The sequence below is a fragment of the Calidris pugnax genome, unplaced genomic scaffold (assembly GCF_001431845.1).
Source record: "Calidris pugnax isolate Ruff unplaced genomic scaffold, ASM143184v1 scaffold24, whole genome shotgun sequence".
In the NCBI taxonomy this organism is placed as follows: Eukaryota; Metazoa; Chordata; class Aves; order Charadriiformes; family Scolopacidae; genus Calidris; species Calidris pugnax.
This window is the reverse complement of record NW_015090922.1, coordinates 15,680,520-15,824,698: the sequence shown is the minus strand read 5'-3', so window position 1 is coordinate 15,824,698 and position 144,179 is coordinate 15,680,520. Positions and strand designations below refer to the sequence as shown.

Below are 144,179 nucleotides of genomic sequence, written 5' to 3'. Positions count from 1 at the left end.
ACAAGTTTTCCCAGGAAGTGCTACAGAGAATGATAACAGGCATTTGAGAGACACTGAAATTCTTTGCTTGGATCTTAATTTTAGAAGCTATTGAGAATTATGAGACCTACAGAAGCTTCTATCTGAGGATTGAGGGAGGGGATATTGGACTTTTTCATGGTCCCCGCTTGAATAAGAATATGCAAAATAAATAATGATAAATTGTGAGGTGGTTGTGATTTCCCTCATTCATAATATAACTGGAAAAGCCTCTCAACTAAAGTCAAAAGATACAATTTTTTTTTTCACTTTTCAGTACAGTGAGCGATTGTCTCTTGCAACTGCAGTTGCAAGGTAACACATTTTGGATCAGAGCTATTTGCTGCAGAAGCTTACCTTTAGGAATAGGGGTTATTGGTGCTCAGAAGTAAAAGCAGATGAACTGGATTTAATACTTTAACTGTAATAAGCTCTTTTCTAGGAATGTGAAAACAGTGTTTTCTTTTGCAGTACTTAATAGAATAGACAAAACAGAGTGGAGATTTTGTTATTTAATGGAAAACAGCTGTTCTGGATCAGACCAAAGATGTATCCAGCCCTGTTTCTGATTTGGGTGATAAGTGATGCTGAGGGAATAAGCATAAAGACAGAGCAAGCATGCAGTGACGTTTATCTTGGTACACCTCCTTTGCTTCTGGCAATCTGATATAAGGTTGTCTTCTGTTTTATAGATTTATGGCTTAGTAGGTCTTATTTTTTCATGAATTTGCACAATGACCTCACGAATCCATATATACTCTTGACCCTCACAACGTCCTGCAGCAAGTAGTTCCATAATTTAACCATTCTCCTTGTGAAAAAAAAGGGAAGTAATTGATTTTGTTTCCTTCAGTGTTGCTGTGTGACAATTCTAAGGAGTTAATAAATTCAAACAGCTGCTGTCTGAGGGTGTTTCATTTAAGAAAATCCAGAAATAGGCCTGCTTGGTTAAAAATGTCTGTTCAGATCTTCAGTGAAGCTAAAATTTGAGAAAACAAACACTTAAACCACGAATTTATTAAAAACTTTAATATAAAAATGTTTTAGAAATATTGTCTAATTGTAGATATATGCAGTGATTATTAGACAGATGTATCCATCACTTTTTGATCTAACTGAAACTTCCTCATTGGGCAGAAAGAAATTCAATGTCATACCTGCTGTTCCTGCAAGGGGAACTGACAGGAAAGAAGTAGATTGTGTGCTGCTTTTTGAAGCTTGGAGGAGTTAAAAGTTACAGTGTCTAGGTCACCTCCCAGGTTTCTTTCAATCTTCCTGTCTGTCAGTACCTTCTTCACGTCTTTTGTAAACTGTGATTAGTTGAAGGTATTGTGATTTGGGCAGTGCTATGAAGTAGCACAGTCGGTACTATGAAGTATCTGTCTTACAACAGTTGAACATTTTACTAATTAGTGTTACGGTAGCATAGATATATTGTGTTTTGTATATTCCTTCATTTATTGATCATGCTTTGGGTTCTCAGAAGTATCGGTTTTAGGGAAATACTGCTGCTGCTGTTCTTAACTGTGTAAATTTTAACCACTTCAATATCAAACTTCCACAAAAGTGGTAGGGTTGTTGCTGCATGTGGGGCTTGGAGAGCCTGGAGAGCATGTGGGGCTTGGAGAGCTGTTGAGGTCTTGAAATGATGGAAGCAGCATGACCCAGTATTTCCTTTAAGGTGTTGAAATTGGTGCATTAACTTCAGAGAATGATTCTTGATGGCTGTATTAATTGGAAATGTTTGGTTTTGACTTGAATATTTTCACTAATGTGGTATGCCAATTATTACTGGATTTTAAAATTATTTTAAATTTGAAGTTTGTGCATATAACTAGATACCAGTTTCTTTAGAGGCAATTGGAGGGAATGATGAATGTGATTTTCTCAGAAAAATATTGCTTATATTCTTTGAAGTTTAAAATGTCATTGCTCTGTGTCTTCCTCAAATATGCAACCTTGCCTGATTAACTTGGTATCTGTTATTTGTGTTATCACAAACGTCTTGTGAGTGTTTTTGGACAGTATTTCATCTTGATTATGGTGAAGCCCTTATTTGGATCTCGGAGATAAACTTCATATTCAGTTTAGGCAGGTAAATTATGTAGATGTGTCCTGCCTGTTTCCCCCCCCCTTCTCTTTTGGTCAAATGGCAAAAATTCTTCCAGTCTGTTTCAGTACAGGCAGGACTCATTAGCACGGAGTCCTTTCTCTGTTTTTGGAAGAAGAATTAAAAATCAAGCAATAGCTGCAGCATGAATTGACTTCTCTTGATGCCACATTTGTGAAGGAACTTAAATCAGAGTATTTGCAGATATTAGAAAGGCGTCTTCTCAGGACACTGAGAAAGCCACATAAGGAAATACTGGTGAGGACACTGTATGCAGGGAATGCAAAATTATTCTGAAAAACACTTTCTGACAATGAAACCTTTGTGTGGATGACCATGATCAATGGTTTCAGACTGTAGAAATGATGTTAACATACAGTAGATGTGGGTTGGTATTTTTAGATTCTTGAAAAATGCTCAGCCATTATCTTCTAATTTAAGATTTTGAAGTAACACTGGTTTATTTTGTTTTTATGATAGGGATGGATTGTTTATTTCAATTGGTGAGAATTTTATATGCTTAAGGAATGTGGGGTTTTAACTTAAAAAAACTTTTTTAAAAACACATTTTCTGAAATCTTTTAACCCAGAAGTCAGTGTGTTGTAATACCTAGATCCATGCACTGTAATGAATTATTCTTTACCTGTACTCAGGAAAATGTGTTATGTGAAGGGTTTTGGTATTCCATGAATTGAAGAAGGAAGACACTTGCAGTTGTGTGTTCAATTTCTCTGTCAGTAGCATCTGAGTAGTAGCATCATGGTAAGTGCAGTACTTGTCTGTTCAGGGAAGTTGTGTTGAATTGTTGATGGATTTTTACATTTAACCTGTTTTACATTTAACCTGTTCTCTGGGGTCTTCCCTGCAGCAGGGACCGCTGCCCCATGTTACTTATGAAAGAATTGTAGGTATCCTGTTCACTTCCTGCTGTTTAATCTGATCACCATATGCATGTTCTGAACTTGAATAATGTAGGTCAGTGGGAGGAAGATAAATTTCAGTTTCTAAATGTTGTAGTATTTTATTAGTGATTTAAGGGAATTTATTTTTAAATTACTTTCACTGACATTTACTAAAGGATTTAATGCACTTTGGCTAGTGTTGAATTTCCAGTGTTTATTTGGTGTAAATTAAAGAGACAAACCGGAAGTAAAGAAAACTTTTGAATGGAGGTAAAAACTCATTTTCCTAAAATAATTTTAATAAGCAGTCAAACTGAGAGAAGAAGTTGTTATTTGATGATTGCTGTCTTTAGTTTCTAGCTCTTTAGTCTATGTAGTATCTGATATTTAATTTAAGGGCCTGTTTTAGCATGTGTGTATTTGAGGGCCACAAAAATGATCAGAAGCTGGAGCACCTCTGCTATGAGGACAGGCTGAGAGACAGCCTGGAGAAGAGAAGGCTCCAAGGAGACCTTATAGCAGCCTTCCAGTACCTGAAGGGTGCCTACAGGAAAGATGGGGAGGGGCTCTTTCTCAGGGAGTATAGTGATAGGATGAAGGGTAATGGTTTTAAACTGAAAGAGGGGAGATTTAGAGTGGATATTAGGAATAAATTCTTTGCGGTGAGGGTGTTGAGACACTGGAACAGGTTGCCCAGAGAAGCTGTGGATGCCCCATCCCTGGCAGTGTTCAAGGCCAGGCTGGATGGGGCTTTGAGCAACCTGCTCTAGTGGGAGGTGTCCCTGCCCATGGCATGGGGTTGGAACTCCGTGATCTTTAAGGTCCCTTCCAACCTGAACCATTGTATCATTCTAACTTCTGCTTATTTGAATGTAGAAGTCCTGGTTAATTCCTAAGCACCTAAAAGGGAGAAGGAGCACAGTACTGAATTGGAAGCAATGTTGGTTTGTTTTTTTTTTAAAAAAAGAAAAAAAAAAGCAGGCTGGTTCCATAATAATCTCCTAATTGTGCACTTAAAAAGCAGAATCCAAATTCATGTCCTCATTGACTTAGTTGCTAAAATACAACTGGCCTTCACAATTTGACTGGTACTGAGATCAGCCCTGTCGCCATAACAGCAGCATTTTGATCTCTAATTATATGTTGTCAGAGGTGTCTCAGGAAGTTGCATGTATAAAGTAGGTAAAATGCTGTCATTTAGCAAGAGTCCCTTAGTATCGGAAATGTATTGTCCTTCTAACTGTTGATTAGGTGCTATTTTGGCCCAAGATACTGTCAATATTAAGGAGTCTAGCTTTTTCATAAATCAATTATTTGTCTTTGTAACTTTTCTTTAACATATATCCAGTATTTCTTGGTGAAATGCATATTTAGCTGGAGAAAGGTGAATCTTAGGTCAGGTATTGCTGACACCAGTTTGCAAGAAGAGGCATTAGTGTTGGATGCAGTAATGCTTGTTCATTGTTTAATGTCCTGGTGTTACTTCTTTTTTTAGTAATCTCCTTCAGTGAACTAATGGACAATAATGGTTTCTAAAATTGTCTGTGTGTTAACAAATGTTTGCTTACTCACCCAGACAGGTTTCCGGTGTTCCCTTGAATTGTTAACATATTAATAAATTTAAAATCTGTTAACAGGTTTTTAGAATAAAGTTTTGACTGGTTAATTCTGTACAGTGGAGTACAGGGTGAGTGAAGGCACTTTTAATGTTGTCTGTTTCCATAATAAAAGTTCTCTCCAGTTCTATTTTGCAAGCATGTTTGTGCAATTATTCAGTTTTTAATAGGGGGAAAAAATGATACAGAGAGTATCTCAATTGAATTTTTAAAAATGCTCAAAATTTTAGAAGATTTAAAATACAGTAGTTCTTTGAGGCAGCTGAAGTCTTGGGGAGTTTTATTTATTTATTTTATTTTTACACAGATGTGTGGCTGAACAGTCAGCTGTGCTGTAGCTGATAAAGAGCTTTTAGGATTAATCCATCTATACTCAGTAACTTCTCTAGGTATTAACTCATTTTTGAGCTTTCAGAAAAAGCAATTAACAATAGTATTTGAACATTTCAAATATCTTTTCTTGGCATTGGGGCTATGTGATTACTACTTCATTGCAAAGTAATTGAAATTAAACTTGCCTTGGAAATAATAATTAGCTTAAGATGGAGAAAATTGACTCCTCATTTGATTTGGGGAAGTGGACTAACTCTGCTGCTTGAAACTCTTGTTGCCGTCTAATACACAGAGTGCTTGTAATACTCGTAACATGCTACTTCTTTTCCAGAATTAGTTAGAAGTGGAAGTCTTGAATGTCATTATATATTCTTCTCTTCTTTTGTCTGTATTTTTTTAACAACTGGTTTTATTGTGAATACTGGTCACATCCCTGTTTTAATTTTCTGCTTGGATACTGCAATTCCAAATATATAGACATTGTTCCTCTAATGCCCCCCACCCTTTTTTTTTTTTAAATACATCTTACATTTATTACAAGAGTTTAGAGACTATAAACCCATAAATATAAGGACAGTGGAATGTTCCTTTTTGAAATACAAGTCCCCTTCTTGGCATTTAAGCTTGGAAAGGGTTTATTTTTACTTCAGCCAGTGATGCACTGTACGACAGTTGGTCCATGCTTTTCCCTCTGTATGTTTTCCTTCATTAGTGAATCATATATCACTCTTCATTTAATTTCGTAGTGCTTTAGGAGCCTTGAATGAAAGACTTAGTAGCAGGGAGTATTTACAGCTTCTCGAGCTCTGTCCTTTAGAGAGAGGTGTTTGTTTTAAATCAGAACTTGCTCTAGGACAATATTGACCCATTGACATGTTGTTTCCAAGGATGTTCCCGTACAAGGAAGTGTTTGTGGTGGGTGGAGGAAGTCTCTTTCAATCAGAAGAGTTGCTATGCAATTAGAAGAGCAAGAACCGCCTGCATTACACATCTGCAAGTCTCAGGTGGTTTTGCAGCACTCTCTTGATGAAGATAGGACCCCATTATTATCCATTATTCTGTGATGCAGTCTCTCCTTTGACTATTAATGTTCTCGTGTGACTAATTCAGGAAAGACCAGAAATCTTTCTGGTGAATAATTAACACTTCCTGCCCTGCTGAAGTGGCTTGTAAAGACAGATTCAAAACGTAGAAGAAAAACACAGTCACATATGTTATTAAATAGTAAACTAAACTGATGTGTTGCATCATTCTTTCAAAATAAACTAAAATACAGGAAATTCCATCACTTACTGGCATAACGAGACCTGTAGCATTGCAGGTTAGAATTCAGTTGCCTAATCTGACTTGTCTTTTTTTTCCATTCAGATCCGTTTCCCAGCATGTTGCTGGATGCTGTTCAGATGGAAAGTGATTTAGGTGCTTTCTTAGCACTCTTTCAGTCCTTATTTCAGTTTGCTAATTTAGTAGAGGGTTTCTGACTTCAGTTAGCCATGTGTTTGTTGCAAACTTGAATACATAGGTCCTTTTAAGTAGTCTTTGTGTTGTGGTTGGAAATGTTGGAATTGTGTGTCTGTGTTTATATTTTTATGTATATATATGTGCACACACACATAACTAATTCCTTTGCAACTTTTGATAGAGAATTATATAAACTGAAATGGCTGCTTCTGCAGCACTCATGTAGATGGATTGTGTAGCTAATGAATTACGGTAGCATGCAGGAATGCTTCTATATATTTATCAATTTTCAGGGTGAAAACAGCTGTAAAAGATACGTTTTCTGTTTGAACACAACTTTGACTAACTATTCTAATAGTATTTTTCCTCGTATGAATGTCATAAAAATAAAATTGGACCTGATCTTGATTTTTTTAAATTATTATTATTTTTGAGGATTACTTAAGGCCACTCAACTAATAAATACTTTAGTCAATATACAGTCCAAATTGATTTTAAGGTTATGTAGTAAGATTGTGATGCAAGCAGGAGCTCCAAAGACTTGTACTCTTTGGGTGTCTATGAAGGCAGATAGAGAAAGGGGTAAGGGAAATGGTGTAGATGATCCTCATTTTGGGATTTATTAGTAGCTGGCTAACCAACAGAGCTTTCCTTTCTTCTGCTTGGCTTGCTTATCTGTCATTATCTATGCAAGACAAATTCTGAAGTTCAGATGTTACATTTTTAGTAACACAACTGAGTACCTAGTTTGGAAAGCTATGACAGCTTTTGGAGACACAGGCTTTTCTTCAGTATATGGAGAATCTGGTCTATTTTTTCTAAGTATATACCTAGATACTACCTCAGCCTCCCAAATCAATCTTGCCTATATCCTTAGTTCGTTATGGGTGCAACAAAACTACTAGGACATGAAAGCCAAGTGTCTTCTACTAGCCAGCTGGACAGGCAGCCTGAGTTAATGTTTCTGTATGTTGGTTGTCAACTCTTTACTTGTGGATATTGTTCAGAAACCTGAACAATTCTGATTCTGCTAAAATCACATAGCATGATATGCAGCAAATTATATTAATCACAAAGCCCCAATGCCAGAAAAAGATACTTGAGATATTCAAATACTGTTGTTAATTGCTTTCTTTTGAAAGCTCAAAAATGAGTTAATATCCTGAGAAGTTATTGAATGTGGTATTATCTTTACCACAAAAGATACAAGCTGCTAGCTCAGTTTGTGCTATCTAAAGATAACTACAGATGTGTTTAATTCACTTTGTTTCTAGTTGAATGTAAACATTTTTGTTGAAAGAGTATAGATAGCATTTTGCCTTCCCATAACAGAACAAAAACACCTACATAAATTGACTTGAGAAAAATGATGCTTAGAGAGCTAAAAATCCAGTTTTTTTCATCTGCCAGTCTACTGGTTGCAGGGGGTAGGGTGTTAGTTAAAAGTATTGGAAAGTAAGAGGCAAGATTTATTTTTTTTAAAATCCTTTACCCTGCCACTTAATTTCCGAGACTACTTTGGTGAAAGTGGAGACTGAGTGAAGATGGTGGGTCCCCTTTCAGAAAGGGCCTTCCATGAGTAAAGAATGTATCTGAAGAAGGTGCAGAGATGTGTGATTGAAAGTTTAAGGTCAGGCAGAATAATGGAAACATTATATTTTTTTTTTCTTTTATTATATTTTTCCTGGAGATTAGAGATGACTGAAGAGTTACGGGCTGATACCGCTGCTTGTTTACTTAATTTTTAAAACTCCGTTTAAATCCTGCTTCTCTTCAGGATCCAAATTAATTTGACGTAGTTAATAAAGCAGTAGAGTTGCATTTTGCAGCTGCAGCCTGTCGCAGTGGTTAGGGGGTGAAGACTTGCTTGTTCTCCTCATGTAGTGAGAAGGCTACGCGTAGTTTGCATGAGAGTTCAGGATGAGGTAATGTTATGGTGCTCATTTTTATTACTTACTGTTAATGATCACTCTGTGCTCAGTTTCTGTGCCGTTGCCTAAGATTACCTTTAGAAATGCATAAAAAGCTGATCTAACGAAAGAGCCTTTGCCGTTTGCTTTGCGTGCAAGCAAATGAAATATTTAACTTGGCCGTGATTTCCCACTGTCTGCATTAGATGAAGTAAGTGTACTGATTGTGATTTATCCCTTCAGTCTCGATTAGCAGAGAAAAATAAGTAGTTGAGGCTTATTTCCCACATTTCTTCCATGTAATTTCAAAACAGTAAAATGATGAGGATAACATAATGTTTGCAGTGAGTGTTGTGATACCATTGTTTTCGTTCGTGTAAATGCATCTAGGCTGTCTGCTTTAAACACTTAGGCACTAGTAAAAGCTACCTTGTGAAAATGACAGCTGTGAAGATTACAGTTTGCATTTGCATTAATCTGGATCACCCAAGATGGAAAAGCCAAAATACCAGTCTGTGTAAAGGTTTCCTTCTCCTGTCACGGGATGAAGGATGTGGGATGAAGGATTGCTTTTTCACTAGATGTTTAAAACCCTTGAACTTTAAAGCAAAACGTGCCCGCTGAATTCTTTCTTCACTGGTAATTGAAATGCAGTTGCCTGAGACCTGGGAAGTGTGCTGTGTGAAACAGGAGAAATGCATTAAGTAGGGGGGTCTTATCCCAACCATCCATCTGGCTCCCTTTCAGGAAAGAGCTATTCCCTGCTCTGTCATCCACTGAACAGCACGGGCAGCAACTCATTTCTCCTGGCTAGATGACCAGTACTAATTTAGTGGAGGAAAGTGGGCTACCTGTACAGCTGGTCCACACTGCCCTCTGCAGTAGTTGCAGCCCTACTGAGGGGTCTTTCACCTGGACAGCAGTGGAATAAGAGTTTTGGACCGTGAGCTTTCAAGGCACAACATGAGAGAGGCTATCATAGATGTTTACACTCCAGGATTAATTTAGACTGTTGCAAAACTTTGAAGGAGGTGGGAAAGGGGGAGGGTTCATGTTCACATTTTGATTATTCCTTTTGTTTCCTTGTTACCTTTTCTTTTAGTGTCCTCACAAGTAGAAAAAAAACCTAGGTATTTTTATTTTTGTCAAGAGAATGAAACTTAACAGTTTTGGGTGACCTTGTTCTCTCTGTCCTCCAGACATTAAATTTTAGATCTGCTGTACTTGCATAAAGGCTTTAGTTATAAATTTATAAGGAAAATGTCAAGTGGCTAGGCACAAAATTTGATCTATCTTGTTAATTATGTAGACACTGCAAACTTCTCCAGATACTGCTTAGAACACTTTAAAAAAAAGAACTACCTCACTGCATATGTGCTATTAGGACAAAACAAAGGTACACATTATAGAATGGTAAATACCAATACTTTCTACAATTTTACTTTAGAGGTTGGGGGAATAGGTAGCATATTGGAGGGTAGTGTTTAAGATGTTTGAGAGATCCTAATAATTTATTTACTTAAAGTCCATTAGCAGCCTGTTTTATGTAGTTCAGAAGAAGAAGTTAGTGCTTGCCTTGAATTAATTGTATGAATTAACAGAACTTGCATGTTTAAAACACAGAAGTGGCCTGATGTAAGTCAAGCTGGTTAAATTTGGGGGCTTAGATTTGTGGGTCACTGATTAACTCAACATGTTGGTTATGTCAAAGTTGTTTCCAAACAAACTTAGTGCTGTTGATAGCATGTTTGATTATTAAGCTAAACACTTAACTAACCCCCCTGTGATTTAGCATGCATAGTGTTTACTTAGTTGCATTTCTCATTAGTTAGATGCTGAGAGGAGATGAGATTAGCAGGTTTTATTTATGTTTTGGCAGATCATTGTATAACACTTTCTTGTACTACTGCACTGCTAAGGGTATAAAATTAATAGGATTTTTCTTTTTAAAAAAAGCCTACTTGTTTCTTTCAGCTTTACAAGATTTGTTATTATTTGTAAGTGCTAGTCATGTACACCCTACTTTGCAGAGCTGCCACTGAGAGACTGAAATACAAGATAAATACACTTTTCATTAAAACTTCGATTTTACTAAACCTAAATTTGGAACAGCAATCACATGAAAATATTTATTTGTACTTTAGAGACACAAAGAGCCCCCTAAACTGGAAAAATAATTTATCAAGTTGACATTATGCAAAATTGTCAACTGATAGTAAATCAGGGTGTTATGTGCTAGAATAGTTCAAAATCCTAAAATGGAATTGCTTCCCAAAGTAGTTGGGTAAAAGAGAAGTGTCATACAACATAGACCAGGAAATAGCTGAGGCTAGTAGAGGTACAAATGAGTTCAGCTACAAAACTGTAGTTACAAAGTTGGGAAAAATGCATAGGAGATCGAAAACAAGTTATTTGTTTTCTTACTGCAAACATAAAGGGAGATTTATCGCTGGAAGGTGCTGAATGCTCTCTCCTATGTTGCTTGCTACTTAGGAGAGCCTGGTGAGAGCAGAGGGCAGGGTTGCTTGTACACTGTACAACCCGCGGGTACTCATTCCAACTAAATTCCAGAGGAAGCACAGAACAGCTTTTTGTTGCAGTGGATGGGTACTGTCAAACTCCAGCTTTGGGGAACAAACAGTAAGAAAGGACTCAAACTTAACTTTACCTCTCGTGTCATTAAGAGGAGTGATACTGGAATGCATGAGCCCGAAAGAGATTTGTGAGAAAAATAACTAAAGCTTGTTTCTACACTTTAGAGTATGAAAATGAAAAAAAAAGTTACATTGATAGACCTCATGAATCAATGGACTTTTTCAGCCTAGTGAATATTACAGTCTTAGCTTCCTGGGTGTCTCTTGCTGAGATTGTTTACCTATTTTGTACACTTTCAAATATTGAAAGACTGAAATAAACCCACCTGAATATTGATCATGTAACTTATGATCTAATGTATTTTTTTCCTCGTGAAAGTTGAGTTTTTATTTATATACTGGAAGGGCCTAGTTAGAGAAGCCCTGAAAGTAACATGATTGGGTTAAAACCAAAAAGAACTCTTTAACTTTCATGGGTAACAAGGCAAACATAGTTCTTGTAACTGAGTGTCCTTCGCTGAAAGTCCAAATATAATAAGTGATTTCAAAGCATTTAAATGACTTGTGTGTCAAATCCCATTGACACTCAGGAGCCTTTGAAAATGTTACATTACTATCCATGCTTATGTAATGTGATCAAGCAGTAATTGTAGACTTGTAGGACAGAATTCAAAATCAGAAACGTGGTGAGTATCTTAGTGGGGTGATTCAGTTCAGTAGCAGAGTCAGCACTTGATTGGCTTGTGCATGACTTCACTTAAACGCATTTAAAATGTGGTTGTGTAGTCCTTTTCTTTTATAAAGCATGTATACATTTAATATTGCAGCAGTTTTTAGCAACTTTGAAATTAGTTACATGTTGTGAAAAATAATATAGTTTTACATTCTGATGTTTTCCCCAACTGACAGGATAACAGCACAAAAACTGTTGTATGTTTATCTGTAGTGCACATTCAGTCTTGTAATATTTGAAAATATTCAGATGAAGAAATGCCATGAAGCAGGATAAGTTATTAGTATTTAAATATCAATATGAAATGGTTTTTTTGATGGCTGTGGACAGAAATGGAATTATTTTCATTGTAGATGTATGATAATTATTTAATGCCAGAAGGCAGTATTTTTTTTTTACTTCTTACTGGTTATTCTTCTGTGCATTAAATTAATGACAGAAGTCATCTTGCATATTATAAAAAAACATAATTTTTCTCTAATAATAAGTTGCATCAGTCCACAGTAACTTATTGTCATTTCTGCTCACAAACTGTTTGAGAATTATGTTCTCAGCATTACGTTATGTTTGCATTCTGCTTATGACAATTTCCTTGACAGGCTCTGTAGCAGTAGACCTATTTTTTGTATCACTTAACCTCTTTCCAAACAGTTTTGAGTTGGAAATTACTTCAGGTATTTGTTGTGTTTCAAAAAGGTATGCTTATTTTTCTCCGTAAAGGATACAGATTGGTTGCATGAATGCGTTTACAGCCTGCAAAATGGTCTTACAAGTTTGAGGGAAACATTTGGAAATCCTAAATTGAGTAGGTCTGTTCTCCTGTTGCATTTTACCTCCTGTACAAGTTTCTCTGCAGCCTCATCATGCAATATGTTTAAGTATCTCATGAAGACTTTCCCCTTTCCTCGTGCCTTAGAATGAGCCTGTTGGGAGCTCTGGTAGCAATAGGATTTCCCCTGGATAAGGGCAATCAAGTAAATTGCTTGAAGTGGGGAACAGGACAGGATTACTGAACACATTGACCAGGGTAGGAAGAGCAATTTAGATGATGGTAATGCAAAAAAAAGGTGTTTAAGTTCAGGTATTCTGAATAAGCAGGTTGTCAAATTACATACTTTCCTGTTAAATTTGGAGGAGAGGAGGAAGAGTAAAGGGGGAAGGGCTGTTATTAGTATGGATGTTCAACACTCAATGCTATGAACTTAAAAGTAGTTTGGAATATTTTTACATTTACCACCAGTCTTTGCCATAATAAACAGTTGATATATGTACCCAAAAAAAAGCCCCTTCAGTTTCAGTGAGTTGTGGATACCTGTGCTGGGTAAGAAATAGTCCTCAAGTTCAGGCAAGCTGTTAAGTTCTAACATTCCAGAATGTGATATTTAATACAGTACAGTTTCAAAAGCCTCAGTAACTTGGAAGATGAGTCAGTAATGAAAAAAATGCATTATTTCATTCCACAAATTCTGCTTTCAGAATTACATGCAATATTGGTAAAATGTAAAGCTTTCATATAACATAGCTTTTATGGAGAAGACTAATGTTTTTAGAGGTGTTCTCCTTCCCCCTAACCAAACTTTGAATTATTTGAGACACTTCTATAAAATCATACAGGTTTTTTTTGGCATTATATGCTATAAATGCCAGAAATACAGTTACAATCACTGACCTTCAGCTGTGTAACAGTAAGATAAAAATTTTCAGTACTTGTGGGCCTGATATATAAAGGGCATTGCTTTGTATATCAGGGAAACTTCATTCAAGAGTGAAGACCAGAGTATTCATCTGGTTAGTCCAATTCATAGGCCTTTTTTTTTTTAAACCATGTAATACTTTGTTCCAGTTAAAAGTGATGAGTCAAAATAAGATACTAACCTTTAAGGAACAAAAAGCTGTACAAGGAAAGACAGCTGTGACAGTCTGTCCCATTGGCAGCTGAGAGGAAAGAGGCAGTTTGTTCAAAACCTCTTCTTTTTTTTTTTCCTTTGGACCATTCTGTCACTGTTATTAAGGAGGCTTCTGGACCCTCTTGTGTGTTCTGGGATGAAATGTTCACGGTGTATTACAGAAGCAAACCCTGCCTGCATTGTGTGACCAGTTTCAGTATAGCTGTTACAAAGGAAGAATGAAAGCTACTGCAGTGTAGCTGCTGTTCTCTTGCACAATAGCAAAAATACAAAAATGAATATAACCTTTGTTCCTCTGAAACTGCTAACACAGCGATGATTGTATTGCTGTAGCTGGTGGATAAACTATGATAGGTGAATTAGTTAAATGCAAGCTAGAATTGTGTTTGTGTCTTGAAGCTATAGGAAAGTGTTGGCCACCGATTTGCAACTGCTAAGAAAATATGGTTTAATAGCAAAAGTAGCGTGAAATTGTTGGGGAGGTGGAAGGACTTGGGTGGGTGGTTTGTTTTGGTTTTTTTGGTGTGTTTTTTTTTTTTTTTCCCCAGAAAGAACATTGTAACAGAGAAGAATTTGTTTTATGATGTTAAAGCATATCATTTCAAATGTGAGGATTTAAAGAACCATGTAGTTCATAAGTATGTTTAGAAAGTTGTCCAGAGAAAATTACTAATAAGCAATATATATTTATATTATTTTGTACTCTTATGTTACCGAAACCAAGAGATGACTGTTGTAGTGCCTTGTCTCTTGTACCATTTCTAGGCAATTTAGGGTTTCCAGAGAGCACGTTTCACAAGCCATAAATTGACGATACTAACAGTATCCATATATTGAAGCTGTGGGCCTTAGTACTTTCTTATTAACTCAAACATTTAATCCATGTAGTTGACTTTAGCAAAGAAGCTGTGTTAACATTTTTTTAAACTTTACGATATAGAAAAACAAAATTTGGTCCCTTCTTGTGTGATGCATAGCAAATTAAAAGCTCTTTATCAAGTGTTTAGCAATTCTGATAATTCTTATTCTCATGTGATCCACAAATTAAATTTTGAGGAAAATTTAATTGTGAAGTCTGAAACTTCAGTCAGTTGAAAACTCTGAGGTCTTCAGTTATGTTTTTTAGAAGGGGCTACTAAAAGAAAATGTCTGTATTGCTTTTTTTTCTGTTGCTGTTTTAACCTTTATAGAGCTTTGAAATTTGTTTTAATAATAGAACTGTTAGGACTGTCAAACTACTTCTTTGCTGCTGTTGAATTTTAATAAAGTCTCAAGAGCAGAAGTGGGAGCTCTTGCAAACCTTTACTGAGGGAGCAGGAAGTAAGTTGAAATATATGGCATTGTTTAGTTTAGCGTTGCTCAAGCATTTTGTGAATGCCTCTCTTACTCTAGTTAAATATATTAAATATTCACGTTTGGTCCCCTGGATTTAGATTTTTTTTTTTTGTGATAATAACTCCCAATATGTTCGTTCTTCCACCTTCTGATTTGCTAGTTCTTACACTGAAAAAAGAAGCAGAAAAAAATAGCCCTAAACTTTTGTAACATAGTGTAAAAAGGAAGCAAACAAATACATTTTTGTGTAGTTTACTCATATTTTCTTTTATTTACTGGGGAAATTTTCTGGGTTATTTTGCATACATGATACTGAATCCTGTAATAAGTTATAAGATTTGTCCTGTGTCTCTTAACATGGTATTCAGCATTTCCCCTTCTATGAATAATGTACAAGACCACCACATCAATAAATGTGGTTGGTTGCGACATTCTACTGATATGCTCTTAGTAGTACAGTCCATTTTTTGCAAGTAGTATTTGTTTCCTATTGATTTATTTGCAAACATTGCAGGCTGAATTATGATATAGTAGCACCTGCTGCAGAAGGCATTCACTGCAGCCTTGCAATACAAACGTAAGCAGACTGTGATTTAACTTGGATTTTGTAGAGCTGAAGGATGATCTTTTTGACTTGGTGTAAGCCCCACTGTGAGTCATCCATTGGTACTAGAGTGTGGTAACCCGTTTTCTGTAATACATTTCCTTTACGCAGTAAATTCTCATTAGTGTTGCTAGTAGTTCAGCTGATGCAGTGTTTACGGCAGCAGGACCCCTTGTGTGCTGATAGTTTGGGTTATAAAATGTTTCACAGATGTTAAAGTACCTGGGGAATTAGAAATGTTCAGTGCTAACTGGCAGAGACCCACAGAGCACGGGTTTTGTAACAACAGAAAGGAAGTTTGCTAACTCCTGTCCTGCGTGGGTACTTTTCTGTAATGCCTCATCATCTTAGAGCTCTTGGGTAGAACCTGTTGGGTGGTTATATATATATTTGAAAGTATAGTGTCATCAGAGTTTTTATTGAATAAGCAATGATTAATTTTCTGACTTTGGCTATGTGTTAAGGCCAATGGGTGGTGAGCACCACCTACTACAAGACGAGCAGTCTGTCCCTAATTTCCTTTGCTGTTTTTCTATTGCCATGTGTGATTTTTATTTTTCTTTTAAGAATTCTTCAGACTGTTTTTAATACAAGAGCTAAAATGAGATGTGGAGTCCAGGCCACTTTCTTTGAGAAGGTCAATTAGACACTGGAACAATTTGCCAGTTCTTCATAGGACATGCTGAAGAAAAGATAGGTGGAATATTTACTATTAAATAACCTCCCGTATTAGTGGAGAGCACTGTGGGACACAGCTGGTCTTTCTTAGAAAATCTTTCAGTTTAACCCATACCTAACTCATACCAGAACCCCCTCTTAGGAAGTGAGGTGATTTTAAGAATGCATAAGAATTATTTATAAAAGTTATTTTTAAATTTGGCTGTAGTTGCTTACCTGTCACACCACCTGTGTTATTTCTTTTACTCTCAATCATGTTAATACCTCTAAGAAAATACAGATTTGAGTTCTGATTAGAGAATATTGTCATTGTAGATCTGATCGCCTCCATGGCCAATAATCAAGTAAATAAGCAAGATGGTTTAATGTTCATGTTTCTAGTTTTAATTAAATGAATTCTGGAGGTCTCCAGGTTCAATAGGTGGTAGCTGGAAGTACACCTATGGGTAAGTGATTTGAATATGCTTGTAGTGTATCGGGAGTAGTGCTAATTGACAGCATAAGGAATTACATACACTGTTTTTGAGGGATAATAGTAGCAGCATAGAAACTTTTACAGTAATGGGTGTAAGTTATGAGTATTTTCAAATAGTACATCCTTTAAGCCTGTGAGATAAGCACATGCTAAAATATCAGATCTCCAGTCTTATAGTTTTTAATGTCCACGTTTTATAACTTTGATTTCCTATGCTGTGCTTGAAGGTAACGCCTAAAACTTGAATGCGAAAGCGCATATCCCAGTATTAGTCATGACCTAACACATGCTTTGGTTTGCATGATCTCATATGTTAGTAAATAAGTTGAGGGCTATGCAATCTGGCATGGGAGCTCACTGAATATTCCTGTGATTGCTCATTTTTCAGTCCGTTAAACTTCAGCTGGTAGAATGGAGTTTGCCTTGCCTCAGTTTATATCTTCCACCTATACAGACGGGTACTTTTTTCATGTGCCGGACTATTTACGTTTCAAGTTCAATAAAGAAGTCGAGTCTAGACTGAGGGCAAAATCCTTCCCAGTTGTGATGAGGGTTTTAAAAGCAAAATTATAGTGTTTATCTATAATGATCTGTGCTTAATTTTTAACTTTTAAAATTTTTTAATTTATTTTTTCTCCCCTCAATGTTATTTATTTTAGTAATTGTCCAAAACTGGTGGAGTGGGTTAGATTGTTTGCTATTGTGTTTTTTGTTTCTGTATCTAGTTCAGCATTTTGCCTTGTCCTTTGATATAGGAGATGATTTGGGAGGGTGGGAGTAATGAGTAAAGAACACTGGAGGAGAGCTGTCACGGTTTGTTTTGGGGTTTTTTTTGTGTTGTGGTTTTTTTTTCACTTTTAAATAAAAGCTTTCACTATTATGCAAAAGACAGGCTTTATGGAGAAGGATATATGAAAGGTATCTGTGGGTATGTTCTTCTCCCCTGATCCTTTCTGCCCTTCCCCAGGTACAGGTGTTCATACTGGAATGTAAGGGATTAATTTTCAAGCATGCTGCACTTTAACATGCAGAAGAGAGAACAGTTCTTGATAAGTCAGAAACAAAACATTTGAGGCCTCTGACAAAGTCCTTATCGTTTTGAATACTTTAACTAAGAATGTTTTATTTGGATAGCTAGATATACTAACTACCCAATCTTGAATGTTTGGGAATGAATTGCTGGTGTTTCCTTTTGGAATTTTGAGAAATACTGTTTTTTATATATATATTGAAAGCATGAGAGCATGGAAGGTGGAAAAAACAAGATAAATTCAGAATAATCTGGTGTAAAAATACTAGTGCAGCTCCATAAGGAAGAAACTTTTGTCTGTTAGATGCAATTCGGTGCTGGTGCGTTTGGTCTGGGCTGGTTTTTGTTTACTGTGCTCATTGTGTTTCAGTGTCTATGGAAGATACCTTGTGCTGTTGACTTCTTGGTCAATGCATTGACTGTGGTAGTGACCATATAGCTGTGAAAGAGAAAGATTTTTATTTGCCTATGTAAAAGAACAAAGGAAAAGCATCTGTATAGTTATTAATGATATTTACATATTATGACTCAAAATACTTTTGTTTAATTATCTCCTTTTATTTTGATTGTTTCATTATTTACATAGAAAGTTAAGTATGCAAACATACATAGAGTCAACTTTTCCATTACGAAAAGTGATTCTTTTATCAGGTGTTTATTTTTGAAACTTTCAGTTTTCTCTGTGGAAGAAATTAATAAACATAGGCTTGTAAGATGCCATTTTTATTCAGTGAGTCAGATGGATGTTATCTTGGATTAACGTATGATAAAAGAAAATTCCAAAGACCAGAATACTGTCCACTAAAAGAATGCATAGGATACTCCTGAAATAGCTTTAGTAATGCTTAGTTGTTCTGTATTTGAACTAAATTGTATTGTGACAATTGCAGAAAGACTAGCAGCTAGAACTATGGGCTAACTATAGTTAATTAGAAGATTGAAGATAATAAGTTAGTATTTGCCGCTACATCAGAGATGGGCAGATTTTAAATCTGTATTTTGCAAGTAGCTTCCTCCACCGGAATTGGGGTGGAGCATTTAAAGTCCTTTTTCTTCCTGAAAAAACTTGAGGAGTACTACTTCTATTGTGTTTGCTCTTGGACATCGGGCGTTTGCATTCAGAATACTTGAAAAAGCAACACGTTGGCACCATGGAACACTACATTATTTTAAAGATGTTTCTTATTTTATGCCACGTGGATTCTGGACACTATAGCTGAAGTGATTTGGGCTCAGGACGTTTATTACAGTACTGTTATATTTGAATGTGTAGTTGGTTAGCCCAGTTGAATGTATTTAAACCATTTTTCTCTTCAAAGTAAAATTGAGAAGAGTTTTGAAATAATGTTTAACATATCTGGATAAAGTGCAAGGTTGGGGCAGCCCTACTGGGCGCATGAGTCATAGTATTTGAGGGAAGCAAAACATTTAGTGGTGATCCAGTTGCTGAACTGTACCACATCAGTGAGCCCTTAGCTTTCCAGCATCCTTTACTTGGAAAGAGAATGGAGTTGACCAGTATTCCTCAAGTCAGACTCAGGTCTCAGAAATCACATTGAAAATGTAGAGGGCAGTTGAGATTTTCAGACATTGAAGTATCTTTTGTATGCTTAATCATGGCTTAAAAAACCCCAAACTACCAAACAGAAAAAAAAAAAAAAAAATAAAAGAAAACCTAAAGAAAAATATCTTTTAACAAGAATGTGTTGACTGTATGGATCACAAGTGTTAGGGGAGGCAGAGATTCTTCTCAGGGGCATGAGGAAGAGAAGCAAGCATAATGATATACTGCATGCTCTCTTGTGTAAAGGGTTCAAAACTTACATGGTTTGCAGTGTTCCCTCTGCTACTTGCTCTTTCAAGCACTTCCATTTCATTTTGGATTTCTTTACTTAACTGTACAGATTTCCCCCCTTTGGCATTTTCTTTAAACGGGATGATTTGGGATTGGTCTGAGAGCAGAAGAGGGTTTTCATGGCCAGCATCTACTGTGTCTTAGAAGCTCCTTAGAAAGCAACTTTACCCTGAACGTTTCTCTGAAAAGAAGATGCTGTGTTGATATAAACCATCAGTGGAGCTGTAGATAACTTCCCATGTCATCTTTCACTGAGCTAATGCTGCTTAGTATTACGGCTTCTTTTGTATTTCTTTACTTGTGTTTGTGCCTAGGGGCACATTTATGGAAAAAAAGCCCATCCCACCTTTTTCTAGGTTCAGATTAATATCTTACTTTGTATAAGTCTTTCTGTTTATCATTATCAGACTAATTCTTGCTTTCAGTGTTTTGTGGGGTTTTTTGAGGCCTTGTTTGCTTTTTTTAAGCTGCGTTGCCAAACGTTTACATTTGTATTTGTTTGTTCCTTGAAGTCTTTGTTGTTGTAAATTTTATCTGATTTATTTAGGGTATTTCAGACACTTCAGAAGATGAATGTTTAACACAAACATCTTGAAGGAATTGTCTAGAAGCAGTTTTCTGCTGCTTAGAAATGTACATTCCTTGGAATTATGCTGAATTCTGCCTTTGTGGTAGAAAAACCAGAAGTTAGGTATAAGAGGAGATTTCAAGTTTAAGTATCCAAAGTGGGCCCGTTCTTCTAGGCTAAAACTTTGTGTAAGATCTTAGTGCAAATAACATTGCTGCAGTGTAGCAAGTGAGTGGCACTCTGTTTCTTTACTCTGGGGTGTTTTTTGAGGCTGGGAGTCTCTGATCGTTACCTGAGAGATGCAAAATCTTGTACAGGCTTCTATCTGAGAGTGATTAGGTAGCTGACCAAAAATTCTGGGTAACTAAGATAAACAGTCAAACCTGGTTGTGCCATCAGCAGGATAGTTTCAGATCATTAAAATAAAACTGACGGGATTCTGCCAGAAAGGACATTAGTGGTTTTTGCGCCAATTATGATGAGTTAACTGTGGTTTATTTTGCCTCTAAAAGCGACTTTTTCTGTATTTTTTCTTGTTCTTTCTTTTTTTTTCTTTCATTGTACCAGCAGGGTTGAAATGCTTTCTGCTGCTGTAGGAAGATCTGGTTTAGAGATGTTGTCTTTAAATAGTTAACTGACAGACTGCTCCTAGTGTAGACATATCCTTGATATGATTCATTTAAAATTCCTGAAGGAAGAGCTGAAGTACTGTTATTCTCTAGAACAGTATGATGAGATATGGCTAAAATTTCCCACCTGAGAACTGAAAATGATTGTGCATAGTCAGGTGTAAAGGCAGCACTGACTGAAGTAAGAGCTGTGTGTTGCTTCTTGACTGTGCAGTTGGGTCCAAGGCTAGCTGGGATGGAAGAAAGTGAATTTCCCGCTGTGAACCTCCAGCTAGCCTTTTGAAGATTTTACTGAAACCTGTTTTAAATGGGCAGGAGGAAAAATGCCTGCTGACTTACGTGCTGGTAGCTTCTTTTAGACATGTGTGTTTATGAACAGTGTAATAAGATAGGATTGTGGGCACCTTGTCAAAATTCTTCAGCTGCTTTTCAAGAAGTGCTACAATTTTACTGTAGCATGCAGTTCCAGCAGGGTTTGATAAGCAAGGAGTGCAAAAAACTGTAAAGGAGAGATGGTCGCTCATTCATGAAAGCATACAGTTATACTGCTGCTTTTTGGGGTGGCTTAGGAAGATCTAGACAAATGAGAGATCCTGTTGGACAACCTCCTTACTACTGAATAAGGCGTTGCTCCTTCCTAGCCGTGGAACTGCAATGCTTTCTTGCTTTGTCCAAGGGATACTCTTCCCTCTTCTTTCTGGCTGCTTTATTTCTGAACCTAGCTTCCTGTGTTTTAACTCATAGAAAAGGATAGTAAAAATAATTCTTGGGGTTCTGACTCTTTTGCATATAGTGTGCCTCCAAGGGCTTTCTTTCTCTATAGTTGAGATGGCCAACACTTTAAACTCCCTTTTGCTTGTGTAATGTTTGACTTGTCAGATGGGAAAAGTAAATCTCTGCAACAAGGGATAGCCTTTAAGAGAGCACTTATGGCATGCTACTTAAACCAGACTTTGTTAGTGTGTTTTGTTAATACTACACAACAGCATTATTTAACTGGTTTATATGTTGTCCTTGTAAATGTTATTTAACATGCATACAACAAACAAGGTCTTTGAAATACTTCGCAAGGCTCTTCTTTTTTTTCTTTTTTTTCTGTCACTCAAAAGTTCTAACTACTCTAAGCCGTTATAATGCCAGGTATTTAAAGTACTTTTTTTTGCCACAGAAAAATAACTATTATTAAAAAAAATAATAATTAATGCTTCTCAATGCTGTTGTATAGAGAAGAGACATGCTGGGCTTAAATTGAGTAAGAATTAAAATTTTTCCTATTTTCTAAGCTAAATCTATTTGTTCATGTCAGGAAGTGTTTCAGGAAGGTTTCCTGGGGAAATACATAATTAACCATGCCTTTAAGTCAGGGTACAAAATGGGTACTTTCTTGAAGTTTCTTCCAGCTTTTCTTTTTCTAAGAATGCTTTACTATTTAGTATCTATTACTGACCCTGTGGTAAAAAGAATGGTAAAATGTGCGGTAAAATGGAATAGGTTTTTGAGTGCCACTTACCAGTGGAGCATTGGAGTGTCTGATCTGAAGAAAAAAGTAAAGTTGATAAGATTTCCTATTGTAAATCTGAAGAACAAGATTGTGTTGTTGTAGGCCAGTGTTAGTTATTACCTGCAATACACGTAAATAAAAAATATCCTTGAGGGACTGGTGGAAGGTGGGTAGGTCAGAACATTCAAATTTTATTCCTACTTTACTAAAGGCCTCTTGGCTACTATTAATACTTATTATTTGAACTTTTTTTACTGTCCTATAAATAGTTGGCTACACATCTTTGTGAAAAAGATTTTGAAGACTTGGAGAGGAATATTTAGTATAGGATTTTGCTGATGAGATTTTTTTTTTTCTTAAAGCATAGAGACATATTAATGGGAATATAAAGAATTTAGCTTTGACTGGAGGGCAGCAATTTTGTAAGCTGAGCTGGAAAGCCAGTTGAATCTGATCTAAGTTTTTACAAACTCTTACCTATTTTAGAGGCACTGGATTCTTTGCAGTTTATTGTATGAATTGTTGGAGAAGGCTTTAAATTTAAACTCTATCAGTGCTTTTGTGTCAGAGCCCTTGATATGTTTTGTAAGAGTAAAGAGCTACTTTGTTGCTGTGTATTTTCCCCTCTTACTCTTGTGTGTTTGTGCTCTTCTCTGGCCTTATTGTCCACAAAGCACTTCAGTGTCTTTGTATATTAAAAGTGGTTCAGCCACAGAGTTTTAAAAGAATGCTTTGGTGTAGCCATTGAAAAAAATGATAAATCAAGATACAGCTACCTCACTGGGATGTATCAGCATATCTCTTGAGTGTGGAAAGCTGTCAGAAGGGCGTTGCACTAGTGCACTGTGCTGTGCATAAAGCTTACCCTCCATTTCATTTCAAATTAAGGTCAGGATGATGAGGTCCTTATGAACCTGTGACTCAGTAACTGAAGCATCATTTCCAGCAGCTTACCAAAAATCTTGACATGATAAGTGACACTTAAGTTGTTTGTGGTGAAATGAGGAATCCAAAACTCAAAAGCAGGATACTCATCTATTTTCCAAGAAAAAAACCCTGTAGTATTAGTAATAATAATAGTAAAATCTTACTGATAACACTTTTCAAATTGAACTAGAATTCTTATCACTGAGTGTATGGGTATAGAACAGCTGATGAAGTAGAGGACATTGACTGCATTTGTGGGATATTTAATTTCAGATTTTAGTTCGCTTCAAAGTCTGTTTCTAAGTGTATGTGAATGTTTCTGGTTGCCAAGTTCTCTACAGTTCCACCTGCATTTGACGTGCTCGACTTCTTTTATTTGAAAAGAATTTGACATACATTGTTCTTGAAGAATAACTGAGCTGCCTCAGTCTAAAAATATGAATAATTGTTCAAACTGTCCAAAAAACCTTGCCTGTATCCCCTTAGCAAGATCATAAATTAAGGAAGAACTATAAATATCAAATATGCAGCATATATGAAATTAACGAGGTGACTTCTGATTTAGCAAAGTAAAATGGCTTTCTTCAGAAGCTGGTGTACAGGACCAGAACTTTCAAAGGACAATTTAAGGGTCTTATTAACACAGTCTAATTAACCTCTTTCCTTTACAAGGTGAAGTGTTATATGCTCTAAGTGAATGATGAAAAGTGTAAGGGAAATACAGTATTGGATCAATTTTCTTTTGATGATAAATAATCCTTTTGGTCTGGTTGAATGAAAGTAAACATATGTAGGCTATGGTTTTGCTTTTGCTGTGTGCCAGGATTCAGCTCAGAGTGAATTCTTCAGCAGAGTTATAAACCTTTGAAAATTGCTTTATAATGGAAATGGTGACAGACCATTAACTACAGTAGTATAAATGCATTGATTTATCCTATGCATAGCTGTCCTAAGTTGCCAAATACATGAAACAGTTTGTGCTGAGTGTATAGGGAGGAGGCTTCTTTATAGTTTTAACTAATTAATGACATGATTCATATTATGTTAAGGTTTCTCAAACATACGGCACCTGACACTATTAGACAGGCATCATTCAGGGGCTAAGATATATTTGTACTGTAGTGACATTGCGATCCTGCTGTAATTGCTATATATTGGAAGGGGATCAAGAAGCATTTAACATGATGCGTTTAATCACCAGTGTAATTACGGTGCCACTGAAGCAGATATGTTTTCCTACTAGCAAGCCGTAGGAACTTTTGAATCATAAAGAATCACTATTAGGTATGCTGGCAAAACTTGTTCCCTATAAAAATGCAGAATCTGGGGTTTTACAGGCATGCTTAATTAGCATCTGTAGCTTAAATATCTTCAAATTTAAATGCCGAATGCATGCATGCATGCTATATGGAAGCATTTTTTTTGTCCAAACTCTTTATTTTTCCATGCTCAAAAGGCAACAGAACAAAAATTATTTGCAAGAATGACTGTTATTCTAGTTTGGTTTTTTTCAAGCATTGAGAATATACACCTATACTAGAATCTTTACTTATTTTACTCCGGTGCAGCTGCATGATGCTGCTATTTGTGAACATTTACATTAATAATGCTAGTTCACTATTATATTAAAAAGTGTAGGAGACATCCGAATTCAGATGAAACTGAGAATTTTGTATTGTCCTTTGGCACTTGTGTAGAGTTAATATTAGTTTATAGTGTTTCTGGTTTGGGGTTTTTTCCTCTCCTCTTAAAGATGGAATGGAGAAGCTAGGAAGAGCCTGATGGCCTGCTGGAAAAAGTAGGATTTTGTTAAAAAACCTTCAGTAGTTATTAGATGTGTCTTTCTAAGTTTCTTGGCAGAAAATTGTTTTCATTAGGGAGACTGAGTATCCTGAGGTCAGACAAATTTCCGTATACTTCTTTTTAAACTCTCTTTGTGCAAAATTTGCACATGTAATTTGTCCTTCAATGTTCAGCTTGAGATCAGCATTTTTCAATTCTGGTAATTCTAATCAACTACTGTACATCTAACTGTCTTGTCTTTGAGATTTATGGCTAGAATTTCAACTTCATTCTCTAGATTTGGTTTTGTATTGAAAAAATCATGTAGTGAGAGAGGGAAGGAAAAGCAAACTTCCAGTGAAGGCAGAGTAGGATGTGCATTGATTTGGATGGTACCTTGCAATGGTATATTGCCAAATGGCAAGAAAGGAAAGGAATAATTAGTGGGCATAAATTTAAGTATATAACTTTCATATTCTACTTTTCAGTGGAGTAGATAAGGCCACACCTTCATAAGAAGGTACTGGAAGTACCATATGAAAATGGAATCAGGGAAGCAATCTCTTCAGTTTTGTTAATTAGTTACATACCAATACACAGGATTTGAAGTATGTTATTTTTGATATCTAATGCCTCTTGCTGCCTCTCACTTTGTATTATACACCTTTAAACGGAGAGGCAGATGTTGATCTGACTGAAGTTAGGACCTTACGGTGGTCTGCATGTGTGTCTATGTGAAGGCTCAAAGGTTTCTTTTGCTCTGGATATCTGTAGGCACAACAGTGCAGGTAAGGGATGATGGTTTGAATAGCCTCAAATGTATCTTTTATTTTTATCCTTACATACGATTTATTTATTGCTTAGAATATGCTTAAATACGTTGTAACTTCCAGGATTTCCCATTCCTGTAAATTTCTTCTTCTTTCAATGTCCCTATGTCATTACTACTGCTTTGATTGCTTTTTTTGTTAAGAGAGTGTTTTTCCTTTGGCAGTAGAAGCACTTTTAATATCTGCGCTTGTTTCAGGCTGAGCTCTGTGGAACTGTTGCATGCAATCGTTCTGTAGCCTCTGGGGTTTTCCAGCTGGTTTGAAGTATCCTCTGCCTCTGACTTGCTCTGCCACTTGACCTTCCGAGCTTGCTTCACCTTGTGGTTTCCAATCTACATAATAATTTCGTATCACCCTTTAGTTAAATGGTTTCTTTTTGACAGATGGAAGTACCTTCAAGTAGGGTTTAACTTTATATTCTGCCTTGGAGATAATACTATTCTATTTGCCCTGATTTATCCATAAATATGAATGTCTTTCTGAATACCAGCTTAAATTATGTACAAGTGGAGATTGTAAATTATCAGTATGAAACTGGCTTTCTAGGGATATTGTATGTACAGAATGTATACGGTAGTAATTCTGGATTAGGTGCTGTTAAGCATGAAGCGGACTTTTATGAGGGAAGTCTGGGAGTTGCCTTAGTATGTCTGGTAAAAACGGTGGTGATTAGGTATCTGATTCAGAAGCGTGCTGACTGTCCCCTACCTAACTGTGACACAAGGGTGTAGAAGTCTTGGGTGTCAGCCTAAAGACTCACGGTCTGAAACGTGCAGTTCTTATTGCCAGGACTGATTCTGAATTCTGGCTTCACTGTGCCTTACTCACCTTTACACTCACAGTTTTACTGTATGTTCCTAGAAATCTGAAATGTATTGCTTTCCCTAGAAGGCACCTGCTCTAAGTAGAGTTGGCTGTTGTGACCGTCTCTTTCCTGTGAAGTGGAAACAGGGCTGTATTGTGAGCAGGGCTGTTCAGTATTTCAGAGCTTTGAATTTTCAAATAAAAATGCCTCTAGAAATAACAGATATCACAGATGTATTATATATTTGAAAAGGCTGTCAGGAGCAAAGAAATTTCATGGTTTTGTTGTTCCTGCCTGGCAATATGAGCTTCTGGTGAATGCTGGAGTCATTAGGAAATAATTGATGTAAAACAGCGATGTGGTTAACAAGATTTACCTCATAGAGAAAACAGCAATATGCGGGTTTGCTCAATTTTAAGAGTCTGACAAGAGAGCCCCTGCCTGCTGTAAAGAGGAAATCTAGCAATGAGAGGAGGGATTTGCAGTGTAACAAAGAGCTGTCAAACCTATTTTACTTGACAGATATTGACATGACTCTCAGATAATACTTAGTAACTTTGAGGTCTGTAAACTGCTTAAGGCATGTTTCATGTAAAGCTTTTGCTCTAATTAAATATTGCACTTTCAAAGCAGGGCTGATTGTTGATCAACACTTACTCTGTCTCTAATAAAAAATGCCATTTGCTTAGTTTTAGTGTAATGTTGATGGATTTGCAGTGACACAAGTGACTGTGTAAAAGAAACTAAGACAGAAAAAACTTACTCAGGAGTTTAGATTCTCATGTTAAATAGCAGCCTCAGACTGACTTGGATGCCTTGAAAAATCATATAAAAGGATCAGAGAGAAAGTGATTCTTGAAACTGTAACAGTGAACTGAAGTTATTCAGCTCATAAGGTCACTTGTCCAATAGACTGTGCTTTCAGAAATTTTTTGTGTGCTATGAGCAAATGGCAGCTTTTTTCTTTTTTTTTTTCACATAGTTGTATGTTGTGTGCATTTTCCATTGTTGGTGTGCTGATAAGTAAATATCACATGAGGCTTTGGATTGATATTTAACAGCTGAGATGGTTGATAATACCACTGAAAACATTTATCGTTGCCCATTCCAATGTCATCAGTATGAACCATCTGAACTCTGCCTTTCTTTTTCTTTGCTGCCCCTGGGGTTTAATGGCTTTGCAGAGAAGCTCCTGCCTGGCATATTGAGCTGCTCCAGAAGGTCTAACCCATAAGCAGTGAGTACTGAACTGCAGCACACTAATGCTGTAGGTGTTAACTCACCACGCTGTTTTTAATTGCAGTTCTTTTGAAGGTAGATATTCTGTGCAGACTGTCAACATAGATATTGAATCTTTGAGTATATACCAATTTGACGATGTATTTGTATGGCTACGAATGCTGTTCTGCTTTTCTTTTCCTGAGAATTAACTTTTCTTTTGTGCACATACTGTTTGCATTTAAAACTAGCTTTCATGTGTCTGTGGCTCTTGCTATAGCTGGCAAATGCTTATGTCTCATATCTGCAGTGAACTGTGTTCTAGAATTCTTGAGCCTGATGTAAACCAGCTTTCAAACGTGCATGAATTGAAAAGCATCTGTAATGTTTTGATGTGACTAATACTAAGATACAATTGACCAAGTCTGGATTTACTTTGTTAGGGGAAAGTCATTCAAAACACCCATTTGCAAACTCTGGGGGCGGGGTGGGGGAGGAAAATATCTATAATTCTGATAGGTGTGTTCATTTGTGATAGAATTGCTTTGAAAATTTTTGGAAAATTTTTGTCTCAAGATAATAAGCAGGTTTGACTTCTGTAATTTGTATATTGTAAGATGCAGATCTCATTTCAAAAATCCATCCATGTTTGGCTGGAAATAGAAAACAACTGTTTTGGTAGTCTCAATTGGTTGTGTGTTTGTATATTGCTAAAGATAGAGGTGCAATTAATTTGCCTAAATGAGGTGTCCCAGATAGAGGCTGCCCTGAGGGGATGCAAAAAGGATCTTGTGAGCACGGACAGTTTTGTTATACAGCCTTGCCTGTCAATAGGTACTTTCAGACCTTCTCAGGATGGTGTTAATGTTTATACATGCATATATGGTGGAGCTGATTCAGGAATGCTGAGCAAATCAATTACTGGGCAATGTGCACAGAAACTGGGTTGCTCTTACCTAAAGACATTTCAACAGTTAGAGAGCTTTTGAGAATATTTTCCAGCTCACTTTGTAAAGGAGATTTTGTGATGTTAGAAGAGAACTTCTTGTGAACTGGGAAAAACTTGTTCTCCCATAGTATATTGCCTTGAGTAGTTTCATGGTAGCCCTAGAGAGGTCTATAATCTTAATTTCTTTGTTTTGGTGAGCCTACTGACTTTCTTTATGAGGGTGAATATTGTGGCATAATTGCACAAACACTTTGGAGACATCTGGGAGGCTTAAGATACTGCTGTCGTTCTCCAGCTGTTTTTCTCTCAGCTGAAGGTTGCTGCCCTCAAAGTTGAGCTGCGCTAATGGATCATATGAACTAGTCCATGTCAGTGCAAAGTCAGCCAGGTTATTTTAAATTACTGCTGGATGCAGCTGAGGGTAGAAATGAACAGCTTGAGGTAATAACTTCTTAAGCCATTCCAGCTAGACTTCCAAGAGCACATCTGTTTGTGTCCTTATAAGTGCAATACTTTAATCTCTCTATTGCTGTACTGTATTCAGGATTTGTCAGCACTGCAGAGCTGTTGCCAAGGAGAGTCTCAAATTCAAGTGGAATGTATTGGCTCTTCCTGTCTATCATTATTATCATATTGCAATAGAAAGATAGGAACGATGTGTATGTAATATGTACTTTGAATGGTAAAGTAAGCTTATTTTCATATATGAGGTAAATGTGTGGAAGACATGTTTTGGAAGCTCTTTAAATTGGAAAGAGATTGCCATGTGAAGTCTCTTCCCCCTGTCTCTGTTCCTAGTTCAGCCACTTAGGTTTGTTTCCTAGCCATTTTAAGTTCTTACTCTCCCTATACCCTTGCTTCATTCCCCAGAAGACTTCCCTGTATTGATTAGAATTATAATGAATTTTTTAGTTTTTTTTTTTTTTTTATTTTTGCCTCAGGTCCAGCAAGACTATGAATCTCTGTTCCAAATGCTTTGCTGGTAAGTGCAGTAAAAGGTTTTGTGTTTTTGTTAGATTATCGAAACCACATTGTTGGCATCTCCTTTAGGATTTGTGCATGGGTTTCTCCTCCTTCAGTGTGTGTATGTAATCAGATTTTCCTCACTTTGGTGCTTCATTTATTTGTTAATTAAGAACCTCTTGTGTAAATGTACTAATCAAACCTTGTTCTTGAAGTTTATGGAATTCTGGAACACCCTTGAACTACAGAGTTCTGCTGTCAGCACAGCTCCTATACAGATGATGTGGCTTTCAAAATGCATAAGTCTGAATTGTAATTAGGATTTTTGTAGGTTTTATTTGGTTATAACCTCTGAAATATGGTATGTATAGAAAAGGAAAAGGAAAAGTTGGTATAGAACACTTCTTGTTCCATTTCTTTTTAACTTGCAGCCCTTGAACATTAAATCATCAGTAGTTCATTGTTAGGCTAATTTTAATTGCTACATATTTTTTCCTTATTGCCAGGTCATTGACACTGTGTAAAATGTTAGGAATTGCTATTGACCTTTTCCTGTTAGCATCTTCTTTGCCTTTCTGATTTTTTTTTAATATATTATTTAGTATTGTAATCTTATTTTTAATTGTAATTAAAGTGCTGTCATAGTGCATGATTTTTAATTTCTCTTAGGGCAACAGACACAATATTTAAAAGTTCAGAATTTTTTTTTTAAATTTCAGTCATTGGCTTGTCTATGAAACATTGAGCTTGCAGATTTTTTAAGGTCATTAGTTTCCAACGCAAAATCAGAGAATCTTTGAAAATTAAGGTAAAATGTAACCCCCAAAAATATATTTGAAGCTTTTTCTGAATTTTTTACAAAAAACAACTTTCGGTTTGTAGATTTCAGATCTTGGCCTCATCTCCATTAAACAAACACATGGAAAATAAAGATTGTCAAAGGCTGTTCAGCAAAATGATGCATGTATTTCTCTGGCTGTTTTTGAAAGCCGTGGATCACTGGAAAGGGTATATTGAAGGAAGTTCAAGTCATTTTTTTGTACTTTTTCCCTACTGACCGCAGTCAGAAACAAGCTACTAGGTCTTTGATTTGATCCAGTACAACTGTTACATTCATATTGGCACTTTAAACAGCTTCTGTCTGTATACTTCAGAAATGTGGACTTTCTGATTCTGAGATATCAAAATGGCCCATCCCTCATATTCTGAGATTAACAGAGTACCCGAAACTTCACAGCCATCAGACCAGGCAATTTTCAAGACTTTCTTTCCAGCCTGTTTATTTTAATTAAAGACAACATTTGAAGAGTTTGGGTGATTTAAAAAGCTATGGCTAATTGGAACAAAACCAAGTATTGTAGAAAAAAGTAAAGTTACTCTATCTTTTTAGCTTTTTAGGTCTTAACTATGGTTCCTTCAACAACAGTTCTGTTTGAGTAGTAACTCAAAACCTCTGAATGTCATCATTTGAACGTAACAGTCTTTTTCTTTCTTTTTTTTGGTGATGTTACCGAAATATTTTTCGCATATTTTTTTTATATGGGGTTTCCAGCCACAGTATTGAAAGAGAAAGATGTATACTCTTGTTTCCGTAAATTTAACCACCACAGATAACAAGACTTTAGGCAAGTAAGGTGTTGAAATATATTGTTCACCATATTTTCACTATTCCAGGCACTCCACAGATAGAATGTTAAAAAAGTTCCTCTTGTTTCTCTTTTAATTTGGCAAATTATTTATTCAAATATAATGAAGCATATTTGTATGCGAGAGAAAATTGGGAATTACTATTTCTCTTGACCATCATTTCCTTTCTGTTTTATTTTAGAAAAAAGAAATCCACACAACGAAAAAGGTTAGTAACTTTGTTAAATGACTGGGTTGGTTGTTTTTTTTCAGAGGGAAGGGATAGAATCCAGTCTTCCTACTTTCTTTTTTTTTAAATTAATTTCAGACACACTCAGCAGCAAAGCCCCTTACATTTGTGTAAGTATTACCTTTTTATATAGATCAGGGGAGAAGGGCAACAAGTCAGCAAGAGATGAAAACATTGCTTGGTTTGCATTGCAGTATGACTTATTATGGGGAACCTTTCTATCTTTACTGGTTTTTTCAACTTTCTGAACTATGTACAAGTTTGTAAGTACATGATTTTTGCTTCCTCTCCTCCCCATTCTCTCGTCATAGTTTGATGTCTGTGATGTTAATTAGCACAGAAATGGAGCAAAGGGCAATGGTCAGGGCCTGTTATTTTGCTTTCTTTTTTGACCAAATACTTGTGATTTCTGAATTTATTATCAAGATATACTCACTGGATTTTCACTCCCATGTGTCCAAAGATGAAACAAACGGCAAAAGCAACCAGATTATGTAGCAGGGAGACTGGAATTCCTTGTTTTGGTTTTCTTTGTATGTTTTCTTAAACACGGGACTACTTCTCACAGGTTATTCTAGAGATTAAGTTGTTCAGCTTTGTATGGCAAGATACTGCACAGATACATGTCAACCGTTTGCCTAGAAGAGCCCCTTGTTTTGACCTAGATCTAGAAGGTTCACTAAGCTCTTCTGTACAGCCACGAATCTGCTGTTCATTTGCCACAGGCCAGTTCTTGGCTTGCACGTAAAGGTTGATGAATACTGGAGAGGAGCTTGAAGTTAGCAGTTTTCTTCAGCCCTCTTTGCCTCCTCTTCACCCCATCTGCCTGCTCCAAGAAGGAATACCTGACTTGTTTTATTTAAGCCCTGTAGAAGTAGCAGGCTCTGAATCGTTCAAGAGTCTCTCTGAAATCTTTTCAAGTTAATTCTGCAAAGTACTTTACAACATTCTGTCTCCAATTCAGCGCTGACCACGCGCTATCAATGCCTTGGAGTCTCCAGATACCGTACAAGTGTAATCCTACATATCAAATTGCTTCATATAAATTTGCTCTTCAGATGGTTAAGGCATAGTTGCCTCAGACTTCCTGCACATCCAGAATACAAATGCAATAAAGTGTGGGTTTTTTTTAATTAGAATATAGGCCGGTAAGTGAAAAAATGCAAATTATGGCCAGGGTGTCTCCCTTAGTGCACCACATCTTTTGCTAATACTGCAACCTCTCTTCTTTCAATATGGTAAATTGTGGAATCTGAATGATTAAAATACAGGATAGTGATGAGTGATATTTTTCAAAAGTGTTCTTTATTAATCTATCTTTGCTCCCATTAGGTTTATGGAAGTTTTAATATCAACTTCAGGTAGGGACATTGAGTACTTTTGAAAAGCCACTTTTACAAAGTAGGCTCTTTGAGGCAGGAATTCTGCAAACATTCATGGAAACAGTACCTGGTACCTCAAGAACTCAATTTTAATTGAAACCTCTGGGAACAGTCACAGAACAAACTATTACAGAGTAAGAACAAATATTTAAATACAGAAAAAGGTAAAACTAGACTTTCTACTTTAATAACCCCAAGAAATGCAGTCTGCCTTTCATCCATTCCATTGTGGGTCTAGAAAGTTTAATTTGTGTTACGATGCAATCAGCATTGGAAAGAAGGGTGCAGGAAGTGGATTTCAGCTTGTTCAATAATATGTGAAGCTGAAGGTAAGTGTAGCACTGGGTGGTTTGGTGAAGAGATGTACTCGGAAAATTGAAAGAAGATAAAACGATGATTAGAGTATTCATGGATTTGTAAATCAATTTAGTAGTCCTTCTGTCTGAAGGTGTAATTGATACTTTTAGAGGCGGGTGTCCATGTCTTAATCCAACTATGTAAAGTTTATGTTCGTGTTCTGTGAAGCACAAGATCAGCATTACTGAATTTGAGAAAATACTTCAACCATGTAGCCCAAGAATTCTCTGAATTTTAAGGGCCTCAATTCTTAGTTCAGTTTTATTTTTAGTTTGAAATCAAACATTTTTTGACATACTGGTGTCATGATGAGTAAAAGTCATAGATTTTTAGTCTCCATCTATCAAGTCGGAAATCAATGTTGCTGGAACCACATAGGCATTTTCAGTACATATGCGTAGCTCTATGTCAGATTATGAAATTTTGTAACTTCAATAGTATCTTTTATTCTCCTGAATTTGAAAGATCTGAGAAGGGGAAAGACACTAATACATAATCTATATATCATCCAATTCTAGAAGTATCAGATTATTTGCTTTTCTTTGTTTCCTGAACTCGCTCAGATGTCTGTGGAATTATTTAATGTTTTTGTGTGTCTTAGCCTTTCTGCTTTGTTGGGCAGACCTTTATTTTGTCGTGCCTAAGTCACACAGAGTTTTCAGAGCTTAGAAAACTGGGGGATTTATGTGACTCAGTCACTTGAATAACACAGTTTCCTCTTCTCTCAGTCTTCGTAAATCCTGGGAGCTATTTTGGATGCTGCCTTGTCTGACAGTAATAACACCTATTGTAAGCTTGAGCTGGCAAAAATCAGCATTCTTGCCTAAATAGATTTTGCTGTTAATCAACTGCTAATTTAATCCTCAGTCAAGCTTTCAGCATGCTGACTGGAAACCATTTCAACAGGTGCATCTCACATGTTGCTAGTTCAAATTCTGTTATTTTTGCTGTATCCTATTGTATGATAAGTGATATATTATACTTCATGAAGCCCTTCTCTTCGTGAAGTTTTTATTCCTAAATGAATGATTAAAAATCTGCTATGTTTGCATTTTCCATATCCTTGTAAGTTCTGAAGTGAATCCACATGTTTTAGTACTTTGCTAGAAAAGCAGCAAGCATTTTCAGAATTTTTGAAAACAGCACTAAGTACTGGTTCTCTTTGTCTGTGCACAAAATGTTTCTTTTCCAGTTTGGTGTTCCCTTTGTTGGCTCCTAATGGAAACCGGTGCCTCAATCTGTTGCTTCATTAGGCTAGAATTTGTTGTTGTATTCATGTCTGTCTTTGTATTTTGAAGTACATGGACTGCTTGCTGCAAAAAAGCAGTGCTCACTGGTTAGCACTTGAAAGTAGTCAAGCTTCATCTTCAACTTTTATTACACAGCCAGGCTTGAAGCTTAATAATTCTTTGGAAAATTGTATAGCTGGTTAAAATGGCAACAAAGATATTTCCCATTTCTAGTGCACCTAATAATAAAGAACTTAACATTCCAGATACAGACATAGATATTTTTTGCCATACATTTAATTTCTTTTACTCTGTGCCCAAATAATTTTTCAAAGGGGAAGGCTGGAAGGGAAAAGATGTCAGAATAATTGGTAAACTTGAAGAGGTGAGATGTATGCTAAGCTTGTGAAAGAGAATCACCATGAAATGGAATTAAGGGGGGAAAAATGGATAAATTACTTTAGTTGGGCTTCACTTTATAAATAAGCTTGATTTACACTGCTGGCCCAAAGATTCTTTTTACTCCGTTAGTATGCATTATTCTGTGGCTTCAAAAAAATGTAAAGATCTCTGAGTAGTAGCTCTGTTTGGGTTGTTAGAATAGGGCAATATTTTGTGGAAGATTGTGAAAGGATTTATTTATTAGTTTTTTATTTATTAGTTTACTCCTTTTCCCCTAGCCTGTCTTAAAGTTCTGGAGGGGAAATACAAATGAATAGAAAATTATTTTTTTCAAATGCGGTTGTATTACCTAAGCTTAGGACTAATTGTTCTACTTCTGTCAAAAACAGTACCATCAACTAAATCATCCAGCATAATTATGCTACGTGTTTCTAGTACTCAGTGTATACAGGAGAATTGGAAATACGGGAAAGAGAGATACCTGAAGCTTTCTAGGCTTGCTGGAGTTTCAGGGGGTAAATAGAGATCACATTTTGAGTGAAGTTAGGATAATATTACTTGAGGGGTCTCTTTCTCTGTCTAAACTATCATGGCATGGCAGTTGTGGAGTACAGGGCTCCTATGTTGCTTGGTAGCAATACTGAGAAGATTTTGCTGCGCATTATATAGAAAGGTGTTAAAGATGCTGAATGGAAGACGCAGCCCTCGTCTGCCTGGGCCTGGCTGTGTGAAGGTGTTGTGCGCACAGCAGTGCAGGGTGTCAGTAGGACCAGCAGCTCAGCTGCTGATCTGATTTGCTCAGTCCTTCAACTTTTTCCTCCTCCTTCATCTTCCCCCATATAAAATAGTGGGAAGTGGCAAGCACTGATGGAGGACAGACTCATGAAGTACTTTGATACAATTATTAGTGGAAGAAAGAGAATTTGTTTCACAGCTGGCACTCAAGTGTTATGTATTGAGATAGGAGGGTTTTTTCTTTTTCTATTTTTCTCTTTCTGGCTACTAGTAACTTTGAGTTGGTAGGGCTTTTTCCAGTCAGAATTGAAAGTGTCTTTTGAGCAACACAGTCTAGGAAACTTGAATGCCTTTTAATTAAGAAATTTAACATTTTACAGTCAGTCAATCCTATCAGAAAACTACCCTGTAGGACATTAGTGATTGTTTCATTGGCTTGCATCTTGCTAAATTCACAGTCTAGTAGTCTGGAGCTCATTTGTTAAAAATATAAATACACTCAAACAAAAATATGACCTCTTCTCAATACTGGCTACCTGAAAAGACTGCCAGATAGTCTTAATTAAATTTTTTCCTCTCTCTTTTCTATGTGTTTCCTTTTTCTTATGTTAGAGGATTGCCAGTCCCGTTGTACAAATTGATCTACAAGCAAAGAAAAGAGCTCAGCCCTTTTTTTGTCTCAGACTTGCATTATTTTTAGTCTTTCACAGCTCAGTTTTCTGGTATGTTTTCTTCCTTATGTTGAAGACAGTTTCCTTTTGCTTCGTTAATATCTTGTTCACCTTCTAACTCGTAACCTTTCCAAATGACTCGTTGAAACACCAGCTGTAATTTATTCTCTTGTGTATAGGTTCTCTGATGATGTAAAAAAAAAAGTTTAGAAATATGACTTAATTGCCATGATGTTTGCACATTGCCAGCATGAAAGCACAGTTACCTATTTAGAATGTGCACAGCTTTAATTTATTAAGGTTTCTTGCAACTCCATTCTCCTGTAAATGCGTGCATAAGATAAGAGAGGTAACGTTTTTCTTTTTTTCCCATTTTGTGATTTGCTTGAGTTACAGAAAAGTCTGTGCCCTTTTTTTTGGTGTATTTGCTCGTTTGGAAACCTTCTATAGTTTATAGAGACACTAGTGATTTGTTCCTTAGCCTCCCTGTGGAGTTTGTTCCATATTACAATCTAATTCCATGTCCGTGTCGTGCACTCCTGAGCTGTTAATTTGTACATTTCGATGCAGTTTGTTTCATCGTGTTTTTGTAATCCAAACTGAATGTAACGAGCTGTGTGCTTTGGGGACCCAGCCTTGCCTTGCCAATTAGAACAAGTGGTTACTGAGAGAGAGCATGTTTTAAATAAAACATGGCACTTCTGTGTGGGACCAACAGCATTCAGGGAATAAAAGAAGATATTTAACTCTTTCTCTCTGAAAAGACAGGTCAGCATCAGTAAGCACATATCAGAAACCTTCAACTTATTCCTTTGAGAAGTGTGATGCGGATACATGTTTCATGTTGCAAATAAAATTTAGTTTGTCATTGGAGATGTGTTACACAGTACTGCGTGTGGAGTGTTTAGGAATGCACAAGGATAGCTGTTGAGTTGATGGCATATTTTCTAGGATTCTAATGGCTAATGCCATATTAAAATAGTACAGGATGAGCAGCTAACCTTTCTCTTTCCACTTGTCCTGCTACACAAGAGGCTGAGAGAGGAGAGGAAGAGTGCCAGGTAGTAAAAGAGCTAGTTTCAAAATGTATTTTACAAGGGAAAGAATCTAGAAGCAATTCTCATCAAATAGGTGTACTATGGTTATGTGCAAGGTGACCATAAGGAAGGGCTCATTGTTACTCTGCCATTTTGATGGAACTGGGAAAGGGAACCTCTGTGACCATCAATATTTGTGATTTGTTGCAGAAATTATCCAGTGTTCTACTGGTTTTTAAACTAACTGAACTTCCCGGTGAATTCAAGCAGACACAAAAACTATTTTAGAAGTCAACTCTACTTTGCATTTCTTTCTTGCATTCCAGTCCCAACATTTCCTCTCATCTCCTCTCTTTTCCCTCTTAACTTGCATATTCTATGTGCTTGTGCATCCCTTCTTCAGAGGGAGGAAGTTGTTCACCAATAACCTTCAGCTACAGAATCCGAGAAAGAATTTAGGTGAACAGTCATGGCAAGTGATTCAGAAAACATTTCAGCAGTCCTTGCATACACAAGCAAGGCAAGACCAAGAAAAACCTCTCTCGTGAAAACCTTCTAGCTCAGCAGCTAGCTGTAAGGGAACTATAGCTGTTCACTGAGGTGATTTTAGCTGTTAGATAAGCAGGTGTCCAGAACAACCGTGATCTGGATAATAGAATAAAATGTATCTGATGACTTTTTTATTGCTTGTCTATTCTATATGAAAGGAATGTGATCTAGCAGCTAGACAGCTAGGAGCTCGAGAGCAGTGACCAGTTCTTTGTGATACTAGACAAGTCACTTTTTTTTTTTTTTGTCTTCCACTTTTGTTTCTCATGAGGGATGATAATATTTCCCTGCTTTACTGGAATGTTTATGAAGATAAAATATATATGTTGTTCAGTACAGTAACAGCGGTTGTCTAAGGAACTGAAATAAATCTAAAGCCCAAACTTGGGAAACAAAAGGTTGTTTTGAGGAACAGTATCTGTACTTTCCTCTTCCAAATCAGCTTGAAGTAAGTATGCCATTAGCACATGCTAGATTAAAATGCAAATTGGCTGTATTCAAAGTCAGTCAAGGCCCTCAGGCTGAGTAAATTACCCAAACTCCGGGTTAGATACTTGATCCTTTGGTTGCAAATTCACACTCGCCCCCCACCTCTAGCACACTGTCAGTGATAGTGCAGGAAATTAGTGTAACAAATTACTATCAGATCTTATGGAGGAGGAAGTCAGTCTTATTCCACAAAATCTGTAATTAAATTGAGTTGTCTATTTATACTTTTACACCCTTATACTCGCAATCCCCAAGATGCATGTCCAAGTAGTCTGGCCAACATCACCTGTGTGCAACATGGAGAACAAGGAGTTCTGGCTATTGGGCCCTTGCTATGAGGACAAGCTGATTTTGGACTTGCCTTTTATACCCTTGAGGAATGGATGCTGTGAGGGATCTTTTGCTTTTTTATTTTGTATTAGCCCTCATAAATCTTAGGCAAAATTCTGGAATTTCAGTTCTCTTCTTTCCTATATGTGGCTATTCTACAGTTGCAGTTCTGTTCTTTATGTTCCTAACTCTTTATTTAGCTTCTTGTTTCTCTTCTTAATTTGAATGAAATGACATTGCATTGTTGGAATTAATGGATATGATTGCTTTTAACTCTTTTAATGCTGTTTCTTATGGAGCCTGCAGACATTCCAGTTATTCTTTATTCATGTTAGTCTTCGTATATCTATTACAAATCCTGTATGTTCTCACGAAGTTAGTCACCAGAGGGCAAACTGCTCATGCAGATTTAGTCAATACAGCTATAACTTTGCTGGGTTTTTTGTTTGTTTTGTGTTTTGTTTTTTGTTTTTTTTTAAATTGCCTATGAATGAGTCTACATGTAGTATTAATTAGATGAAAAGTGAAATGTATGATGAGATGTGGAGATACAGAAGTTAGTACTTTATGTTGAATGAAAGGGAATTTTTAAAAGTTAACATTCAAACTGCTGGACTAAATTGTGAGCTTTGGGGGGTGTAAAATTCCCCCTTAGATAAATTTTTTTTCATGTGATCACATAAAAATATTGCTCAATTATTATTTAGCGAGAATAATAGTTGGTTAAAATAGCTTCCAGCAGGAATCTGGCTTTAATCATGAGTAGGTGAGTCTCCATAATGGGGCTGGAGGGTGGAAATCTTATCCTGGAGATCTCTAAGCCTGCAGGGCTGTAGATAAGGCCTTTGTTGAATGATATCCAAAATAACTGCATCTCTAGTAACTGAATGTCTAAGATTTCTGTTCCTTTCCTTTGCAGAAAGCATAGACCGTTGACTGAATTTGGCACTGAAGACTTACAGGTTATGGTGCCATAATAATTAATCCGATCTGTGGTATGCGTTTTAACTGTCTTTTAACTCTGCTAAAAGGATAAAAGATTAGCCCAGTAATCTCATGCTTTCTTGTAATCTCCTAGTTTAAATCACAGGTCATTAAATATCATCTGGGTAAGCTCTGTTTGCTGAAAATGTCTTCTTTAAATAGATACACTGTCCTTATGTGAAGACAGTGGGGGGTTCAGCATGCACCATGGGTGCTAGTGTGTCTAATGAATAACCTCCCTCACTATTAATGAGAAATAAGGTACATGTTTTTAATTGCATCACTATAGGGACATTTCCACATAATTGTACTTTCATTCATTGTACCGAATAGGAAGCAATATAAGACATTCTGTCCTATATCTTCTTACTACAGCATTTGCACATTGACCTGAATGGAGAAGAATTATTTTCTTTACAGAATTTCTTTAGAGAACTAATTAGCCACCTAGTGCTTCAAGAAAATAAGTAATTTACATCTTGACATTTCTGTGAGTTGAGGTGGTGATGTTCTTGTTCATGATATATAGATAAGAATCTAAAGCACAAATGTCAGACATCCACAGTTATTGGATATCAACTTTGAGAAGCCTCGGGAATGTGGTCCTTTCTTAATCTCCCTCCCCCAAAGCATGTATTTTACAGTGCTTTAAACATTGAAAGTGCCTTCCCTCCCTTTATGGAATTGTAAAGGGTATTGAATGTTTCTGCTGGTGGACCTAAGAATACCTATTTGAACATCCCGAAGATAAATACGAGTAGGAGGAAGAAAAGTCATGTAGGAATTCTGTAGCAGAGACAGTGGGTAGAACTGAGTTCTTTGATTTCTCTTCAGAATTTTCCAGGGGGTTAAAATGAAGTCCAGAGTCTAGCAGAAAGCAGCTTTGCTTTCTGTAAAATTCTGATTGCACATTTTGAACTTCTTTCTATTTCAGTAAGCAAGTTAACGGTCTTCTAAAAGAGAAGTTTTGTGACTGAATGCATGCATTATAAAATCATTTAAATAAAGAGCTCAGATCACAAGTGTACAAAAATTATTAGGTCAGACACTTTCCGATTTCAGACTGTTTGACTTTTCAAGCTTAATGTAGGATTTTGCCATCCTCTAATGCCACCTGCCATCCTTTTGGTATAAATAAATTCAGTTATGTGGAGTTGTGACTGTTACTGGGACAAAGCATTTGGAAACCATGAGTCAGGAGCGTAGATTCTGAGCTGTTGGGCTGTAATAAGGTCATAAGTTGGACCCAAATGCTCTGTCTCAGTTTACATCAGAAGTACTGAAGCTGAATGAGCAGTCCAGTGGTAGCCTTCTGAGATGCTTTGCTCTTTTCCTGCTGCAGCAGGAAGAGAGCAAAACAGCTCTAGTAATGGTCTTCAGAGCATAATGTGAGGTTTTTTTTCTCTCCATTGCATTAAGACTTGTCATTTGGAGGGAGGCTCTGGTTTGCATATTGGTAACTGCTAATGTTACCCTCAGTATAGCTGTTTCTTACTTGAATAAGTCAACATGTAAATTTCATGATGAACAAGGTTAATGAATTTAGTGTACAAGGAGGAAACCTTGGAGCTTTCTAAACTTTGTTTTGTATTTATGTACATTTATATACCTCAGCAGTTCAGCAAAATTGGTAGCATTTTTATTTGATCTCAGTTCCTAAATAACAGGAGCTTTTATATTTTGGGGTTGGGGAAGGTCCCATATAAATGGAGAGCAAGTTGCAAACAGCCAATAGATGTAATGTAACCATTAGAAATGACCAGAAGTAAACTTGTGGATCTCAAATGCGTCAGGATTGCTCAAAGTGGACTTGCTTCCAGTTAAATGCTCTTTAGCTGAGGAAAAAGTTGTTTGCAGTGAGCTTAAATCAGCAATGAAAGGTGCATTTCTGTATTGTTAAACATATAACTTGGTCTTTCCTCTCTTAACCAAAGATAGCAGGTTTTTACCTTCTGTCTTTCTTCTTCACGGTAGGGAAAAAAACCCTCCAACACTTTAGATAGTGTCTGTGGTGGTAAATACCAGTCTGGTTCATTTCTAGGCTGAAAATGAAATATATTGTGCTATCTACCATCTGTGTTTTAGTGATGTTTATTATAGTGTTACTGTTTTTAATAGACAAGATTTTGTTCACCTTCGTTGGCATGTCCTGCCCTGTAATATGTGAAAAAATAGAAAGCTGATCCCAGTGTAGGTGAGTGCAGTCTTTCACTATGACATTTTCTGTGCCTAAGCAAAATCTGTGCATCACTTCAAGTACTCAGTGGAACTCCTGTCTGCTGGAGAGCTTTGAGCAGCGATTTAAACAATGCTGGCTCCTTTTTTTTTTTTTTTTATGTAATGAGACTCACTAGTACCTAGAGAAAACTGTGCTAAATATAAATAATCCTAGAAATGCATAAGCCTATAACGGGTGTTGACATCTACCCAGTTGACAAAGGTAAGTTAATGTTTAGAAATACCTCAAATATTAATCTCTATTCTACACCATTTCTGTTAGTGTCTGTAATCATAATTTTAAAAGAGTTAAAATGATTGTATAACTGGAAACTTTTAACTGTAGGGGTTTAATTTAACATAGACATAGAAATCACTTGCTTTGATAATCAGCACATAAAAATCATAGCTGATGGATGACTGCTGCTAATCAGAGGTAACTGCAGTGGTTTCAATATGAATAGCTTTTTGGACTTTTTTTTTGCGAATTGGACTCTTCAATCTATGAACAACTCAACTGACAAAAGTAGTATCTTTGAATCCAAAATCAAGATGGCTGGCAATATTGTCCAAATCAATGTATCTGCTGTGGATAGCAATAGGTCTCCAGTGCATTTCAGTCCATCTTTTTTTTTTTTTTCTTTTTTTCCCCCCTTTCTTTCAAAGGGTCTTGGTGTGCCTCAGTTGAGGGGAACTATATAGGAATATTCATCAAAGAGGTTTAGAAATGCAGAGTGTTGGAAGCTTTTTGTAACAGAACCTGTTTTTCTTGGTAGTAACCAAAAGAGCTTTTTTGTTGATGTAAAGGTCAGATTTCATGTATTTGTTCCCACTTGATCTCTTTTTGACAGAATGAAAGCTATTTTGCCCTTGATTCTTAAGATATTTACTGTGAGTTAGTACTGCATAAACATCTGACATGGTGAGCAGCTCTGTGTTCTGACTGTACCATAGTAAAAGAAAGGAATTTTAAGATACTGATTGGGGCCTTTTCTGTAGGTACTGTAGCATAGTACAGTATGTCCATTTACAGGAGAGCAGAAGTAATTGTTTTGTTTTTAACTTGAAGCAGTTTTCTCTTCCACACAGCAAGCTGCAGTAAGTAACTCCCTGTAGAGGAAGAATGAATAGTCAGTTGTGACTCTTTCCATACACACACCTGAGCCTGGGAAATTAAATCGTGCCTAAACTATAGGGAAGGAAGACTTACAGATCGCTCACTTTTGGCTTCTGAAGATGTTGTCAGTAGGAAAATGTGTCTCCTTTTAGGAGACTTCAGAAAATAATTAAAGTACTAAACCTTGTATGTTATTGTGGCAGTTTGTTCTATAGTTAGGCTTACCAAGATATTTAAATGAGAGTCTAGCTCCTTTAAAAAAAACAAGGTTAAGCAGATAATCTTAGTGGTGTGATGACTCATAATTTATATAAATTCAAGTTGAAGATTATTCCTGTGAAGAACAAAACCAGTTTGTAACCCTTTCTGCACTCTAGTAAAATTGATCAGAATCCATTTTATGGATTTTATAAGGTTTTAGTTAAGAAGAAAACTTTGAAACCATTCTAGAGGTTTCAAAATTTTAAAGAGATTTTTAGTCTATTTACCCGTATAAATGTGTGTTAGGGTGGCATTTCAAGGCTTGTGTTATCAAGCAGAAATGTTGCATCTTCTTAACTATGCTTGAGTAATGATAGACTAAATGCTCTTTTCTACATAAATTTTTAAATATTCTTCAGAGCGTGGGTAAATATTGAAGTTCTTTAGGATTTTCTCTTCCGTATGGTGGTGTTCAGTGACAGTCAGGGATAGAGATCTCTTAGTTTGGACCTTATTTTTTGTGTGTCTACATATTTAGTGGGGAAATAAGCTAAAATATTGGTCTGTGTTTATATGAACATATACATAAGTACTTACACATTCTTTATAAATTAAAGTATATATGTTCTCTTTAGATATGTGCTCTATTTTTTATGTAAAGGCTGTGAAGTAAGTTTTTACTCTGAATTATATGTTAAATATTTCCCGTTATGAAGTTACTTCCCTTTTTAGAATTTTATATTGTCACATTCCCAGACAAAATAATCCTTCAGCACTTGGAAGACCTCAGGGATATGCCAGACCCCGTGTACGTTCTTTTGAATCAACTCACTTTTACCTGCTGGATGCTCCAAAGGCACAGATGAGGCATGAAATTATAGAAGTCATTGGCTAAGCACTTGCATGGAAATACTAAACTACCTCTTGTTATAGTAACCTCTTCTGGAAGTGCAGAGAAAGTATTTCATTAATTTTAGTTTCTTTTAATTATTTCAATGATTAACATGACATTGTGAAACAGTAAGAATGAAAACCAGCTTCCTGGTGCCTCTGCGTTAATCTGTAATCAGGGGTGTTGGGATGGAATATTATTCAGGATTCCTGAAGCAGTCATTTTTACTAACAGAAGTAATTCTAAATAAATACAAAACATGTTTTAAACTTCAAATAATAATAATAATCCAAAGCATTTGAGGTGATTTCTTATTTAACCAAGTAATCAATTTTAAATTCTTCATAAGCTTTCTATTTAATTCCAGTTTGCGTTCAGCTGTATAAACTAGCAAACAAGAAATGTCCAACAGAACAGGACAAATACTAAGCTTAATTATTTGTAAATGCATGTAGAGATCTTTTAGGTTTTTAGTTTTTTTAGTCAACAAAAACAAGTGCTAAATTTCATGTTAAACCATCTTTTATTGCAAGTTGGTATCTTTAAATGTGAACAGTAACAGAGAATCAGTCTGTAAACTCCGATCACCAATTTATAAAACATTTGGGTTTAAATCAGTCTTTTGTGAAATAGGATTGGAATAACACTACGTTTGATATCTGACGATTCTGTCTAGAGCTGCCAGGTTAGAATGACTTTCTTCCATTTCTCATTTCCTCGTGAAATTCAAGGGAGTTCAGGGCCTGAAAATTGAAGAAAAGCATAAACAAGTGTGAGATTTTATTACTGAGCAGGTGAAGAAATGCCGTGTTCTGTTTTGCATTCTCCACCAAGTCTGAGGCTGTGTAAGCATCTAACTGCAAGGGTTGAGATGTTTGCTGGTTTCTACCCAACCTTCCTCTTTGGTTCCCCATTCTCTGATAGGCTTAGAGTTGGGTGGGGGAAGAAGTTACAGTGATGTGGCCTTTACTGTGTCCAAAATGTTAACCTTTTTTTTCTTTTTTTCCCGCCTTGTATTAGAAAGTTCTTCTTCCCTTTTGGATTGTGTCTGATATTGCATACAGCAAAAGGCTGTACTCTGGCACTCTGGGCACCTGTAGAAAAGCTAATTCATGCATAATGGGATAAATGAAGGGAAAGTTTCCTGAGTTTTGACTGTAGCACAGCTTCCAGTTGGAGGGTGATTAAGTGAAACTAGTGGCAAATTACTGTCATGGCTTTTTTGGTCTGTTCTGTTCTGCCTCTCTAGTTACAACTTTCTTTGCTAAAACCTTTCAATGGTACTATTTAGTATCATTTATTAAATAGAGGCTTAATATGGAGTTGAATTTTGTGGTTAAGTGCACTTCATTTTCTGCCCTTTGCTCAAGGGAAAGCAAGTAGAAGACTTCCTGCTTCTTTTCCCTATTTTACTGCTGATTAGGGAAACTGAGACTATAAAAGTTGGCTTTTCTTTCTGCTATATGAGTTTGTGCAGCAAGGTATTAACAATCTTTCAGTTGTGCCCTCGTCTATTAGCAGGAATATACAGTGGTAAACGAATGAATTTGTTGAAAATTTTATGCCTCCATGGCCTATTGTAGAAAGTTATCCTGCTGCAGTGTTATTAAGTCATTTTTCATCTCCTCTTAAATTAACGTTGACATTCTATTACTGGATTTGTTCATGTCTTCAGATTGGAACATAAAGGAAAAAATCTTATTGCTGGAATATTAAAATTAATTGTTTGTTAAGCTGTTCCTTGGTTGAAGTAGAATTCTTCTAGAAGGATTATAATGTAAGATCAATGCTTTGCATTTGCTTTCATGTGTGAAACGGTGCTTTTGGAGCATTTGGGGCCTCAGGAAAATGCAGGAGGTAAAGATGAGTTGAAATCACAATGAGAAAGGGCAAAGCGCAAAAAAAGAGATGCCCGTGTCCGTCCATGCCAGTATTGTAAGGGATAGTAACTCCTCAGAGAGTTTTGCCTTTAGTGAGCATTATGATGCCTTTTCAATAACTGTCTTATGACACCGTTTGTTATTTGGTGATGTGAATTTCATGTGATGTACAGAGAGGTGAGAAAGCTGTTTGAAATTGAATGTCGGTCTTGGTCGTTGAGGTTTGTTTGAGGGTTTTTTTGTTTGCTTTGAAAAGAAACCTTTGCAAAACTGGGTGCAGGTTTGGAGCTGGCATTTTACAAATGCTTGCACTATAAATTTTCTGCTCTGATTCAACTTGGGTCAACCCTAACTAGAAGTTATTGATAAGTAATTTCTGTTTGCCTGTGCAAGACAAATTTGCTGTATAATTCAGTTTCTATTTAATACTTTTATCAAAATTTCAGAATATTGCAGATGAAGCATTTGCTTTTAACTTTTACAGAAGAGGTAGATCTTGAAAGAGATAGAGCTAGAGTGCTCAGCATAACTAGTAGGAAGTTGAGGATGGAGAACTGGAAAGAAATTTTTTGTTTGGCTTTTAAGATAATTTTACCACCTACTTAGAGACTTACGATCCTTCAGACAAAGCTTAGGCATAAATGTAGGTGACCTGATATTTGACAGAAGTGGTGGAGCACAGACTTCTGCCAAGCAGGATGACGTGTGCAAGGAAAACACTCAACACTTTCACAAAAAAAAAAAAGTGAATGGCAAGTAATTCACTAATTAACAGCCCTGGACAGAAGCATTCAGTTTTCTGAGAGTGAGTTTTTAAATTGGTCATTTCAGAACCTGTTATATTCATTAGGCAAGTGATGATTTGCTTTTATTGCTTTGTGTTTGTTTTGTTTTTCTTCTGGCGGGTTGGCCAGCAATGAGTGATAGCTGAGGAAGAAGAAAATTATCTTCATTTGGTTCTGTGGGACAATTGTGTCTTTCCAGAGTTTTGTAATGTCTTGTCTTCTACTTACTGTCTTGTAGAGTGGCATCAGAATCTCATAAGTCATATTTTTAACGCATTTGGTTAATGTATTCAAATTATGTTCATCTGGCTCAGATATAAAAATAAAGCTAATGTAAAGTAAATTTCAATAGCGTTATGCCTAAAACACTATAAATTGCTGGTAACTCCTGGTTAAACTGGAGTCATGCACTGACTGGAGGGGTATATGAAAGTTAGCGTTAGAGTTGGCTTCTTTCTTCTGACATATGGTTTTGAAATTTAGATTGCAAAAGGGATAGTTGGAAAATTTTCTGCCAAAAGTCTGAATTGTGTGTCTTGTGGTAGGAGAGACTCTTACTGTAATGGCATTTGTGAAAGGAAAGCTTTGGTTTGTTGGAAACCATAAACTAGTGAATTAAAGCCAGTTTGATCACCTTATCTATCTGCAGGCAATACAGATTTTCTGATCTACTTTTGGCATGTGATATGGGCTACAGAAATTATTTTGAGTATAAAAGGCAAATAAGTTGATGGGGTTGCTTCTTACCTGCCAAAGGAGATATGAAGAGGAATTGAAATACATATGCTTAAAATCTGAGAATTGTTCTGCAAGAAAATAGCATTTTTTCCTGTATTTTCACGTCAAACACCATGATGCATGGTGTTTTTGTACTTGAGCTAAATTTGGAACTAAAGGCTTTTAGAGAGTTTGTAAAATAAAAAATAGGTTTGTGCTTAGCTTAGTTTACCAAAAAAAAAAAGTGCTAGACATGAGAGCTTTCAAGGGTTAACATAACTGAGGGGTAACAGTGATATTTTAAATTTTTTTAGATCTTCTTCCTTCTGAGAAGCAAGGCCTTCACAGGATGTCATGTATAGCTTGGCTCCGAATAGATATAAAGAATCTGAGGCGCACATTACTCTGGAGCTGCCTTTTTTCAAATATTCTTACAGTGCTGACAGTCTACCTTAGCTTTTCTAACTTTGCCACATGGGATACAGCTCCTGCCTTAGGCAGAGCATACTTATGATTGGTCCCAACTCAGAATGCATCGTTATTATTTTATTTTTTTTTTAAAGATTTTTACAAAAACTCAAATTACTCAAATTGATCTACAGAAATGCACAGAAGAAAACGAGGGATCTGTTTCAACAGAAAAACTTAATTAAAAGAGGGACTGAGTTTGGGATCTTTGTGTTGCAGGTGGTGATGGTTTGTGCTCCCACCCACCAGGTCTACATGTGTCTGCTGGAAACAGCTCCCTTTTACTGGACAGTTCTCTGTCCTGTCCCTGTCCCCCCACTTTTTTTTTTTTGTTTTCTGGTTTGATTCAGAAGATGAGTGATAGATACACATCCATCTGGTATTATTATACCACACTACCGATGTGGTAATAACTTACAGAGCACAGTACAAGAAGGTTAAAGAAAAGCATCTGTGTCTCTGATCGCTTTCTGAGAAGCAGTTTTAATTCCTAAGGTGTGATACATTGCCTGTCTTATATGATCAGTCATAAGTGTTCCTTACAAATCAGGTGTTCTGTGGCAGCCTCTTTAAATTCTTGAAGTCAAGCTCACAGTGTTCAAGAATTGTAAAACCAGTATTATGAAGCTTCTCTAAGAAGCGAATGTGCATTAAAATGTTAAGCAGCATGCTCCTGGTCTTTTTCACTGGGAGAAAATAAGTGAAACATTAACAGTTCTTACTTTTTGTTAATGTGGTAAGTCATTTGTGATAATGCTTCTCCCTTCCCCTTGTCATCTTCTTCTGTGGAGGAATAAATGGTAAATATGAGCTGCATTTTTTGAAGCAGTTTTTTGCATCTGTGCTGTCTGGTGTTTAAATTGATTGGGCCTTTTCTTTTAACTCTTATAATGAGGTTTCAAAACTGTTTTAGTTTCTGATCAAGGCTTTCAGATATGTTCATGCTTGAAATGTACTGGGCTATGAGTAGAATAAATATGTTTTTCTATATGTATGCTTGTTACTTTTCCAAAGGAACTGAAAATGAATCTTAACTCTAACCTGGCAGTATTGTATGTGTGTAATATTGAACTCTTCCATGATTAAAAACTTAAGACTAAGTTACTAGGTGCTGACAGATGATGAAAGATATAGTAGCTAACTGGAAGAGAATCCATAGAGAAACTATGCTTACTTTGAAAATTCTTAATATTTAATTCTTCTTTTTGTTGAGTAGCTTGTGTCTGACTCCCCCATGCAGTTGGGGGAATCGCAGCTGTAGTTTCTCTTTTGCGGTAGCCAGTGAGGTGGATACACAGAGCTTCATCCACAGGGCAGAAGAGATGAGAAAAGTGTGTAAAATAGAAGAAAAGTTTGAGAATTCCTGTTGAATCCTAGGATTCAGTCTAAACATCTTAACAAAAATCTGAATTGCTGTTTATTTACAGTATGACAGTATGTCATGCCACTCCTGTCAAATTTCTCGAAAGCCCTAAACAATAGCGCTGCACTCACTCATGGAGGGTTGGCAGCTGGGCTGGAAAATCGCACTGCTCTTTCAGAACCCATCAAAGCTATTCAGTAATTAGTAAATTTAAAAATAATTGAATCTACATGGGTTGGTGGTACCATGTAATACCACTGGTGATGAAAAGTTATTAGCAAGCCTGAAAAAATTCTTTACTCCCTAAGTGCTCTAGTCACTATAAAAAATATTCTAAATGATCTTCAGTAAAAACTGGATGCTAATTTCATTTTTGTTTTGCAATGACAGTAGTATTTATGGAATTTTCTTGTGTGGATTTTCTACTCTTTAAGCAATTGGGTTTGTCATTTCTGTGTGCTTCAGTCAAAAATAGAGCTGTGTACTGTACATGTAAAAGCGATGATTCACAGCCTGAGCTCAAGTGCGACAGGCAGGAGATGGGCAGTGCGCTGGGGAAGCAGAGGCCACTGGTAGGAGGAACACACAGACAGGGCTCTTGCAGTGGGAAAAGTCCTCTACTTCTTGGAATTCTCTTCCATGTCAGTGGCAAAAACTTCCATGCATAATAAAATTCTCAATGTTGCATTTTGAATTGGATTTTTAAAATTTTATTTTATTTGTTAAAAATTAGTATATTTAAATGACTAGTGGATCAAAGCTACGTTTGTATTTTCAGTGGAAAAAAATCCTTATAAGGCATTTTTGTCTATCTCGTCTGCTGTGATTTATGTTGACTTTTGGGGTTCAGAAGCACAGAATAACTTCCTTAACATTGAAAGGGAGAGAGAGGACAGATCACAGAATCACAGAATGATATGGGGTTGGAAGGGACCTCTGGCGATCATCTAGTCCAACCCCCCTGCCAGAGGATGTCCACCTGGAGCAGGTTGCACAGGAACATGTCCAGGTGGGTTTTTAATGCCTCCAGAGGAGGAGACCCCACCACCTCTCTGGGCAGCCTGTTCCAGTGCTCTGCCACCCTCAAAGTAAAGAAGTTCCTCTGCTGCAGATACTTCAGCAGAGGTCAGTCTGTGTAGTCACCTTGCTACAGGCTGTTCTCTTCATTGGCATAGTTCAATAACCATTGGTCTTCTCTTAGACTGTGATCCTCAATATGTAGCATGGAGAAGGGAAATAAATAAATGAATAGACTGTATGGAAAAAGGAGAAGAGTTCTTTTTGAAATGATGGGTTCTGTTTCTTCCTCTCAAGGTGGAGCTCGTGGGCTTTTAAGGGGAGTTTCCTGCTGGAGAGCAAAATGAGTTTTGATCACAAATGTATGCTTGGTTTGGACTACCACCTTACAAAGAAATGCCTCTTTATAAATGGAGGTAGTAGCGTTTTCTCTTTTCAACTTCTACTGTCATACAGAAGAACAATTTATGGAAAATATAAATGCAGGTTAAAGTAAGGCACAGAACTCATTGAAGACTCTCTAATGGACATAGGATTTTTACTCATGAGGTAGAACCTGGAGTGTTGTGAGCAAAGAAGTCAGCTAATGCTACTGAAGTAAATAGGCATGTGCACATCAGATTTTTTCTTTTTCTTGATCAGATGACCACATATATAGCATATTTGGGATTCATTAAAGTAAGCCGCTTTAAAAAGAAATGTTCCTTAGCTTGCTTTCTGAACAATAGGTCCTTTAGTACATGTTCAAATTTTCAAAGCTTGTCCTGTGAAACCGTGTAGGTTGTAACAGCTTCTGAAAACACGGAAGGCAGCAAACCATTGAAACTGTTGCCCCCTTTTTTTTTTTTTCTTCTTAGGGCATAATGTATTGGTTTTTAACTCTGAGAGCAACTCCTTTCCAAGGACACTTCATTTGGCATGATTTGATGTAATAAATTTCTTTCTGTTTTTCAAGTGATACTAGACCATTGGGGCTGACTTAGGATAGATAAGGAAGAGTGTGGGCGTGTGAATACACACATTTATTTATATTTGTTTCCCTCACAATTATGTAGAAATGTTTCTCAGACTCTCTTTTTCCCCTCTGTTTCAGCTATGTTTTCATAAAAATAAGTGACAATTATCCCAATTTCAGTAGAAGGATGCAATACTCCTCATTTCAAGTTTCATTCCTTGATTGAAGATACTCTCCTTTCTAGGACTATATACTGATACACTTTCTTCTCGTTACCTCATTGTGCTTTACAGTAATGAGAATGTTTTATCAGTAAAATGCCATTTCATGTGCTAACTTACTTCTAACAACATTTATGAAACGCTTCACAGAATAACAGAACGTGTTTATAGTTCAACTGTTACTGGCATTCTGGATGTACTTTTTCAAGAGGACATTCTGTAATTTATGCATATTCTGTGCTATGTGTAAATACATTTTTTATTTTGTTTTTATTTTTTTTCCCCTGACAAAAGGCTTGTCAAGCCTATTTGTATGTCAGGTAGCTGTTTAAAAAGGGAGGGGAAAATGTATTGAGTGTGGCCTGAAATTTGCCCTCTACCACTTCAACAGTTCTAAGTAGAAAGTGTCTCTCTTGCTGCTAATGAAATAATAATTGATCAGCTACATTGGATGTGACAGTGAATGAATGGGAGAGAGAGAGGTGAAAACAGAAAAGGGAAGGTGACAGTGTCGTAATACTGGAGACATTTGTAAAAGAATGTTAGGTCTATTGATGCACTGTCCTGTGTCAGGGCCATAGTAGAAGCTATTGACGCTTGCACAGATTCCATTAACCAGATTTTTCTCAATTTAGGAAGCTTCTCAGTAGAAATTTAATTTGTAAATCTGTCACAGACCTTTCCCTTTGCCTCTGTTGAATTGGCGTAAGGATGCATCAGATGCTTTTATTCAGAGTTTGAGTTCAAATTCTTGGAAATAAAACTCTATTTCAGTTGCCTTAGGCAAATCAAACTGAAAATTTCTTCACTGACTTATGTTTGGTGCTGTCTCTAGCATGGGTTTATTCTGCTGTGTGTGAATGTACATCTTACCTGCAAACAGGTTTTCTTTTCTGGAAGGTATGATTCAGATGTTGAATGTAGAAAATGTACCTTACAGAGTTGTTTAGTGGAACAGTAAAGAGAAGACAAAAAGAATCCATGTTTGTGTAAGAACCTCAACATACAATATTAAGTTGGACATTGATCCTTCTTTATGAAAATCTCCTATCTGCAGACATAAACAGGCATAATTCAAAGCAGTTTTCCTGGTGATGATACTATAATTAAAACTGTGCATTTTACTTTTTGGTTTTGAGCAATAAATTAAAAGATAAACTTACACTACTTTTATAGCATTTAAATCTATTTTGCAGTACTTAAATTTTCACATATATGCAGTATACATTTGTTTTTTGCATCCTTCTTTTACTCTCCTGTGAATTTCTCATTTAAATTGTGTATCATTTTTCCTTCAATTCATATAAGACCCTTGTCACTGCTATATAGATTGAGTAATACCAAAATTTTAACATATTAAAAAAAGTTACTAAAATAAGCAAAGAATTATTAAAACTGTACAGTTATAAAGTATTGTTTCAAAAGTGAAATTTTCATTAGCTGAAAGATGAGAATAGTGGTGGAGAAGATGGCATCAGTCATTGTCACCACAGATGCAGTAAATTCCAAAGCAAGACAGTAGCTCCAAGGAGTAATTAATAATGGAGTTGAGTTTTGCTTTTAACTGTGCTAAACAAAATGAATATGTGGTTAAATACAACTATAAAATATTTTTGTGTGAAGAGAAGAAAACAAATGGTTTTGCCCATTTTGAAGACCAGAGAGTCTTACACATACATTGCTTTAATTTATCAGTTGCCATACCCTAGCATTGAATGTAGAATATGGGATAAGAATGCTTTTTGACATGAAGTGTAAAGATGCAAATAATTCGCTTTGGTGAAGACCTGCCAATTTTACACTTACACTCTATACTTTTAGTGCTTGTCAATATTACAAGACAAAAATGAGTTGGTTTCCAGTGTAATGAATGTGAAACAAATAAAACCCCAACACATAAAATTCTGTTTTAACAGGAAAGCATGTAAACAAAAGGGGATCAAGTTAAAATTTGTGAGAGAAATTAAACAATTATACATGATATCTTTGAGAAGAATCCAGAGACGTTTGTTAAAATGAATGATCTGTCAATACTAAAGTATTTGGATTTTTTTTGTTCCTGGTACTGTTCTCTTTTATTATGGAATATTGTAAGAATTACAAATACACTTGCCTGAAGTGTTCAAAGTGTGTCTATCTGTATGTAAATGTCTACAGAATAATGCTTTCAAGCCATTGGCAGCCCTTCATGTTAATGTTCTACCCAGCAAGAGCACAGATGCTCCACTAATTCTCTGTGGCTTTGCATGATCTTCGAGAGGATATTGTGTTCCAGCATAGCTACTTGTCTCCCTCAGACATAGTGTTTTCATAGTGTCCTGGACCGCTAATTGTGTTGACTCAAATGTGGCGTTTTCTAATGAATTTACCTCCCTGGTATGGGTTTTTATTTCATATATAGTTGTCTTTATTGTAATGCCTGAAATTAATTAAGCAATGTGATTAACATCTGTTATGGGTGGTTTGTTTATTCTTTCCCCAGGGCAAATCCCGTAGGGCTGTTAGTAAATGCCTTATTTTATTCTCTGTTCTGTATTTCTGTTAGTGAAAGCCAGATCGCCAAAATATACATTGCCTTTAGAGAAGATACCAATAATATTTGCAGTGGTTTTAGTTTCTGGAGTAATTCATTACTCCGACTTGAATTGATTGTGGGGAAGAGTCTGTGCTGTGCAGGGGAGCTTCACTCTCGTTTTAGGCAATTTGTGTTGGTTCACTGCATGGTTCCCTTCAGATGCCTTCCAGTATCTCTATTGGCAGACAACTGGGTTTCACAAAGGTAAGATCTGAGATCTCACCTGAATTTCCTCTCTGAGCAGCCACTGCAGAGGCTTCATGTGCTACTTGCATGATGACGATTGCTATGTTCAGCACTAGTTGTAGTTCCCTGAGGGTTTGGGCTGTCAGCATCGCTGTACAGCATCCAGAGTGTAACAAAGCTGAATGTAGTTGAGGCCACATCATCACCATTAGATAGGATGCAGCTTCCCCTAATGCAGCCATTTCTTAGATGGCATTTTTACTTGTAAATACTGGTATATAGATCACTGTCTCCTGTAAGCTGACAATAAGACATCATCTGTGGTTTGCGTGGGTGCTGTTGATTTGACGCTCCACACGCTGTCCAAATCTTTTGTTTGTTTCTATTTTCAAACAGTAGCATCAGGAATGCAGTCTTAGTAATGGCAGATAGCTCTTTTTGCAACTAATGAGAATGGCTTTTACAGAAAGGGATTCTTCATCATTGGTCAGACTGCTACATGTTTCAGAGTGGTGGAGGGCAGAAGGGACCTCTGAAGGTCATCTGATCCAACCCACCCCCTCAAGCAGGGCCACCTAGACCTGGTAGACCAGGACCACATCCAGAAAGCTTTTGGATATCTCCAAGGATGGAGACTTTCCAACCTGCCTGGGCAACCTGTGCCAGTGCTCAGTCACCACCACAGTAAAATAAGTGTTTCTTGATATTCAGATGGAGCCTCCTGGGTTTCAGTCTGTACCTGTTGCCCACATTTGAAGGAATGTAGTTTTCAGGGAAGGAGCAGGATGAGAACATGATCTAAATAAGTATCTTTGCTATTCCAAAATAAATATTTGTGAAGGAGGAAATGCATAGTTAGATTCTTAATCGTTCAGGTTGCTTCAAGGAATATTTATTGCTTCCATGGGCTCTTGTGTGTTGAAGGCATTATGTGGAAAGAACAGTGTTTTCAAAGTTCTGTTAGCTTTGACACCACCGTATATCTGAATGTATAATGGAAAACCAACCAAATATATGCCTGAATCCTCTTTGCATGCTTCACAGCAGTATTCCTTTTCTCCTTACTTTCTGTGTCTTAGAGCTCAGTCAAGCAAAAGTGTAGTTGCCGATTGAAAAGTTTGTTGTTTCTTGAGAGTTCAGGTGTTAAAGGCCACATGATAGAAAGCACAGGAGAACTTGCCTTCATACTTCCCAAAATGCAGTCATTTGAAGTAGGAGTAGTTTTACTTGAGCTTTTAATAGTAACGAGTGGCTTTTAATCCTCTATACTATTTACAGGGATCTGAATACATTAAATCAAATAATTAAGTGAGCTGTAATTATGGATTTCAGAAGTCACGTTAATTTGCATACAATTATTGTGATATACATAGTTAATAATTTGTAGTTTGCCCTAAGGCAAGCAGTTACTTTGGTAAAATCAGTATTTGATACAGTTCTCAGTATTTTAATTTTTCCAGGCAAAGGATTAAAAGCAGTGGCCCAGTATTGTTTGTATTGTCATTTTCAGGATCTATTGAAGCGTATTTATAAGAAGAGGCAAAAGTTGTTGTGTAAACTACACACAACAGGCACAGATAGCAACAGTGTAAAACAGTACTTCAGCCTTTTTCTCTCCTTCTTATACTGACCAGGATTTTCAATTCCTGGGTTCACACCACTGTTTTCTAGTACCTCAGTCTGTCACTGTGCTTTTTTCTAGTACCCATTAACTCAATAGTGTTTGTCATAAAGAAACAATAAGGTGGATGGCTGACACTCTCCAGCTCACCTACAAGAGATGTAAATGTAAAATTTGACACTAGAAGAACAGCTAGTATCTTTTTAGTTTTGTATTTGAATGGCTTTGAGCAGGTATGTTATCACACCATAGAGAAAGGTCAAGTTAATCCTCTGCATTGTGGCTACTAAGTAATTTATATAGTGCTTCCAGTAGAAAAGCAGTTTAATGGACCTGCAGGTAATGTTTAATAACTGAGAATGTAAGTTAAATTGACCATCTGTTACATGTCTCTGCGCTTGCTGCAGTGGCATGTGAGATGGTGGAGAAATTTCACACTTGTTTTGTTTCAGATTGTTCTAATTGTTTCTTTTTTATGCAAAGCATGAAAAGGCTCTCTAAATTAAATGTAAACCCAGAGACTTAATCAAACTAATTTCCAAAGTAGATTCACTCCTCCAGTGATATGCCTTGAAGGGACCGTTTGTAACTTCTTAAGCTAGTTGAAACAGGACTTCATTGCAAATTGTGCTGCTCAGTTGCCTTTCTCTCATTTCTTGACTGATTTCTTGAGAGTAGCAGACTACAGTTTGTCCTGGGTTGTTTTACTTTGGATAGTTGCATAATAACTTGCATAGTTTTTCAAAATCCTGGTAATTTGCCTTTAAATGTCATTTTTTGCTCCTGTGCTTGAGGTCACAGGGATAGCTAGTGATTCTCAGGAAGAAATCAGCAGGAATGGAATTCAGTATTCCTCAATGGACAGCAGAAGAGGTTGGACCATGTACTAACAGAATAAATAGTACTTCCTCATTATGAGAAGCTGTAGCATCTTAATGTCAGCTAATTTGAAGAATGTCCAGAATAAAGTCATGCACCATAAATGAGAGACCTCTTGAGAAGGTGATTGCTATCTGTAATACAAGAACACTTTTTAAAAATCAGAATTACTTCAGGGATCAACATGTTAGTTGAAGAGTGCCCTCAAGCTGAGATGTATTGGAGGGGAAATCAATGTTTTAGCTACAAAGTCTCTTTGGAAGTGTTATAATCAAAATAGTGTTCATTTATTCAGTGTACCTAGAATTAAATGGAAACCTGTCCATGTATATGCTATGAACGTAGTTTTCTTATTCAGTCTTGAGCCTGAGATATTAATGGTTCAAACACACGCAAGTGAACTATATAAGGAATCATTATGTACAGAAGGTAGCCTTGGCATAAATGTGAATTGAATTTTCAGTAATGTTTCCTTTTTTGTTTTAACTATCTACATGGTTTTAAATGCTCTGTAACTGAGAAAATGACATTCTATTAGGAAGTAAGTGTGCATTTTTCTGTTTTTTCTGTATCAAGGAATTAGGAAGGGGGAAAATCAAAAAAGCCAAAGCCCATGTTCCTAACTGAAGTATTCAATAATTTTTATGAACTGTTTTAACCTAGTGTTAAGTTGGTCAGATGAGTGAACTGGCTGTATGATATCAAAAACCCCTCTTAAATCAATTAAATGTCATCAGTATTTTGTTCAGAAGCATTGAAATTGCAAAAAGGAAATATTTTTAAAGCATATTCCTGGTTTTGGGTGAGCAAAATAAAGGGTGTCCTTCATTTAAGGATATAAATTACTACATGTGTTTATATAAACATAATTTTATTGCTGTTGCCCCTTCCCTGACCCTCACCACAACAGCTTGTCCACGTGATGAGTGGCAGAAGTTGTAATCTTTTGCTGCCTTGCTGCGTAGCTTTAAAAATACTACATTCTGGCTATTGTGCATTATGGAAGTACTGGAAGGTACTTCAAGTGGTGAGGAATAGCTGTGCCACTAAATAACCATTGATCATGGATGGTGTGAAATGTTAGTCTTGTCTGTTTCTAATGGAATGCTGATGTGGCATATCCATACTACATTTCTTAGGCTGGATCCTGATGGTGTATTTGTTCAGCTACCTATTTTGTCTTCTGACTGAGCAGAATTACAGTACAAAAGCATCTTAAATTTATTGGACTTTAAATATTTTAAGAACAGAAATACTTACCAAGAAGCTCAGAAGACATCTGTCAATCCTTATTTTGAATTATCTTTTTGTGATAGGAATAAATTCTCAAGTGTGTCTGCATTATCAATCCCTTAAGGTAAATTGCTGTTTATTGTTTCACACTTGTTAATGAAAATTTCCTTTACTGTATATTAATGTCATTCTAACAGAAATGGTGAAATAGCTGCATCTGTTCCTTCCAAAACAATGAACAACTGTCTTTGGTATGATAATTCTTACTGTTTATTTTCCATGGGGAAAATATTTGCCAACGTTCGGTGTGCAAATGACAAAAGCAGCGCCCTATATAATCTCTCTTGCACACACTATTATTTGTTAGTTATAGATGATATTTCATAGTTCATATCTGTGCACCAGTATTCTTTCCAAAACACAGCCCTATATCTGCTGGCAACAGTATTTATCTACCAGCTCACCAAATGCAATTCAAATACACTGCAATTTGTAATAACAGATTAAACAATACAACATTTTAAAATCTCTATATCTGTTGATTTTGCAGCAACCTGCCAAAGCAGGTTTCTGTACTTTGGGACCTCTGCTGTCACCCTGTAAGCTTGTAATTCCTTTTAGGAAACCCCAGCTTTCTCATCTGGCAGCATGCTTCCTAATACTAATGGGATAAATATTTGGATGGTTAACCAAAGCTTGTAAGCCACACTGCTTTCCTTACTTGAATTTTAAATTTTGCATTGTGCTGGTTGCCAATATAATTCACCAACTATAAATAATAACTAATCCTATAATTCTTATTGCTACTGAAGAACTTGTGTCTTCTATAGATCCCAAAGTGTTCTCCCAGAAAACGTAGTTTATACCTTGAGTGACAGCCAGCACTGGACTTTGTTCTAGTATGTTAATTAATATGCACATGGTCAAGAGATTATCCTGTTGTTTTCACTACTAACTGCTAATTCTCTTGCTTCTCATGTGTCTTCTCATGGCTTTACCTTGTTTTTGGGGAGTGTGGGAGTTTTTTTGAGAGTACAAATGACTTTCCAGTTAAGGAGCCGAGATACGTATCTTGGGTTCTGCTGTAATCTACACAGTATTACATCTCGTAATTCCCACTACTCTGCTGTAATGGTTTAAAAATACTTTTTGTTGACCATATCTGTCATTGATACCTATGGGTTGATTCTGACTTGCATCATGTAAGATAGTCAGGATTGTGTGTTGAGCTCAAATAAAAAATAGCTGTAATACAGAACTGCTGCACCATGCTTAGTGAGAACATGCCAGGTGGTTCTTCAGAAAATTGAATGAGAACTGCAGTTATAGTTTATAATTCATGTGCACACAGAAAAAAGAGAGGGAAATCATTCTCGCTATTTTGGATATAAGGAAAATAAAAAGAAAATGTTTAGTACAGTGCTCTAAATCTAAAGAAATAAGATTTTTCCAGATTCAGAATAGTTCAATAATTGTGACTTAATTTTTAGAACAGTGGGTAACACTTTCTAAAGCAACCAAAACAGTAGAGTACTTTTGAGCAACATAACCCAAGTCATTAGCCTTGCACACAAAATAGTTCTGAAGTTCCACTTATACAAGTTTGTGTCTATTAGTTTTCAATATGATAACCTAGGTAGAGGGCAAATAATAGCCTTCTGTTGTGGGGTTTGTGGACAAGCAAATAGGAGTAATGGAAAAATAAGCTGTTTTTCCTGCTTGGCATTCATTTAGTTAGGCTGTCTTTCCATTATAGAGCTGCTTCAGCTGGTATTTGAAGTTGGTTATTAGTGTGCCCAGCCAGCCATGTATTCAGTGCTTTTAAAATACAGTCTGAAAGCCTGATCTGCTTAGTTCCACTATATCAATGTTGCTGTTTTTGAAAACACTTTACTGCATCTCTTTGCTTTGTCATACAGAGATTCAAGGTAAATTCTGAAATGTATGTTTATTCTTAAAGCTTTTTCTACTGTCTCTTGAGAATGTGGAAGCAATAGGAGGAAAACAAAATTCCACATGTTTGTAGTTATTGCCTAACCTGAAGGGAAGAACAGAAAGTCCCATAACCTCTCAGAAGCTGGGGAGCTCACTGCTCAGATTTCTCCTAGTGTTGTCCTTTGAGTTGGGCAGGTGACAGGATACAGATTTCTTAGCAGATAGCAAAGAGACACTATGATGTGTTCAATTTGTTTACCTCAAAGATAAAACCATCCCCTAGAGACATCATGTTACGTTTCAGGTTACTGCTTTTTCTGTAAGTCACTTTTAGAAGGCCTATTATGTCTACTGATTTAATAAGCTGCTTTTCACAGAATCAAAGAAAATCTGCTTTTATGTAATATCTTTCCACTCTAAACTTTGTCTTTCTAATTTTGTTTTAATTTTGGAGATCATCTTATAAGTGATGTAGAATTAGTCAAATGATGGTATCAACTGCTTTGTTAGACTTTATGTATTTCATTGCTCTTTCTCATTCTTACTTACTGAACAGTAATGTGCCTCAAAGTGCTTAAGCTATCAAGTTGTCCAGTTTGCTCTTTACACTTGTCATCTTTGGTTTTATTTTGCCAAGTTTGTCTATCTTGACCAATCTTGCTCCCCCTCTCAGTACCCGGTTCCAGGCTCCGTGTTGGGGATTTTTGTCTGAAGCTGTACATCATTAAGCTTTCTATGTGTAGATGATTGAAATCAAGCTAGCTCAAATTTAACTCAAAATTTAAGTTGCACTTTATATTGTTGATATTATATATTATTATATTATTTATATGAAACAGTATAAGTAAGCCAAATAGGGAGCCTGACTTGCTGTTTCTCTCTGCTGGTATGGCTGTTTTGGCCACACAGCAGACTGCGCTGGCGCAAAAATAACCCATCAAAATGCAAACACATGGATGAGTTCTGTGGTTTAGTGTATTTTACCACCTCACAAATAGCTTTGAGATTGCAAAGAAGAAAGCAGTTATATGTGGGTCAGAATGATGGCTAGTGGAAATTAATAAGTTAATTAATGAAGGGATATATTGTCAAATTGTCTGAAAGTCAGTTTAGGAATAACTGGAGATGCCTTGATTTTGTCATCTCGACAACCTAGAAAATGGGAATCGATGCTAATGACAAGTTGTAACATGATTTGGACAGGGCATTGCTTAGAGGTGCTTTCTAGCCAAAGTAACACAGTGGTGAAAGCCAAAAAATAAAAATTAATTCATAAATTTCCTTCATTATTGCTGAGAGAAATTAAGGAATGTCATGGAAATTACTGCACTGAGTCAGATTACACTCAGAACCTTGTCTGAGTGGGAAATATCCTGGGCTTTTCCTAAGAAAGGAGCAAAAAAAATTATCTAGAGCTCAAAATGCACAACTGTCTAATAACTGATAGCAAAAGGAGGCTTATTTTTGACCCTTGTTGGCAGCTGATTTCCCTTTGGAGCAGGAGGGTTTCATTTATGATTTATTTATTCTTTTAGATAGAAGCATTGACAATGTTGCCTCTCTTAAATCTGTCTAAAATGCTGCCTCCCATGATACCACTGGCGAAGACATTCATGGTTACAAAGGAATTTTGTCCTTTAGCTAAAAAATGAAAGAATAGATATTTGTGGAAGATGCGTGGCTGATTTTAGAATGTTTGTTACAAATACTTAATTTCTGTCAGAGAGACATAGGGTTTGTAGAGTTACTTCTAGATGAAAAGTAAATTGAAAGTCTTAGTTGAGACTGTCATACCAAAGGATAAAGGAATGTATTCTAAAGTGTTGCTATTAGAAACTTGATTGAGCTGCATGGGGGAGAAGGGGGAGAGAGGTGAAGGGTGTTGACGTACTATTTCCATATTATAGCACTGTTCAAGGATATTAAAGCATGTCTGCCTCCATAGGAAGAGGAGGCATATAAGAAAACTTCACCATAAAGCTACTGAAGCAAAGATAACTAAGTTACTGGATTTTGCAAGCAGCTTGAAACACTCAAAACATGACTGCTCTGAAGATTGTGGCAGTGCTTACTCTGGATATATGAAACTAAAGCCAGGGCTTCAAGCACGTTTCTTCTGCGATTGACAGAATTTCAAGGACTCCCTGTTGTTTATTGCCTCTTCGGTGTTGGCCCCCCTAGGTCTGTTGTGTAACTGGTCTGGGAGCTATGTGATGCTGACCAGAGTGAAAAAACAAAAAATCCTGATAATAAAAATGTTCTTGTTTTGGTGTGTGTGGTTCTTTGGGATGAGAGGAGGTGGTGTAATTTTTTCCACATTCAGATCAGTTTTCTGGTGTGGTTCTTCACACCGGAATATCAGCGCAGCTGAAGGCACAGTGTCGGATGGTTGGCTGAGAAACGTGCAGGGAGAGATGCTTCAAATGCCTCAGCTGTTAAAAGAAGTGTTTTCTGAACTGTGGTGTCTTTCTCTCTTCAAGATGAGATTTTTGAATGATACAGTCATCTTCTTTTGGATACAATTGGAAAGTGCTTAGTGTATCTTTGCTTTGGACAAAATTTAAGACTTCTGGCTCATTTAGATAATTGGGTGGGATAGGTTTAGGTTTAGGGTTTTTTTCCAGTTTGAGGAATAAAATAACCCTCAACTAGAGATTAGATGAACTTTATTTGAAAAATTATTTTTAAAAAGTGAAGGGAGGTTTATTTTTGCGAAGGATAAAAACTATTTTTTACTATTGCAGCATGTAAAACTTTTTTTTTTCTTAATATTGCATAAGAATTCAGGATGACAAGGCTTGCCATTAGCTGCATAATTCTAAAACTTCAGGGAATGTTGGCTACGTACTTGGTGGTTTATAGACTTTTTTTTCTAGCTCTTGGTACACAGATGGTTTAAAGAGAAAGTCTGGAGGAAGAGACCGAGTAATGGATTTACAGGTCACTTCAGGATTGTGTGTTCTGTGTCGCAGAGTGCCAGATCCCAGAAAACAGAGCGCCTGACGTCTCCTCATTTTAATTATTGCAGAGGATTCATGGACTTGAAATTTCATTACTCTGCAGTAAGAAGCATGCTTTCAGTGCCACAGAAAGTTGCTTAAAAATACTAATTAATAGGATGATTGCCCTTTATACTAGATCACAAACCAGTGTGGTTTGCTCTTTTATCTTTGTCACTACAAAGAGGGAATCCTGCAGAAATGTTACAGAAGACGTTGATCTTGTGATTTCTTTACAATATTTGAAGTGCGCTGTAATATCTTAAATAGACTTTTTGCAGTCTTGCCTCTGCACGTTCTTTTTTGTTTACATCGTACCTTGCGTGGTAGAACAGCAACCCTGCACTGTTTGGGTGGCTGGTTGTTACCAGCATGAATAGATAAAAAATTGTTGTTTTTTCTTATTTAAGCATGTAGAACAGTTTTTTGTTTTGTTTTTTAGTCACTGTTGGTAGGTCATTCTCTTTATTTCCCAATGCCAGTAGTTGGCACAAGTCAATATACTGGTTTGCTTTTCTGTCAGTAATTACAGTAGGTCTGACAGTGGTTGAGGTTTGAGCTTTGAAATGATCATAATGTGAGAGGGATTTCTATTACAGCCACGTTCTGAAGTGTCTGAAGAAAACATGATATGGTGGCAGTGTTATTAACATGAAAATCTCCTTTTAACTCAAGCAAGTCTGTGACATGCTCTATCCGGGGAGCTTACAGATCTGTACAAAAGCATTTGCTTTGCAAAGCAGAGGCGACGGTTTGTGCACTGAAGCAACAAGGCTAAATAAAATGACTTGTGAAATTAAAGACTGCCAACTCCTTGAAGAAATGCATCTTCTTGTTTTCCCTCTCCTAACCTTTACACAGTCTTATATTGTCCAGATTGCTGTGGGTCTCTTTGTTAAATGAGCTTTGTATCTCTCAGTTAATTTTCTGCCAGCATCACTTTAGGCTGACGACTGTGGGTGTTTGTGTATCTATTAAGCACACTGCCAGGACATGTCCACCACTTGCCACCCGTCCCATTAAACGGCTGTCAGCAGGTTTACAGAGCTGCTTTCTTGCTTTGCATTAATTGCTGCAACTCACTAACTGCAGTGAAAAGCACCTGTAAAGAGAGAACAAGAGGGTTTGCCTTGAAATTTCTAAAGGTAAATAGAAATGCCTTGAGCAGTTAAGTCAGATTTCATATATAGTCATATCAATATGATTAGCAGGAAAATGTCACTTCTTTTTAAATTGTCTATTTTCAACTAACCTTTCTCCTTCAGCTCCCACCCCTTTAAGGAAAATATTGCAAATCTAAACAAGTGCATGTCAGCAGATTCTTGGGTGAGACTTTTTCATTGAAGTTGTATATAACCCCATGCTGAGATTTACAATTGGTTCTGAAATGAAAATCTCTTAGAATTACATCAAACATTATCCTAGAGATAAGTAGTGTGGGGAAGATTAATAATTTGTCCATGGAATTCAGTATATATAGTAGGATTATTGGTGTAAGGCTTTCCAAGAGGTGTACTAAAATGGAAAAGGAGTGCTAGGTTAATTTGGTGGGCTGCAGCTAGTTCACTGCATATTAACATGGTGTATCTTTGCAAATGGAAAATGCTGATTCTAGTTCTTAAAACAAAGAAGCTCTTTTTGGGTGGAAATTTTAGCACTACTTGAAGCAGTAAAGGCAATAATAAATAAAGTAGTAACTTTGTATATCCAGGCTTGTATTAAAACATTGTGTGGAAATTTGCTGGTGAACATGCATTGAAGGCCAACGTAAGGTATGAGAAAACTTAACTCCATACCTCCAGTCAGGATGCTTGAATCTCTAAATATTTGGTATCTCTGAGAAATTTATGTGAGGCTTTACTATACTTAACCGTATGCTCAGAGACTTCAGACTTTCAATTCATTTTACAGATTCATGGGTTTGACAGAGTTGGAAGAGACCTCTAGAGATCATCTCGTCCAACTCCCCTGCTAAGCAGGATTGCCCAGAGCACATCACTCAGGACTGCATCCAGGCGGGTCTTGAAAAGAGAAGGGAACTCCACGACCCCTCTCAGCAGCCTGTTCCAGTACTCTGTCACCCTCACCATAAAGAAGTTTTTCAGCATATTTGAGTGGGACTTCTTATGTTCCAGCTTATCCCGTTGCCCCTTGTCCTATGGCTGGAAACCACTGAAAAGAGTCCGGCTCCATCATCCTTCAACCCACCCTTTAGGAACTTGTAAACATAGATGTGGTCTTCCCTTAGTCTTCTCTTCTCAAGGCTAAAAAGCCCCAGCTCTCTGAGCCTTTCCTGTCCCTCTTGAACTGGGGAGCCCAGACCTGGATGCAGTATTCCAGTTGTGGCCTCACCAGTGCAGAGTAGAGGGGGAGAATGACCTCCCTTGGCCTGCTGGCCACACTCTTCCCTATGCAGCCCAGGATTGCATTGGCCCTCTTGGCAACAAGGACACATTCCTGGCTCAGGGAAAGCCTGCCATCCACCAGGACTCCCAGATCCTTTTCCGTAATAGTACTTCCCAGAAGACCTAGCCCTAACCTATGTTGGTGCCTGGGGTTCTTCCTCTCCAGGTGCAGGACCTTACATTTGCCCTTGTTGAACCTCATTAGGTTCTTCTCTGCCCAGCTCTCCAGCCTGTCCAGGTCATGCTGGATGGGTGATGGATTTTAATGTGAGTTAACTTTCCTGAACATCCTTTTTAGGTGAATTTTGAAAGCAAATCATTCTGTTGATGAGTTGCAAGCTAATTTGACAAGATCAGCAAAAGGAGAAAGTGAAAAGACACCCAGCTGAAGTGACTTGTGCAACATCACCCAGAAAGTCAGTGTTGGAGCAGAATAGCTCTTAAGTGCTTTGATACAAAAACATATCTTCTACACTCAACAGTGCAGCCTTCTAAAAATAACTGCAATAAATGTTCTTCTATTTATTCCACTTTCTCTGTCTTCTCACATTCTGCAGGACCATGAATTTTTCACCCAATGGTGTTCTCTTCAGAATCTGTGTTCTTTATACTCCTTGCTGAGTATCGTTCAATTTGTCTTTTGAGGGCTGTTCAGTGTTGCTTTTCAAGCTGCCATTTAAGGGTCCTATTGAATGATCATAGAATTGTCCAGGCCGGAAAGGACCTCCAAAGGTCATCTAGTCCGACCTCCCCGCAGTCAGCAGGGTCACCCCCAACTAGACCAGGTTGCCCAGGGCCTCATCGAGCCTCTCCTTGAATATCTCCAGGGATGGGGCCTCAACCACCTCCCTGGGCAACCTGTTCCAGTGCTCCACTACCCTCACAGTGAAGAACTTTCTCCTAATCTCCAATCTAAATCTGGTCCCCTGCAGCTTGAAGCCATTGCCCCTCGTCCTGTCACTGTAGGCCTTTGTAAACAGGCTCTCCCCAGCCTTCCTGTAGGCCCCTTTCAGGTACTGGAAGGCTGCTATTAGGTCTCCCTGGAGCCTCCTCTTCTTCAGGCAGAACAATCCCAGCTCCCTCAGCCTGTCCTCATAGCAGAGATGCTCCAACCCCCTGATCATCCTCGTGGCCCTCCTCTGGACCCTCTCCATCAGGTCCATGTCCTTCTTATATTGAGGGCTCCAGACCTGCACACAATACTCCAGGTGAGGTCTCACCAGAGCAGAGTAAAGCAGAAGAATCACCTCTCTGGACCTGCTAGCAATGCATCTTTGGATGCAGCCCAGGATGTGATTGGCCTTCTGGGCTGCAAGTGCACACTGCCTGCTCATGTCCAGCTTCTCATCCACCAGCACCCCCAAGTCCCTTTCCTCAGGGATGCTTTATACCACCTCACCCCCTAGTCTGTACTGATGGTGAGGATTGTTCCGGCCCAGGTGCAGAACCTTGCACTTGCTCTTGTTGAACCTCGTGAGGTTCACATCAGATACTTACCTCTCCTGCCAAACCTGCTGGGGATAAGCTTTCTACTTCCACTAATCACAGCATATCGGGGAAATAAGCAATTTTTAAAGATGATTAATATCTTTAATACCTTCTCTCATCGTAATTTGTGTGTTCTGTGTTTTATCCCTATGCAGTATTTCTTTCTACCCAACATCTCTATGCTGTGTACAAATATAGGGATATAAACCTAATCCTTGTGTAGGACTAAAACCAGCTATGTTACCAGCCATGTTCTATTCTTACTAGTTTCTAGGCCTCTTGAAGGTACCAGCATAAAACCATGTTCATCATCTGACTTAAATATTTGGAGTTCCTTTCTGCTCTTTAGTAATCATTGCATTGTTGCTCGTAAAATGCTTTGATGAAAATTCACATAATTGCCCTCACTCTGTTGTAAGGTGCATTTAATTTCCAGAGTAACTGTCACTTTCACAGAGGGGAAAAAAACCCAAAAAACCAAACAAAAAACCTAACACCCCTAGCTTTTAAATGTATAATTGCTCCTAAAAAAATCTGGTGTCTCCTTTTTCCATCTACTCCCATTCTAGTGGGACTTGCTGTCTTAACATAACATAAATACTGTCTCTTGGGTTTTCTGTAGTTTTTCATAATTATTCTTGGTGCTTTTGCACATTAAACATGGCTTGTGATTTGTTTCTAGCCTCTGAGGAAGCTCATAGTTTAATGGGTGAAACATGATAGGTAATGAAGAAAAATGTTTTACTGCATGCACCAGTTTTGAGAAATGAATCTTATGAATGTTACATACTGAGATTTTGATAATGGCAAAAAAGGTCCACTCAAGTTTCTAAATTTTGTTGGACATGCTTAAAAATTCTGTTGTGCTCTACTTCCATATAATTTAAAAAATCAACCAACCAAAAAAACCTTTAAAAAATGCCAACTTTCAACTTTTCCATGTTCTGCTTCAAATTTTCTTGTAAGCTTGTAACTTCTTGTAAGCTTCTTGTAAACTGCAGAAACTTTTTCATAGTTTATATTGCCTCTCAAAATCTTTGGGGTGCCTACTACTCCATCTCGTTCAGCATTAGTTAGAATCCAAGGCACATTTGTATGACATTTTATTTTATACATGCTTCTTTACCATGTATTACTGTATATTTTGAGCATTTTCCAGTAGTGCTGAAAAAGTACGATATTTTCATGCAGATGATTCCCTTGTCCTTTTAGAATCATAGAATGGGTAGAGTTGGAAGGGAGTTTAAAGATCATCCAGTTCCAACCCCCTTGCTATGGGCAGAGACCACATTGCTCACAGTTTGCCTTTTAAATGGCACAGTCAGTGCCATTTAAATATCTGAGATAGAAATTCAGGTCTGAATACCATGTAAACAAAAACCGGTGATCTTTGCAGTAGCTAGTATACCAGCTCAACAAACAAGAAAATTTTTTTTAAATATTTTCCTGTATTCCCAACCTGTACTCCTGGCCCTGTACACTGAAGGTTAATATATATTCAGCTGTGTGGAGATTGCATCATATGTTCAGAATGTCACTGGGGCTTGAGGAAAATTTTGAACTCTGGAAGCTTTATACAAGAGGGGTTAAGACTTTCTAACACTTAGTTATAAGTAGCAAACCATCAAATTACAAATATTTTAATGAAAGATCTTTGAGACTCTAGCACAGGGAAGCAAGACATTTCACAAGTACAAGGACTTCAGGCAAAGTTGAAAAGTACTAATTCAAGTTGAACCTGTCTTCGTTTAGGTGCTTGTAACTGAAATCTGATGAATGGTTAAGTGATGTCTGACAGAGATCCGTATATTTACTGATTGCTATATATATTCCATTTATTTTACTTATTGTAATTTGCAAATGATGGTCAGATTTAAAGCAAAGTATTGACTCCAAATGTCAGACACATTCCGTAACTTGCCAGTTCTGAGGACTTTATCAGTATAATCACAATACTTGTGTGCTTTCCAATTTGCTTTTCTTCCACTTTGCTTCTTTTTTTTATCAGACCATAACTCACTGATTGCTGTGAGCATGTTAAGACTATATTTAATGTAAATGTCAGAAGATGTTCTGAATAGTTGTTTTCAAATTCCAAAAATCTGCAAGTGAATCCTGTAGCTAACTCAATTTATGCAATACTGGGTGGAGCCACAGAAAATCAAAATAAAGTTTTGAAGAAAAAACTGTTTTCCACAGCTGACTGCCTTTGTAGGTGTAAAACATTAATATTTATACAAAAGTCTGCTCTTCTTAGTGGAGTCTCTCTAACCAGTGTAGATACCTGATGGGAAAGGTTCTTAATCAGTAAGAGTAAGATGCTGTTAAGTCAGAAAAAACAATTCAAGTAGTAGATGCTTCTGAAGCCAAATGGAAGTTGCTACTCTTTTGCACTTCTTCATTGCTCCAGCTTCTTTTCAGTTGTGGAGAAATTCAAGTTTTACATTTGAGTGTGGACTTTGATTTTAAAAAGGGAAGAGCACCATGTCTTGTAATTCTAGCTCATGTATTTACTAAGAATATGGTTTGACGGTATAGTGTGTATCACTATTTCTGATAATAACTGCCTGTCATCGTACTGTGTTAAAATAACTTGATGGTTTTAGGTTTCAGGGGTTTTTTTGGTTGGGTGGTTTGTTTGGTTTTTTGATCTTTTTACAACATGCTGATTAGAAGAAGCAATGTTATACTGGCGAGAGAGCGGAGTAATTGTTACATTCTTGCTCAGTAAAGCCCTAATTAGGGTGAATGAGCATGGAAAATAGATACTGAAATACAGTCGATAAAGGTAATACTGTGCCACAAGAGAAAAGCTTTCTTCATTGTGACCAAATTCTGGCATATTCAAAATATTAAGAGGATTAAGTGGGCAAATTAAATAGTTCTGCTCTCACGCAACATTTACATTTGAAAAGGAGGACTATGGTAGAGTATACATGAGGAGATGTGTCCCAGCCTACTCAAAATCTCTGTAGAGACAACAGAGAACGAACCTATTGGATTTCATCACAAAAATTTTACTTGCCAAATCATTTTTAGGAGAGCAGCAAGTATGCATAAAATTCATTAAACTTGAGAGATTTATTGATGCATTTTTCATTAAATGAACTAACCAAACTAAATGGCTTTTTGGGTAGTTTAGTGAGTGCTTGGTTTATATATACTTCTCTAGTAATTTTGAATCTTAATTACCCTAGGAATATTTAATGCTTATTAAAGATGTCGCATGTTATTTTTTTAAATAAATGCAATAGGTAAATTGCATGCTGTTATTGCAGTGTCTCATTGTGAGGCCCATTCTGATATTTTTTTTTTCTCTAATAAAATTACTTTCAGGTGCATGATGCCTCAGGAGCATCTCTTCTCTCTTGGTATAGCTAATTACTTTCTATTTATTCTCTCTGCTCTCATTATATTTAGTTGCTGGACGGCATTTTAAATAAAAATAATATTTAGGACAGTTTTAGTTGGAAAAATACTTGAAGTTGCTATCACATGGCTGCTTTTCCATTTGCATCTATAGATTTCTAATAGAATAACTGAATTATGGAGTAAACTGATGGGTTTTTCTTAAAGAAACTACATAAGATATTGGTGCATACTCTGGACATTTTTGAGAAATAGTGACTGTTCTTAAGTGTATATTCTAGTGTTCCTTATATTTTGGATGTAACTTCTAGTTCTTTAGCTTAGATGATATTTTCAAAAATTTGTTGCTTGCAGCTGCATATGGAATAGATGTTGGCTCTTGCTTAAACAAGGCATGTAATCTCTGTTTAACAATTTTGGAAATTTCCAGTTGTGGGCTTCAGACTCCTTCTGGAAAACTGAGCAAGTGTAGGTCATGAGCACAGGAGCTTGGAGGAACTTTTAGTCATCAGTGATAGGTCAGAGACATAACCCGCTGTAGACAGTTCTTCTCTTCTTGTGAAAAATTGCAATGTAAATATAACTTGTAACTTTGTCAGTAAGACAAAAATTTGCAAAGTAGTTGTAGCTTGGCAGTTTTGGATCAGTTTCATTTTAAGTTCAATTAGGTAGTCATTTTGTTTTAAAGTAGGGAGCTGTGCTTCCAACTTCTCTTTTTTAAAAGCAGGTGTTTTTGAAGATATTTTCGTACTAATCAGGCATCCAGGTGGAAAGCTACAGCTTTCTCTTCTTCACACATGATGTTTGATGAAAGCCTTTGAATCTGCTGTCATTGGGCAGGTAGTGAAGATAATAGAAACTCTACTTTCTCAGCATCAGAATATCAGGCTAAGATTTGTTTCCTTAATGAAGCTATGGAAATGAGTTTGAAATAGCAGAGGGATAGCTCTGTACATTGACTGAACTTCCAGATCTTCTTAAGCGTGATACTGTCAGCATGCTCTGCTTCTGACAGGATTCAGGTGCATTGGGACTGCATGTTTTGCTAACACAGCATGGTAAGAATAAAATCGCTCTTACTTGCTGCTAGCCTTGTTTTTTTTTTTCCTTGTGCTTGATAGCAGAAGTAAGAGAATCACTGAAGAAAAAGAAAGTAGAATTACACTCAAGTGAGAAGACAATGCAAATATGGCCAACAGTAGTCTTAACTTCATTTTTGTAGAATATTTTAAGATATTATTTGCTTGAGGATATTATCAAAAGGGAGGAAAAAAAGTTGCAGGAAGCATCAATGTAAGATCTGATACTGGCTCCCAAAAATAAGTGATGAAAAGACATCTGTCATTAAGATAAAATACCTTTTACAGCACTGAAAGAAGTCTAACAGGCAGGTAAGGCAGAAAATCATAAACATGAGTCTTGAGTCTAGAAGCTGATGGTCTTGAGTCTAGAAGCTGATGACACATCATTCATGGGCATGTACAACTACCACCCTCCACTGAACAACGCCTACCTCAGTCTTTAGCATGAATTAAACAGAAGGCCTGAGAATCTGGCATTGCTGTGCTTTTGACAGACAAACCTATTCCTAGTGACTGTAACGCTTTTTAAAAAATCATTACTCTTTTGCTACTTAATTTTGATGGGAAGACCAGTCTGAAAATTCTTAAGATTAGTGCCATGTATTCAACACGAAGGATTGCTCCAGATTTTCAGATGGATGCAGTTATTCTCATGGCATTGCAAATCAATTTAATTGTGCAGTTTTCCTGTAAAGCAAGTTTGATGGGAAATACAAAATGTGTAAATAATCTTTAAATTGAACAGAGAACATATGGTTCATGTTTCTAAAACTACTTGTTTTTGAGGAACTGTGGAGAAGAGATTTCAGGTTTCATGACTAAGAATAAGAAGCTCTAGAACCAGAAAGTGGTAATTTTTCCATACATCGTGATGAGCTACCTCAGGGTCCTCTGGAAAAGGGGAGCAAAATTCAGGGACTGAAAAGCTCTTGATGTCAACCTTGGCACTACTATACTTGAATTTATGTTAGTCACTTCGCTGTTTGCAAAATAACAGGCTGCTTAGGTGTTGTGTAATGTTTATAAAGATGTTATAACTGTTGTTTCTTTTCAGAAGGACTGGGTGAGTGCTTTTTCAGAAATAATTTTTAAAAGCGGATTTTGTTTGTCTAGGAGGGTCAGTGTGATCAAGCAAGATATAAAGGGCAAGCCTTACAAATGGCAAGCAAAATGGCTAATATCAGAATATTCATATTAATTGATTTGTGGCATTGAGTTCTGCACACAGTATACTCCTAACTATATTCTTTCTTTGCTGATTTCTTCTTTCCTCAGCTCCATGCTCTTTACAGCATTGCTTACTCTCTTCAAACTATTTCCTGTGCACAAGTGAACAATTCCTAAATAATTCATGAAATTTGAATAGAAGATTGTCTGTACAGAGCCAGCCAGAGCTATGACTAGCCAGCACCCTGTCATCAGTAGTGGCCAAGAATGCCAGACTAAGAAAACAGGGCAAACTGTTCATGAAACTTCTAAAATTAGTCACCAAAAAAATCCCCTTCCTAAACTTGAAATGGATGTAGACTTCCTGACTTTGTCATGCATCTCCAGCGTGAAATTGGGCAAATGGCTTAATTTTCTTCATGCACAGCTTTTCCCTATCTCTAAAAGCAGTTGGATACCCTTACAAAATGGTTATGAAAATGTAGCTAACAGCACTGCAAGTGTATTTGCAAATACTGAAAAGATCACTCAACAATAAACACAAACTTTACCTTCAAACATATAAGATGGATCATTTTTCACTCTAAATGGTGTAAAGTTCAATATAAAGCACCTTGAATTAATCCAGCTGAACATACTACAGAAGCTTGGATTTTTGTCTGTCGCCTCTGCCACCATAGTCTCTTTTGGGGCACTGATTTATTAGTCTTTGTTCTCCAAAAATTTCTTTAAAATGTGCAAATTTAAAGCTACTGTTTCAAGCAGCATCCCAACTCGGTTTGGTGGTAATTTAATAAAGCAGAATTTGACTTAGGACAGACTAGGCAAAGCAGAAGTAGCACAGCTATTAGTGTAAATGTCTGCAAAATATAAAAATGAGTGTTCTTCCTAAAATTAAATATGAGGCATTGAAATTTTATAATTGAAAGTTGAGCTTCTGTAATCACACTGTTTATCCCAGATGCAGCTGACACATTCTAATATAGCCTGGGGAACTTGGAAATGGTGAAAGAAGCAGGAAGCCAGACCAGTGTTGCAGTTAAGATTGAATTATGTTCTGAACTGGGAACTGGAGGAGTTTGTAGATTGAAGTCGCAGAGCGTGTTGCAGAGGTCACAAATTAATTAGCAAGGGAGTATGCTGATGGAACTGAATACATGGGTTCCATATCAGAGTTTTTGTAGTGCTAGTGTGTTCTTTGTCATTGCTGAGTTTGGCAGGAAAAAGATAGAAGACAGGGCAAGACCAGGAACACTCTTGGGTCTTTGTGAAATCAAATGCAGGAGACTTGCAGAAGACTTGCCTTTATGAAACAAGATTTAAGATTCAAATTTTGAGTTCCTGTAGAATATCAGTGCAGTTTGCATGCAAGTCTGAAGGTTAATTTCTTGGTTAAAAGCTTGGAGAAGACATGCATCAAGTTGGACTTCAGTTCTAGGAAAAAAACCCTCAAACATTAGACTGTGGGTTGATGTAATCACCTGAAATGCCTTCATTTTACTCCTGTTTTCAGTTGAGCTGCTACTATTATTTCTTGGGAATCTTAATAGTAAGAGAAAGAGAAATCTTCCCTGGAGTTGACTTTTCGAATATCTAGTGCAGCCCATTTTTTTTATTTGCATAGACATATAAAACATCTTTGTGTAGAAGTAGTGTTTCGAGAGGTAATCCAAGACTGGAGTATGAATAAAAGTAATGGTTCTAGTGTTCCTTTCCCATATAGGAAAAAAATTCCTTTTTCTTCCATTTTGACAAATATATAGCTTTTGTTGAAATTTATTTTATATATAGGCATAAAAATGTATCTGGTGTTGTATCTGTCACAATGGTCCTACTATATGATTATGAGAATAAAATCCATCCTTCAGAAGAACGCCTTCCGAGGTTGTTTGCCTCAGAGATATTTTAATGTACAATTAGGCAGTATTAAAATATTACCTTACAGCATTTTAGATGAGTAAGAACAGTGGAAAATCAGCCAGGGTATTGCCTGTTAAATTTACTGTCACTGTTTCCAAGCAAAACCCATTTAATACGGAAAACTTTACTCCCCTTTTTTTGTTACATATATTTCTGCTTCTCCAGCAAGATCAGAATTAACATTGGAGAGTCTCCTGATAAAAGCTACCATCTAATGTTCACATATCGAAGAATTTGCAGATTTTAATTGGAAATACTCAATGCAGAGGATGACAGGTTTCTTTTCCTGAAGACTGGATTTGCTGTACCCTGTATTTGAGGTGATGCACACAGAAAAACCTAATCCTCTCTTTTTCATCTGTATTTGTATTTGCTGTTGGTTTGAGTCTTGCAGGTATTCGTTGTTCAGCTCTGTAGGAAGCATGTAACTCACCTTTTTCAAACACAAGGGGTTTGCTTTTGCTCATTACTGTGCAGAATAGGTGGAACCATTCTAAAGCAAGATGGCTGGGTTGTGGGATTATTTTTTGTCCCCATGCATAACTGAGTGGCCCACTGCAGTCAATAGAGGCAAGTACTTCAAGAGAGTGTTTCAGGCGCTTTATATTGCAGTAGTTTTTCTGCTTATGTAGGCACTTTGAATCTTTTTCCAGAGGTGTCTGCCTCTGTCCACTCACACTTGTGCATTTAATTAAATGCTTGCAGTTAGACATTGGCGCTGCTCCTTTGTCTTTTAGGAAACTGTACTACTGGTTATTCCCATGAATTTGTACAGCAGAATTTATCAAAGACGGAATTACATCAGTTTTGCTTCTGCAGTTCTCTCTTTTTCTCCTGTTTAATTTAAATATCTTTCAAGTTTGATGATTTGCTAAACTGATTTGTTGCAAGGTGATGCCGCTTCATGCTACTTTTTTTTCCTCCCCACTAAAGAAAGTAGTAGTTGTTTTTGTTTTGGAAAAAATTCTGTAATGGTCCCCAGTCGTATGGAAGATGAGCATTTCTGTCATATTTGTGTTATGGGTTGGAAAGAGAGGATAAGCAGGGATTTTGTTGATTGAGATGGAAATGATGGATTAGAGTTACCAAGTTGCTTCTGTTAAATAGAAAATCAAATTTGCCATAGCAGTAATTAGTCTAAAGTGGATATACGTAGGAAGAGACTCTTCAAAGTATTTTTACAGAAAGAATGAAGCTTGTTCCCTACTGATAGTGATTAAATAGAACAGAAGTCAATGTGCAGGGAAGGAATTTTTTGAAAAATGCAATATAATAGAACACCTCCCTCTGGTGGTAGACATTACATAGTTTAATCTGCTGTTTCACACACTGAACTGGAAACTTCATGGTGAGGGATGTCTCTCAGAATGCCCCTGGAGAACTAGTTGATTTTTTTTTAAAGATAATTGAATTGCATATATGGTTTCCTGCCACTCTAGGTCTTTGCGTATGATGGGGGAGGGTTGGGCTGCTTGACCCAGTTTGTTCTAAGTTTGTCAGTTAATTAAATTTTTCTGGTCCCCTCTTGCTGCTCGGATTGGTTGCAGTTTGCTGGTTTTGCTGTAAGGATAGGCTCTATGGATGTTTGTGCTTTAAGCAGGTAATCAGAAACAGCATGCACCAAACAGCTAATAGCTTCTAGCAATCATTCAGCTCTTTCTGAAAATGCATTCATCCTTTAGGTTAGTCATATTTAGCTGTTTGATCTGAATTTTGTGTGCCATTCCTCAGTTAGTTTCCAAAGTAATGCCTGTAATTACTTGTACTTGAAATACAATTAGCCACCCTAACTGGAGGAGAAAAACTACAAGATAAACAGTTAACAACAACCTATTAACACCAAAAAATAGTTAATTTCTAGGATTTTCTCTGTAAACTTTTCCGGAATGGGTTCAATCTATCAATCTAGAATGTGAGCCCCTGAAGAGGTAGGAGGTAATTGTTATTTCTAGTTCTGCTTAGGCACAACAAAGAATGCTTGGAAGAATGCTTTCAAACGCTTCTTGAAAGCATATTTTGGTTCTTTGCATTTCATGGCCATTGCACTTCAGAAAGTGTAACAAACTAGCTGAATGTGTGAGAATAACATTTTTCATCCTTGTTTTCTTTTCTATTTAGTAAGCATTTTAGGATGATTTTTTTTCCTGTTGTTCTTTCAGAGCATGATGAAACCTGCAGTTCTCCCTCAAACCCCCCGCCCCAGGTTGAACATTTGAAATAGTTTTCGCTTTTTTTTGGATGTCGCTTACAGAAAAACCTGCAAAACCTTATAAATCTGTAAGGCTCTAGATGAAAAGTGAAACAGCTGGGGCCTTTCTATGAGTCAGAGTCCTAATTCCATGGCTGTTACACTTCAGCTCATACAAACAAAATTTGGAACATGGAGGACTGGCCACAGAATCTATTTTCATGTTCAGGATCCCAATGTTACTGGCATTTAATTAATGTTTTGTTCAAGGTTGGCAGAGATTTAGAGATTTATGCTTTGTTAGTGAATACTGCCATTTAAGGGATCCCAGATCTCTTATGGTAAATAATAACCATTTGCAAACCAGAGCTCTGGAAACAGCACTGCTGAAGGCTAATTTTCTTATCTCCAGTAGCTTGCAAGTGATTGCACAAGAAATCAGATCACAAATCATGCATATGAGAAGCAAAAGGATAATTTTCTTTTCATGCCTTTTTTTTTCTTTATTGCACTTTCTCTTTATTTCCATATTAAGACATAGGCAAGAGTATGTGTTTTAGCCAGTTTCAGCAGCAATTCTCCAGGACTGACAAGCAGAAAGATTACTTCTTCATCACAAGGAATGCTTTAAGTTCACATGTATTTGTTGTATGAAAATAAGTGAATTGAGGAGAAGTGTATTTATCTGCCTTTTCCACTGGGGGGACAGGAGGAGGAGAGTAGCTTTTCCATTCCTTTTATTTTTCTACACTTCTTTTAATATAAAGAAACCAGAGAAGCATCTAAATATTGAAATAGTCAGCATCTGTAAGAAAAAACATTTTAAAAATCCATAAGCTTTAGATATAAACTCACTCGATGACTTGTTTTTGCAGCCATTTTATACTGATTTCAAATTTTGAGATGTACTTCAGCTATTTTCTTTGGGATTAATTGGCTAATAATGAAAATGCTTGTTGTCATTGACTTGAATTCAACATCCCTACTTTTTCTAGAAGACAATTTTAGTAAGTAGGAAGAAAAATAAAATAGGTTTTATTAATTCAAAATTTCAGCACGTTTTGTTGCTCACAGAGAGGCCTAAGCAATATTTATTTTATGTAGGCAGTTCTTTGATATCTGCACATATTCATGTTTTGGCTCCTAAAAGACTGGAAAATAAATATGTATATTTCAGGTTTGTTTAAAATAAGCAAGGGGTGCTTAAGTTGGGGTTGGGTTTCTGAGCCATAGTGTTCCATAGTCGGAATTTAATGCAACGCGGTGGTTTGCAACAGCCACATCTAGTAAGAGTTTGCTGTGTTTGACCTTTTGGATTGATAAATCTAGATCAATTTTCCTTTCCTTGGTCCTTGAACTTCTGTAGTTGTTTTGTTGGCAAGTTGAACACTGTGATCTTGTGCATTTCTGAGTGATTACAGAGTAGGATGGGGGGGATGGTAAGTGGGAGACTACAGCTACTCCCTTGGGAACCTCTTTGGGAAGTTAGTGAAATGTGGAGCTTGAAGCTGAGGCAGAAAGGTGTCAGATGAATTTCCAATGAGCTTTCTCATTTGTGTGACTAAAACATGACCTGTTGTGGGGTTTTTTTCATATTATTGTAGATTATTGCAGTCACAAATTGCTCATATAAACTCCAGCCATTGCAAAGTTTTTACCCCCCCAAAACTGAGGACTGTCAGACGTTGAGTTTCCTCTCCACACCTTTTTCTAGCTACGGCATATGAGAGGCAGGTATTAATTACAACAAGAAGCATCAGATTCCAGAAAGACTGAGAAGAGTGAGTTCACCCCTTATACTTCATCTCGCCATTCGTTGCTTTGGTGGTTAAACCTGAGTAGTGTTAAAATACTAAATCTTCTTCACAGGCACACATTTCAAAGGGTTGGGTTGGCTGTGGGGCAGTGAGGGCAGGAAATGAGAGTGCCTGCTCTTCCAGAAGGGTCTTCAGTTTGTCTCTTGGCTGTTCAAATGAGATTGGGGGCCGGGGGCGGGGGGGGGAATCTGATAAATGAGTAGTTCTGAGGGATGTTTTGAGAGTTTTGATAATGGTAGTTATTCAGGTGCCTTAACTGGAGATGAGGGAGAGGAAACTGATGAGGGGTTTGTGAGTTAGCACTAGAAAGGTTAAAGTTATTTACTGTAGAGGCCTTTTATCCCTGGAGGAAATCTTGACAATTTGTAGCATAGTCAAATATTTGGGAATGCTTAAACTATAAGTGTGACTATTATTGACAGAAAATGAGACAAACGTTCGCTTTAATTGGAACCACATAAATTAGACTGGAGGAATTAATTAAGAAATGATAGACATGCATTTTGAAATTGGAGGGTTCTCTCTAGATATTGGAAAGGGCATGATAAGGTGATTTAAAAGATAGCTCCAATACAAGAAAAGCTAATTGAAACATTTCTTTTATTAAAACAATATTAGTTCCTACGTGCCTGGCGAATGAAGTGTCCAGAATAAATATGAATGGTAATTAAATTATATTTCTCTCAGTTAACAGTCCCATTTTCAAGATCTGTGACTTATTACAAAAGCACATTGAGAAGTTCACTTCATTAGTTTATTTCGTATGACTTGCTTCTTTTGCAAAGTGCTTGGCTTATAGGTTTATGGATCAGATTCTTTTAATCAAAATTAATTTTTCTCCCCCTTTAGGTGCATAGGTTTTGATGTATCATCACTCTGTGAATTTAATCTGAAATGGGACATTTCATACTAATTTGTTGCGCTTCATTAAGGGGTACTAGTACTAAAAGAATTCTAGAGAACCTAGAGATTCTCTAGAATCAAATTCTAGAGAACTCTAGGGGAGTGTTTTTTATAGGTTGTGTGCTGCCCTTAGTCAATTCTAAACTTATACTTTTGAGTATTTTCTAGAATTCTGTGTTGTCCATTTTTATATGCTCGTGTTATATGTTTTCCAAGTCATCTTTGAGAATAAACTCTGTAGATCACAGCTGCTTAGATGTTTTCCCCAGGTACTTTTTTTTAAAACTCTCCTATGTTTAATATCTCAACTGTTGTATTACCCTCAGATCACATCAAATGGTTGTTCTCTCTAAGTGCCAAATGGATTCTTTGAACAGCTGCAGCCAGTTAGATTTACAGACTAATTCTATAACCTTAAATTAGTTAACTTTTTCTGGCTGTTGGATACTGGAGTTTCTTTTCTTGTTTCTCACTAGTTGGTCAGATTATTGTCACTGCTATCTTTGGCAGTGGCAGCCTCTAAGAGTCCATGGCAAAGCTGCCCACTTGGTGTTTTACTAGTAGTCAGTTTTGGTAGATGTTCTTCCTAATGAGTTCCCACTCCACTTATCATTGAAAAATAAAATGTTTCTTGCTGTCATGCCCAAGGAGTGGCCACTTCGTTTTCCACAGTTTTATTTGAAGTTCATACTTCCCCTTGGGTTGGATTGTTACCAGTATCCTTTCATACGGATTCAAAAATCCATATGGTCTCAATTAGTTGGGTCATAAATTGTCTTAATTTACTAGTTCCACTGTCAGATGCAGGTACTATATAGCTAACCCCTCACTGGTTTTAGGTTTTACAGTGTAATAGTACCTTTATGTAGAACTTTCTCACCAGACGTGCTCTGTAATGTACTCAAGGATGAACGTTAACTGCAGACCTGAGGGATTCTGTAACAGGAGATTTCAAGTGGATTGTTCTGACAGGCAGGAATATTTATTCTTCTTTGTGTTGGTGAGTTTTATGAAATAATGAAATTTTAGTTGAAATAATGTAAGCATGCTACTTTAAGTAACAAAAGGAAATGTGACACAACAGTTTTTAAAATGTGATTTACAGGGGTTTTCAGTGACCTTATTCCTGGTCAGTACTGAAATAGCTACAGTAAGCAAATTGTTACTATCAGGCAGAGCGCAGAGTGTTTACTCTGTGGGGAAGCCACTCTCAGAGGATACTTCTGTAGATGATAATGAAATTCCTTTTTCATCAATTCAGGATGTCACAAATACTTTGGAGATGGTGGAATCATGTGCTGTAAAAATGGCAACTTTTTTCATCGCAGTCATGTACAGCGTTATAAGCCCGGTTAATAGAGTTACTGTAGATTCTTTTACTCAATTTTATACAAAACTGCATTTCTTTTCTTAAGAAGGTATCTGCAAATATATTTATTGATGACCTGGGTCTTAAGTTGAAGATAATCTATAATAATGTGATGCTTGTTGTCTTGTTAGCCTTTGTTTATTAGTTATTCATAAGTTTTCTTACTAAATAATAGGCAAAATCTGGTAGTTAAATCTGGAGCTTCCTCTGTAGCTTTGGGGGAGAATCATTTTGTAGAACCAGGAGAAGGAAGCCTATTATGGAATGTCACCTTTAAGCAAGAGGCATCTTTTTTTTGAGAGAAAAATGCCTCAAAACACAATGTCATCAGAATTCCTGAAAAAAACCCAAAGAAACAAGCAAACAAAAAAAAAAACCAAAATAGCCCCAATCCCCCCCAAAAACCACCAAAACTTGATTGTGTTAAACATCCCAGTAATTTTACAAATACGATGATCTTGTTGTAGGACTTGATCATAATTCCTGAATGATAAATACATTTAATTGCAGCCATGTTCTCACTATCTGTTTATCACCCTTGCAGATCCATAATTTTTAATTTTTATGTTTATTTTGCCCATTTTCCAGTGTTTTTCCAGCTTATTTGAAAAGAAAATGAAATATATGTGAAAAGCTCAGTATATGCAATATGCAAATCACGATGTTATTTGAAACTCTTAATAATATATTGCCGTTTAAAAAAGTGTAGTGATCATGAAGGATAATTAAGCATAAAGAACTCATTTCAGCTCCTCATAAATATGAAGAAAAAAAAATAATGAAAAAGTTGTATTTATTAATAAAAACCCCAAGAGCTGAATGATTTTCCTGTACCACATGTGCTCACAATTCTAAATAATGTTCAGTTGTATAGAAAATAATCTTTCTAATATTTTCCCCGGTTTGTTAATTCTCCCTGTGCTTTATGCTTAACTGTGACAGTGATGAGCTCTGCTGATAGCTCATGCAAGAGTATACTGTGGTAGTTATTTCATACTCTCCAGTCTAATTTTCAATTCATCCACCTATTGTTGCTATTAGTATTGTGGATGTGTATTAAGAAATATATAGCATATACACAGATATAAACAATATCTTTTATTGTATTTAAAATATATTGGGTATATTTTTATAAATATGATTTTGTAGAGTACTTACCTCTGATTCCGTTTTATGACTTTGGTTGTCTTCCCTAATACAAATGCTGATGCTAATTTTATGGTGCATTTCCCTTAGGGCAGGATCTCTGTGTTTATTCTGCATGTGGGCTAGTGCATCTTTCTGTCTATGTGTTATTTAAAAAGAAAAAAAAATCTTCTCCTCCCAAGTAGAATTTTATTGCCAGCCATTATTGGAGTTTTAGATTGCGTTCTGATATGCACTTAAATAAAAGGGTTTATCCATTTCACGTTAATTTATTATGCAAAATGTAGTTATGTATGAATGACACTTGAAATGCCTTCAGTAAGCTATGAACCAGAAAACTCCAGAGAAGAGTTCTCAATAAATAAGTAAACTAGAACTTGCAGTGCTATTCCATGGTCATATATGAACAGGTTTTCTAGGTACGTGATGAAAAAAAATAAAATGATGCAATAACTTAAAGTAAACATTTCATTGCAGCAGTTTCAATGTCGTAATCTTTGTGTTACTTCCCCTAAAGCATTTTCAAAATGCATTTTCTTCTAAGTGTGGAACTGTTTGCTGGTTAGACTCAGTAAGTTAAAAGCCTATTGTGTATATTGGGATACTAATGAACTAGTAGACGTTTGATGTGACACAAGTTAATTTATGCTCTGTGAAAGAACAAGATGCTCTGGTAATAAAAAATGTGAGCATTGCACATTTAATGCAGTGTAAGAAACAAACACTCTCCAAATAACTTTTTGCTAGTTCACACTGCTAAGTTATGGGAACTGTAGGACTGAAGAATAGAGAAGTGGTATAATATTGCCTATCAACCAAAATAATTACTTTAAAGACTCTAATTTTCTCCTCTTAGCAGGCTGTTTACTCTGACGCTTCTTGCAACATCCATAATTTATTTGAATGAACTCATTTCTTATTCATAAAAATATCTGTTGTAGACCAGCAAATCCGTAACTTTGACCCTTAAAATAAACCAAAAGGAGGGCTTAAGTTTAAGCCCCCTGGGAAGTTTCATAAACTTTATGATTTCTTATTTTACCACAGCTTTAGTGCAAATGAGAAAAAGCTATGGCTTAGTATTAAGTCATTTAATGTAATATTTTGATATGCCTGTCTTTTTCAGAATGAAATGCTTCATGACACACTGATATTGCTTGTATTTGCCTTTCCCTCAAGTTTCAAGTGACTGTCATCACAGAAGTTACTTACCAGAAACAGAAGGGTTGTTCCCTTCTTAGTTACAGACCCCTTAGAGTTAAGCAAAAGTTGAGAACTCAGTATTTCCTTAGGTATTTTATTGAATACTGATGGTTAAAGTAAACTAAATAGTGTAATTGGGACTGTCTGATTTTTTGTGTCACAGAACTGGGAGTACTTCGGGTGATGGAAAAGGCTGGATGTTCTAAATATTTGTTAGTTTGATCTTGAGGTAATAGGTGAAATGAACATACTGGGAAGGCAGGCTCTTTCTTACCCTCACCTGGTAACAACAACTGGACAAATGTACAAAGGAGTTTCAGTCCTGTGCAGATGATGTGATTTTGTGTGACACCTATGGTTTTACAGGTTAGATTCAGAAGCTGTGAAGGTAACGGCTTTCATTCTCGGTGTTATTTTGTGAATAGAAACGGGCAAAAGATTTTCTTGCAAAGGAGCTTGTCTTCTGAAGTCTGGAAACAAATCTGGCTTCTTTTAGTCTAAACTCTTTGAATTCATTGTGTGTATAGAATATGAAATGTTTGTGTCATGTCTGTATATGCACGTAGTCATTTTGTTTACAAAGAAATCCTAAGTACAAACCAAAAATATCACTCTTATTATAAACAGCCAGTGTGTGAGAGCCCTGCCTGAGATTTTCTGCTCCTGCTCAGCTAGTTGAGATGCTGGGGACTACCCTTAAACTCAACAAAGCAAAAGGATTTTGGAGCTAGAACACTGTCAGTGTCGCTGCTTATAACTAGCAGTGTCTCTGCCATGCACTAATAGTTTATTGGATGTATTTCATGCATTTTGTAGGTATGTCATTCCTCCTTTTATTCCCCTGTGCAAGGAATGGCTAATTTTCACATTTTATTTTGGCCCTGTCTGCACCTTGTAACTAACACCAGGGTATCTTACACTTAAAAAAACAAGCAAACAAACAAACAAAAAAAAACAAAACCCCAATCACCTAGCACCGAGACAAAAAAAAAACCCACCAAGCCTGAAGGCGGTGAAGGAAAGGGGACAATGTTGAGAAGAAAATGCATTTACTGAAAAATGGAGAAAGTTTGTTTCCACTAAATCTTTGAAAAAAGTTACAAAGTTGCACTTCACTAACTAGGAAAGGGGAATGTAGACTAGATGGACTTTCAGTCAGCCGTGCAATTTGGCATGGATTTTGCTAGCATAGTGAAAGTCCTAGTAAAGATGAAGGAAAAAAATAATTTAAATGAAAGTGTTTCGTATGCATCTCTAGTTAAATAGAAACTTCTGGAAATGATGATTAATGTCTTGCCAACTCTTGTTCTGTGTTTTCCTCATTGAGACTATTAGGAGAGGTCATCGTTCTGTCAACAGAATTACATTCTGATTTTAATCAGAATAAAGCCTCCCCTTCAGAACTTGCCAGGGTCTTGCCTGTATTGTGTGTGTATTTTCATTTTGTTTTATTTGTTAAGCAGTTAAGGCTTAACTGGATTAATTCAGACATAGCTCTCCTGTAATTGTTGCCAGTTTTTATTGTGCTTGGGGGGAGATGAAGGTGATCTGCAAGTTATTTGTGTTAACAAGAGTCCTGGTTAACAGAAGCCAAATGCCGTTCACTGATACACAGAAGAAATATAATACAGCTCATCCAGTATGTCGTTAGGTATTTATTGGTACCAAGGAAATACTGGACCACAAATCATAAAGCAGTATTTCAGAAATCTGTTGATAATTTAGGTCAAATTTATTATATAAACTTATGTTACTGAATAGCTCCTGCATTGCTATTGACATCATGTTATGAAGGCAACTGTTAATAATTTGCTGTAGTGTAAATTAGCACAACTTCAGTTACAGTTAGTGTGTCTTGGGTGCTTGAAGCAACCAGTCTCAACACTTCCCTCAGGTAGTCTTGTTCTGCAGTGAAAAAGTGGTTAAAAAGGGGAGACAGGAGACATTCTCAAGTTACACACAACTGAGCAAGATAAGATTTTTTTGAAAGTTAATTGATTTGCAGTCTGAGTAAAAGTTGTTTCTGAACACAAAGTCCTAGATTCATGAAGGCAAAAGAGCATTTAACTGCCGTGGTGGATTTTGCTGCTGTGTGACTGAACAGCTCTGAACTGATTCACTGGTAAGCTTCTTGGGAAACGCCGTCACTGAATGACCATTTTTGACATATTTTCATGCTGTCGTTGGAGAATCTATCAATAGGTTGCAAAAGTGAATAGTTTTACAGGAAAACAAAAAAAAACCAAACCAAAAAACTACCATGGTCAGTGTGCTCTTAAACTTGCAGATTTGGGAGACACGGTGTAGCACTAGCTATCATACTATGTGTACATAGATACTGTAGCACTAGTAATCATACTATCATGAAAGGACCATCAGGACTTTTATTATATAGACCATTTTGTAAAAATGTTTTACATTTCTCTGTAAATGCCCTTTGTGGATGCCAATGAGCTAGTGCAGCCTGAGTAAAGTATTTGCAGCTATCTAGCAAATACTATTGCAGCTATCTAGCAAAAACCCCCAAAATAATAAAATAAATGGCTGAGAATTTTTAACTTGCTGAATTTTAATGTATTTCATAGTATCTATTGCTGTTCTGTAACTCCACACTTTCTTTTTAAATGCATTTTATAGATTCCTCACAGTATATAGTATTAACCATTGGTTTTGCTCTGCTCTTTGAAGATTTGTTCGCATTTCTGATACATGGACACAACGCAGCTGTATTTGTGTGCACTGCGTTGGATGCAATCTCACGTAAAACACAATCTTTGTAGCTGCCTGATATTTGCAGGCAAGATGTGAGAGTTTCATTGATTTTTTTTTTTTTTTTTTTTTTTTTTGGTACTGGCTATTTATAGACTGGTGGTTCCCAAAACATCTCCAGCTGTGGGCCACCCTTCTGCAGGACTGTGGGCTCGGTAGAGGCATGAAGAGCTGGGTGTCTTCTGGGTTGGTGACTCCAGTTCTAATTGCTGCAGCTGTCTGACTGTGGCTAGGGCAGAATCCCAAGCGCTTGAAGCTTTCTTGATTGAACAAACACACTAGTAATATCCAGGAGCCCCACTTGGGTGAGGCATTGTTGATAACTAGTGAGGCCTGAGTAGGACATCTTCCTGGATCCAGTAACTCATCCCTGACAAAAAGCATCCCACCAGTTTTTCAGAGCTGTGTTGTAGAGGTGGATGATTTCCTGTCTGCCACCTCCTGGCTGACTCTTTCACAGCAGAAGTTACAGTGTAATTTCTCTGGCAAATCACTTAAATACTAAATCAACGTTTGGGGACTGTTTGACTGTAGTGCTTCCTAATCCCAGTGAGTCATCTTGATGACCCCTGTTTCTAACACGTCATCATCTGCAAATATTTATGGATTGCTCCGTTTTCCTCTCTGTCATGACACAGTAATGAGCAACCAATACTGATTTATGTATGTGTTTGCATAATGAATAAATTCTGCCTTTGTATGTCATTTTTTAGAAAGATGTGTTTAGGGATACTGAGAGGTAGTACGCTTCATCTTCAGCTGTCTCTTTACCAAGGAAGAGGTGCCCTTCCATTGTGAGAGTGACTAGATGCTAAGCGTGATTTGGCGCTTGCTGACCAAAAAGAAAACAAAAGGCAAACTTTGAAGCCAAATTATTTGTCCATAGCTTTACCGTATTGTAGTGATTTATTTCCCATATCTAATTCTATGGTCATAAATCAATGACCAATTTTTAATACCAGTGTTGGAGTAAGTGAAGGAAAGAGGAAAAAAAAACACCAAACCAAAACACCGACACACACCCCACAGACACCAAACCCCCATCAAAAGTGTGGTGCAAGTCCCTCACCAGTGTCTCCATGCTAACCTGGAATCACAGCTTTCTGCAGTAGCTTTGCTAAAACCCTTACAGGTGGGATTTCATAAAACAGCAATGAGAAGTATTGTTTTTAGAGAAGTGTAACATGTCCTTATACTTGTATTACATGCCTTAGTTCTTCCCTCATCTGATGTTTGCTCCTTTATGGCTTTGTACGTGCTCTGTGTGAACTATTTTTAAAAGGATGTTATGTGCTGTGTGCTGATATACCCATTGCCAATACACTGATATGCTTTGGATGCTCTTGAACAGCTGTAGAAACAAGAACTGTGTGTAGTTCCAAAATTGTTTGTTGTTGTTGTTCAATAGCAAATAACTTTTATGATACTTTACATCTGAACTAAAAACTTCAAGGCTGCTCTAACTTTGTGTTGAATGAGATATACAAATGATCAGAGCGATGATACCTCTGGCAATGTTCTGGGGTTCTTTTTGTTTTGCTCAGGTTTTTTGCTAACATCAGATGATTAGATTGAGCAAGTGGGATGACGTATGAAATCTTGGTTTTGGTAGATTTCCAGAAGAAGCAGCCAGATGATGACTCTACTCCCAGCACAAGCAACAACCAGTCAGATTTGTACTCTGGAGAAACAAACAGTGACAACAGCAATACCTCTCTAACCACGCAGGCCGCTAACTCCAACCAGCAACTTTTGACAGAACTGAATGTAACTTCACCGAGCAAAGAGGAATGTAAGTGAACAAGTCCTCAGTGACAGCAAAGGAGACATAAACATTTTGTTTTGTTCTCAGGCTTATGTTTCACTGGCTCCCTTTGGAACTAAATGTCCTGTCTTTTGGGGCAAAGGGAAAGGTTAGAAGTTATTCCCAAAATAGACATCGATGGCTTTAACTGAAGAACAAGTTAAAAGGGGTCGCAGGAGTTTCTAACTAACTTTACAGCTGTTTGAATTGCAGCGTACAATTTAATTAAAATTTTGAGGCACTCTTATTTTGAGAAACTTTTTTTTTCCATTGCTGGTAAATATATATGTTCTAGGATAAACACCAATGTTTTGTAAATTTTTACTTGAAAAGCTTTTGGGTTTTAGTAATTGCAATTGCAGATAACACTGACTGTGATGCATGTTTGTCTAGACTGTTGCTGGGTAACTTGCATAAAACTTAAGTTTCATGTGGTAATCCATATCTTCTTTCATGACCCATCTTTCTTCTTTATTGAACTTAGGCAAAAATTCTCCCTGAAGGTAAGCTAAGATGTTAAAGATTAGCAAATATAGTGAAATAAAGTCATGTTTTAAGTTAATCTAAATCAATATATATAGTCTGTGTTTAATATATGGAGTTTTAAAACCTGCATTCTACAACTTAATCTCAGCTGTATAATTTGTAGTTTCATTTTCCTCCAACTGTAGCCTTATTTTGGAAGATGCTTGATGGAGAGAATCCTTCGTGAGCTGAGTTTGCTTGTGCCCCTTGGCTGGTAAATAGATGTACACATCACAAGAAAAACATGCTTGTTTTTTAGTAGGGAATCTGCACTGGTTCTTGAACGTTGAGGCAATTGCTGGAATTAACAAGGCTTAAAAAGCACTAGGACTAAAAAAAATCTTTCATATGCTACACTTGTTTTCAGTTGTGTTAACTGTTTATATGGAATGGTTTTCTTATGTTTCTGCAGTATTTATTCTGTTACAGATATGTAGACTTTGCATATATAATATTTTTACTTCCGCAGGTTGGCTGTAGACAAAGCACAAAGTGTCAATTTGGAATTGTGGTAGTTTATTAGACTAACTAAAATGACACTTTAAAATCTAATTCTTGGTTTTCTATCTGTATGTGAGAATATTGTCAGAAATACAGCAGGGTTCAAATGTGAGCGTTCTGGTACCAGCTGTTGTAATAAGAGTATATTTGCTGTGTAACTCTTGTCTCTCCTTCACATACACAGTTGCTGCTGACCACCCATCATCTCTTCCTTCTGTCCACGCTTCTTCAGGGGAAACCTGTAGTTTGCTGTAAAAACAAGGCCTTAAAACAACATTCCTAGAGAATTCAGCAAAACTTTATGCTTTAGCAACACATTTGAGCCTTCACAGGGCAGGGGGCTTCAGCACCTCTGATGGCTTATTAGCCAGGATCCACTATTTGTTTGTAATTTGGTGCTTCTCCAGTGTCAGGTTTTCTGAAAATTTGTTCAGGTAGGAATTAAATTGTGTTACAACAAAGTGTTTCTGTTGTGGCTGAGAAGGACTTGGGGGTAGGTGGGTGATAACAGGGATGGGAAAGAGGGAAGGAAATTAAATAGTGTCCTTCATCCTGAATTGCTGTAAGCTTGTGAACATACACTGAAGGTGATGGATATTAGACAGCGCAGCCTGCAGAGCATTTGAAAATATTACCTTTTAAAAAATTCTTTATGACTTCCTGCTGGGGTGAAATACAGTGGAGAAATTTATTTACAGCTTGAGCTTTCTCTGTCTTCTCTCACATCCCCACTACCTCTTTAATGAAGCTTAATATCATTTGTCAGAAATAATTATATACAGACAGAGCTTTTCTGATGGTTAATTGCCTCAGCATGGAATATTTTTTCCTGTAATGAGGAATGCCCAAGCTTTAAATGTCTGTTTGATTTTAATTTGAGGGTTTCTTTTTTCTGTGCAATATTTATTTATTTTGCAGCAAGTTCTATAAAGCATGCACTCCTCTCATTACAGCTGTGTTCTTCAAAGATTGATATTTTGTAGTGCTGTGTGATGATGTACAGCTATGCGCTGGTCTGAACAGAATTGTGGTAATTCACCAGAAATCAATGTATGAGATCATTATGGTAATCCCTATCAAAGTGTGGAAAGATTGGAGTACTCAGGAAGGATTCTCATGGTGCATTCCACTCCCCTCTCTTCCCTTTCAAGCTTTTGAGAAGTCTCACATCAAGGCTTTGGCCACAGTACTTGAGTCCATAGGGTAAACAGATTGGACAGAACTGCAGCAAGTCATTTAGGCAATTAACAAATTCAATTCATGTTACGACAACTGAAGAGAATCATAGAAATCTCATGTGGTAAGATTCGCATTCTCTGTCAGAGAAAGTGAGAGGAGTTTTTTGTACTTGTTTTTAAGTAGCCAGTTCCTTTTTTAACACAGGATGAATGATATAAGAGAAAAGTTCATTGGACTGGATTTTGCAGGATGTCGATTTTACATTATGCAAGTATTTCTGCCTTTTTTTGTTACTGTTTTGATTTTCTCTGAGAATTGGATTTGCATTCTGGAGTGTCTTATATACACAACCAGGCTGTAGTGTCTTTCCATCTCCTGTCACCCTCAGTTCTGAACAATCACCTGCCCCAGTGGCTGCTTTGCTGATTAATCTCCCCCACCCAGAGTAGATTGAAAGGTAGTTCTCAATCTTACAGTCAACAAAAATGTGTTAAAGATTTATGCCCAGAGTGACACAGACTTCAGGACTTTTTTTCCTTCTTCACATGTGTTTTGTTTTTATGAAGCAATACTTACCACCAATTTAATAAAAAAAAAATACGCCATTGCAATTTGGAGGGAGGGGAACGTTCTAAGAATTACTTCAATTTTTTTTCTCCCACACATGCTTCTTGAGTTGCCTCTTTCTATACAGAACCTTCAGGTCTCATCAGCTGCAGTATGTATGTTTTCTGAAATTAACTTTTGCAGACAGGGAGTGTATTGGTACTGGTATAGCTTTACTAAGCCGAAGTATGGATTTTACTGATCTGTTTCTTAACAGATGGTCAAGTCAGTCTAACTTTTGTTCTGCTGCTGCTTTACGTGCAGATGAGTGTCTCTGTAAAGTTCTTGTATAGTTTTCATCTATTCTCATTTTTCCCTTCCATCTACTCTCTTCATTTCTTAAATGGTAGTTATTTCAGTGACAGTCACCATATGAGCTGGTTGCTCTGTCAAAGATTCCTTTGTCTTATTGGGTAGGCAGGGTCTTTGTTTATTTTTAACAGACAGGAAAAAAGGAACTTGACAACAGCCCTTGCTTCTCTCTCTCCTTATCTGCAGCCACTGGCACTCTTAAAAAAAAAAAATTAGCTTATTAAGGCAGGTTCTAGATATTTTGGTAAAGAAAAGGTCACACTGCGCTTGGAATAATTTTGCTTAGTTTCAGGCCTTCATAGCTTTCTTTGGGGCTGTCATATTATTTTTCTGTCACTATATGAGTAGACCTAAAGCTGACACTGCAGGTTTAAAACTAACTGTGTTGTTAGGTGACAGGAGAAATGTCAATGTGAACAACTCCTGCTCTGGCAGCTGGATCAGATTTGATATTTCAGTAGTTCTTAGCTTCAGTTGACATTATTTTATTTTAATTATGTGCTTAACTCTTCCCGGCTTCCTTGAATTAGTAAGAACCGCAATTGAAAAAGGACAAAAGGAATATCTGATGTTTCTAGAACAGTTAAATGTTCTACATTTCTACTTTGAAGACTTTATAAGAAGATACACAAAGATCTGAGATATTGCTGTAAATGTCAAAAAATACCCTGGAGATTTCAGCCAAGAAAGAAGGGGATGATCACTGACTACACCTTACCTCTGTGTGTGCTGAATATTAGATGCCTAAGTATGAATTTTCAGGACTGAATGCCTGTAAGTTTTGGCTGGTTATTGTACACCTTCCAGAATTTGAAGTGTTACGTATCAAGCTAAGTGTTTAAAACATCATTAGTTTATCTCGAACACTTAAATTGGCAAGATAAGTTTGAAGAATGCTTTAAAACATTGTTTATTTTGGTAAGTATTTGCATGTACTGCAACCGCTGAAATACCCCCGATTATGAAGTTATTTTGATGAAGTTACTTTACGTACATAATGTGTATTACATCTAAGATGGAGATACACCAGGCTTCTCTGAAAGATCTCTGACAGAAAGGTGAGAGATTGTGGGGTTTTTTCCTTCTGCACATATTGGATGTTTATACTCTGAATTTCATGGTTTGTTGAAGCGTGACTGTGTAAAAAGCCACATAGGCTATAGTACTAGAAAAGTAATGGGTTTTTTTCTGTCTTTGGAATAAAAAAAAATATCTTATGTCAGTATTTTCAACATAACCTTATGAAAAATGGATAAACAAATGCATCCTTCCTTTTTTTTTTCTTTTTTTTTGAATGGCCTTCTCTCTGACACTATGCAAAAGACTTCTACCAATTTATAATGACTTCACAGTTTTTGCATTTTGCCTGCCTTTGTCAGCAGAGTCAGAGATGACGGCTTTCCTATGTATGCTCTGAAAATACTTCATATTTTGAATTATTATTGTGATATCCTTAATTGCATTTTGTGCCTTTTAAGTAAGGACATTGATTTTTAAAATGACAATTGCTCTGGGATGCTATCCATTGTATAATTTTCTAAATGCCCCAGCTTTGAGAATTCAGTCGCTCTTTGCAGTAGGAGTCAGTTTTGTACATCCTGTCTGTTTTTTTCTAGTTCTGGCTGTGGGGAACTACTTCTCCCTCATCTCTGACTGCAAGTTACATGCATACCCACTTCCATAGAGTATTAGATGTATAAACAGACCGAGCCAGCTGCCTGGTTTTGTCTTGCTTCTCATACATGGTTGTAGAAAATAATTTGCTTTGTTGCTAACCTGATGTATTCTGATACTGATTTGTAGGTTTTTCACTGATCCAAAAGAATGTAGTAGCTGTTAAAATTATGCCGAGCTACAAAACTAGCCTACCTGACCCACATGACTTAATAGTGCAATGAAACTTATACACAAACATAACTAAGAAAACTGAAGCTAGGTGATAGCCAATGATGAATAATTCTAATTTTCCTTATTAACTCACAAGATTGTCATGTATTCTCTCTTCTTGTACTTAATTTTGTGTGTCTTGTATCAGAGCAAGAGTGGACACACCTCTAATACAGAATATGCACCTGGCTGGGTTTTGATATTACAGTCATCTTTGTATTTCTGTGCCACAGAATAAGAGCTAGCTATTTTCTCAGGCTTTTTCTTTTGCTAAGTTAGATAATGGGAAGAGGTGTTTAATCTTAAGGTATTTTTTTAACTGTGTTTTCATTAGCTACTATGTACAAACAGCCTCTTGGTACTGTTTTTTATGTTAAAATTAACAATAATTCCGTTCTTCATTTGGATTATCATGAATTTTCTTGAACATTCATCACAAAATACATAATTTTTTAGTATCGGTGCAACACTTTTTCTCTCTGAATTTGCAAGAATGCTTTCAAATATAAAACCAGATTGAGTTGTGGGCTATTCGAGTTGTCTTTTGAGATATGCCAGTAGTATTCAGTGCCAGTACAGAACATGTAGGCAGTTAGAAATTTGAACAAAACAGTGTCTAGCAGAAGTGTTGCCTTCAACGTCATTTCACGGCGTTAGGATCTTTTTTTAAGTTTCACTCTAATCCCTACAGATCCAGTTTCATTTTAAGAACATTTCTGGTTCTTCTTACATCTTAAACAAAGATCTGGCACACAGATTTATGAAATGAACACTTACTTCCATGTCTGTGGCATGATAATTTTGAAACATAATGAAGACCAGCAGAACAGTACCACTGTTAATTGTTCCCTCTGATTTATAGTCGCTTCACACTGCAGAGTAGACAGTGTATCCTGGGGTCCCATTAATTAAAGTGAAAGGACCCCATGGAACATGAAATGGAAACACAGTCACATAAGAAAAATGTGGGTTAGAGCTGCACAGCTATCAAGCTTACATAAAAATTATTTATAAAAATATAATTTAGCTACTGGTTTCAAAAGCACATTTTTACTCTTCAACTTACATCTATAAAGTAGGAAAGTGTCATGTCTATTTTACAAATGAGGAAACTGAGGAGAAGCAGGTAACAGAGCAAGACAATAGCAGGGGAAAAAAGTGGAATCTGAATACTGTCTCCGTTTACCTCATTATAGTTGTTAAATTTATCAGCCGTCAGCAGCAGCACAGCAGTCCAGTTTTACTTCATTCTCTAAAAGCTGCATGTAGATAAAAATCCACAAAAGCAAATAATGGCAGATTTGCAAAGCTAGAATTTAAAAAGTATATGTCTGTATGTATGTATGTTATTGTCTGTTTAATAATGACATAAATTATCATGCAGCTTACACATTCTGCAGCAAACAAGCAGTTAAGTGCTGTATCGTTCTTTTGCTTTTTTTTCCTTAAAGAGAATGTATTCTGTCTGTGCAGACTGAATTTAGAGATTTAACTACCCGTTTGTTTATATATTGGTGTTTGCAATCAATGACTGTTTTCAAACTCAATTGTGTAGATTAATTAATTATGTCTGTACCGATTCAGGAAATGCACAACTAGATTAGTGGTTTGGACAGGTTTCCAAAGGTGGATTCTTTCCTGTCTTGCAAATAGCCATGAAATTCTCTCTGTCCTGGCTACAACACTGCTGTGCAGGGAAATTCAGCTCACTCTTACTGCGTTCTCCCAGCTCGTTGCGTGGGGAGCCCATGCACTTTTTCTGGGCAGGAACCATCATGGTACCGAAAGCTCCGAGCAGCGTTCGGGCGGGCGTATGTCACTGATAAGTGTTACTGAGCTTCAGCCTCCTTCACTGATTTTTCATGTTAGTTTTTTATCTGGCTTGCAGTTTTTTTGTTCTCTGTAATTGTTTCAATGTATTATCGTAATCTTAGGCTTTGCGCTCTTGTACAGGCTTGGCATTACTCCAACCTGCATCTCCTCCTCTGCTCAGTAAGTGCTTCCAAGTGCTGTTCAAATACACCTGGTGCATGTACCCTGGGTTCAGACTTTCTCAAACAGCAAAAAGAGGAGGGTTACCTTCGCATTTCGCTTCTTCCTGCAGAGGAAGTTCTGACCGAGTGGAGTCACTTCGTGTTACATAGGCTTCAGGAAGGGGAAACTAGAAGTTACCCTGACTCGGGGGATGTCCTGCAGGACAGGTGGTCCTTGGCGATTGTTCAGGAAGGGAGGTGGACAATGCAGAAAGGCATTCTAAAGGTCAATTTAAACATACAGAAATTATGATAGTGTACAATAGCAAATTAAAAAAAAATGTATATATATAAATATAGGTAATACATAAAATTTTACTACTTTAGAGAGTTAGCAGGCTAAGTTTTTGAACCCCTTTTTCCAAATTGATATATTTACAGTACAATTAACAGTAAATCACAGAAAGTTAGGGATATCAGTAGCTAAAACCATAGCAGCTACATTAGCGAGACCTTTTATTTTAATATATGATAAAGTTGGAGTTACGGGATCTTCTTTTGTCCTTTATTAATTCTGTGTTTGGATTTGCAAACTCAGTGATCCCAAATTCTCCTTATTTCTTTAGTAAATTTTACTGGTTTTGCATTTTTAATCATCTTCTCTTGGGATTACATTATTGCTGGGCAGTGACTGCTTTTGTTTGGAAAAGGAGTTGCAACTGCCAAACCACACACTGGAAAAAAAATAGGAGAAGCTATTGTTTAATCTGTTAATTGGATATAGAGTAGAAAGATATCTTTATTTTTCCATTTTAATATATTGTTTGTGCTGAGAAAAAAAAAGTCTACAGCCCTATGGGTTATGTTAGAAGCTAGACATGTATGGCCTTTCACTTTGTGCTGAAGTATTTTCTGTGCCACAAATAAATTACCTTGAAACACTTTTTGGAGAGAATGAAGATGCAGATATCAGGTACAGAAGGTACAGAATCACATAATGGTAGGGGCTGGAAGGGACCTCTAGAGATCATCTAGTCCAACCCCACTGCTAAAGCTGGTTCACCTAAAGCAGGCTGGACAGGAATGCATCCATGTGGGTGTTGAGTATCTCCAGAGAAGGAGACTCCAAAACCTCCCCGGGCAGCCTGTTCATGTGCTCTGCCACCCTCAAAGTAAAGAAGTTTTTCCTTATGTTCCAGATGGAACCTCCTCCTGTGTTCCAGATTGTACCTGTTGCCCCTTGTCCTGTTGCTGGGCACCACTGAGAAGAGCCTGGCCCCATCCTCTTGACACCTGCCCTTTATTTTAGACATTTAATAGATATCTATAATTTAGATATCTATAAGCATTGATGAGGTCCCCTCTTGGTTTTCTCTTCTCCAGGCTAAACAGACCCAGTTCTCTCAGCCTTTCTTCATAAGAGAGGTGCTCCATTCCTGTGACTATCATCATAGCCCTCCCCTGGACACTCTCCAATAGTTCCTTGTCTTTCTTGAACTGGGGAGCCCAGAACTGGACACAGTGAACATGCTGGGTCATGCTCAGTAATAAGCCTACCTTTGTGTATAGCCAAGGAGTGGTGTTATACTGTGTGTGACTTCCCTTTTCCTTCATGCTGAATTTTTATCAAAGCTATGGGAAATACACTGTTGTGTTTCAAATAATACAAAGATGCCTGTATTAGCCATTATGTATACCAAAAGGTTTAACATAATGACTTCCACGTAGAATTGCACGCTCAAGCCCATACTACATAGTATTGAATTATGCATGAAATTTTAATGGTGGAACAAAAACAGAAGGAGAAGAAAGTGCTGCAAAGGACACGCCGCCTTCAATAGTTATTAGGCCCTGGTATACCTGCATGCAAATCACAGGATTTTCTTTGTTGAAACTCTGGTGCTGTGCTATATGAATCAAAGCTATATGAAAGTAATACCTAATGAGAGAAGACTAAATAAAAGAAAAATTCTGACACAGGGAAGCACAGAATACATAGCAGCTTATTGTTGTTTAGAGAGTGAGGAAAAAAAAAGATATTTAGTTGGATGCTGAAAATATTGACTAGTGTAAATATTTACTGGACAATAATTGCAAGGATTAGTCTTATTTGATAGTCCACAGTGATGATGCCTGTCAATGTTTATTCAGTAAAAACTGGAAGAATATAACTGAACTTATTTAAAGAAGAGCTGCTGCATCTTAAGAGGCAGCTGTGGTCTAAAGTGAGTTCACTTGAAATTCCGTACCCTGTTGTATATATTTTTATTTATTCCACATCCTCTTGTATATATTGTTTACCCAAATTCTATATTGAAACCAAATACTATAAACACTTGGTCTTTGGAAGTTGAACGCAGGGGGTTTGCCTTCAGGCCCGGCTCTGGCTCCCTGGTCTGTGTAATCCCTTTGGAGATTCCCTGTCGCAGGGCCATGAAATGGTGCGTGTTCCCAGAGGGACTTCCTGGGAGAACAGAAAACTCAACTTTTAATCTGTCCTTCTCTGGAAAACGGAAAGTATAAAACCTGTGAGATCTTTGCTCCCAAGTGCATTTCATTGAAATCAAATGCACCAAAATAATTTCCCCACATCTTCCTCACCCAGTTGCAGAAGTTTCTTTTCTTCTTCTTGTAGTGTTACAATGCTATGAGTTTTACCTGGTAGACGAAGTTACCCCAGACCTGATACTTACTGAAAAATAGAAAAGAAATTAAAAATTGAAGGGGGAGCATCTCATGAGAGAAGCAAAAAGAAAGAGTTTACTACCAGGCCAGACATGAATATATTTGAATAGAGAAAAACATTGCCAAAGCCTCAGTGCTCCTTTCCAGATATGCAAAGACTGAAAAAAAAATTAATGGAAAAATATTTTTCAGGGTGTGAAGATTTATTTTGAAGGTTATCCTGTCATACTAAGCTCTGCTGTATTACCAGCATAGTACTCCTGTAGCACCAGCAGTCCGGTGCAAACTTGAGTATTGGTATTTTGATAGCCAAACTCTACTAGATCTAACTTGATTTCAGGCTCTCTCTGGTATCATCCAATTTATAATATCCAATTATCAAAGCTATGATGTATTATTGCCACTGGTAATGCTACTGTCAGTTTGTCTTGGCTTCACTATATGGGGTTTATTTTCTTTTATTTATTTATTTTTACTGCAAGTCGCTGAGTACACTCAATTGGTTGCTATTTTAACAAGATCTCTGGAGAACTCTTCAGCGATGATGCATGTTAAGAAAAAAGCCAGAAAGCAATTTACTACCAAGCAGATACCAGATGAGCGGGCAAGCGTCCAGAGTTCAACAAAACATGGAAAAGTTTTAAACATGGAAAGAGTTTGTTAGCATATGCTCGTACCACACTTTGAGAGCAGAATGAGGACAAGATAAGAGGCAAAGTCGTTATCTCACTGGAGCCAGCGACAAGGTCTCCGTTGACATCAGGGAAGCGATTGCTTTGTCCCTTGTGTTACTTTTCATATTCAGGTGCATTTCTAGCTTTGTTCCGACATAAACACTACCTTTGTCAACACTGGAAAAATTGCAGTTACGGTGTGTATTTTCCTAAAACTGCCTCTTGAAATATTTATAAAGTATAATGTAACTTGTCTTTTTGTCCCAACTTCTCATTTGTTTTTCTCAGTGTAAGACATACCCGGATTTGACTGGGAAAGAAATACTTTGAATAGTAGTCTACTTCCATATGTGCTTTCCAAAGACAAGTGCTCCTGAGCAGTTTTTATTTCTCAGTATAATCTTGATGTGGTTGTAAATGTTAAATATAGGTGATGTTTTGAGACATATGATCTTCTCTGTTTCCAGGTGGGCCATGCACAAGTACAGCTCATGCCTCGTTAACCACACCAACCAAAAGATCTTGCGACTCAGGTATGTGCTTTATGGGTGTTGAGGAATTAGATTTTGCATGATATGTAGCTGTATGGTTATAGTTTAATGGTTACGGGTAGTAACTATATCTGGCGAATGCCAAATGAACATAAATATTGTTTCTTTGCTGTCAGAAATGTATATAGGAGAGTATTTGCATTACAGATAGTTCATCTCAGAGTCCTCTTAAACTGAATGCCATAAATATACTATGTTTTCAGTTAATCATTGTAAACTTAAGACATACAGGAGTAATCAGTTTGATTTAAGTCTAATGATTGTGAAAAGTGTTCTGGAAATTCCCCCTTTAAATGCAAAGTATTGAGTGGAAAACTGTTTGGAGTATATTGACTCCGCTTTCTCTGATTGAAGGCGCAGTATGTTTGCGTTGAGACTAAATTTTACCTGCTTAGGGTCCTTTCAATGACTTTATTTCTACATGGAGGGTATAGATGGATACTCTCTCACAGCGCAAGTGTTGGTAGTGACATCTTAGGTCATTCCTGGGCTGAAGCTGCTGCTTCTGCAGCCGATCAGTCAGGAAGAACCGTGTGAGCGCTCATTCAGGCAGGCACCCAGGTTACCCCCATTGGCTCAGAGCTTTTTCAGACTTCGGTTTTGCATGGATTAAGGAGAGCTCATGTGATCCTTTCCACCAGCACCACTATGGGAAGCCATAGCCTCCTGTGGGGTGGCAGTGGCAGGCATCTAGATAGTGGTAGCATTCTAAGAGTCTGTGTTTCCAAAATAATTTTTGCCTATATTTGCATTTATATACCAGTTGAGATGAATTGATTGTGCAGATGGGGAAGGTATTCCTGTTTGATTAAGGGCTCTGAAAGATCAGGAGCTTAATGTAAATTTTCTCTTAAGTCATTCTTTCAAAAACTGTTTCAAGTTACTGTATGCTTAGCTGAACTGTGGTTACTCTATATATGTATGTATGTTAGCTTGCAACAAATGTGTGATGATGCAAGTTGGCTTGGTCTGCAGCAAAGAAAGGTTAAAGAGAAGCTACATTACCTTGCACTTGGTGCAGGTGCAGAGTTCAAGTAATGCATGACAATCTGTGAGGATTGTTTGCCAAAGAACTCTCTAAGTTTGGCACTGGAAGATCAACTCTAAAATGGGAAGACTGAATTTTCTTTTTTACGTAGCCATGGAGGTGTACCTAAACAACATGGAATGTTTACCACTGTATCCCTTGCAAACTAATCTGTTTCGCTCATGGTGTTACTAAATTGTGTTTTCTTTATACATTAGCTGTTGTAATGTTTAACTCTGGTTTTCATTGCAGTGTAATTTAAAAGCTTTTTGTGATGCTGTAGATACTGAAAACAGAGTGTACTATATGAATATTTTTTTTAATGTGCTTGTGATTAGCAAAACCGCAAGTAAGTCTGCTATTTCAAGTGTCAAATGGCAACAGTAAAAGCTCCTTAGAATAAAGCAGATGAAGCTACTAGATGTGTTGAAAAATATCCATTATATGGTTGGCTAACTTTGCTCAGCAGTTCTCTTATGTTTAGTTTATGCTAATGTTTGGTCCCTACATGCTTGTATGTTAATCATTTGGTATGTTTAGCTAGAAAATAAGGAGATCTTCTTAATTTGATGACACAAGTTTCATCTTCAGTCAACTAAACCTAATGATTTTATATTGCCTCATTTTTCCCCAATGTTTTTTACATTATTTGCTCAGTAATCTGCATATTTTGTTTGTAGTCCCTTACACTAATAAACCTGTTACCAGAGGTTAGTTTTCTTCTCTGGAGCTTGACTTTTGAACAAGCTCTATTTTTTAAAATAAATTAAAGTCCACATTTGGGAATCCAGATAAACATGGGAATTGACAAGAAAACATTGGCTACAAAATATTACCCAGAAATGGTGTGACATCTACAGGCATAAGCAGTGGACTGTGTAGGTGAATATTTCATACTATGTTCACTTCAGCTTAGTCTCCCTTTCTAGGAAGCTCTTTAAGTGATACAAGCAGTAGTTATCAATACTACACATTGTGTATAAGCTTCTTTTCAGTAAATATTCCACATTTCTTCTGCTCTGAAGAGCTTTGAAGAAAAAGTGTTTTGGTGGAATTCATCTGTGTAATTTTTTCCCCCTCCAAGCATAGTTTTTCCCTAAAGTCTGTTATGTATCAGCATTTGAGACAGAAAATTAGAAATTTGACCTACTTATGTTGTATGCAGGTTCCCATCAGGAGGATATTGAGGAATACCTAAACCTTTCATATTTTATTAACATTAATGTAACCATTGAGGAAAAGATCAAAACAATAAATCTGCCAAGACACAGGAAAAGTTCTCTTGCAAAAAAAAGTTTTTACCTCATGCGCTTGTCAACTTGCATGCTGGAGGAGCTGTTCACATAAAAAACTGTATTATTACACCAAATAGTGGGGTTTTTTGCCTCCTCTTTCCCAGAGTCATTGCTGTGGTAAAAAGTATTTCTATTCCAAAGTGTGCCCATAGGACAGGGATTATAATGAAAAGAATGAATAAAGCCTTGCAATCATTAGTTTGGATGGTGCCTCAAAGGTTTTTGAGAGCCAGCAGTCTGAAGATTTTGTTGGAAAAAAGATGGGACTGTGTGGCTGCTGTATAGGTGCTTGTGGTTTTGATTTGTTTCTTAATGGTTAGGTAATGCTGTGATTGATGGGCGATGCTTTGAGCCTTACTCCAGTCAGTAGGGCATCCAGATGCCATTTATATTGGGTGCCCGTGTCATGAAAGTGCTGTGCAAAGTGGCATATTACTCTTCTTTTTCTGCTGTACAGCTTAAAGATGATTTAGTACGCAATTCTAAACAACCAGATTTTAAAACATTTTCATGCAGCTTAAAGAAACCTGGACAAAACTGGTGGAACTGCGTGAGTGCACTCAGTTAATTTTTAATTGTGCGGTAGAGAAGGTAGTAGAAACAGGCAGAAAAAATGCAGTAATGATACAATCAATTCACACATTATATCCATAAAGTCAGTGAGTTTTAAAGTACTTTCTTAGTAGCAGTTCATGAGAAATATGCATCTTTAATATTTTGTATAGTTATATGTGCATATAGCTCACATTTTATGAGGATATCTGCCCTAGATGGGCGTGCTAGTATTTCTATTGTACAAGATTACAGTATCTGTCTCATTGCTCAATGCTTTCTCTAGTTTAAAATTTGAGTCTAAAAGATGCAAATAATTATTCCACTGCTTGAGCAAAGCAGTTTGGCAGGTATATGGGTCCTTTTTGAAACTTCGGGTTTATTGATGTTCTTACACTAAGGCGTGTGATTTATTGTAGTGGTGCCAGAAGTGTAAACACTTTGAGGCTGAAGCTGTACAATGGAGGGGGCAGCCTTTTAGGAATTATAGAAAGGACAAATTGTAGGAATAGAAGTACATAAATTTTCAGCAACAGCCAAAACCAAGAAATCACTACTTTTGTATGATCATTTTTTTATCAATCTTTGTATTGAGTAAGGACAAAAAGTCCTGGTACAACACTAATTAGATTTTATTTTTTTAATGGAACCGAAGTCTTAAGTTCCTGAGCAAAAAATGTACAAAAGATTATTGAAGGGGGTTTATAACATTAAGACAACTTTGAGGTATGTTTTTCATTGGTGTTTCAAGGGACTTTTAAGATGTTCTTTAGTGTTTGACTTCTGGAGGGCATTGTGTTAGAAATCCAACCTTCTTGGAGCTCTCTCACCGACAGGAAAGTGATGATAGAACAGCCTTCGAGCAGCATAATAAATCAGCCAGCCCTGGCAATAACAGTGCCCATTAGGGACACTCTTCTTTTTTTTTTTTTTCCCCTCCCCTGCTCAGTTTCCAGCTGTACTAATAGAACAGCGCGTCGAGCAAGGCTGTAAATAAAAGTTATAACCTAATAGGTGGGCGCTGAAGTGGAACGGACAGGAGCTGAGGCATGGAGGCCTTATTACTGCTCATCAGCAATTATAAACAGGATAAAGTGTCTGGGACTTGCACTGATGCAGCAAGAGCTAATAGAGGCTGGGAGATGACACTGTACCATGATCAGATGATGTATGTTGATGGGTTTTTACTATCTCATCTTATTGCCTATTTCTGTGATGTGTTGTATTATCTGTTCTGTGCTTCCATATCTATCTGGATGGACAGATTGGTTTCCTCTCCTCCTCAAAGGAGCTGGAGCTCATACACTCAAGCTTGCTTTTTTTGCACATATACTTTGGATTAGTTGCCACTACTGGTTATCTAAGAGCCTTCTTAAAGTGTGTTATTATTATTGTAGATTAAAATCCTCCTAATGGAAAGGATCATAATAGTCATATCTGTAAACAAATTTAAAGATTTGCTGCAATTGTAGGATTTATTTTCACTATCACCTTGTTCAATGTTACAAAATCACTCTCATTCATTAACAATAGTGGATGTGGTCACCTGAGATATCTTTTACACTAAATGCATCCCATGCATTTCAGACTAAATGTGTTAAAACCAGTGTGGTTGGAGATGAGTTTGGGCTCAATATATCAAAAAGTTTATTAAAAGTCAGCTATAGCTGTGATATCCTTGCCTCTGAGTTACAAAAACTTCAGCTGTTCCTGGGGAGGTTTTTAAGAGCTTGTTAGCACACATTAATTGGTAATGTTCACCAAAAAAAGTCTTTCTTGATCTTTTCTCTATCACAGTCTAGCACATTTCTGTGCTAGACATCTAAATCATCTCTTTACTAAACCATAGTGAAAAAAATGCCTTGAAATTTAGCCTGTATGTGCTTTAATCTAAAGAGAACTTTTGCAAGCATCTTCATAGTTCATACATTAATCACTCATGCTGTTTACTACTGAAGAGAATTCTCTTCTGAGTAGTGGAAAAGAAATAACATTCAGGAATGAAAAGATGCAGCAGTATGACAGCATGTGAAAACAGTGACTCCTATCCGTGTCTATTCACTACAGCCAGGATAAAATAAATAGATTATTTTTCTATCATCTTATGGTATCAGAATAGAAATTCTTATATCTGCCTCTGGTAAAGTACACTAAACTGAGATGAATGGAAACTCATCCTTCTCATAGTCATTATTTATTTGAAATTAACTTTCACACTTAGTGGTTCTCAGGTGTTCCTTTCTTTTGCATCGTTCATAAAGAGAGGAAGCTGCGTAGTTGAAGTGGCCAAAGGGACAAAACTTGTAATGTGACCGTGGAAGCCCTATTGTCATGGTGTATAGATGAGTTAGAAATATCTACAGACAGTGTTTTGAAGATGTTTATAAAATGGGCTAATAATTCCTACTTGGGAATAACTCCTTTTTCTAATCAATCTGTTGAAGCCATTCATGAAAGGATAGCTGGCCTTCAGAAATAAAAAAAAATACTGTTACGGAATAGGATAAGTAGGTGAATATGATAATTCATGTGCATACTGATGTTTCCCAGTTTATAACAATTTTATTAAGTCAGATTAATTCTCTTAAGAGCGTGTAAGGCAGTGTAACATCATCTCTGAGTTACTAATGCATCCTTTCTAAAGACAACAGGAAGGTCTCAGCAGCAGAGGAGTGCTGCTCTCCCAGCCTGGGGTTTGTCAGTGTCTCTGCCAATAGCTGCCTTGTGCAGGAGGTGGCGTTTGGTGTGTGCTGGTGTGAGTGGCAGAAATGTCTACCAATTCATATAGATCTTCGCTATACAGGGGTGCAGAGGTTATGAGAAACAAGCTTATCTTCCCTTGTGAGGAGGAAAAGAACCCACCACTACAATAGAATTAAAAAATAATAATCAAAATGTATATGTGGATGGGAGTTAAGTGTCTCCTGGCCTGTGTCACCTCCTAGCAGGTGCCTCTGTGTACCTCATAATACTCCAAGCCATCTGAGATCCGTACCATGTTGGCAGTTCGTTCAGAGTCTTTCCAGCATCCTAATAGAGAATGTCCTCCAGGTACTTAAAAGCTGTTATTCTTACTACCTTTTATTATCCTCTTAAATCACCCAAATTCATCTTCTTCTGTCCTATGTGATGTTTGGGTAGGCCCTTGAACCTTCCTTTTTCATTCTTACTTCACTCAATAACCTGTTTAAGACTTTCATTGATTACTTCTAAGTCACTTCCTCAGCTTTCACTCGTCTTTATCTCTTTTTGCTGCTCTTGATTCAAATTTTTCATCTATTTTCATTTTCCTATATCCTGAATCCCATTATGAAAAAGACTACATTCAAAGTAGGACGACTTGGAGGAAAACGTGTTTAAGTCAAAAGGACAGGATGATCTCTTGAGTTCACCTTGAATTGTAAGCCAGTAGGAAAACTATTTTGAATGTTAAATTTAAGGTAGTACCAGGTGATAGAACAGTAAACACTGCTCTGGATTAGCTGTGTTAGGAAGAGTATAGCTGGCAGATCAAGGGAAGCTGGCACCGAACAGGTACCCACAGAGGCTCCGAAATCTTCGTCCTTGAAAATTTTTGAACATGGACTGGACCAGGCCCTGAGCACCCAGATCCAGCTTTTATGTTTACTCTGCACCAAGCAAAAGGCTGGACGAGGTGACCCCCAGAAATCCTTCCCAACCTAATTTTTTCAGTGTGACTAACAAAAACCAAATATGACCTCAGTGATTAAAGGTATTTAGTCTAACCTCAGTTGCATTCATAGAACTTACTAAGAGCAGAGGCAGGCAGGCTCTAGAAGCGTGGGGCTTAGTGCCTCCAGCATTGCAGAGAAGAGCCAGGAGAGACTCTGAGACACTGGAACAGGTTGCCCAGGGAAGTTGTGGATGCCCCATCCCTGGAAGTGTTCAAGACCAGGCTGGATGGGGCCTTGAGCAACCTGCTCTAGTGGGAGGTGTCCCTGCCCATGGCAGGGGGCTTGGAACTCGATGATCTTTGAGGTCCCTTCCAACCCAAACCATTCTATGATTCTATGACAGTACCCCTTGCAGCAGGGTTCTCGGGGGCCATGAGCAGGATAAGCCAAGTGTGCTTCGGTAAATAAGGTACTCCCCTCTCCTGAAAAAGTGTGTGCTGCCGCCCTTATAGCTTTCTCACCACTTTTTCTCTATGGACTGATAGGTGGCTTTCAGGCCGGTTGGTGAAATTCTTGCCAAATACAACATTGTATGTTTTTAAGTTCACTACCTTTTAAAGTTCAGGTATGGCCACCTTTCGTATTAGTCATACAGAATTATGACAAAGGATTTGTCCTCGGATGTGTTCAAATAGAAAAGTAAATATTTTATTCTTTATGTAGATTTTGAGTAAAATGAAGAAACTTAACCTTGAATAATTTTTGGTGGTTTCATGCCATGATTACTTTTTGAACTATCAGGATCTTTGAAATCAGTTAACTGATCTTTGACAGTAGATATGGAGCTGTTATTAGAGAACATACATCTCTTAAGCTTATTTGGCCTTAAGCTCCCACTAGCTGACATATATTTAAAACACATAGCCACTTATATTTGCTTTTAAGTCTTTTTTTTTTTTTAAAAAAAAAAAAAACAAACTGTCTTAAATTAACACACACGTAACATGCAGGGAGTTAATCCATGATCCTGTTAGCGCCGTACTTCCTGATGTGAGGGCACTGTCCCCAGAGGTTTCATCTGACTCTTGGAGAAGGCCTCTATTCTGACTAATGATTTCAGTGAGCATCAGACAGCTTTTTAAGTACAAGTTTTCACTGTTTTCTATTTAAAAATTAATTTCACAAGGACATTATATTGAAGTTATTTTAGAGTCTCTTGGAAGTATGCTTAAGTCCATTGAGCATACATAGGGGAAAGTTGCACCTTCCTACAAAGTGAGGGTTTTATAAATATTTGTATATTCACTGAACTCTCAGGCAAACATGCCATTTCTCTTCTCTGTTTCAGCTCCAATAGCTTCTGTAACATAAACTTTAGGGAATATCTAATGAGACCATTTTGGGGAAAAAGAGCTTGGACGTAGCATACAAGACAGTGCATGTACTATTGCATCCTCTGAGTTTCATTCATCTGTTCTATCTCTCCCTCTGGTCTTTGGTTTGTGTTAGTGTAGGTGCTTACCAAATACCTCGTTTCAAAACAATAAGAACTGCCCAGGAAACCAGCCTGACTTCTGATGTGTTGTAGACAGCAATCAGGTGTACAGAAATTCTCTTCTGTACCAGGGCCAGGTGGTTTTTTTCCTCACAAAGATTGCTAGAAAAAGTAACACAATCAAAATATAAACCGATTTTTAAGCTTCCTTTAAAGTAACTGAATCAAAACCTGGTGATTTTGAAGATAGATTAGCTGTGCGTTTTAGAATCTACTCCTAATGCATTCAGTAAAATTTTTATCAAAAAGACAAGAGCTCTTATTTTTTTTCCTTAACATTAATCAGTTACAGTCCTTGGAATTATAGTCTCTCATTGCAAGATTTCTGTTGCTAATGGCATCACTGGGGTTCTACAGTTAATGACAAATAAGTTTTTTGAAAGATAAATATTGCAAATATATGTTTTTTTACTGCTAGCAGGCAAGAGTTCTTTACAATTCCTCTTCTGAATCTGTGTCTTAGCCTTGGAAAGCCCTCATTACGCCAGTGGGGGGAAGGGTGTACTAAGAAAAACTCAGTCTATGAATGAAAAATAACAGAGCAAGTAGTTTCTATATAGAACTGGTTTTAGGCTATTAGTTTGAAGAATTACCTTCCTGAATACTGTACACCATCTGATTGATGAGGACATAGCTGGAGTACACTACTAGGATTTTGAAGCAGAGCAGCACCGCTTATTTATGCACTCTTCAGCTGTCTGGCAGATATGCAATATTTATAGCATTATCTATTCTTGTTAATCCAATATTAGAGAATTTCACAAAGCATAAGAGGGTGCTCATTAAAGTCAGCAAAAACAAAACTACAACACTGCTGAATGCTTTTGAATTTCACAGCAGCGTAAGTGTATTTGTGCATGTTTGCACATACATATTCATATATGTAAATATACATATTTGAATAGTAGTAAGTAGTCTTCAGGTGCTGTGGAATGGCCAGGATGTTCATGGTTTACCTTCATAACTTTTTCATCATGTATATTCCCGTGATACAGCTTTTTTTCTTCCATTTAGCTATCTGTATTTGTGCATTATTCCTTCACCTAATAATCCTATTCTGATTATTTAGACCACTTTACGGTATCATGTGTTCTCCAGCTTTAACTGTCACCAGAATCTGCCTTTGTCCCTCTCCCACTTCTACCTATATGCTGCTAAAATATGTAATTTAATAATGAGAAAATAAGTTCAAATTGACACCTATACTTTTGTTTTTAAAAAACTAGTAAGTTTAGTGTTGTGGCCTTTTCTCTCTATTGGGCTTTTCAGGGTTCGTTCTTTATAATAGCCTGAATATATGAGGGGCTTGAGATGCTATTTGTCAGCTAGACAAAAAAGAAGAAAAAAAGAAAACCATCTTCCCTTAACATCCTTAGAATAGTATCAAGCTTCTACACGGCATAAAGCGTTTTAACTAGCTGAAATGCCCAAAGTTAATCCATCAAACCGTACAGTTACAGGTGCCTGAGTACATCTAAATATGTACTTGTTTAAATCAATTGGGTGTAGAAGTAAAAATGTTTAAGAAATAAATGAACACTTCCATTAACTAAAGAGATGCTGACATCAGAGAGTGTAGAGGGGAGTAATGCAGGAATTTAACTATAAAACAGCTGTGGTACAGGATTGTAAATATGAGATGAAAACTAATTAGCTTTTCCCTTAATTTAGCAATTATGAAATTTATTGACAAGAAAGGATGATAAGCATTTTCACACTTTTTCTAATTATAACTTAGCTAAAATGCATGCAGTAGCTTACATGGTTCTCTATTTGTCATACAATTTTCAACTTGCGTTTCATTCATCTGGGTTACTGGCACTAGATTAGTCTCTTCCGTTTCATTAGAGACAGTAGTTAATAGCCTCGTTAAGTTACAGTGGAGTATACTTCCTTTTTGATGCCTGATAGTACCAATAGTATGGGTTTAGAGGAAAACAAATAACATGAGAGGTAGGAAGGAATTAGTTTGTTTTTAATTTTTTTTATTATTTTCCCATCCATGAATCTCACAATTTCAGAATAGCTGAGGGTGGAAGGTGCCCTGGAGATTGTCTGGTCCAACCTCCTTGCTCAGAGCAGACTGGGTCACCTAGAGCAGGCTGGGGAACGTGTCTGGTCAGGTTTTGAGAACCTCTGAGGATGCAGCCTCCACAACCCCCCTGGGCAACCTGTGCAAGGGTCAGGTTTCCCCTACAGTAAGAAAGTGTTTTCTTATGTGCGAGTACTGTGTTACTGAAATTATATGGTTATGTATGGTTATGCTCCTACATTATTCTGTTTTCCTGAAATCATATGCCAGCAGTAATATATGCATTAATACTCATTCACACACACACACACACATAAAAAAAATTAAATAGAGAGTGTTAATTTTTGAAGTTTGGTGATAAGAAACACAAATCAGGTTGATGCACATAAACCACTGGGGGTGGGGGCAGATGCCTGGTTTCGTAAGGAAATAAGGCTCTCATCGTTTGTCCTGCAGTAGCTTCTGAATGTCTTGGATTATTTTTTATCAGATTTCACAAGGTTATCAAGATCTCAAACAAACTAGTCTCACGTGCAGATTTTATGAAAACAGGCAGCTAGTATTCGGAGGGGGTACAAGTGTGACACGACACAAATCAGCGTCCCTGTTTAAAGTGGCTGTGGCTGTCAGCCCCTCGGTGACGGGTGGCCGGGGGACCCAGCTGGCCTGAGTTGGAGGTTGTCCGGATTCGGGCCAGCTGGAGCCCTGGGCAGCCACAGCCCGGAGCTGTGTGCAGCCCTGTTACTCCTGCGCTGTAGGACCTGCTGCCAGTAGCCGTTCAGACACAAGTTCGGCGATGCTCTGGAGTGAGCATCTTTATGTTGTACAAATGCCCCTTCTCACTCTGGTAGCGAAGTGCTTACTACTGCACAAGTTTGATCGTCCTCTTCTTTCCTCACAACACATGCCTCATGTGCCAGCTGTCACTTTTGAGAAATTAAGTCACGCTTACACTCAATATACATGCTAAATTTCATTTTTTCGCTGTTTTTTCATGTTCCTTTAAAAGCAGGAAACCAACAACACTGTAAGTCACTGTCTGTAATGGGAGCCTTTTTCTTAATCTTGTTTGCAAAGGGGGCAGGTGAATTTTGCTGGCAGAGTTTGAAGCCCATCAGTAATGTTTCACGATTGGAATGTCTTGCAGCAACTCTCCATTACGTATCTAAAACAGGCTAAAAGTTGTTAGGGATTTTTGGTTGTTGTTTGGCTGGTTGTTTTTACTCATTAGGGTGGGAAAAAAACTACTGTTGAATGGTTTTGATAAGTGATGAGAAATAATAGCCCCTGTAATGCAATTTCTGGGGGTTATTTTCAGTCTCCAAAGTGATTTCAGAGGGAGCTTCCTGAGGCAAAGCAGCTGACGAGACTCGAGTTCTACAGGGACTATTCCTATGCAGTCTCCCTACTCCACATTGTGTAGGTTAAATCAGTTTTAAGAATTGCTTTTAAACTCTGTGGAGGGGAAAAAATAAATCAGTGAAATGGTGATGCTAAGGGCACTGCGATACTAGAAAAGAGATTGTGTGGTTAAATGTTACCAAAGGGTTTATGTAAGAATTTTTGAGACCGCTGTCTATAGTGTTTTAAGTAGAATTGAGGTGAATTCACAAAAGAAATGTGTGCTCCCAAAGAGGTGCTCACTTAAGTTTCTGATGGAGCCTTGAGCTGCAAGTTTGATTGCGTGAGGGGATGAGATTGTTGATCTCAACATAAGTATCAGAGTTGCAAAGTAACTGTTTCCACAGTGTATAGAGTAACAGGCAGGGACTAAGGTGGTCATAGTTGTCTAAATTGGCTCACAAAATGTTAATTTTGGATTTCTGTCTCATCATTAATAGTCAACAAGCAAATGGGTTTTGGAACAACTGTGTTAATTTAGGTTCATTTGAAGTAGAGGAGATGATTTTAAATGATGATTCTGGTAAATGTGATAGGAAAGATTTGTAAATAGGCAGTTTCCTCTAGATTAAATTTCTAATGCATAGTCAACATGCCAGGGAATTAAGTAATCCCTCATCTAAAAATGGAATAATGAAGGAGGGGAAAAAAAACCCAAACACAAACCCACAAAAACCAACCTAGACACGAGCAACAAGATACTGCTCGAAATTTAGTTAATCCCTGTTATGTAGTTATTGTCTGTGACTGCGCAAGTTTCTTCGTGGACAGAGGTTTCAACAGCTCACGCTCCTTTTAAAATAGTTTCAGAAGAGATGGCAGTAATGTTTGAGGGTTCATTAATTATTGCTCTTAGTGGTGTTTGCCCAGGCAGCTGAGATCATAATTGTCAGTCTGTGAGTGTGATGGGTTCTTTATGAAAAGAAAAAAAACCTGAGTGCCTCAAATGCAGTCATCAAATCAGAGATTAAAAAGGTTCTTCTCATTCATGAAGCAAGTGGCAGCAGAAGAGGGCTCCTCTTTCTCTTACTACTCTCCCATCTCTTCCTTCCTCCTTCCTTCCCTGTTAACGTTTTCTCAGCCCACGTCGCTGCTGGGCTTAGAGCTGCCCACCCTCTCCCCAAAGTGCCATGAGAGAGCCATCGTGGCTGTTGTGAGGGATGCAGCCTGCCAACCCCTCCGTGGCAGGAGAGTAAGAGCGTGGGATTCAGCTCTGACAGTCATTACACCGTTTATTTGGAAAATTTTGAGGGGAGAAAATGAGTAATGAAGATAAGAATAGTGACAGTAAGGAACAAATTTCTTTGTTTCTGTCCAAGGCATAACAGAATTTTTAAGAACACTTCTCTGCTTGTTGTTTCCTGCAAAGCCTCCGGTTTCAGCCTTGCTCAGCTGAATTTCTTCATTCTCTCATTTCAAATGGGACATTAATAGTCACCACAATTAGAAGAATCCCTGCCATCAGGTATAATTGAAAGAATCCTTATTCCTTAACTCTGAATTAAAATTGCAATGGGAGAGTGTCAATGGCAGTTACACTACTGAGCAATTTCTTGGTGAAATTTTGGGGATGTCTCATTGCTATTGTTGTTGTTTTTCAGTTTTACAGAAAAGTTTTATGATCTTGACGTCTGCAGATAAAACAAAAGTGTGTTCTTTTCTCTGTTTTTTTTTTTCTATCTTAGACTGAGCATTTGTTGGTTTAGGTGTAATGCTAAAATGCAAGTTGAATGTGGAAAATGTTTCTTAAAAGCAAAGCAAGAAGTAATTCTTGTGGCACAAATCATCCTTCTAGGGAAAGCCAGTCACTGGCTCAAAGAATCCTGCTCTCCGTAGCCATTTTTGATTGTTTAATAGTTCACACTGAGAATTTACTCTTCACTCTAGTTTGCAGCACTTCACCCTGTTCATAGGGTGGGTTTTTTCTGCAATCCAGGTAGTAAAGCTGTGCATGACAGTTTCCTTTTGCTATCAGATCTCTGAAGTTTAATGTTGCAGGTTCTGGAAGATTTATTTTGCGTCCTGTATTGCTGGTGTCAGGGTTGCAGAAGGCAACATGATCTGGAAGAAATGCATGCAGGACTGAGTCTGAAAGCTCTGATTTGTTATCTCTGCTTTCTCCTTGCTCCGTGTACTTGCCCATAAGAAGACATAAACGTGCTGTTGGTCTGGTCTGTAAGGAGTAGTGGCGTGTGCTGTGCACTGAAGGTGCTGTGCAGTCGGTGGTCAGATACCTGGTACAGCCCCTGAGAGTCAGGCTGAGTTTACCTCAATGCTAACACTGATTTATGGCAGAAAGATATGCATTTTAAAAAATGAGATATCTAAATTTTGATTTTTATCATATTAACCATCTTATGTTAATACTTAATTAGTCATCACCATTTAACAGGAAATGTAAAATTAAATATTTTAATTATAGGACTACTAGCCTGACTCGGGGTAGCTGTTTTTCTCATTAAGGCACATGGCTTCATTAACTGATTAGACACTGGTTGACTCATACACACGAATCCCTTATTTGGACTTTATAATAAGCAGACCACTATGGTTTCCATTGGCTTAATTCAGAATTTGCTTCTGAGAAATATCAGAATGACTTATGTTTCCAGAAGCAAAGATGTGTGGGAGGTAACTATTTCAAAATAGCAACATGTCTGTTTCTCTGAGTAATGAATCAAGAAATCGTGTATTTCCCCATTTCTGGCAACAAGGTGGGCTGGGATAGATTTCTACTGAAGCCCAAGTTTGCAGGACACGAGCCCCGTGTTGAAGGGTGCACCCTACACCCTGAAAGCCACCCTGCTCTTCGGGGCACCCCGAAAGCAAGTGTCCCTGTGGGGGGAATGTTGCCTCGGGGTGTGAGTCGGCATCTTTGCCGTCTCTTCTGTCTCATCTTTCTCTTGGATCGACTTCTGCAGAGATTTAATTGAAGACAGGACTAGTTGTTCCATAACTGTATTACTTCATTATACACTATTTTCTTTCCTTTGCCAAGGCTCCTGCACAGCCAGGCACGCAGACGTGGAGTACGTTACCTACTGAATGTTAGTTTAGGCCTAATAGATGCATTTTATAAGGTGTAAGTTGTAATCTACAACATTGATCAAAAATAAGGTTGTATTGAGACACACATCAGATAAAATTATTGCAGCTTAATAAAAACTTATCACCTGTGCACTGTGCGGAAGGCAGCCCACTTTTCTATGAAACGTGAGATGAGGGAACTTTGTGCTTGTTGAAAACACAAGTACATTTTCAGCATACCTTAAGAGCAATATGACAGAAATAAAGTAAACCCAAGTGAGGTAAGTTGAATATTCATAGTAGCTGTAATATTGGAGTTCAACAACTGGAAAAACACCGTGAGACAAGGTCTGAAACACAGGTAAGAAAAGTAGGTTAGTTTATCCTGCATGTGAGGAGCCAGGGAAAGTTAAGAGTGAACCCCGGAGGGAGAGGCGAGCAGGTATTCCTAGTCTGACTTCATCAGCTATTTGTTCAAGGAAGGTCCTGATGTTGATAAGCAGTGGATCAGATAAAATCATTGAAATAACAAGGATGTGGACAATGTTTTAGCCACGGCAGTTATCTTTTCCTGGCTAATCCAGCACAGCTAACACAAAGTGTAAATGTTTTCCATACGCACAGGACATCACACAATGGAAACTTAAAATAAAGGTAAAAACATGTTCAATAGGCTATCATCTTGCCAAAAAAATATAGTTAATTTGTTATTTGTTGGATTAATGTCCTTTCAAAATGGATTTATCTCAACTAAGGCTTTTTTTTCCTTGATCTCTGTCTTGTACTAGAATGCTGACTGCAGTTATGGCTTTCAGCAGTTAATCTCCTTCCAAGACTACTACAAACAATTTAAGTTTTAGTACAGTTTGTATTAAATTTATTTGCAGCTTCTATTAAAAAGAAACACAGAATTGATTCTGCTATGCACAGGTTTGGAAAGGGAATATGTCTTTTCTAGCCTGACCTGTCTCAGATTGCAGAGCGGCAGATCTACCAAAATCCACTGTCTCTGAGGTGCCAAAAAAATAAGGCTTGGGCATCCCATGTTCCAGTCAGTAGCGTGCATTTCATGTGCTACAGGAGAACCCTGGTCAACATACTCTCCATTGTAATAGAAAAGGGAGGAAAAAATTAAAAATAAAACAAAAGAACCCACCAAAAATCCGCTACACTACCTGAAGTAACACTCTCCTGAACTTAAATTTCTTAAGGTTTTCCACACACTGTTTTCTTATAAGCTGAAATTTATAAAGTTATTAATGCAAATAGTATTCTGACTAATTCTTTAAAAATGGCTGAGTACTTTGGATTTATAGTATATATGTATAGATTGAGCTTATTTTGCTTGGGTTTGCATTGTTGGTGTATGCTAATTTACATTTAAATTGTTACCCATGTGGAAGAGAGGGAAGCGCAGTACGGTGCTTTCGTGTGCCGCCTTCCGTCATGAGAGATACAGTTTACATCCTGTGCCTTAAAAATCTCCCTCCTGCCCAGGGAGGAAATAGGTTGAACCCGTGTTCAGTTATTTTTCATCAGCAGCCTCCCTCGGTTTGCGCAGGGAGAGGGAAGAAGGTTCAGAGGAGAAAGTAAATGAGATGGCAGATGAAGCCTGCAATTGTGTGTACTCTACATGTATCTCTATATGACCCAGCCATGGCTGGAAGGAAGCTAATCAGTTCATTCTCTATTCAGCAGCGCCAGCAGGAGGGGTTCTTGTAGGGAACAAAGATAATTTGTCCTTTACTTGATGCTCATTTTGGTTGTTAAGAAAATGTGTATATGCAATAGGATGGAAAGTATCGCGCTGCTTGGTGGTGACCCCAGCTGAAAGCAATATACCTTCAATCTGCCCAAAGGGATGCCTCAGCAAGGAAGTTCTAATATTTTTCCTAAAATATTTGTTGTGAACACAACAGATTCACAGTCGGAGAGTGAGGCTTCCCCTGTGAAACGGCCACGGCTACTGGATGACAGTAATGACAGGCCTGAAGAAACCAGTCGATCCAAACAGAAGAGTAGACGCCGATGCTTCCAGTGCCAAACAAAACTGGAGCTAGTACAGCAGGAACTGGGATCGTGTCGCTGTGGTGAGTACTGTTCCTCAGTAGCGTCCGGCTTTCTAACGCAGCCACGCTCAGATCCGTACCAGGCGTGGAAACACAGAGAACACTTGCTTTTTTTTTTTTCTTTCAAAGATACTTTAAACAGAAGCTATTGCTTCCACTGGTAGCAAAAAGTTATAATTAGTTCCTTTCTAATTTCCCCTTTAAAACTTTGGCCTTGATGTACTGCCTTGTCTCAGGAGATCTCAGATGTTAATGAATTTAGCTTCAGAAGTCCCTGCAAGGCGGGAGAGCATCATACCCACTTGACAGGAGAAGGAACACAAAGCACATCAGTAAATATGCGAAGATGACAAGGTTTTTACAGAGCTTAAAGGAACATAGATGAGCATCTACTTTCTGCATTTTAAAATTATATTGTTATTAGCTAAAACCAAAAAAAAACCAACCTCTGACTGAAAATGTTTTCATTCTCAGAGTTAGCTGTCGGGGGGAAGACTTCTTGTTCACCATACACATAAAATCATCCAACCTGGCTTTTCCAAAGCTGATGACAGTGTTCAGCTAATTGAATTGAGGATGATAATCTCATGCAGACAGCTAATTGAGGTTTCATATTACGTGCAAATAATCTTTCCGAAACAATAATTAATGTGACTAGATTCCACAGGAGATGCGCTCTCCTTCATGGAACAATTGTGTTCATAACTGGTTTAAATGTGCTCATCAGACCCAGTGATAATGCACACCATTTTACCTGCTAATTATTTTTTCTTATAATCATGTATTGAAAGCTTACACTTGCACTCTCTGACCGTGCTTGTATTGGTACATCTGGAGAAGTTTGTTTAGTTACTGCCCTGTGTCTCAGCAGGGGGATAATTTTCAAAGGATTGGGAAATAGATGATAGGTACAATTCTTACTGCACCTGTGAAATGTAGAACATTGTATTAAAATATTTTGTGAGAAGCAGTGGGGGAGAGAAAGGATTGGCTGAGCTAGTTACAAAGACCCAGTTAATGAATTCTTTATTGAATACCTAATACCAAGTGAAGAGTAGCAATAGAAAGCTACAAAGATTCCACATTATCCTTTGTTCTTTTCTTCAAGGTCTGTCTGTCTTCAGCCTTTAGAGACTGCTGTTGTGTTGTGTTCTTTCGGACATGGGACAGGCTTTGTTTCAGATATTGGAGCTTTGCCACAGAATTAACATGTATTATCTGTGAAGCCTCCAGACAAGAAATCAAAAGCTGTAATGTGGAAATTCTTGTTATGGAAATCATGTGTCTGGATACTTTGAAGTATCCAGTAAGATTTTTATCAAACTGAAGAAATTTGACACTATCGATGACATGGTTTGGAATAGCTCTTTCTTCTCAGCACGGCAGACGGAGGAGTTTCTGCTTTTGGTCTGCTGCTGCCACATATCAAATGACTGAGGCTGTTTGCAGGTACCTGACTAAGATAGAAGAAGCTTCGCTAGTATTGGCAGCAAGAGAGTCTTACATGTTTGGGGAGAACTGGAGAAAAGATGACTTAGTGATTCTGCAAAGTTGGAGCTATGTAAGGGAAATGAAGTTGAAAGCAATTTAAAAGTCCTTTCACTGATTAATAATGTTTTTAAAATTTAAAAATAAGACCTGCCCTTTCTCATAAACTGGATTACAAATACATTTAGTTGGTTCCTCTCAAGTTTTCTTGAAGTAGTTCCATAATTCAACATTGTTGAAATATGAATGTTGTAGGATTTTTAATTTGTTTCCACTGGATATATATAGCTATGGAAACACTTTAACTAAAGTTCATAAAATGTGTTAATAAAACATGAATGTGGAACAAAAAATTCTAAGTTCCTCAGCAGTAAGTGAGAAAATGGGGAATTTACATTCCTGCATTACATATGACATCCTATATAGTTTAAAGAATGTATAATAAACACTTATATTCCACCCATTTAATGAGAGAAGTGGGAGGCAGGAGTCTATTTCCATGTTTACAACAGGGCTGAAAAGACTGGAGATCTTTGGTTTATTTGTGCAGCTTTAATGTTTCATTAACGCTGTGTTCAGTACATGAGTTATCTCTAATTAGATGCTCTGGTGTGATGTGAAGGTAGGCATAACCCTGCGCCACTTTTAATAGTACGCAAACAAACCCTGCCACTGGGCAGCACGGGTCATCCCAGCTTCATGTCACCCAAACTGCTTTAGCAATACTCATCAGCATGTAGGTTTTGCCATTTGTAAAGAAGCTGCCTTTAAAACCATTCTCACTAACTTTGCCCTAAAATTGTGTTGCTTTAGGCCATGAATGACAACCTTGAGGAGGGAGTGATGGGAAATGGGACAGAATAAGGACTTCTCATTCATTTAAAATGTTTTAAATCCGTATGTGATCAGGTTATCCTTTTTGTCATAATGCAAAGCATAGGTAGTGATGCACGTTTCACTGGAAGTGTTAGAAATGTAATCAACTGGTGTAAAATAAGCATTCTTATACTTCAGAAGTAGTGGTCAAGGTAGAACATTGTTTCATCCGGACTTTGGACCACTACGATTAATTTCTTGGCAGCTTAATTCTTAACTGAAGCAATGGAAGAAAACATGGAAAAAACCTTAACTTTAAACATTAAAAAAAATATCTGATAGTCAGAATCAATAAAAAGGCAGACACGATCTTTAGAAGGACAAATAAGTGTGTTTGCTTGGATGAAAGGAAAAAATATTAACCACATAAATATTATGTTGTTCCAAAGCTGTGTCTGAAACACAGTTGTTAAAATCCAAATTAACTCTTTAAGACTCCAGAGAACAGCATTTTTATTGTTTGCTGTTACACACCTTCTTGTCCTAATGTTAAAAGTATTGGAAATCATCTCCTTTTTTGTGGATGGATCCTGGTGACTCTTCCAGTGAGATTTTTAGTGAGACATAGTGGAAATCAAAATCTATGCATACTGGACAATGTTTTAATATGGACATACCTACAGATATTAATCCAGCATAACTGGGACTTGTGCAACAGAGCACAGACTTTCTAAAAGGGCAGCGAGTGTGAGCTGCTCCTTTACAGCTAAGGCTTTACACCACATTTGAAGATCTTTGGGCGACTGCTGTATTGGCCCTACTGTCTCCTCTAAGAGCTGCCCAGGGAGAGGTGACGCTGCTGAGCTTGTTCCCTTGACACTGCATGGGTTTTAGACAGATTTGACAGCACTGCAGGGCTTTGCCGTGAAGAAAAACAATTCATTACTGAGAAGGGAGTTCCAGTGAGGGTTTTTCAAATTCAAACATAACATTTTTCAGCTGTAGAAAGATCTTTTTTTTAATTTTCCTACACACATACACACATACTCTCAAGATCTTTTTTCATTCTGCTTCCACTCTGTACAAGTTATTAACTGCTGACAAGAAATTCACATCTCTTAAATAATGCTTAAGAGCCATTGCTATATAAATTGAATGTGTTATGAATTGTGATGGGTCTTTTTGTAGTGTTCTGTGCCTGGAGCAGGAAGAACAGGGGATGTCATTTTCATTAATTTCTAATGAGGTGCCAATTAAAGGCAAGGAAGGAACTCAGAAGGGAAGAGTCACAGAGCTCCCCTGAATCCTGTACCCTGGGGCTGTCAAACGAGCGTACTGCCAACCTCCTCTGAAAGTTCCAGTAAATTACAAACTCATCCAGAGCACACACAGACAAATTCAGCTTCCCTTTGATCTTCAAAAGAGCAATTTGTAAGACGAGTTCTGAGCCTTTTCACATGGCGAACTGGGAGAAGTGATAGGAATTGTTAATTGCTGATGCACTGTGCAAGCTTCAGTGAGAAAGAGAAATTTTAAAATGCATTCTCATTTTGTGCCTCTCTGACTGGATAACCTTTAAATCAACAGTACTAGAACAAAACCAGCTTCCTGTGAAACGTTTCTAGATGACGGTTACACCCGATGTGTTTTCCAGGCAGCGATGTTCTCTAGCTTTGGGTGGGCCTTTCAATAGCTTAGTGTCTTATGATGGATAACGACTGTATTGAAATACTGTCTTTATTTAGTACTAGATTTAGTAGGCAGTTACATCCTCAAGGAATTACAGGAATCATATCCTTCAAATTCCATTCTATTACAGCATTTCTGTTGGAAGTGTAAGCAATCCACAATCAATTGCCCGTGATCCTCGATCTGAAAATTAAGTTGTCAGTTGTCAGTTCAGGTGGTTACACAAACTTGCTTTAAAACTGGGGGCAGTGAACTTGTGAATGAAAGTATCTACATAACACAGAGTTCTGGAAATGTATTTTACAAAAATGCAGGTTAATCATTTGCAAATTACACTATAAATTTATGGGCCTTCTCTTAATTACTTGACTAGATGTATATCACTACTAAATTAATTTGTGTAGGTTTTTAAAAGATACTGAGCTGTAAACTTCTAAGGCATAGAAGTTATTTGCACAGAAAGCAAAGGCTTAGTATTTTACAGCAAAAAGTAGTTCTGGTATCACTTGCTGTGTAAAGCCAACATGCAGAAGTATGTGGGTCTTTAATATTGTTGGAATTTTAATATTGTGTATAACCTATGAGGATATTCTAGATGATCAGTAAAGGAATTTCATATCTGTCATCTTAGATCCAGTCCTAGTCAGCAATTACAGAAAAATTAGTACAGTGTGCCAGCTCTTCAGCAGTTTTGTGTAGAACGCTTTCCAATTTGTGGGCTGCATCCTAATGGACACGTCAGCAGCTCAGGCTCCGCCTCTCCAGAGCTCTTGGCAGTCAGTGGGATGGCTGAGATAACAGGCCCTACAAAGTAAACCTGTCTTTAGCTTCCAGTAGCAGTGCCTTAGAGAAGTGTTGCCAATTTTTTTGTGTGATTCTCAGATCGGAATCTCAACTTTTTTGAGTTCTGTGGCCAGAGTAGGTGCTTAATAGGATGGGAAGATGCTGAAACATTCCAGTTCAGTCAAACAGTATTAAAAAACCACCGCTCAGTTGTGGTGCAATCTGATCAAACAGTTGTTAGCTGTATTTCTTGCCTCTGTGGACAGGAAAGATTTTCTTGAAGTTTTACTGGCTTAGGTTGTGTTGTAACAAGTTATCGGTTCCCAGAACATGGACAGACTTGAATGTTATGTATTCAGTGCTGCTCGTCGTGTAGACTTTGCAGTAACCACTAACCTGAGGCATGAGCGAAGGCAAAATGTGTTGTTTTGCAGCTCTTACTGGTGAGATGTTGGCGAGTATTGATGTTTGTCTGTTCTTTGATCTGAAGCGATGCACTTTCACAAGCAGCCTCTTTAGCAGTAAGGCTTTGAGTGAGGAAAGAAGAATGGCACTTGGCCGTTTGGCCAGGGTGCTGCCTGGCTGTGCCCCTTCGGTGGCATAAGGGCACAGCGCCTTGCTGGAGCGCTCCACAGTCTGGGCCCTTGTGAGCACGTAACTTTTCTTCCTAATTAGTTAGGAACCTTATGATAGGATAGAACGTTATCCGCATAGATTACTGTCCACTGCTCATTGTGATTGAGATCTAACTACTAAAGCGTGTCTTTAGAAGGAAGGCACAGATTTTAGTCTTCACAGTATACAGTGTGCTGGGTGGTGCTGAATGTGATTTTAGTGCAAACTGGATAAATGCTGTGTTAAATTTTTATTAGAAATTGGTGAAATGCTTCATCAAGATGTGATTAAAGTTGGTAAGATTGTCCTGGTAAAATGGTTTCTAGTTCTAACAAGTTTAATAGCAAGCCGCTTGCTACAGCTTAGCAACACAGAAAAGCAACATCTGAATAGTTGATAATGCACTTTGTCCCCAACTACTCTGTGGCTTCTTTCTCATAAGGTTAATGCATAAAAACACTTAAGATTCTGAATTATTTGCTTAGGTTAGAGGAGGGGACAGGAAGAACAGAAAATAAAGAGGCCATAGTAGTACAAGATGTACATGTTGCTTAGTACAGTCGTCTCAGATGACAAATAGATCCATACAGGAAAACAAAAGAAAGATAAAGGAGAAGCTGAACTGTGAAAGAGTATAAAATAGGGAGGTAAAGTGACAAATTAAGCATTTGAGTAATCTTAAGATTACTTGCCCAGCGGGGGAAAAAACATGTAAGTGGATGTATAACTACATTGATTGAAAACAAACAGAATAAATAGGGGCAATGGGACAGGCAATTATAAATGTCTGTTAAGTAGATGAAAGGAATCATTGACAGAAACAGAGGTACTTTGGTTGATTATTAAAATAAGAGAAAAAACTTACTTAAGACTGCTCATAAAAAAAATGTATGTCCAAAAACACATGTGAAGTCTTCATATTAATTTCTCTACAAGTATCAGCACACCACATTCCTTTCATGTGAGCAGTGATCATGAGGGAAGTTACTCATGGGAACAAAATTACAAATTTGAGAACTCATTTTTAAAAAGCAGCTCAAAGGAAAGCTGATAAGGAAATAAACCCATGGGGAATGCATTTATCTTCCACTAGAACGAGGCCAAAAACAAACTTTTGTTTGTTTTGTTTTGCATTATATCTCTTACAAGATATTGTACAACCTAAACCTCTACTGGCTTTAGTGTGGTGCGTTCTAAAGATAATTTTGTGCTTGCCAAATTATAAATATATGTGTGTGTATGTATATATAAAAAATATTAACAATGGAAAGGACTTTAAAACATTTATGAATAAATGCAGATTAAAGGAGATCCAACTGTGATGAGAAAGCATTATAAACAAGTTGTAAAAATCTGTAATTTTGGCAGGGGCAGGTGCAAAACTTTTTTTAAATACTTAGCGAACATACCTTCTAAGCCATTTCAAAAACTTGTCCCATACTATGTGTGTGTGTATACATATATATATATACACAAACACATTAGCATAGTTAGTAAGTATAAAAAAAGAGAGGTCTGATATGTTATTATGCTTATTTTCCACATCCCTATTTTTAATTTAGGTCTCTGTAAATCTGTAATAACTGTGCAGAATTCTTTTCCTGGGATTATTTAAAAGTGTCTGTTGCTTTAGTTCTGCTTTGGTCTTCCACTAAGCAGAGGGGTAAGAGGAGGAAAAGAGCAGACTGACATCAAGCACTGGGCATTTCTGTTAATCATCAGAAACAAAATGTGTCCACAGAGAACAGACCCTACCTTTTTTGATAGATACTTGATTCTATGATCAAGTCTCAGTGTGATTCAGTAATAAAACAGGTGGAAGAGAAACAGCTGCAGATTCTTAACTTATATAACAGAGCTGCTCGTTCATAAACACAGGAGATGAGGCACTTGTTTGGATTGTGCCAGAATAAATTTGGAATGATTTGATTTACGGAGTTAATTTAGAAGTTATCTTCAAAAGGACAGGAAGAAAGAAACAAACTTGAAGAGATAAGCAAAAAACCAAAAAGCTCTGACAACTTTTTAATCTTTGTATGAAAGTAGTCCAACATGTATTGATGCTAATGTTTCTCTTGAAAGTCAGTAAAATACTAAGTCATGGTTCCATTTCCATGGAACCTTTTTCTGTGGAGAAGAATTTGTAATGGCACTGGTAAATTCACTTTTTAGATGGATGAGGTTTATCTGGTACCAAGCAAAATGGCTTCAGGACACGATTATGTATCGGTATAACAGATGTACTTCCATTGATTAAAATTAAATATGTGCACTGCTGCTGGAGATGGAGCCAACCAGTTCAATAAGAAGCATGAAAGGAAAAATAAATCTTATTAGTAACTGGTTACATACTATAATTCTGGCAAGTCTTCCTGCCAGGCCTTAGATGTACCATATTCAGATGTTTTCTGTTGACTGTTCTCCTTAGATGCTCCCAAAACAGTACTTCTGCCTCAGCCATTCTTGTAAGGCCTAGCATATTAGTTTTCATTGCTGTGAGTATTTAAAGAAGAAAAAAAAAGAGAAAAAGTATAGAAGTTTTTTAATTCAAACTCAAATACTAGAAAGTGACCAGTTAAAAGCAGTTGACTAATTGGTGTAGCATGAGTTCCAAAGATAGGACCCAGAAAAACGCTTTAGAAAAGCTGTCTGCAGCTTTAAAAGTGTAAATGGTCTTCATGGTCTGCTTGTAGCTAGGAATCATGAAATATGGTTTGAAAAGGCTCTATTATATTCCCCCAGTCTATTCAACTGATGTGGGTTTCTTACAGCATGTGCTGATTTTGATTTCTTCCAGCACGCTACCTGAACTACTGCAAGAGGCGACTCTCCTGATAGCAATGTACACTGAGCCCCTTAGTTACCTTCCTCCAGTCCCAGTCAATAGACGTAACTCAGATGGGTCAGTTGGTCTCTTAGATCCTCAAGTTGGCCTTAAATAAGACAAGTTAGCATGTTCCTTTTAAACATAAAACAAAAAGAGGTTTTATTTTGATGCTACTGATGTGGTAAGTCTTGCAGTATGTAGCCTTCAGGTAGTTTTTGCATGGAAACTACAGTATGAGGAAAAAATAAGCATAAGCATTTTGTTGGGGTGTCACATTAGATCTCTTCTTTTATACATCCCTGTATTGTGGTTACAAAAGAGAGAAGCATATGCATAAAGTAAAAGATTATGCAATTTTTAATTGTCTTGTATGCACAAGAGGCACATGGCCTAGTGAACTTGAACATAAAAATCTAGCTGAGACTGTCTTATTTCTAATTTCATCTCTTTCAGTATACCTTCAGGGAAGTAATTTGCTTGGTCTTTGAGTAATTTTTTTCTTATCAGAAAAATGAAGATAATAGCCACCTACCTGCCAGATATTAAAGGAAACATTCTTGAAGGTTAAAGTTCTCTGCCCTTTCTAATCAAAATTCATTCTTTACAGTGTTCTAATTTATCCAGAGTCTCAAAGGGGCATGTTACAGCTTCACCAGGACCGTGCACTTAAAAAGCTGCTGCTGGTTGGCAGGAGGTGCTGCAGTCTGTTCTCAAAGGGAAGAAACTGCCTAGAAAGTGTCCCCCTCAAAATTAATCAAACATATTTGTCCATATGTTAACAAACAGCTATGCACTTAAGTACTGATTTTAGTAATGGGCTTGGTATTTGAAGTAAATGCAGAAAGCCCAAAAATAATAATCTGACAAATCCTGAAGGAACGTTACTGGCTAGTTCAACTGAACATGAAGGCTTAGGTAGAGAGGAATGATGCCCAGTGAATTGTTGGTTAAAGTCTTAATTCTTCATAGGAAGAAGTGGGGAAAAGGATAGTAAATGGAATTGGCAAAATCTGTCTTGAAAAGTCAGGATTCTTTCCAGGAACTAGAGGGGTTTTTTTGCCCTACAAACTAAGTAAGTAAAGTATTACCTATGCAAAAATGCCACCTATGGTCTTAAATTCCGTATCTAAAGTATAAGAAAGTGTTAAAGCCAGGTACTGGGACTCGAAGCTACCTGGTTCTCTGCTAGAGTTCTCCACTAGATTGCCGTGGTTCTTCTAAGGAAATGGCATAAAGATCAGTGTGCATCAGTTCCCACAAAAGGTAAAAGAGCAATATTAGTCTGTGTCAGGGGCTTTTGATACTAAGCATTTCTGGCCTTGGAGGAAAGTTTAAAGAACTGAAAAACTATTTATGGATATTCTAATCACTTCGGTATTTTCTTCAGTAGGTTTTTTAAAGTAATAGATTTATTTAACTGTATCCTTATAGGTATTGAAGTAAAATGTTTACCTCAAGAGGTGTTCATGGCCATTACATGTTCCTGAGTTGGTGAAAGTTGCTCAAATCTGTGCATAGTGGTGTACAGGGGGTCCTGCCGAACAAGCAGGAGCAGGGAATGTTGTGTAAGTCTTGGCATTAAAAAAAAAGGGAAGTGTGGAAGCATACATCGCTGTAAGGGTTTGTTTTCCTTTATGGTATATACATAGAGCTTCTGAATGGGGATCTATTTCCCTATGTTTGAAGAAGAATTACTCTTGACATAGATAGCGAGAGGCTACAGGAATAGGAGACTTGGGTGGTGCAGAATGTGTAATCTAAGAGACCCTGGACACAAGGTGTAAACAGGGGATAAAGACATAAAATAAATTTCATTTAGGTTTAAAAGAAATAGAGCTGCTTCTCTCCAGTGATTTGGCCAGCAAGCGTAGCTGTTTTCAGGCTGTGGATCAATATGGTGCAACCTCTGGAAAGCTATTTAAACCCAAGGCATAAATAATATAATTCAGGAAATATACTGAAAGTCAAACCTGGAATAATATTCAGCGTGCTTTGATTTGAAGTCAAAATACGTGCAGGATCCAGGAGAACAGTTAGAATTAATACAACGCATGAGTATGTTAGTATAGACCCTTTCATTATTCATTCCAGTTCTTTATTAGTAGCCTTATCGTTCCTGCGTTTTCATTGGGCTAAACAAAATGAAACACATACATTATTGAATCACTCACTATTGCTTGCTATTTTAATTAAATTACTGCATACGCTTTGGCTTTTAATTAAATCCTCAGCTTCTGGGAGAAGTGTATCAGCTCAGGTGGGCTTGGTGTAGAGAGAATTCTAGAAGTATTAATACTCATCTGGCTCCTTTGAAAATGTCAAACACAGTGCAGGGCCGTGCATTGATGCTGGGGTCACTCTGTCATCCACCTGCCTGTTTGCAGGAGACTTTTTTTTTAAGATTTCACACTACTCTCAAATGTAAATGTTCTGGGTAGGAAACACATACTTCCTTATATGCTGCTATAGCCTATGGGAAATCTTTTTTCATAAGAAGTACTACCATTTACTGGTGTTACCTATTATTGTGGCTTACCTCTACTTTACTAGGAGTCTATTCTTAGACAGTAGGATATCTTTTTGGTGTAATTCTGCTTTTTTACTGCATATCCTGTACTTTGTATTCATTCTCTCACATCCTACAGGATGTAACTTTGTGAAACATGGAATGATATGGGAGATGCAGTGCTGTTTCAGCACATTCTCAGCCCTGCAAACATGGCAGTGAATGTTCCTTTTACAAGTGCAGCAGTGATATTAATTCCTCCTGAATATATCATTGCAAGATCACGTGATTATTCAAAAAAGCAAACTCTTCACCTACCTGAAGTCTAAACAATGCAATTTTGATCCTAGCTTTTCTTCTTCCTCAAGTTAGTCATACGTTGGTGTTCACTATCTCGTCCCACTGGTGATGCTGCAAGTTGTTGGGAGCAAAATGGTTCCTTTGAAAATTCTCTTGTTAAATTAAACTTTAACCATTTTGCCTTCACGCTTCAGCAATTGCACAAGTCTTTTAGAGAAAAATGTTTCTATTGGTTATATTGAGAAATTTTGTGACAAATGCTCATTTCTGTGAAGTTGCATCTATCACCATAGATGAAGTGCGATCATAGCCCAGTTCTTCAGATGTTTCACAAGAGTGGTAACTCACCATTTGTGCTAGCTGGTAAGTCAGCTTGTAGTGTCAGAACTACTGTGGATTGCAACTTAGACAAAAAATTGAGGTCAGTGTGTAAGGTTGGAAGGGGATCCTGCAGATGAAATGTGTGGGTCAGTGACTTCTAATGTATAAAGCAGTTTAGAAATGAGTATTGCATGCTGTATCCGTGGGAGTAATCATATACCTCAGTTGCTCTGTTAGACTGTCTCTGATAGATGTTGGCCTTAACTCATGAATCTATGGTGGGGTGAAGAAGTTGTGATGCAAAAGTAGTTACTCTTTTGTGCGTATGTTCTGTAGACGAAGAAAAATATTTGGTCCAAACCAAAAGATTTAACCAGCGTTATTTTGTGGTACATGGCAGAACTGAGATACGATCCTGACTTCAGTAAGACCTGACTGGCAGTTTACTATTGCAAAGCAGGTATGCTCTATTTATCACTTTGATTCATTGAGGATTCTTTGAAATTCAAAAATAATTTCCTGAAAACTCCTGTTCTGTTCCTGAAGATGCTTCCTACTTCTATGGAGTTGGTATCCACTAGAGCAAAAGCAGGACTTGAATCTAGGAGAGTGCCATATCTTAATTTTTCCCACTCCAAATACACTGACTTCAAAGAATGAGGAGGAAACGGTTTCTTCTGAGTTCTTCTTTTTAGTTCCAAGGTCAAGGAATAGAATAGTCTCTTACGTAGAACCTCCTTAAAAACTGTTGATTAAAAAAAAAACCCGCTAAAAATCAGTATGTGCTCTGTCCTCAAGTGATATAAATTCTCTGTTCGAAATTTGTGTCACATTTAATGTAGGAAAAAATAGTTTGACAGCTTTCTGTGCAAGTAAAGTAGTAAGATAAATAGGAAAGTGAATTTGAAATTAGCACAAATTGGGATAAAAGGTAGTTTGTTTGCAGTCTCCACAGTGTAAAACCGCATCTCCTGCGTGCTCCCTAAAGCAGCTTCCAAGGCTTATGATCTGCAAGAAAATAGAGAAGACACTTTGAAACACAGGTTATACGTGACTAAACTTGGAAATACAAAGTTTTTTGCCTTGCAGTCTAAAGAATTCTTGCAGAATCTTTAACCATACCTGTCCAGTAGCTATTACAGCATTAAGATGATGTCATCTTTCTTTTCTATACAATTTCTTCTATTCATCTCCTAGGCAGTTTTTTTCACCAGTAGGTTTTTTTTCTGTAATGTGTGCCCATACATATTGCTTTACCCTCTTTGTGTTAGACAGCAAAATAGAGCAAGAAAGGAAAAAATAAGCTTTGTTCCCTTCTTTTCTTCTAAGCATAAACCCAGTAGTACAAATACAGAAAGAATCTGCAGCATCTCGTAAGCATCCTCAGTCTCAGACATAAAATTTTATGTAGCATCGAAGATGTCACGGAGCTGTATGCTTCTAGCATGGAACCTGAGGTTACAACTGATTTAAGAGCAGATGGAAGTCTCGAGTGCACTTCCAGTCCTGGGGACAGATTGGCAGATTAAAGGAAACATTCGGGGGTGTTTTATACCACCTCCTTTCCTCTTTTTGATTCAGTTATTGATCGTTTTGGTAGCCATGAGTGAGTATAGACGATCTATATAAGAAGAAAATACTGAACAGGAAGTTGCAGTGACCATAGCAGATGGCCAGAAAAACAAGTTGGTAGGAAAAGTACACTTTTTCCTACTGCATGTTTCCTGAATCTTTTGCAGCTGTACTGTTTGTGGAGGAAGGTGGAACTGAAATGTCTTGAGAGGGCAATTTTTAACATACTGGGCATTAATATTTAGAGACTTCTGACTTTGAGCACTTAGAGGTTAACATTTCCCCATCCAGTCTTCTTGGAGTGGAAATGATAGAAAGGACTGCCTCAAGCTAGGTTTTGTGAAGTTTTAATAAATACATCTATATTTGGTTAAAAAGCTTCACCATAATGTGGCTTAGTCCCCTTTTCCCATGGGAAGGAATCACAAGATTCCTAGCCAAGTTTTTCTGAACTACTTAGTACTTAATCAAAATCTATGACATCTTGCAAAGCTGGGAAAGGGAAACAGGAAAATAGTTTAGCTCACTGATTTCCAAAATCCTGTTGTTTAGCTTGTTGGGGTTTGGTTTGGTTTGGTTTTATTGAAAATGTCAATAACACTGAATGTTCCTTGAGTTGTGTAATGAAAGCTGACAATGCCAGTGCAGAGCATTCCCCACAGAAGACAGAGAAGAGATAATTAAGAGTATATGCAAGAATGGAGCTGTCTAGAAGGAGAGTAATACAAGATATCAGCAGACTAGAAAATTTTTATACTGTGAAATAGCAGTACGGACAAGCTGCAGTAGAAATTTTGCTAGGCTGAACTATAGCACGCTTTTACTTCCTTCCATTGCTGTATGTTCTTTTCGAACAATCTCCAAAATACTGGGGGAAAGAGCTGGATCATACTGAAATGCAGAGAGCAAGTATTTTCTGAGGTACTTGATTCACAAGTCTTTAGGATCTTGGCTTTGTATCTTGGTAGCTATTTGTTCTACTCTTAAATTCATTTCTTACCTATTCCATGTCTTGAGAAGAGAAAAAAGAATTCCCTCTCGTACTTTATAAATAGCTTTATTTACAACACATTGAGTCATCTTTGCAGTTGGAAGGGATGGGACAGATGCATGGACATTGTTTTGGGGATTAGTAGACACTTTTGGGGAATGTTATCCAGTTATTCTGAATAGTGCTGCAGCTGCATGTATCACTGCATGAGCTAATCTTCTCTGCTGGCTACTCTGCCTGGCCTTGCTGTGTTGTATGATCTACTATAGGTATGTTCACCTTTTACAGATGTGTTAAAATCTGTTCTTGCACAGAAATCTGCCTATAGACTCACACATACCTTGTTAGATAATGCAGCTTTGGTAGAGAAATTTTGCGGCACCGTCATCTCTTAAGGTTGCGAGGGATTTTCAAGTTCTGTTTGAACCTCTTGTTGATTAGAATTTCACATGAGCAAGAAAGGTAAAATTTCTTGTGAAGCAGTTGAAGAAGCCAAAGCATACAGCACAGAGTTCCGCACACAAGTAAGTCTCTGCCATTATTAAGACAACTTTTGAATAGGCTTTATATAGGGGATGTATACAAACACAAGTTATTAATTAAAATTTGGAAATGGCTGCAAATTCTGGCAGTCTTTTAATTCTGCCTTTTGATTTGGGAATGAAAATGATAAATAGCTGTACGTTAGGGCAGGTAAGATGATTTTGAAGTGTCGGAAGCTCTGATTTTGTATGGTAATTGTGGCAGCATGCAACTACTTTTTAGGTAATATACATCAAGATGTTTCAAACAGGGACCCTTTTAAATGTTTTTAAACCACTTTGTAAATGTGTAAGCTGAATGAACATTTAATAAGCGTGTTTGGCACTTCTACCACTTCTCAAAACATGCTCACAAACGAAACAAATCTGTATTCCTTTAGCATCTTTCAAATGTCTCATGAATGAGATTAGGACCAGAATGTTGGGGCGGAAGAAAAAGGAGCTTCCTTTCTATCACAGTGCTGTTCATGTAACAGAGATAATTGTATTTGTTATGTATCTTACATAACAGTGTGATATTCTCCAGCAGTAAATTAGAAAAGTCTGGGATTCCATGCTTGGCCAAGGACATCTACTAGAGTATTCCTACCAGTGTGCTGTGCTTCTCTATTGGTAGTTTGCCATAATCCAATTATTGGGCATTTATGCCGTGTTCCAGAGGGTGTGACCACTTTCTGTTAACAAAAATTTAAGAATTTAACAAAATCAGGGACCTTCCAAAATTACAATTTGGCTTTTGTGTTTTGGATTATTGTGCCATTTAGTTGAATTGATTCTGATGCTTCACGTTTTGTTGGTATTTTAGTAGCTTAACTCTTTTCAGAATTTGAAGACGGAAAGTTAAGAACTAAATGTAGGTTTCAGTTGAAATACTTGTTTATTGTTATTTCATAGACCCATCTAGAGAGTGCTCTTGAATGTAACAATGAGGAAAATGCAGTCATTCTTCATCGTTACCCACATACAGCAAACTGTAGGTCTGTGGGATTCTCTGGTCTTGAATATGGAAGATTATTTTGTTTTCTGTCCTCTCCAATTGCCTTTGCCCAGCAGATTGCTCAGGAACAATGAAAGCAACTTCACAGTTGCTCGTGTGCGATCTTAGACTTCCTTTGAATTATGTTTTTTTTGTATGTCCCATGCAAAAGATTCCTCTTTATGGGTACAAGTAATCTGCCTTACGACTTTAGCCATTTATGCTCTGGTGATGAAATTGAAGTGAATTTTTGATAATATATTGTGAAGTAGTTTCTGGGGTGCTTAGAGGAGCTCAAAGGTTTTGAGGCGCTACATAACGTTTGTCCAAGATACTTGCATTAGAGGCCTAAGGAGTAGGTGATTCATAGTTTACTTCTTACATCAGAAAACAACAATTGCAATGCTGTGAGATGTATTATTATGTTTACCAGACTGAAATCTTCTATGCTTAAGATTGGAAGTCTGGCGTATTTTTGGTTGATGACTGGGTTAAACTTAACTTTAGCTGGCAGATGGATTCCCTTTTCCAGTGTTCCTTCCCCTAGCAGAAAGTTATTAATTTTGTCTTTTGGTTATAGTGAGTTAAAAGAAGCATTTCTGCAGCAAAATACTTTAGGGGAGACAACCTGTATTTGACGTCTTTCATAATGAACTTAACTATAAATACACTGCAAGCGTTCTTTAATCTAACTTGCTTTATAACCATAAAAACAGAAGTTCTTGGGAGAAAAAGAATTCACCTCTCAACCTGGACTGGTTTTAAGGATCAAAATAGAAGTACATACATTGGCCACCTGCCCCAGGGCACGTAAGTTAAGAATGGAATTGTTGTAAAAACTGATGGTCTTGACAGGCTGCCCAGAGAGTTGGTAGAGTCTCCATTCAAAACCTGCCTGGACATGTTCCTGTGCAAGCTGCTCTAGGTGAACCTGCTTTGGCAGGGGGGCTGGACTCTATGATCTCCAGAGGTCCCTTCCAACCCCATATCATTCTGTGATTCTGTGACAGCACCTTGAGTACTTATGCACATGCAGACCACAGAATGTCCACTCTGATTTCCAGACCAGAAGCAAGGAGTGAATATAGCAGTAATAATTTAATGGAATATATCCACTCTGAACTAATGAAAAAGTGTTCAGGAACATTGTTACTGAACTAGCTACTGTATAACAGTATTTGAGCCTTTTAAATTTTAAATAAAACCCACAAAAATACAGGTTCCAATGTTTAAAGTGACTTAAGTGTTTGGAGCAATGGGACTAAAGATCTGAAGTCTATTTTGGAAATAAGACTTCCTAGAGATCTCCATTGCTAATTCAACATGAATAAACCCCCTCCATAGGAACAGCCAATATATGCAAAACTATCTTTAGTAATGTTCAAAATATGCTTGGGTTTTCTTTCATTAGGTATTATCAGTTCTAATTAGCAGTACATATTTAAATAGATATGTGAATAACACATTTAGATCATTTAAGTTGCTGAAATTAGAAATACTTCTCCTGTAGTCTGGGAAAATTAAAATCACTTGTCATTTTTTGTGGACAGTTATTGAAATTAGGTTCAAGAATGCATAAGGAAATACTTGACAAATACAAAAAATAAATACTATATTTCATCTGGAATAAAAATAGTATACAGCACAGCTTTTCCTACATGGAAACAGGTGCTCTGAAAAGAACTAAAGAGTGTTCAGAAAAGAAATCAAGATATGGCAAAAGACAGAATAGATTGTATAGGGGGTTTGGCAAAGTAGAAAGGAACATCATGAAGTTACACTTGTCTACAAAAGGCAGGAGGCTTTGTAGGAGGTGAGGAGATGGGACAATTGAAAGCTCATGTTCAAAAGCCATAAATCATGTTGTATATATTTTCCTATTAGATTTACAGAATTGTCAAAAGGGTCTTACTGAAGTTGCATAGAAGATTGGATGCATGTTCAAGATCTCTTAGATAACATCAGATAGCATTTCTACTTACACTTCTTAACCATGTGGACAGTGTCTGTAAAATCACTAGGATTTGAAACCATTTTTTACCTCTAGGGGACTGAAATGACTCCTGCAGGGCTTCTTGCATCTGCTTCTTACACATCAATTGCAGATAAGATAACGAACTTGAATTTTGAGCTCATCTAGTCAGGTATTTATGTATTTGTGTGCCCGCAGTGGACATTGGTTCAGTAGTTTGAAATCTTATTTCAAGAAATAAGGGAAGCCTTCAGTCCATGCTTTCTGTAAGAGGGAATTGAGTGAAATGCCTGTTCAATATCATAACTATAGTCCAAGGATGTTTACGTTTTAACAATCAGACCTTGAATTTTTGGCACATCAAGAAAGATATTTGCTACAGTTGAGTGTGGTATGACCCAGACTGAGATTGGAGGCAATGATGACAAGGGGCGCAATACGTATCAATTCAATCTGCGTCTTTCCATCCGTATTCCTGAATCACATGCACCAATGCAGAAAACTTGTCTTATCTTGCTTTGTTCCTAGAACTGGGTTTCAAAGCCAGCCACAGATAACAGGCATGTCTTTTCATAGCTGGTGCTATTGAAACAAAGAGCAAAGATAAATCAATTTTTCTTCACTTTTTTTTTTTTTTAATAATTCCACGTATGATACTTTTCCCCTTTCTGTTTTCTTAACAATCACACTAACATAAATATAGCCTGTTGTTCTCTCCTACAACTGATGCTTTATAGTCCAAGAGCTTGAAATATTTTACAGACATATTTTTGTATATATGTGTGTATGTATATATCTGCACAAACACACACTGAAGCATTCACTCACTTTTCTATCTCTCAAATATCACCATTTTGTGGTTTTAATATCTTTTGAGCATTCAAGGAGTAGCAATAACATAAAGCATTCAGCGCGAGGCAGAGTGATGCTTTTTGCACCATCAGGCAGGAAAAATACTGCAGCATAGGCAACTATCATACTTTGTTTCATATACAGGGAAGTACATGAACCCTGTAACTGTGTGACTCTTTTTCCTATTATATCATCTTAATACTACTTATCACTATGCAACATTCCTTTTGGAGGTAGGAAATTTGAGGCAATGTCTTTACTGTTATAAAGTGTTATGGCCAAATAAGAAAAAAGCTGATTTTCTTTGTAGCCTAGAAAGAGGTGACTACTGAAGGTGCCCCTTTCACCTATAGGAAGAAGTATTGCCATGTGTTTGTGAATTGCATGCTCCCTGGAAAACTGCACAGCATTGACTAGCTTTAGACAGACAATAACTTACCTCTTTCAGAGCAAGATGATGTGGCAAATGTGTCCCTGTGTCAATTGGCTGTTCACCCCCATGGTTAGTGTCAGAACGGTTCATGAAGAGAAGCTTCTGCAAACTAGAACAGTAGTGGAGCAGTGAGCTATCCTTCAGTCACTGCCAACTTGAGGTGCTGGCTGTAAGCAGGAAGCAAGGTGCTTAGATCTAACAGTTCCAACTGGAACGCCTGCTTGAGAGCCCAACCCGAGGTAGCATAAGCATGAATTTCAGAAATGACAATCAACTCCACATAAAGTAGAAAAGATACTGGTGAAGGTGATCAGCTTTTAAAAAAAAAAACCAAAAATTGCTTTGTTACTGTCTGGGCATATCTAGTTTACAAGATTTTGGGGACTTCCTCTGTAAGATGAGAGGATGGCAAAAAAAACCCCAAACCTAATATGACTTGAACTTTGTTACTGTTTTGATAAATACTCAAGGAAGTCCAGTAAATAATCAGATATTTCTTAATACCCTGTAAGGAAGATAAGGAAAAACTTAGAGCTGGAATTAAATTTTGAGAACTGAGTAATCCCCCAATAGTTGGTCCTTCACTTCTATTCAGGTAAGATTCTGCCACTTAACCAAGTCCCTAACTGTATTTTTTTTCTCCCTTTCCATGGTAGGTTATGTGTTCTGTATGTTACATCGCCTGCCTGAACAACATGACTGCACATTTGACCACATGGGACGTGGGCGTGAGGAAGCCATTATGAAAATGGTGAAACTGGATCGGAAAGTAGGGAGATCTTGCCAACGCATTGGCGAAGGATGTTCCTGAGTGCAAGACTGCAACCAAATGCTGTTCTCTTAGTTCACTAATGTTAGCCTTATTTAGGACAAAGTCAGCCAGACACCTTGTACTAGGCAAGTTTCAGACTACAGCCAATCAGTTTCCTTTCTTTAGCCAACCGTCCTGGTACTGTAGTTTAGGGGTTGATGGTGGTTGAAATTGATTTCTGGCTGGTTACTAAGGTGCCTGCTAGCCACCGTATAAAAATAAAACATGAAGAAATATTATTTTTGAGCATGGCTAGTGGATTTAAACAAAACAAGAAAAAAATCCAAAGGCTTCTGTTATTGCTGGAGTCACTCTAAAAGCCTTACGCTGGAAACATTCCAGCTGCAGAGTTAAAACAAATAGTTGTATAGAAGCTGGTGTAAAAGTTTGCTATGCACATGGCTTTCAGACAAACTGTTTAATGTGCAGCCTTTCACTTCTTCACTAGTGAATCCTGAGGAGGTGAAATACTACTAAGAGCAGCAACTGCAGCTGCCTAAGCCCAGAAGACCTGACTGGTCACTCGTGCCTTCATCGCGTGTGGCTTTTGAGTTAGGCAGTGTCACCAGCATCAGGGATTCTGTTGGGGTAGGAACATCTTTCTGGTTCTTCCCAGGAAGCCAAAAAGAAAGGGGGACAGAGATTCTTATGAAAAATTTTTATATCTATCTTACTATAAAGAACCTATCAGGGTTTTTTGTTTGGTTTATTTTTTTTTTCTTTCTTCTCAGTTAAATTATGATCTCACTTTAAAGCCAACTCCATCCCAGAGCACTAAACAGTGCATACTTTTTACATGGCATCCACAGAGATTCTACAAGTTGTGTGAATGGGTTCCACATACCTTGAGCAGTGCAGCCATTTCCACCGGCCGAAACCTGATTGGCTCTTGTTTGCCTTTTGCTAAGTGCAGGTATCTGATAATTGATCAAATAAGGCTAATTCACAGCACAGTAGCCATGGCTGGATTCTACAGACTGACTTTCTGTAGCTAGACTTATATATTGGGGGGAAAAAAAAAAAAGGACATTTTGTAACAAACGGAATTCAGTAACAGTATTGGGGAACAACCAGTAAAACACCCTTTATCAGATTGAGTTTGTGTTCCTCACTTCCAGAGTGTCAATGAGATAATCAAATGGGCTTTATCAGCCCTCTTTCTATGCAGCTGAATGCTCTCATGAAAATCTCTGCCCGCATCTATTGCAAAGCAAGTATAGCAAGTGAATGTGAAAAGCATTACATGAGTAGAGTATTTTGGATCTGTTTAAGACCTATGGTTGTATTACGGTATGTCACGTTGAGCTGAGCTGAACTGAATTGCACCGGTCTTATCAGTTTGGAAACAAAAAAGCAAATGTAATAATCAGCATGTCTTCTGCTGCACACAGGGTTTATGCAGGTAAAAAGGATTTGTACCAATGTGGCCCAGCTTAGTTCTCAGTGAATTTAGCTTCTCAGTCTATTAGTAAGGCATAAACAACCAGGTAAATTTGTAAGAAAACCTGAGGGAGGGAAAGATTTTGTCTCCTCTTCAAATACTGGGCAGATAGAAGACATCAGTGTCACTTGAAGAAGTGTCACACATCAGAAGACAAAGTGTCACTTGAAAAAACCCAGTGTTTTGGGAGTAAGCTTGTATGAGTCATCCTCCATTCTACTTGTTACAGGTAACTAACTCCTTATAAGCCAAATTATATTGTTACTTTGATAGCCAGCTAGGAGCATTTAGCAAGGACACAACTAATTTGAAAAGTCTCTCCACACACACATTCAGCATCTGACTGTATTAGCGTTAATTAACCATGAAGCAAATCAGAAGCGTCCCATCATTATAAAATGCAAGCTATCCAAAAGGCAAGCTGGTCTTTCTATTACTGTTGTTATTCAAGAATATGAAACCAGCAGCAAAATCTTCTGTAATGTGCTGCATTTTCAGGAAATGGTCCTGGTGAGAGGGACTGTCCCAGGATATTATTTACATTTGCTGTGAGGAGTTTAAAGGAACACGGATTTTGGCGGCTGCTGTGATACGCACTTTCTTTTCCTACAAAATCCTATCATAGTTTTTGATGGGCATTCTGATTGATACAGAAGACTTTTCTGCATTAATACTGAAGATGCTATTTTGTTCCTCCTTAATATTCTCTTTAATCTCGTTACAAGTGCACAGATGGTTTCAAGGTGGCTCTTGAGAGAACACTACTTAAAGTTCATGTGAATTATGGACAATGTTCACTTTAAACAAAAAAGTTGGGGAGGGGGTTGTTCCTTTGCAGTATCTGTTCTGTGAAGTTTGTTAAACGTAAAGAAAGCTTCAGTTCTTGTATCTTAAAGGAAGATCTTATTTAACCCTTTTGTGTTCTAGATTTACTTACACATGTAGCCTAGAGCTCAGTTTTAGTTTAACATTGTGAAAATATTAAAAGAATCTTGTAACTTTATTCTTTTTCCTCCTGCTAAAAAAAATTAAACCAATCAGATTAAAGTTTGAATTCCTTTCTGCCTATTCCCACAAGTCTTGCTATTTTGCACCATTTCTGCTGCAAGTTCATGTAAGAAATATGAATGGGGAAAATATCAGCATTAGGTCAGTAACTTCAAGCTGAATTTATAACAGGTGAAAGATGGACTATTTTCTGCCAGTTTGGAAGGGGGGGGGGATAATATTTCTGCTGGGTTTAAGTTTAGTGATTTATTTTGTAAGCAAATCTGGCAAAATCTACTGTAACCTGAGTATTGGTCAATTTAATTTTGAAGTTAGATATAGTAATCAAATGAACAAGTTGTTCATACTCTTAAGTCAGATGCATACTATGCACAATATCATCGGCATCTGGAAGGGGGGGGGGGGATAATATTTCTGCTGGGTTTAAGTTTAGTGATTTATTTTGTAAGCAAATCTGGCAAAATCTACTGTAACCTGAGTATTGGTCAATTTAATTTTGAAGTTAGATATAGTAATCAAATGAACAAGTTGTTCATACTCTTAAGTCAGATGCATACTATGCACAATATCATCGGCATCAAAGTTTTAAAATATCTTAAATGTTCTTTCATGCATTTTGACAACTTCTGCACCTAGAGTAGCTGGACTCCAAGTCATAATGGGCTGTATTCATAATGGATAAGTAGAAGAATAACTGTTGTTTCTTTATCATTTAGATGCTAGAAACATAAGACTAATTAAAAAAACAATGGACTGTATTAGAGGGAGAGAGAATATCAAAGTAATTTATTTAAATTGAAAATTGTTTGGAATTGGAATTGTGCCTGATTTACAGGACATGTACACCCTTTTTTTCCACAAATTCATATGATACTTTCAATTATAAAACTGTGTGTGATTCTTGAACAAGACGGCTGTATGATAGTAAAGGTAAGTTAAGTAAAACAGCTCTGCCTTTTCATTAAGTTTCAAACCTATAGGTGAGTACGGGCCAAGGCTTCAAGGAAAAATAAGAATCGCCCATGAAGGCTGCAGTGCCAGAGCCTGTCCTTAATTGCACTGGGTTCGGTTTTGAAGTAGTGTCTTGACTGAGAAGCAATGTAACTGTAAAACGAGGTACCCAAAAACCTGAATTACTCTTCGGTAGTGTGCAGGCAACACCCTGAAAAGAGTCCTGGTGCAATTATAGCAGTCCAAAAGTAATATTAACTGTAATTTTAACTGCTTTTATCTACTTCATGGAAGGTGATAAATACATTCGAAACTTTAACATTGCATGACTTTCTTGTTTTGGACAAACTGTAGTCCCCTGGCCTCTTCAACACAATGTCCTGTTTATATTTAACTTCGTACTCATTGTGCTGTTCAGTTCATTCTACAATCACAGCACTTCCTCCTGTGTCTGTGCTACAACTTATATAACACTCTAAGGGATAAAAGCACTTCTTCTAATCTTACAATGACTATTTCAGTATAAAGACTCAACAGGGGAAAAAACTGATACTAATGGTGTCATAAAAATACAGGTTTTAAAATAGGCTCGAAGAAATGCATCAGTGGAATAACTGACAGCACATATGCTTACAGTTGCTGTGTACACAGCTAAGTTTCCAGACAAATGAATTAATATTCTCTTTGTTGTACTGTAGTTACTGAAATTGTCAGTCATCAGTGGAACAGCAAAGAGAAGGCCTAAGCAAAGTAATCCCGTAATGTCACAATGAGATTCTAGCCAATTCACACTGGAAATAATTTTGTATGCTCCTGGGAACTTTTATACCTAGAAAACAAATGGAAACATTTAAGACAACACTACTGAAAAGGAACTGTATTTATTGGCACCAGATCTTCATTTCATCACTCAAATACCTGATTAGAATTCTGCACTCAGAACAAAAATAATAGAAGCAGTAGAAAGCTGTTGTTCAATCCAAAAGCTGCTATGGCAGGAGCTGCTGTACAAGAATACAGTTCCAGTGTAACCAGTTCATAATCTTATGCTTAGCTGAGACTATGTCTGTGCATACTTTGCCACACAAAGGACCACGCTGGAAAAACGGTGCATAAGATTAAACTGTTCAAAAGTATTCACAGTACACATTTTACATGGTGAACTTGTGCAATAGTGGGCTTTATCTCTCACCTTTAGCAGCTTTTCCTGGAGAACAAACTTTAACACTGCTGGGAAGGGACACTCTTAAATAACAGTTCTCAAAGACACCAGTGAGATGGACATATTTTTCCCTCTCTTCCTGGTCTTCATTCATTTTTCCTTTTTGTGGAGGCAGTCAGCATGTGCAGCTGGGAATCTGAAAGTAGTTCTGCTTGAATGGTGCTCTTTTTGGCTTTTTAAGACTCACCACAGGAAAAAAAGCATTAGCTTTTTTTTTTTTTGTCTTGCAAGCCCATGCCCATTAGTTCAAGCAGATTAAAATATGTATGTTGCTTTATAGAAGTGATAACCTCCTTCTGTATTTTACTACAGTGATAGGTTATTTATTCAATTAACTAAAACTTAATGCAGACATGATTTACTTGTTCTGGATGTTAGGTTTTTTTGAACTTCAGTTGTGTGATACTGTTCACACACACCTTCCCATGAACTCTGCGTGCCTCATCTTCAATCTAAAGTTGAGTCAGGAAAAAAGAAGGCCTGAAAGCAGGAGGCAGAGGATGCAAATTGACAAGTGCTTAGTGATCACAGCCACCTTCCTCTTCAAGTCAGCTCAGATCATAAAATGGTAAAGAGGCAAATAATTACTGGCCAAACAGCACCAACTTTCTTGACTTGCTACTACAGAAAACTGTTTTGCTTTATCTTTGTGAATATACCTGTGTAGAGTTTGTCTGAGTCAATTCTGCAACATATGTTATATGCAAAGAAATGAAACAGGACTGTCAGAAAACATTTTTGATGGATTATTTAGTAATAACTACATATTTTGCTACAGGACCTTCCTATTTCGCAGTATGCTGCAATTTTCTTTGGAAGAAAAACAAGCAGAACTTTGTAAGACTAACTGTAAACTATTTCAAATTCAATACATGCATCTGAAGCATTAGGAAGAGATTACTGAAATTATATATAGTTTTTAAAGATGATGACTGCATCCTCTAACAAAAGGGTTTTGTTCTTCAGATAGTAGCAAGTGTTAATGGCGATGGTTTAACCACAAGCAGAATGTTCCTTTCTGCTAGGTTTGTGCAAAGCTAATAACATGCAATAGGATGCTGTGAGTTAATAACTTGTAGCACGGTGCAGTGACTGTGTAAGTAATGAGAATAAAATTATAGAGACCTACTCTTGTCTGTTGGCTCTCCCTTCACAGAAAAGGACAGGAGATGGCACCCACTACTTCCTCATTTCTGAGTTGCAGGAGACACTTTCCTTCCCACTACCAAACATGCTCAGGGAGGATGGGAAACCACATTCTAACTAGAGTTCTAAACAACTCAGGGTTTGGGTTTTTTTTTTAAAAAAAAAGAAAAAAAATAAAGTTGACATCTCTGAAAGCAAAGCTTTGAAGTCATTCTCTGTATCAGAGGTGCAATACCAGAAGGAGCTCTCTTTAAAGTTCTCAGCAAACTTGAAAATGCTGGGAGGGGGGTTTCCTCCTCTTAAACTGTTCAGGGTCTCTTTGAGGCAAAGTTGCAATCCTTAACGCCATGCCTGTTTGCTTTTGGGGTTTTTTTTGTATCATCTTTTGAAAGGAAGGCCTGCATGATCAGCACTTCTGCATTGGGAAACTTAAATGAAAGGTTCAGCATGAACTCCTGAAATGCTCTGTCTCATCTCTCTACATTTCAAAGGAGCAAATAAATGTAGGAGTCTTAGAGGGGGGAGAAGAAATTCTGAGCCCTCTGCTTGAGAAATTCAGAGTTCATTCTTCTTTCCAGCAATATGTTGTGGGTTTTTTTATTATTATTATTGTTATTATTATTTTTCCCTTCTTCTACAGTGTTTAAAGTATACTACATTTGCTTGAGATTCCTGAAAGCTTTAACTAAACCAGTTTCTGGAGACACCTTTTAACACACCACCTTTAGCAGCAGCATGAGGAAGATGATGAGCTCCAAGAATAAGTTGAAATTTAAGTTAAACACTGTTGGCTAGCACAACTGTTCTTGACTACACCAGTTTTAAAAAGACGGCTAGCTAAAACAGTTCTAACTGATCCACCCATATCAGCTTTGCATCATTCTTGCTCCTTTGGATAGTCTGTCACATGCAGAGCAGCCAGAGGTGTTACCTTTACACTGTCGGCGTGCAGCCTTCCCCCTTAATTACCCTCCATGTTTATATAGATTAAAATACTCCTCATCAGGTAAGCAGCAGTTAGTTGCAAATTCTACAGCTATCTTCAAGTCACACCGCACACCCATTGTTTTCTCTTTCTGTTTTTTGACTGACTGGTCTCAGGTCTTGTCAAAAATAATAGTTCCAAATGGATCTTTCTGTACAAGGACACAAACATATGCACAAATCTCCTAGGACATCACACAACTGAAGCAGAATTACTCCCCTGGGCTAAAAACAGCTTTCACTTTCTGCACATCCACATACATATAATCAGTCCTTGTTCGGCTTATCTTCTGGGGAAGTGTAGCCTGTCCCAATACCTCAATTTACCTGTTCCATACTAGCTCTAGTTTAATCATTATCAACTCAGTTACTCCTGGGGAGATTCTGATTGGACACAAGGGAGATTCTTCACAATGAGAACAGTCAGCCATTGGGATAATTTCCCCGGGGAAGTGGTGGATTCTCCAACATTGGACAGTTTTAAGATTCAGCTGGACAGGGTGCTGGGCCATGTTGTCTAGACTGTGCTTTTGCCAAGAAAGGTTGGACGAGATGATCCTTGAGGTCCCTTCTAACCTGGTATTCTATGATTCTGTGAACTACCATAGACTTAGTGTAATGTACTATTATGCTCATTTGGAATTCTATTGAAAATACTCCCCCCTAACAGCTGAGAAGTTTAAATGAGTGCTAACAACAGGTTACATATATTATTCAATAGTGTGTTTCATGCTACCCCTAACCATAAATCAGAACCAGTTCCTGCTCTCAGTCTAGATAATAAAGGTAAAGCCAATTATGCCGCCTTAGCTGCATATATGTGAAGTTGCCCACTGGCTCAGCAACTGCACTGATGCTCTGTGCTGTTATCCCAAGCCCTGAAAGGTCTCAGGATTCACAGATCCTATCAGTCCCTGAGGGCAATCCAGTTGCATATTGTAGCTGTTTTTTCTAACCACGTTCATTGTGTGAAACAATAAAATTGTTTATAAAGAGATACAATGTATTAAACAAGACAGTGCTGATCTGTGATTGAATTGTGCTTTCCGGGGAGGCTTTCTTTTACCAGGCTTTGGCTGACAGCAGAAAGGTAAGGAAGGAAATTCAACAGCCTGTGGAACTTAAGTCACTTCACAGGAACTGAAACAAGCGTTAGGCCCTTTGCAACTTGCAGGCAAGTTGCAATCCAGCAAGGCAGAAAGATTAATGCAGTCTTTAGCCATTTGTTTCATGCCAGCCCTGATTTAGTCACTTAACATCACCATGGATCAGTTTTCCTTAGCCAACATTCAGCACATTTCTAGACTAAAGGCAAGGAGGATCAATTATCTTGAGAGCAGTCTGAAGTTAAAACGTATCAGATAGAGCTAAATATCTACCATAAGGATTTACACTGTTTCGTGAAAAATGTACTAAAATAGAACTCTTAATACTGAAATGTGTTTCAAGTACAACAATACATTTCTCATTTCTCAGAAAGCACCACGAGAGCTGAGACTGGAGCATTAACAGCAGAAAGAACAAAGGGCAATAGGCTTCCTGCACCATATAATTCTTCATGGTAAGACAGTCTGACCCTTGCTGTTCTTACAGCTTATGGATTTCTTCGTGTAATTTTCTGTTTGAGAGAGCTTAACTGTGAACTACAGTTTGTGGATACTGTATAATTCCTTTACTAGATAACTGCTACTCCAAAACATATGAGAAGAAGTCTTAGAATGGCTATTTTTTATCCTTTATTTTAGACCATATGGCTAAGGGGTCAATCCCCTAAATATAGAAAAAGAGAGACATCTCAAGTAGTAAATTCTTCCAAGGAACCTGTGTAATGTCTTCCTTCACAGAATTCATCAGCACATTAATTCAGAGCTGCCAGGTAAATAGTCTTCAGTTAAAAAAAAGAAAAAAACCACAACAATGATAAAGTGACTTGCTCACTTCAGCCAGAAGCACATTCTTCACGCTACGCTTCTATTGCATACAAATTATTCAGTCTTTTACCCATGACTACTGGGGGCCTATCTGTGCCAGCATAACCAGACAAAAGTACAAGCATTGCACACCAACTCTTACAGTCAGTGAAAGTGGCTGAGCTTCAAAGGTTTGCAACAGATAAAGGGTTTACATGATGCTGTTCTAACCAGTCTTTTTTATTACCTCTCCAGTGGTATGTAGGCCTCATGGAGAAACTGTGACAACTTTCGTATTGGTGAGGTGCTGAGCAATTAAGACTTAGTCACACACCAAGAAAAAAATAAATCATTATTTCTCAAGGATGTGGAACCTGGTCGTATCCCTTTTGTTGTGACATGCTTAGAACACTCACAGGATAGTCTCAAACACAGAGGTGTTATTTGATCAGAGATGACAGACTATGCAACCTTCACCTACAGACAGTTCACCAGTTTGTTCAAGTAATTTGGCAAGGATCAGGAAATAATACTGAGCTCTGAAGTATCCACTTATCCTGAATTTATTTGAATGTGGTTACCCATGACGTGATACAGAACTACAGTTCAAACCCACCCACATACAAGAATCAAGCTTTAGTTGTGTATTTGTCCATACTGACTATGCCAAAGCAGCAAAAGAAATGTCATCCCGGAGTTACTGGCACACGAGTTCCTCATTACTCCAAAGTGATAGGCAGTATCAAGAAGTTCAGAGTCACCAGGCCAGGCTGAGACCTATGCCGCAATGCTCCAGAGAGATAAAAGCTCAAAACCCTGCTACAGTGGAAAGCAGTCACTGTGAGATGTCCTGCACCATTTTTGGTAACAG

General features: G+C 37.3%; 1 protein-coding gene across 1 annotated transcript; it reads left to right on the top strand.

The window, feature by feature from the left end:
• The first annotated feature begins 27,822 nt into the window (after positions 1–27,822).
• Positions 27,823–137,155, top strand: ZFAND3 (zinc finger, AN1-type domain 3). Its single transcript, XM_014950931.1, has 7 exons — positions 27,823–27,841; positions 29,713–29,753; positions 31,563–31,589; positions 87,475–87,654; positions 98,476–98,541; positions 115,003–115,173; positions 134,492–137,155. The coding sequence occupies exons 2-7, from the start codon at positions 29,726–29,728 to the stop codon at positions 134,644–134,646; spliced, it is 627 nt and encodes a 208-aa protein (XP_014806417.1). The 5' UTR covers positions 27,823–27,841; positions 29,713–29,725; the 3' UTR covers positions 134,647–137,155.
• Positions 137,156–144,179: the final 7,024 nt, after the last annotated feature.

Coding starts and splice junctions, on each gene's coding strand:
- ZFAND3 (XM_014950931.1), top strand. CDS start 29,726: ATGAATCTCTGTTCCAAATGCTTTGCTG. Junction 29,754..31,562: donor CTGTTCCAAATGCTTTGCTG/GTAAGTGCAGTA, acceptor GTTTTATTTTAG/AAAAAAGAAATCCACACAAC. Junction 87,655..98,475: donor TTCACCGAGCAAAGAGGAAT/GTAAGTGAACAA, acceptor CTCTGTTTCCAG/GTGGGCCATGCACAAGTACA.